Here is a 114,343-nt window from a genome sequence, read left to right on the forward strand (position 1 = left end):
TTCTAGCTAAGTACACAGGTGCACCACCTGCCGCGCCCAACCAGACACCACAATCGTCAGTCAAGCTGCCTTCCCTATTCGTACTTTCCTTATTTCAACAACGCCCGACCAAGCCTGCTACGCGACAGCGACTTACATCAGTTGCGTTCCTAATCTAGAAGCCAGCATCTTCTCATGCTTATGTGTCGGCGTCTGCTATTTCCACTCTCGGGAGTTGAGTTCCTGCTTGCGAGGGGTGGTGTCATCTGTCGCTTCCGCCTGATGCTTTACCCTGGGACAGCTTGACGCGCCGCGCTGCTGCAACGATGAGGGCGACGACGACGAATTCGCCTTTGCGCTGGTCTTGGTGCAGCTGAGGTGAGTGGCGCGCGAAATGTCGTTGGAGGAGCAGGGCTGTCCGGCATTTCAACTGGAGAGAATTGTGGGGATCGTGCGAAATTTCGCACAGGAATGCTGCGTCTGGCTAATCAGGTGAAGCCATTCAGTGGGGCATGAACGAGCATGCACACTGTAGTGTGGACTGTGTCCCGTGGGGTATCAGCGAGAGCGGTGCTGCGGTGCAGGTGGACTGCACAGACCACAGTGGCACTGTGTGCCCTGACCCGGGGAGAAGTCAGTGTCGGCACCGCACCGCCGGGAGCCAAAGTCAGGGCCGCCTGTAATCCATAGCACCGCCGTTCGGGAGGTTCACTTGGACGGATTTCTCAGTGGACCCAGCTTGTAACTGCCACAAGTAAAGGGGTTCAGAGAAACGCTGTGCTTCCGTGTGCTTGAGAATTTCGCTACAGGGGCTCCGTGCTAACTGGTAAGAAGGTATCGGAGACCAGCGACAACTTCAATACATCTCTCTTGAGACCTCCCTTGCCCAACCTGCTAGGCGTCCCAAGGGCATAATTGACGGCAATGTCTCATCCTCGTCGAGCCGAACCGCCTCCACAGGCACCAACATCCGCTAGAAACTTTGTCGGGCGTCGTTGGACGGCTGCTACTTTATTGTCTCTAATTGCCCTTATAATACTGGCGGTATCCTGAGGGTGTACGTACCGTCTCTCTGATTGGCCCATCCTTATGATACTGACGGTATCGTAAGGGTAGCCAATCATCTCAGTGGCATCAGTGGACCCCCGTCGTTGCGTCGCCGCCGCCGCCCACGCTAACCACCAGAAGCAGACTCATTGCGTCGCGCAGGGACGCGCAAGTCAATTGAAGACTTGGCGCACAAGCAATGACTACGCGCGCGATTGGTTGTCACAAGCGAAGTTGTGTGGGCACGTCGCGCAGCGAGGTGCAATAGCTGCGACCTCATACTTGCTAACTCGCTGCGGCGCGTCATCCAGGCTTAGGTCGTGATAATTGCTATCGACCCACTTAAAATCGAAGCCAACACCTGTGTTCTTGCCGACGAGTTCATTGCCCACCGTCTAGGTCTCATTCCCCCATATTCGAAGGATGTCCCGAGCGTACGGCGATAACTGCAATGTCAAACTTGCCCTGACGCACGCTGCAACTCTGATGATGAAAGTTAGATTCATCCCGCACCGGCGTCCCGTCCGGCAGGGTAGCTCCACTCAGGCTACGGTGTACTCAGACCGGACAGGACGCCGGTGAGCGGGCTCGACCGGCTGGCCTCGCGCACCGCCGATTGCCAGCGAAGTGTTCACTGCCTGCCGAAGTGGCAACACCCGGCCGAGGCACTGAGTCTGGGTTGCTCTCCGCGCTGTAAGAAACGCGCCGCCATCCATGCTCGTCGGGGAAAATGCACGTTAAGCAGGATATTTCTCCCGATCGGACTTTGCGTTCTGTTACAATCCATGCGATGACTTCCGTCGATACTATTGAAAGCGGATACCGTGCATCTCAGTTGCGCAGGTGACCGTGGCTGCCAGGTGTGTAGCTACTCAGTGCGTTGCTTCTCTCACTGAATGGATGGCCCAGCCACTAGAGCTCTCTAATTGGCCAAGCCTTATGATAGCAACGGTATCCTAACGATAACGCTGGTATCCTAAGGCTGGCCAACCGCGTTATGCGGCTGGCTGTGTGCTCTTTCCTTCTTCTTTCCTCTTTCCCTCGCCGTCTCCCATGGCAGGCGCAGGACGGAAGGGACATGTGCAGGCCCGTGGATGAACGTGGATGGCAGGAAGACACGACAATCGGAGGTAGACCTCCTCCACTCCTTCCCGTCACATTTCTTTATCACATTTGACGGAAAATGTCGCTCCGCTACTGCTGCTCGTGACCTCAACCTTCAACCCATCACCATCTCTTTCTGCCCTCGCGTGCAACGTGCCATTACATCACTCTTTATATTCCCAACGTTCCACGTTCATCGTCTATCCATGCAGTCACCCTCACCGCTATCACGACTTGACTTTCAGAATGGCTCCCGAGGGGACGGTGCTCCGAACTCTGCGACCTCGACCACCACCACCACCACTACGACAGACAACCCCTTCCATTGGCTCTGGATCCCCAGAATGCTCGAAAGACAACGCCAATGTCGCCCCAGATGATGACGCCAGGGCGAGCTTGGACGCCGCAAAGGGGCCCAATCCGAATCTACCGTACCACAGATTTTTCGCTGGGGTGACCGACACAGACCCCAGGCCCGGTCGTAAGACGTCCAAGTTTGTCAACGAACAGCTGGCAGCAATAACAACACCTGACCGTACTCTCGTTGCCGAGAAAACCATCGCGAACCTTCCTTTGATAAAAAGAGCTACTCGCGCTGTTGCCCGCAGCAGGCCCGAGAGTGCGGTCCCGACCCAGAACTTAGGAAAGGCCCGCCGCTACGAGGAGACTCTGGATGCCGCCTGGGGTGGCAGAGCCTGGCTTCCGCCGCCATTGTTCAGCCGCATTCGCCCTGGAAAGATTGGCCGGGCGGAGACCAAGCTGTTAATTAATTCACTGAGTTACATGGCCACTCTGGCCCGTCTCTGCCGCGAGGCCGACATCGATGTGCGCACTTGGTACGACGAGGGCGGACTCCTCCGCGAGGCCGCCGTGCTCTGCCATGGTCAGCCAATTCGGTGGACAAAAGCAGTACCAAAACGCGCTGTACAACTTCTCCGCGAGCGGGGTGGGGCGATCCCTTCCGCTTCTCAAGATCAAAACCGCCAGTCTACGGCTAACGACGAGGTCGCTCGGCATGCAGCAGCAGCAGCAGCAGACCACAGCAGCGACGACGAGAGTCTGGGAAGCACAAGCATGAATTTAGCGACAAATCCGTTGGGCCAGGTCTACTCTTCTCCTTTGTACGGGCCGAACCAGGTTTCCGTGATCCATCACGAGTATATCCGCGCATCCACCGTCAGCTCCATGCAAGATTGCGACTACGACGACGATTTTAGCAACTTTGACACCGACGACGATGAGCCCCCCTTCGCCAACATCGGAAACGACGGGGACAGCGTAGAATCCGTCATGGAAGTCGCTGATGCTGTCCAAGACGACGATGCCGAGTCAGCGGCAGAAGCCAACCACGTCGTCGGCGACTCCCCCGTCGGAAATTCATCGGAGGAAGCTAACATCCCGATACTGGAAAATCTGCCCATCGCATTCAAGACTCTCCCAAAAGCAGTCAATCAACTGAGTAATAGGGATCGGTTGACTGACGACAGCATACAAGTGCTCCAACTCGTCCTACTAAATTCGATGGTCCCGGAACCGAGGATCCTCGTCGTTGACCCTCTCTACTTGCAACCTGCAGGTAGACTTCCCGCACGTCTACCGTCGACTCTCCAGAGCAGACGCAAAGACCGAATCGTGACTGTGGTTCACCAAAGACGCTTGCAGCACTGGATTCTCCTCGACATTTGCTTCGCCGACCGTTACGTCCGCAGCTACGACTCCATCTCGTCGTCGGGCGCCTCGCCGGATGTCAAAGAGGCGGTTGTTCCCTGGCTGTCGCTACACGTCCCAGGACCTGACTTTTCTTTTTCGACACCATTGAGTCCTTGTCGTTTGTTATTGGGTTTCGCAGCTAACGATGCAACAGAGATGCCCTCAACAGGATGACGATACCAGCTGCGGCGCTTTTGCTCTGCTGGGGATGCAACACCTCCTTGCCGGCAACCTCACCCTGGCGGACCTCGATGTCAAAAGTGGAAAGCACGCTCGCGAGACCCTTCTCCGGACAGCTTTAGCAAAGCCGCCGATCCACTCCAAAGTCCCTCATTGTCTTGTACAAGTCAGCACCGGTCTCCCGCCTCCGCAGACACAATCGCCCGCCACAGTGCCTCGCCCTCCCCAACGTGACTCCGACACGTTTGCAAATCCAAATCAATGCCTGAAGTCGGTGTCGAATGGATATTTGGGCCGGGGATTAGATGCTGAATCTGGGGCGGCGATGACACCGACTCTGAAGATCAGTCTTCGACGCAGGCGATCCCAACACAGCGGCAGCGGAGACGAGGAAAGCAGTCCCCTCAGGAAACGCTGCAGACTCGAAGTAAACGAGTATCAGCCCGACTTAGCTAGTTTCGTTCGCACTGCACCGGCTCTTGAACGACGCGCGAAATTGGACGCTCTCATGACAGAGATAGCAGCTTTGGAAGAACCTTGACCGTCGGAGCAAGAGAGCGAGAAGGACATCCATAGGTTTAGAGTTGACTTGGAAGCAGCGAGGGCACGGTCGGTGGGAGCTGCAGAGGCTCTCGGGACCCTTACCAAGGCACTGAGCAATGAACGCACGTTGCAGGCGGAGGCTGAGTCAAGCTACAAAAAGATGGAAAAGTGGGCGGAAAGTGTCCTGCAGGCCTCCTCTCAGATAACCCAGCGAGGTGCCGAGCACAGCGACACCACTTCATGCCGAGACGCGTTCCAAAAGACCAAAGAAGCACACCAGCTCTTCGTCGAAAATTCCATATGCCGCGCAAAGATGGAGGTTGATGCAGCGGACAAAAAGGTCCAAGAGGCTGAGGATGCTGTCGCTGAGCAGCGTCAGGTGGTCGTCACGGCGGAGCAAGGTGTTATCGACGCGGAGACGCTACTTGGCAACGCCGAGTTGTCGCTCAGGAACTATCAAGACTACAAGAAGCTTCAGGGCGCGCTTGCAGCATGAAGTGAGGCGAGAGCTCTCGGTGTTGGAGGTTTTTTCTTGTCTTGGCGCAGCAATCATCTGCTAGAAGTTTGCAGTCTTCTCTTGGGCGGGCAGTTTGTCAAGCGAGCGCGTTTGATGGTGGAGTTTTCTTGTTGGCACACGAATCATTCGTTAGGATCTCCCAGCTTGCTTTCTCCTGGACGTGTAGTTTGTCGTTCGAATATCCCTATTGAAATCGCAGAATTCCAAGATTGCCGCTCGTATTCTCCCAACCTTGAGTTTTTCCAAGCGTTCGTGTCAGTCCGGGCTGGCCTCGGAATCTCAGACACCAACAGGATTGGTGCCACTACCAATTTTGCACCGCATCTAACCATTCACAATGCCATTGCCACAGAGGGAGTCGTGTCATCGGTCTTCAATCTAGCACTTGGCTGCGTGGTGTCTGAGGTGCTGGGTTGCCGACGTGGGTGGGTGGGGTGGACTTCCGGGGAACATGCCACCCGGGCAGAATTTCTGCATCAGTGGGACGCCGATGGCGGGGCACAAATTCCCAGGCGATGTGCACTGTATTTGTGGTACCTTGGTGGTCTGGTTCACTGATACCAGTGATGTGACTGGCCAGCCTTAGGATACCGCTGGTATCGTAAGGGCGGGCCAATCAGAGAGACGATTCACCCTTAGGATACCGTCGGTATCATAAAGGTAGGCCAATCAGAGGGACCGTAGTGCACTAGCGGAAAGTACCCACTGGCGGAAAAAAAGCCAGAACACCAGCACCTTGGTGGTCTGGCGAAAAAGAATGCCAGAACGCTCCAGTGACGTAGTGTTCTGGCGAAAGTCGCCATTACCTTGGTGGTCTGGCGGAGGCCAGCACTTGATGATAACTGTCAGGGGCACCAAGCAAGGGACACAGTGCACAGACTTCACGTCGCCTTTCGTCTCGGCGAACTTCAGCACCAACGCCCATCTTTTCGTGACTTTGCCGCAGCTGCACAGAGAAAGCCTGAGGATCATTCCAAGCCCGATCCTTCATGCGAAAGCAGCGTCCAAGTCCAGTCGGTCTTATTAAGGTCCACTTCGGATCGCCTCCTCGAAGCTTCACAGGCCGGAAAAGGTGGGCCGCTGTTGGACGCATGTGCACCCGAGAATGCTTCCCTTCCCATGTTCAACTTCTTCGAATTGGGACCTGCCCTGGGCCCTGCTTCTCCTTCCCAATGTCGCTTGTGATTCCCGCAAGCCACTGCTATCTTTCCCGATGTCGCCTACGATTTCTGCATGTGACTGCTCAACATGGTGTTCGTGACTGCTTGACACCATGTTCGCATCTGGCAGCGGAAGGCAGCGACACAGCGGACCTGGCCCCTCAACCAGGGTATCGGCCGGTGCTGCGAACCACGTCTACCTTTCCATCCCCCATCCATCTCCCATCCATCCAGCCTGATTTCCATCCATTCTTGTCTAACCAACTCCATCTCGCCGCCTATTGGCGCACCCTTTTGACTGCTGCATGACCCTGACGGGGAAACATGTGAGGGCCAGGATGGCTCGCAGAGAAACCTCTACGGCCAATCTTTGGGGTATTTGAAGGGGGCGCTGCCTTTTTCTCGCAGGGTCCAGCTGCAGTCTGCCTCACACATTATTAAACGCCTACTTTGGCACTCAGGCTTTGATTACCGCTGACCTGGTCCCCAAGTCCATCTTCGTCGTCAGCGAAGACCGCGTACACGACATTTTCCTCGCAGGATCCATGCAGCCGCAATCTCAGAGCTCCCAATCTCAACCTCGTCACCTCAAACGACTGCTTCGTCACTTTGATTACTGCTGACCTGGTCCCCCAGTCGAACTTCGTCTTCAGCGAAGACAGTACGCTTGCGGGGGCAGCTCCCTCTCCCACACCCCCATTGTTCGGCAGCAAATTTCAGCTTTAGCTTTCAATTTCCCATGCAACAGGTGCCATGGAATTCTTTTAATGGGTACGTGGTTGCAGCGTAGATTACACTGCCTCTTTTTCGTCTAACAACCAAATACAGGCCACACCGCTACCTTGTACCAAGGCGACAAACCACTCGCGTTTAGCGGCGAGAGCGAGCCTTGAGGAGCATATGACGTGTCTTTCAGACCTGGCTCTGTTTGATTCGACAGCAGCGACTTCGGATACAACCGCAGGTGACGGGCCCTGTTCCAGGACGACCATCGGATGTATCTTTCAGACCTGATAATGATAATGTTCGACTTGAAGACGGCACATTGGACCCAGCCGCAGGTGATGGGCTGCATTTGGCGGCGAGAACGAGCATTGGGCGTATCTTTCAGACCTGATCATTTTGGAATTGGGACCGCACACGCGCACAGCCGAAGGTGACGGGTCCCGGTCCGAAAGGACGAGCAAGGCTTACCGCTGTTCTCCATGAAGTATTCAACACTCGACACCATCTCTTGGGTCGTTGACCCTGAACTTCCCGCGTCGCATGGTCGGCGTGGTGAGAGATGTCATCACGCCCAGTCAACAAGGTGCGCCTCCAGGCGGCAAACTGCGAAGGAAAATTTAGAAGAGAAGAAGAATACCCCACCCGCCCTACTGCAAACACTACCCAAATTGCAAGCCGCTATCGTTGTGGAGAGGGAGGCGGCGCCTGAGGTCTCCAAGCTGGCTCGTCCTGCCTCATCGGCTCAGCCAGCTCAGCAGAAGCTGTCAATCTCCGCCGAGCGGTTGGAGGCCCTGGTAGAGAAGAAGGTTAGATTGCCCGTCTTCACGGATGTATCAGATCTTGCTGGCAAGGCCAGCCGGACGAACAGGTGGGCTGGGCATGGCTGGGTGGGTGAAATTACCAGATTACCAGATTACCAGATTACCATATGGTAATCGGTGACTAAGCACCGGTCGGCAACATTGACGGCGCCCAGATGGATAGCAGCGTCTGGGAATCCGCTCGGTATCCCCCAGGTTCACCCGTCTGGACGCACCGTGTAACAAGCACGCGCCATACGTCGGCGCATTTGGGAACGGATTCTATCAGGAAAAGGCAAGGGAGGGGAGAGAATAGAAGTAGAGACTAGCTCGCATGACGGGTTTTCGCGCATGCTTCTGGCCAAGCAGACGGAGTAATAAATAGCGTGGAACAATCATTGACTTTTCAAATGTGCTCGTCCCTGCGATTGCTGCTTCATTTCATTCGCTCTTTGCATTGTCATCGAGTTTTGCTACCAGGGTAGGGCCCCCCTATGACTTCATTAGTAGTGCCCTCAATACTTCGGTCCGATGATAGACGACGACGACAACAACAGTGACGACAACGATATTGATGACAGCGACAGGGACGAGAACGACGACAGGGACGACGACAACGACAGGGGCGACGACAACAAGCAGATAAGAAATTCAGTCGCATTAGTATAGGAAACCAAAGGGATCTTGGTAGGATTTACGGGTTACATGCGTGTAGCAGACACTGCCTGGATGGCAAATCTCTTTTCATCAGCCCTTAGTCCTCCACATTGCCCTCTTCAATCTTCTCTGGAGGACTCTTAGCCATGCCTGACCAGACAGCGAATTGACGCGTTCGCGTAGCCCGCTGGTCAAAACGGTCTGTCAGGGTATGGGGCCTTCACCGTCTGGCCGGTCGCCCTACGAGTCTTTTGGAGAGTAATGCCATCGTTTCAATCTCTTCACGGTTGTCGGTCCCCTCATAAACGCGTCGATATTGCACGCTCGGCTTGGAGGCAGGATCTCCTTCGTGTTCAAGTAATCTCAATGCTCAGCCCAGTCTCCATGAACCTTTCCATGGGGTTTGAAATCACTGGTGAGTGGAAATGATTTTAATATCTTGGTCAGTTTTCTGTATCCAGATGCAGATGCAATTAGAGGTGGAGGCGGAGGGATTGAAGCTGCGTGAAGTGGCTTGAAGTGGCTTGATTCCTGTGCGAGGGCCGGGCGCGCCTGGCTGCAAAGTGGGGACTCGGGCCGGCATTTGGGCCTCGGGCCCGGCGCCGGATTCAGTGATGCTCTTGTCGTCTCCTCTTCCTCCCCAGAGGCTTCACGGCAAGACCTAATGTGACGGACACCTTCATGGACATGTGCTGACTCAGATGTCCATGTTGACTGCACCCCACAGATTTGCAATACCCAAACCTCGTTGACTTAAAAGGCCACCAACTGACAAGTTCATGCGCTCAAAGTATGCGAACAAGCCGGCTGCTCAGCCTGAGCAAAACACGGCGTGATTTCGGCAAATGCGTTCAGGAATCGCCGCATGCCACCCAGGACGGCTGAGCAGTCCAGATCCTCAACATCGCAGTCGACCAACTCCAGCGCGGCGACACATTCATCTGGCTGCGCATGCGGTCCAAGACGTATCCTCCGCCAACATCGGCCTCGCCCTCTCTATCTACTTTCATCAGATGATGACCGGGGCGCACCGCAGGATACGTCGTCGCTAATTGCGAGTCCCGCTTTCAACTCTAGGTAATTTCAGTGACACAGGCCTAGCTATATTCACGCGCATGCCCGAGCATTCCTTTTCATCCGTCTCCGGCTTCGATCAACGTGGTTTGGGATTCGAGGTCTTGGATGAGATTGGTCAACGCAAAGCGACTGAATGCTCAAAATCAAGCAAATAGAAAGCATCTTATGTATTCCCCAAGTTGATGTGAAGTCAGCAGACCGGTCGGAACCAGGTCGTCTAGCAGCACCGGCAACGTGAAGCTCCTCGAGGGTGTAGCTGTCAGCTGGCCACAGCTCGGCCGGAGATCGTATTCCCAATAGCAACAAGTCCTGGTTGCCCCGCATGAAGACAGGAAACCACAACTCTCCAGCTTGCGTCTCCGCCACGCTGAGGGCAAATAGTAACAATCCGGCTGAGACAGACAGCTGGGCTGAAACTACGGCTCTGAAGTGTATACAACACTCGCTTGCCATGAGAATTGGCCCGGAGCCAAGGCCATGTCAGCTGGAAAGAGACAAGTCAAGAGCGTCTGCGTCAAGGACCAGGAAGAGGCCGCGCTGTCCATCTGGCTGACGGACGAGCTCTGGCTCGGGGAGAGCGACATCTTCGCCTGCCTCGCTGCCATGCTTCGCTCAGGGATTGCTGAATGAGGCGCCTTCGATCTTGACAGCGGTGGCTTGAAGCTGCGGTGCGGGTGCCGACAAAACGACTCCTAACGAGAGGATACTTTGCTCGACTAAGCAGGGCGGCCGCACAGAGGCAAGAGCAAGGCGGTATGGAGAATCACAGTGAGATCAATGTCTGTTTCAAACCAGGTTCGAATTCCATGACGCCAAGTAATGCCTACGGGGGTATCATCCACATGTCCATGAACCAACAACGCCACATTGCTCCCAGAAGACCTTGGCTGCTCCAAAGAAAAACCAAAACACAAACGGAAACACCGAACCACAGCCAGAGAGTCAGGTCCGCTCGACGGCCTGAACCAGCCTGGCAACAGGACGAACTCTTCGTGACCTACCCGGACCGCGAAGAAGACGGAGATCCACCGTCATCTCCACAATCGCTTGCTGTCTCCGACCCCTCATCCTTGGGGAAAAGCTCCTCCGAAGGCGCAGCTTGGTGGGAGGCGAAGCGGAAGCGAAGCCACGAAATCACTTGCAGCCAATCGCCGTGGCCAGCTTCGGATGTGATCTTGTCCAGAGAAAGAGTGTCCCTCGTCGTGATGTACAAATTGGGACCGTCGGGATCGTCATGATCGTTTGGATCGATTCGCATCTGGAGAACTCGGAGCGTGGTGGTTGTGAACATGAGGAGGGTGGCCTACGATGTGAGGAAAGAGCAAGTTAGCACACGCTCAAACAGAAACACTGAGGAATCGAGGGAGAAAGGATCAGGACAGAGGGTAGAGAGAGTCCTGCGGAGATGACCTTACCGCGATGGGTGTATTGACAGGCTTGCTGCTCATTGCGTGGCAGACGAGGGTGACCAGGCAGAGAAGCTCGCTTCGTCTGTATGGAAGATGTGCAGGCAGCGAATCGCAGGAGTCGTCGAAGGCAATGCAGCCGACGGATCTGCAGCCGTTGGGGCCTTCACCTTTCGCCCGAAGCAAGGCCGTCGCCTTCCAACGCCAAGTCTGGTAATCTGGATACGCCTCTCCCTTGGCGAGCAATCGCTCCATCGGGTTATCCCAATTGAAGGGGCTTGGACGGGCGGACGAGTCTGGGGGAGGTTTTGCAGCCGGCTGGGGGGTGTCGGCAGTTGGTCGCGCCAGGAGGGTTGCCATCTCGGAGAAATGCGTGGCCCATTCGAGGGCGGTGCGGTTTGCGTCCCAAGGCAGCTTCTGGGGGGGACGCAGGGCTGGATTGCGGTCGGCAGTGCTGCGGTCGAGATAGGGAGATGGAACGGAGGACGCATGTGGTAGCCACCGTGGATGGTCGTGGTTCTTTGTCGTGTAGACTCCGAGTTTCTCTAGCATGGGGTTGGTGAAGATGGAGTCGTCGTAGCGTTGGATGGCGACAAGTGCTGCGCAGACCTTGCTAGCACAGCGGTTGCTGGCAGAGACATCAGTTGGATTGCTGCTGCTGCCGCTGTCGCTGGCGGAAACAATGCTCATGGTGAGTGGCTGTGCCTGAATGCAGGCAGGAGTCGAGGAAGATGGATGTGAAAGGGAGGGCGCAAGATTGATGCTTGGTGATTGACTGATTGTGGTGGTAGCAAGTGGTTTGTAGGCTTTGCTTTGAGAGTGGCACAGACGCGCTTTGTTTACTTGGAACCAAAAGCACAGACCTGGCAGCATCACACCAGGTAACCAGTGTCACCTGGTCACGTGGCTAATGTTGGCACCACCTTAGTTAGTCATCTGGTGGAGCACTCCAGGCACAGCAGCTGAGTCAGAGGCTCCTAGCTTATGTAACCAGGTTTTTACCGTTCGTGGCCCGTGCGTCCACCCCGATTGAGTCCAAAGTGGGATCGTGATCCCTCAAACGGTGGTGGATCAATTCAGTCCTATTCAGTCCTCAACTTCTACGAAGCTGATCACGCTTCATGGCTCCGGTTCCTCGTGACTTGACAGCATGGAAAGCCCAGGTCATTCAGCAGGGCATCGGCAACAAGACACTCGGCGAAATTCAGCCTACATCAGGCTCCAAGATACCCCACAGCGCGTTTCTCCAACTGCGTGCTGTTTGGCTGCCCGACAAGCTCGCCTCGGAAGCGACCAAGAACCTCTATGAGACCGGCCTCATCGGAGACTTCACGGAATTGATCAATAAAGTTGTAACACACGGATTCAGTCAAGCGGACACGTTTCATAACTTTCTCGACGACATCTGTGGCTCGAGCAACATAACCCCAGCCCCGCAATCCGATGAATCCCTTGTGAATGCCCCTGCGATCGAGCCGAAGTTCAGTAGCTTCGTCGTACCCTTGGGTCAGTGGAAGCTGCTTAAGCCTGCTGCGCCGGAACGGGTGGTGCCAGGCACGCCGCCTCATAATGCCATCAAAAACAAAGGCGCCCTGCCGCTCGACTATGATAAACCTCCACTCTCGCCTTCATTCTCTAGAGAGCTGGACTTAGGTATTGTAGACATCACCAGCTTACTCATGTCACAGCAACTCGAAACGCCCTCAAAGGTCCGCGTCAAGGAGAGCCCCGCAACGCCGCTTGAAGAATCACAAGCAGACTGTGCGAGCGCCTCCCCGACCCGTTCGCCCCCTGAATCCCCGGCCTTTTCTTCTGGCGGGGAGAGTGAGGCTGAGCCCATTGCGCAGGTGGCCGGTCGTCCGGAATCATCGTCAACAATATCTCTTCGGAAACCCCGCACAAAGTACGAAGTACAAACGTCCAACTTCTTCTCCAGCTTCTTCTACGCCTTCTTTCCACACTATCTTACCTTTGTGTGGACTCGGTACCTGGAAGTCGTCACCGAGGAAGCCAGTTATCGCTTTGGCGGCAAACGCCCGGTTTCCTCTGGCACCGCTCCATCTCCTCCCCCAATTTTTATCGCCCGCACCGACGGGGCCTTCTACGAAGTCGGCGATGACGGTTCTCGGAACAAAAGGGGCTTCCTGCCCTTTGAGTTAAAGCCATATTGTCGGGCTGAAAAGTTGGCCGCCACATGCCGAGAGGAGACGGCTGAGATGGCTGCCATCATCTACGAGGAGTTTGTAATGGACAACCAGTAGTGAGTGCCCGGGGATGTTTTCCGTGGATGGCTGGCCGTGTGCGTTTTCACTAACGGCGAAAAAGTCCACCGTCTGACGAGCAAGAAGCCCTCGACAAAACACATCATCGGTTTATGCTTTCGCTGAACCGGGATGAATTCTACATCACGATCGCAACCTTTACTGGCCATTACATATCATACATCAGCAGCACTTCCACGCCGTCAAATCCATCGAATCTTGAAGTGAAGCATCTCATCTCCTTCCAGCCTCATGGGCCATTCAGTCTGCTGGTCAGGAATCATATGACAATTTTTAGGGAGATCATGCTTTCCATGGCTATGAAGAAGATCAATCATCGAGGCTCAAAGGGTCAAATAGTGCTTAATGCTTTACAAAGTCGCCGTTGATGGCGTTGTCTGGTGCCCTGAAGGCCTGTGTCATTGCCGAACATTCAATACGCGCCATCGAGAAATGGTTAACTCGGTTGGCAATGAACCTGTTATCTTCTAAGAGACGTGGTAGAGTAGAAGGAAACCTGGAAGTTGGCAGGAAAATGCACACCATACTTACTAATGCACTCTATCAACGAGAAGGGGATTGATTCTTTGTGTCAGGGACGCATTTCCCTCAGTGTAGATCTCAATTGCAGCTCAACTTGCAACTTTCGCGGAAGGCGCTACTGCTGACCTCGCCCAGCACTCTCACAAGCTAGTGAACAGGTCGCCGGGCAGATCGACTCTTTTTATGCCGTAAATATCCACGGAAATGAGCTGTTTGAGGTATTTACCCTCTCCACCCTCGTCTAACGATTTCCAGCGGCTGGCGTTTGTTGCCAGGGTTTCCCCCGACTCCGGACTTTCCTGCGTGCTACCTTTTCTCAGCGAAGCCTACACTACCACTCTATAAACCAACGAGAAGCCGTACACTGTTCTGGAATAGGGACTAAAGTTACCTGAAAGTTTAGAAGCCTTCACGTACAGTTGAACATTTTGGACCTTCTCCTATCGAGCTCATACGAACTTGGCGGGGTGACTTTCCAAGGTTCCATTCTACATACCATATTGACATCAATTTTTGCCTCGATGTCTGCTCTTGCTTGAAGCTTGCGCCTCTCGTTCGTGAACAGGCGATGCTAGACTTGCAAATGCTTTCATACCACGTACCATATAACCCATTGCACACTCTACATCAACCATGGAAGACAGGGAGAACAAGATAGATGCCTCCAGGTCCTGCAAACCGGGGAAGAGTGCAAGATGCGGGATAGTTCGATTCGTCATCATCTCTCATCCGGTGTCTCACTCAGCTGATTAGACGGAAGTCTTGCCTGACTAGCTGACTTTGCTTGACCTGGCAATCCTGCTTGACCTACAACATCTATCAATCAACCAAGCCAACCAGCCGACACAATTAGCTTTTCCCCGTTCTTTCTCCTCGCGTCTTTTCTCGCCAACCAGTCTCATCGGTGGTAACTGATCCTGTTTGATCACGCCAGCGGGAAGAATGTCCTGTTTTGGCTGGCTGTGAGGTCCAACGTTCTGAGAGATTGCGTCAGTGGACGATCGCTTCAGACTGTGTTCGGAGGCAATGCTGTTGCGAGAACTGCTACGGTCGGTGGTTGAAGATGGTGCAGGGCGTTTTGCTTTTGCTTAGGGGGCATGACAGGGTTGTTTAGCTGCCAGAGTCGCACTGATGGAGGAGGTGCCTGGACTCATTGGTTGCCTAGACACGGTGCGTAAAGGAGAACCACGATTCACGTGTTGAATAACAGTGGCTGCTCCAGAGCCTAAATCGTTTTCGTTGAACACCTGACCTGGTTTCTCGTGGGTTTCCAAGGCTGCATTGCTCGAGGTTGGCGTTTTGCTCCTCATTCCTGATAACGGGTAGGCGTATACTTCCCTGCTGGGGAATCCTGGCTCAACAAGTCTTTCAGGAAGCTGGCAATAATTGCTGCTTGTGACAACATCACGTGAATGTGAGTGAAAGTCCGCGCCCGCGAGAATGGCTGTCCCTGAAAGTCTTGGGCGTTAGAAAGACAGTCGAGAATCCCAGAAAGTCCACATACATACATTTCTCCTCCGTCAAGGTGGGTGCACGGCAGAAGAAATAACCATGTTGCACACCTTTGGAAAAGTAAGTACCGCTGCTCAAGTGCCTCGACGGCCAGCCGACAATTGCCATCGGTCATGACAGATATTTGAAGATTTCTGGCTGGCTGTGCGGCGGGGTAGGATAGGGAATACATACAGTGAGAACGTCAAAAAGAAGACAGTGTCGACGGCGAGTGGCAGTAGCGTTGCGGACAAGGGAGACGTCCATGACAATCACAACAGAAAGCAGATCGAAGATGCTCTGGATCGTCAGAAGAATTGATACATTGCTTCATGAGGTCGGCCTATCTAGAAGTATGCACCCAGAACCTGCAGTGGCAGTCAATGTCTACCTCCTGTCCGCCGCTTCCCGTGGGCTCCTCCTCTCTCACGTCGAGGACGACCGCGGGCTCTGCTTAGACAGTCTTGATGATGGTCTCGACCTCAACCTCTGCGTTCTTGTCCTCGCTGATGACCATGTTGACTCCAGCTCCGGTGTGGCAGAGAGCGGGCGTGGGCTCGCCGAGTTGGCCTTCGCCCTGCACTTCCGAGGCAATCTGGTAGGTCTAGGGACGACCGTCTTGGTTAGGCTGGCTGGGCTGGGCGAGCTGCGGGATTTCCCTCCGCCATGCCGGCGTCAATAGCAAGACGAGCCACATCGTGCTATTTCTGTGGTCCATGGTGATGATGGAAAAGACTGGGGAAATGATGTTGAATATTGGATGTTGATGAGAAACACCGTAATCGGTGCTTGACAATCAGGATGGGAACTATCCTTGGTGGCGGACAGCAGCAAACCATGCTGGTCCTTTCGGAACGAGGCACTCGAGAAGAGGTTGTGTCCAATGGGCCGTCTTCAAGTCGAACATCATTGGGTCCAAGAGGTGGGCTTGGTTCGTGTTTTCGCCGTCAGACGCAAGCAGTTTGTCGCCTTGGTACAAGGTAGCCGTGTGGCCTGTGGTTGTGTTATTCGACATGTTCGAAATAGAGGAGGCCCAATTGCAGCAACGTACCCATACGCACACCGGATAGAAATCGTATCTGGAGATGCCGTTAAGAATGCCGGATAGTTTGTATTTGGTGATAAGGATAGGGCGATTTGCGTTGGCGTTGTTGAAGTCTTGTACGGAAAAGAAGTTGGCGGCGTTGGTGCAGAATTGACGTTGGATGATGGCGACGACATGGGTGTGGATGGGAGACCGGGGGACAAGGAATAGCGGGAGACGGACAAGTCAGGTGGGGTTCATGCACCCGGATGAAGCTGACATGGAAGCAGCAACGGCAGGGAACCAAGGTCAGACGGGGCAGGCTCGCCGTCGCTGCCTGCCACTGATCTATGCAAACAAACCGTCAAGCACAAGAGGGACCCACGTACGTGTCTTCCATTACATAACCCACCCGGGCAGATGATCTGCCTGCGCGGGGTGGCTGCCTTCCAGCAGAGTACCACTGTACCTACCTCTGCAGTTGCTGGCTTGATCCCACGAGTCGGTGCAGTCTGCGGCGGTTTTCTTTGCTGGGAAAAGCCGTTAGGGCAATGCGGCAAGGCATGGTTGCGTGGAGGAGAACAAAAGACGACCTCGAAGGATCTTCAGGGACGGACGACACTAGGTACCTTGAGAGGCGGGTCTTGAGGCACGAGGGCAGCATTCCCATGGGAAATTTCACACAAGCCCCATAAATGGGATCGAGTGGTCTGCAATCATTGGCCGAGTCGTCGGGACGTGCCTTGCCTTCCACCGACCTGCTGAACCTTACCTGCTGAACGGATGTGAGTACCTTCCTTACCTTGGGTCAGGAAGGTAGAGGACGGGTCACCGGTTGGTCACCTTCCCCACCATCAAGGTTCTTTCTCAATTGGGAGAAAGACCAACAGGAAGGCACCCAAAAGCGCTCGCTCTTTCCACATTGTGCCTGTACCTTTGTCGCCTCCCAATTCTCGTTCCCTCTCGTTCACCATGCGACCTCCCCACCTCTTCTATTCTGGTGTTCAGACTTCCAACACCCTGATTGTTGCCAGACCTCCAATCTCGACCGAATCCTTGTCACGGCCATTTTGGCCACAACCAAAGCCAACCAACGCAACCATCCCATCCTTGCGATCTCACCACGCCAGCGTCTCTTTCCCATTTCTCCTTCCTCAGACAAGTCCCACTCCACCATGATATGATGGCAGCCCGGATTTGCCTGAAATGTGGGACTACGCTTTCGGCATCGACCCCAAGACAAGAAATCTGATGAAGGCAGCAGACAGCCCAACAAGATGATTGACTGCGACGAGGGCAGAAGACAGCCTAACACGATGATCGACTGCGACGAGGAGGGGAGTATATGCGAAACCTGCATCCACCGCCGTCGAGGAATGACCAGCATTGCGGTGATCTGCAACAAGGATGATGGCTTGCGAAGCCTGAAAAATCAATTGCCTCGTCGCGACGGCAGCCCATCTCTCGATGATGATCCATCCCTCGATCGCTAGCACTCGTTCACTCCATCAAGACCACAACGGATGTTCTTCTGCCCGCGAGATTGCTCGGAATTGTGCTTAGAGGCCTTCTTCTCCACCGAAACTCGTGGGGTCTACCCTCCACCTCGGCTTCGATCTCCGGGCCGACCTCCTCCTCTATCGTGACATCGATGTCCACACGATACATTCATCATGCTGCGGGCAACGCCTGGTGTTTCAAACAATTGGCTTATGCTTGCCGCTGGTTTGGAGCTGACCTCGGATGCGGCTGGCCAAAACACACATCGGTCAGCTTCTGGCCTCACGTGACGCATCAGCAAGACAATTCACAAGCTTGCGCCCCAGCGTTTCAATCGACCATGTCTGCAACCATGCATCCATCAGGACTGGCATTGCGGAGTCGGCAGCGGTGATGAGAGCGTCCGCCATGGCCTTTCCAGAGGCAAGTCTTCTCATGGAGGTCTACCGATTCTTCTTGACCTTTGCAAAGTACCACTTGCGTGCTTGGCGAGGCGGCATGTCAGGGCTCTAGATATAGAGCTGCACGCCTGTGAGATCTGAGGAGGCTTACACTGGGGTATTGTTGCTGACTTACAACACGGTGGACGAGGTTGCGAAGTGTGATGGCTGGGGAGAACAATGACGTTTGGATCAGACCAACATGTCAAAAGCAGACGCCTATAGCCATATTTCGTATCACTTATGACGCTATAAAAATCTCATTCTCCCACAACAAAAATCGAGCTTCGTAATGGGCACCCCAAGCGTCTCTGGGCGGACTGGCCTCTACTCGCCGTATCTGTCGTTTTTTTCTCCAAGGCTGAAGTTAACAGACGTGCCATAGCGACTATATCTGACACCATCGGTAAATTCGGGCAAATGCGTCTGTTGCCAGTGTCGCTTTCTCCTGATCCATCGCTTCCCATGCCCTCTTCGGCCCGAGTGGCTCTTGCAGTGTCAATTGAGGTGCCTCATGCTGGACAAATACGGCCGATTTTTCTAGAGGACGTAGACTTGCGCGTATTTGCCAATCCTGGAGGTTGTTTAGCAGAAGTTGGATCTCTTGGTCGGAATACAACACATCCGAACGGAGGGGGTGGTGTGTTTGCCGAATGGCCCGATATGCCAGGAAGACCCCGATGGTATAACTTCTTATGCTCTAGGACCCCTCATAAACAACGCCATGTGGCATTTCCGCTGCAGAGATGATGCCTTGCACAGCGTTGTCCAGGGACAGGACAGCATTGTTCCTCACATCTCATGCTGTCTCCAATCTTGGGCACAATCTCCTGAGCTATCGCCAAAACCTGCACGTCGTCGCCTTGGTGTCTTTCCTCACACACACCCCAATATTGAAGCCCCAAGACGCGTGGTCACAAATTCTCTAATTGGCCGCGCGGTGGACACATACACCCTGACAACTGCCACCTCGTGCAGATTGTAAATAATTCTCCTCACAACAGTCTTTTTTCACATCATAGACAGTCAGATTCCAGAGAGAACCTCGGCACATCAGAGGCGGGGGCGTGCCGGATCAAGCCACCAAGCTTGCGTTCACATGGAAGCGGGTGTGCGGAACCGAGACCAGATGAGTCGATATATAGAATCTCTGACGGGCTGGATGGGTTTACAAAGCAAAGGAATAAAGTAAGGAGATCTGTGATTCAATCGGTTTCAAGGTTCGTCTCTCTGCCTACAGCCCCTGCCTTTCAACCTCGATGTGTGGGAGCATTGAAAGACTGCTGGTGTCGCTCTGCCTTCTACCTGTCTACCCAGTTGGTCAAGCCTCTAGCCTGAGTCGCCATTCACTGGCTCCTTGCATCTGTTGCATCTATTGAGGGTCTCCGTGAAAGCTGCTTGTCGATCAGTCCATCCAAAGAGAGGCAAATGAGGGCTCACGTCGGAGCGATGTCACCTTTGAGCTTGCGCCTCCTTGTGTCCCGAACCCACCTGATCGTCGACGCGTTTTGTCCACAACATTGCTAATCTTGCTCACTGCACCCGTCTTGCAGCCTCTTTCCTGTTGGCTCCCCTCAGTGTTGTAACGCGTTCCATATGCTGATTATTTTGGTTCATATATTGCTTCCTCCGGCTCTCAACAATTTTGTCTCCGTGCACTGTTTTCTTTGCTCTGGGATGTCGTCGGCGACCGGAAGACGGTCATCGAGGGATGAATGGCTGGGCTTGGTTTAGAGCTCTCCGGTCTCACCAGAGGCTTGGAGAAGCGAGGGAGCACCCCGATACTAGGATGAATATTGGCACCATTCACTTCAGGCCCTCTCAGAGATCGCCAGAGGTTGTAACAGCGTGAGACATAGCCGGACGCGGAACATCCTCAATGGTTTATCTCCGAGAACCCTTTACTAGGATTGGCTAACCGCGGTGAAGAAATGCTTTTGATGAGAAAGAGAGCCAAGGAGACTAATTTTCCGGATCAATGTAATCCACATACCGTGTGGCAACTGAGGATTCCTGGAACTTTGGCTTTTGCATGATAAAAGGCCGGGGAGTTGCGGCCACTCGTAGCCTAGAGATTACAAACCTTCCTGAAGATTTGTCAGAATTTCTGCTTTGTCGTTCTTCGACACAAGTCCCTTTGATGTAGTCTGGATACATCGAAACAAACACACAAGTCCTCCTTGACATGTCAGATTTGATAATCCAATGCAAAAATCAGCCTTCCAACATTGAATTGGCAGGCCACAAGGCAACAGAAGGGAGCGTCGTAGGCGCTGGTCATGTAGACAGACCTATTTAGCTAGGATCACTGCGTCGGTGGTTAGTTTATAAGATGAGATGTATGCGGATTGAGAATGCAGAGAAAGGTTGGGTTTTTGAGGGGACGAGGAAGTGTGTTGCAATGCCGGGGTCGAACGCAGCAAAATCGGATCAAATCGATCAGGGAGACCGATCCTTGATCCCGAGAAAGTTGGCGGTGGCAAGGTTCTAGTGGGCTCACCTGGAAATGGCGAAAGACAACTTGGCCGACGTGACATGATAGAATGCTGTCTATACAACATTCTTGATTCATGTAAATATCAAAAGCAACAGTATATGCCAGTCTAAGCTGTAGCTCACGACGTCTCAACTGGCTTTCTTCCGACATTGAGTTTCTGTGTGTCTTCTGCGCCTAGCGACGGCGCTTCAGATACACAGCGTCGGTCAATTTTGAATAAAACTGACACAGTCCAATGTTGTAAGCGGTTACTGGTTCAAAAGACCTGCTTCGAGGGCGGGAGACAGCGGGAGCCTGCATGGGTAAATGGTCCCGAGCAGCAAATTGCGGCGACGGTGTGAGCTGAGCAGATGAGCCACTCCATTCTGTCAGCATCTTTCAGCTGTGGTATTTCAGGCTTGCTCGGCCAGTCTGTTACGCTTATGGGGGACAATTCACTTGTGATGAGCTGTGGGGAAGTGCGCCTTTGTAAAGACGGCTGCGCCTATTTCTAGCACTGGAAGACCACCATCCAGGAGGCATCTGAGGGAGGGGAGGCAAATTCGGAGTGACTGCTGAATAACCAATCCACTGTACTGCAAATGTAAATGGACAGACAGGACCGGCGTTAAGAACGAAATCTTCCAGCGTAACAATATTTGGCCGGCGATGCCCCTGATGACTGACCGTCTGCCTATCAGAAGGGCAGAGCAGTATGAGTGGAGAAAGATAGTACGATTTGTAGTACGTTAAGGATCAGTCATACAACAAGAGCCATCTGTTCCGCGGAATGAATCGTAAGGAACGGCAGATATTCCTGTGGAGGGGTGAGCGTCTATCCTTCAGAGCTGATGTATTTCCCGCTTCAGATTTTAATTGTAGCGGTTCATGAAGATTGAAGATAGTGCTCTCAATCCATCGTGATCCCATCTCTCTACTCCAATTCTTTCAATTCCGCTTCCTCTTAATCCCCAGCGTCAGCCTCTGGCAGAACCAGAGAGATATCTGACCCGTCCTGCAAGCTCATGGGAAGAAAGATCAACTTACGCCTCGATCCGAATGGCTTTGAATGTATATCTTTTGAACAATTCCCCCAAATTTGATGCTATTGCTCTTCCTATGTTGAATACCCACGCAGGTTTTGGTACTCTGCCTGGTAATATTTGACACGACGAGTTCGCCCTCACAAGCTGTCGCCACCTTTCTCTTATTGTGAGCAATGCTGTGTTGGTGATGCGGACTGACAAGGTGAGCCCGGTCTTCGTGGGCACAACACGGATGTGACTCAGTGCATTGCTCGGAATTAGAATATCGGAACTTCAATAATCAAGGATGTAAAAGACCCGGGGCATTGGTGTTTTATCGTAGCGGAGCTGGAAAGTTTGATTATAAGGAGGAGTCAGCTTGGGCTGAATCACTGGGGTGCACCATTGACAGATCAGCATGGGGTGCTGAAATACCTATTTTAGTAGAAGGAATCGAAGCAGGGAAGCAAAACGTCTTACGGGGGGATGCGATAATCGAGCCCACGCCGACATTGAGGAATATGTAGGCTGCCCGACTGCGTCGCGAAAAGAATGCAGAGACGAGGCAATTTGGATGCTTCAGCGAGAATAATCTAACTGTGAACAGAAGGCTAGGAATTGTCGCGGGATTGACGTGGTTCGGACACTTGAGAAGACACAAAAGCTTTCCAAAAGAAAAGGGTGTATGATACCGTCGATATGTTTACCTATTTAATGTACGACGACAATAAGAGTAGTGACGGTGAAGATAATGCAAAAGAGCCGTAAGCAGAAACACTGCAGAGGCGAGAGACCTGGAATTACGCATGGCAAGACATGGTGAGATGCAAACGTGCCGTGGTCCAAGTACAATATATTACCTTCTTGCGTAGAGCAAGTGGCGAATTGCGACAAATGTAAGGCTGGGTATTACTATTGGCGATAAGAACAACATTGTTGCCAACATGACCAACATTCTGACCTAAAACCAGCACCAGATTCGTCACACCGACAGCTTCTCAACAGACAACGGACTTCTTCCGGAAGAGCTCATGCTTGAGGGTGCCTGAGTGAAGTCACCACTTCGAGCATGAGTCCCATGGTGTATCTGTTGGGTTCAGGATGATGTCCGACGAATGTCGCCGGAGGCGGCCGCGGAGTCACGCATGTTGTCCCTTTCTGCTTCCCGTAAGCGTCAGACAATGCCTGGCCGGTCGCCGATAATGCCTTCCAAGCAGGCACGTTATGAATCTAGGCTCATCTTCACCTTCATTGCATCTAGCGATAGCGAAGATGTGAACATCAATTTTCCCGTCAGAGTCATACAGCATTGAGAAGGTGCGCCCACAGGCAGCAGATTATAAACAAAACGTTAGAAGGGAAGGAGAACATCAACCTGCATCATATTTAGGAGATACATCAGAGTCCGCATCAAGCATTCGAGACCAACCTACTCATACTTTTTGGACGCCCGACCTATTCGAGTCTTCAGGGGATTTCCAAGGTCGCACATTCTCGTTGGGGTCGGACCTGTTGGTCAAGGTAGACTTTGCTGGACGGAAATGCTATAAATGAAATTGCTCCAAGGCGCGCTCCCGGCTCATCGAGTTATGCGACGATCGAAGTCCTAGCGGAGTACGGATGCGGAGATGAATGTGCCCATTGCCGCGGGAAACATGCTGTTTTATGAGAATTTCCGCAGACGTACTTGCTCTTCTGCCGCCGTTTGATCACTTAAAATTCGTTGTCATGGAAATTGAAGATGGAGTAAGTCAAAATGAAATGAAAGTCGAACACAATTTATGATTTGATCCGTCTGGAACCGGATCCCAACTGCCAACAAACAAGACATGCCAACCTTCTCAGAAGCTACGATTCAAACAGCCACATATATCCTCCCAGACCACAAGCCAACAAGACCCAAGACAACCGGTGGAACACACTTGAAAGACCACAGAAAACCCATAACTGCTCAGTCAAACCAAAGTAGCTTTTCCCCCTGAAACTCTTCTTGAGCTCGCTTCTCTCGCAGATCTTTGATTCTCTCATGCTCGGTGACGTCAATCCACTTCGCGACCCTCTCCATGTTTTCCAGATGCCCCCGCATCAGACTGTTTCGAGCGCCATCATCGAGCTTTTCGAAGTCGACGCTGACGCATCGACTGATGACTGGGCCGGCGGGGCGCCACTCGTGTGCGATGAGGATGTTCGGAGCTGACGCACTCTGCTGGACAGGAGCCGAGGGAACTGTCGAAGAAGGGATGGCCGACGACGTGCGGAGGATGCCTGGCGGAGTGGACTTGTTGTTTCTTCGTCTTCGGTTTGATGCAGTCTTCCTGATTTTGATGGGGATGAAGGGATCAAAGGGTCTTCTGCTGATCGGTCGCATCGGTCGCATCAGTCGCATCGGTGAGCGTTTATGGGTCGTACGAGGGACCCAGGATGGATCTACTTCATCGGACGACACGGATATGGCGTAGATTCTGTCGTACTTCACGCTCATGTCGCTAGTGCTGTCATCATGGTCGTAGGGGTCGGAGGGTTCGGAAGGGTCGCAGTGGCCGGCTCGGGGCTCGTCTGTGATGGAAGACTTTCTGGACGGGTGGAATTCGGTGATGCCGGGCAGGGAGAGCGGATCGGGGGACTCGTCGCGGGATGTGAAGCTCTCGAGGAGGCTGACAGCGACGGTCTTGATTGGGCTTGACTTCTTCGTCGCTTGGGAGGAAGACTGAACGTTGTTAGCATGGGATGCTCTGCACAGGCGTGGCGATCGTGATTACTTACCATGTTGGAGATACTTGGATAGAACGACAGAACTTCAAACAAAAGGCGGAAGTTAGACTTGGTGGCGCGAAGAAGGCGCAAGGGAAGTTGCGGCTGAGATAATGTGAAGTAAGTGTGATGAGAATGGTGATGAAGGAAGAAATCCTACGTGAGTTTGTGCGGGTCTGTGGAAAAGATCGCGGAGGCAACTTGCGAAGACGCGCGAACGCGACGCATGGGTATTTGAGCGTCCGAGGAAGGAACGAGGAATGAAGTGTTCGGGGAAGGAACAACTAAGCGAACACACAATCGCGGTTCGTTGAATCCCGTTCTCTAGAGGTAGAAAGACAATATGTGACTTAAATCTCAGGCTACCTCTCTTATCAACCCACAGCATCCTGTTCTAACAGCCGGAGAGTTTTCATTCAGAAACCCAACGTGAAGCTCCTACGTTGAATCCCAACCTGCCTAGCACCAGATCGTTGGATGGCAGATGATGGTCTCATGACTCCGATGTTCTTTGATGCCGCTGACCCACTATTTTGGTCTGAAAAGCCGCCCCCCGACTTCAACTTCAGCTGGTAACATGTCCATACCTCAATTTTGCCGAGCCTAGCAATGCGCCCTTGGCCCCGAAAAGCCGGAAGATTCCCAAGACTTCGCGCTCTCGCTCTCTTTCATACCGCAGCAGCCTCCTGCGTCTTGTTTTCTTAGTCGGTCACAGTACTTGTGTCAGAGCTGGCCACATAGGAAGGCAGTTATCCCAAGTCGATCGTGGCTGAACCTTTATCAGGAAAAGCTTGGCTGCCTGGGAGCCGTATGGTCGAGCTCAATCACCTCATTAGCGCGGACACTACTTTGCTGATTTGCCTGGTTCTGGCAAACGCCTCAACATTCACAGTGTCCCGCCTGTCCTGAGATACTGTCAAAGACGATGAGATATGAACGTAGGATCACAAACTTGGGCAAAGAAGGCAAGGCTGCAGGGCCAAACCCCTCTGCATTCGGTTACATAATCTCATGGTAGCGAAAGGACAGGCTGATCTATCAAGGTGATTTCATGCCATCGGACTACTAGGTTGTCAGATTGTTGTCAGGTAATAGTAGCCGGGGCGTCTAGCAGTTTTCATGGAGCTACTTTCCGCTTTCTCGAGACATGGAGGGACCTCTCCATGTGTGCGACAAAGACTACATCAACTGTTAGACTACATCAGCTGTTACCAGACGATGGAGTGCACCGAGCGTTGACACTGTCAACCGCTCTCAGGAAAATTGGCACAGGAGGGGTGAGGTCTTGTGAGGTCTTAAATAATAGAGCTGACTTTGCAGCTCACGCCTTGTGCTGAGATGTTTCTGGTATTGTGGTCTCGTCGAGTGTGTTTCATTGTATCCCAGCACGCTCTTGGCTGGTTTTAGAAAAGACCACTTTGCTGCGCGGCATCAAACATGGCCATCGGATGGCTTCCGAGCCTGCAGAAGCTTATTTGAAAGCAGCACTGCCTTGTCTTATATGCATCGGAATCTTCCTCTGAGTCTGCTGCGACGGGAAGAGAGTGCTTCAAGGTGTGCGGTAGAGACGTTATCAATACGACAGTCCCGGAAATATTAGTGATTTGGAGAAGGCGATGAGAGAAGTAAGGCGGCCGAGTTTGGGACGTTCGGACCTGGAAAGGCTCCATCTGAAAGAATCATGGCGGGATAGATGGCTGGAATGATCAAGCACGTAGATCGGAGGAAAGTGTTGGACCAGTCTGTTCCATATATGAGCATTGAAAAGATTTGGAGCAGGCAGTATGAGAACTTCCTGGCGGCTATAAGACAGGAAAAGGTGCCGCGAACTCACAGTAGACAACAACGCAATTAAAAGGCATGGTCAGCCATTAGACCGTCAGATCTGTCGTATGATGAGGGGTTTCGCTAGATTACTGCGACAAAACGCAGAGTGCAGGGCCCGGTTGCACTCAACTCAATTCAAGGGGCTTGGGTTGTCTGCAGCCCAGTAGAGCCTGAGCCTTGGAAAGGAAACAAATACTTTGTAGTTTTGGCCCAAGTCCAGACTGATGCCGTTCCTAACGAAGGCCCCAAGAGGCATTCCATATTGACTCGGATGGCAAATGCTATGTCCAGAGGCTCATCAGGGGCAAATGTAGGTCATCAAGAAGCAGGCAACAGCTTCCGTGATGTGTTCAATGTACGCATACCACAATACCAGCGTCATTCACAGCGAGCCGTGACCTACGACCGGAGTTTGCTCCGGTACCAAAAGGCTTCAGCAAAGACGCCTTCCCGTGCCTGTGTCATGGGAGAACACTGATTTTCCATGATGAGATATTCGTGCTGAGTATTGGTGGAGGAGACAAGCAAAGTGTTCTCAAGGGTAGGCTTCATATTCCGTTCTCGAAGAAATTTGGATGTCAACGCCAATAGCCGGAAGCATGATCGTAGTCTGACTCGCATGAGACTCGTGGGAAACCAGCTGTCAGACGCGGAGCGCGGTGCTCTTTCAATGACGTCCCACCCTGCATCGCTGCGGATCAGATTGCGCGTATTCCTCGGCTACACTTATAAACCGAACTGACGCGGAGGCTTGACAGTTGGGATTGAAACTATCAACAGAGATGTTGTATCGATGGGCTGCAATCGGCTGCTGATGGAGAGTTAGCGAGGGGCAGCTATAATACGTGAACCGATACGTGTGTGCTGGAGAGTTCAAAGAAGGGGTGCTGGCCAATGTACTCATCCGGTCTTGCTTCATCTTTCCGGGTTGTGAATTGCTGGTGCAGGTAGTGCAATATCGACAAGAAGCAAGGAGTGGACATGAAGAGACGACCTGGTTTGAGGTCCTCACCTCTACGTAACATGATCTAAAGGTTTCTATCAAGATGCATCACGATACGGCGACTGGATTACTGTGCGAGGACAACACCTTGATGACGCTCTGAACCTCAGAAGAACCGCTGGAGGCTCAGACGATGAGCGCCGCAGCGTTGTTGCGAATGAGCATCTCATCCGGGGCGGAGACCTCTTCAAGGACAGTATGACGATAGATCAGTCTGTCAACCGGCTCAGCAGAGGCATCCTAGAATAGCTAATGGACTTCATTGCGGTGCTAATTTCTTCGAAGAGTTTCGAGCGAGATTCGGAAGATTCGAGCGACAGATGAGAGATTGAAAATCAAAAGCTCAGGTTTCAAAACGTTAAAGACGAAAAGCACGTGCTGCGAGAGGATGCGGAGCGGAAGCGTCGGCGCGTGTTGAGAACAAAGAGGGATTTGAGTCTGCTCTGTCCTGGCTGTGGCTGTATAGATTGCGCACCATGACTGAGATGGCGGAAACCCCACAACTACTGGAGAGATACACAAGGGGCCAAGTGTTGAAAAGGCACGGTGTTGTTCCTCGATTGCGACCACGGTCTCGACTAACATAAGTGGAACATGAGAACTTCTGACATTTTGCTGTGGCGTAAGCTGATTCTCTGACACACCGGACATCATTACCCTCGAAAAGCTCGGTGTGGCCAGTGGTTTGGGATAGAAGAGGTGTTGGCGGGGCGCGAAGGTTTGGAAAAGAACGACCCTTTCGGGAAAGGACGCGACGATGTGGCTGATAGCGGGAGTTCTCGGCAGGCTGAAAAGAGGATATGTGGATGATGTGATAAGGTCGTTGGATATCTGTTATAGCTGATGTGGCGAGGTGAAATTCTCGCCCCGACTTGGTCTTGTCTGCAGTGGGAGAAGTCAAACCCTTCGCCATTCGCCGCGGCCCAACATTGTCTCATGTGGTCGATGATTCCTACTGTCTGTGGCACCCATGTCAGCCTGTGAGGTTAGAAAGCCGAGCGTCGAGAATGAGAGTAAACAGTAATGATAGACTGAGTGATGGCATATGCTCTGCAGCAGATGGGGATTCGCTATACAGGAACAGGAATGGAAAACGGAGGCTTACAAACAGGCAGGGCAGTGAAGCTTTACAAGAGAGGCTGTCGAAATATATGGCCGAAGATATTGGACGCAGCCGCGGCGGAATAGCCGTATTCTTGTCCCCTGACATTTGGCAAAAGAAATAACCCCCTCGGTGATGGCGATGACGACACGGTCGAATGCGCCTGAATGGGGATATAACGCAGGGTCTATCCGCCGGCGAAGTCTCACGCATTGTTTGCAGGCAGGTGCGATCATTTGTCACAGCAATTGTCCGTGTAGCAGAGAAATTAAGGTCGAATCTGTACCAGCGCCAGCCAATTTGTAGACCAAGGCGCGCAATCTCTGTGAGTCGCAGTGCCCTCCTCCAATATCTCTCATATCACCGCTCAGCTCAGCCGGGTCTGTCTTGTCGGTTGAAAGCTCTTTCACGACATCATTCAGACGCCACATTCGCTCCGGTTCGCCACCTCCTCTCGAGGGTGATCTTCGGTAGCCATTCTGCAAGACTGTGGATTTTGGAACTCATCTTGCCCAACGTGTGGTTCCATTGCGCAACCTATGACCCACAGCCGAGACTGTCACTTTGTCAGAAAGTATTCCAACATGAGAACTCATTCAGATGATTCTAGTAAGATTTTCATAGGTGCTGTTGGGCTTATGCAATGGTAGATGTCATTTTAAATCGGTTTATTGGAGCCCTTTCGGATGAGAAGGCGAGTTGGTGGGGGAGAAAACGCATTGACATGTAGCCAAACTCCTTCAGCCCAGCGAAGAAAGGCAATAAATAACCGAGAGACCCTGCGGCTGTCGTTGTTGGCAAACTCGCGGCTGCAACCGGTCTCGTGGAGAATGAAAAGACCGCGACCGGGATGGTCTGGCGTAATGAGAATTTCATTCGCCCGGAACCAAAAACGCTGAGCATCGAATCGGTGACCGACAGTGGTCTCCAAGGCTCCGACAAAGGTGTACATGCCGATTCCAGACGAAGGTGGCTGGAGGCGATGTGCCGGCTCCCTCCAAACCCTTCGAACCCCGGTCGAGGAGCTCTGGCGCACTCAGGAGAGAATCGGGGACCATGCATTGAACTGTAGGGTACCGTATCCCGGGCACGGGTACGTCAGGGCGCAGTGGTCTGGGTGGACTATGTCTCGGACGCATCGTCGTGATCATGAAACCTGCTTTCCAATAGCAAAAGGTGTGACAGGCCGAGGTTGCAAGCACATGTCGCTTGATGAAAGGTTTCGAGGCTGTGAAGAGGCTGGCAACGGTCTTCCTATCTCAGGGGGTTAGCAAAAAGTCGTGTTCAGTGATCCGAAGGAAGCAGCGACAAAGGAGGAGTATGTTACGTCTGTGTATGAGGCAATCTTTATTAGATTCCTTGCGAAAGGAGCAGATGGATTTGTGGCTCACTTGATACACAGAGCGACACCTCTCCTAGCGTGAGTTCTTCTTCTTCGGATATAAACAGCCGGGCCATCTGTGGAGTCTCTTCTGTTTGGAGTGGAGGCCATGAAGGTTGAATGGAGGTTGCGGTAGTCATACAAAGGTCTTCGTTGAGATCCTTGCTGCTCACAGCAACAGCGGGTCATTGGCATACCTTCAGGGTGTCAAATCAAGGCAAGCCTCCACTCTCCCTTGTAAAATCTCAGTGGCCGACTCGTTGACTGATTCGCCAGTCGTTCCATGAAACCGGAAAGGGCGAAGACAATTGTTTCGAGATTCCGAGGAGCCCAACAGCCCGGAGGTTTTGGATGCTTGTGCAAGAGGGGACAGAACAGGCTAGTATATCCTTCATCGTTGTTCATTCACAAGCAGAATGGTTCTTTTGGTGCTTTCTTGATGCAGCGGCATAGTGCAGGAGATCTTGTGTGTAATCTTGGTGTCGCGGACCCAACCGGCGGGTGCCGTCTCCCGGAGGTAGCGCTCTTCGCTGCAAATACGCTCTGCGATCCACCCCTGGTGATGTCGCTACGTAGCTGAGGAGTTGCGGAGTGGAAAGAGATGTATGCGATATACCTTCGAGTTAAGAGACCGCATTCATATTGAATGCTTTTGGCTTCATGTTGCTGTTCGGCATATGTCTATCTACCAGTGACCGCAGCAGAGCGTCTACTTTAGTGGCTTGGTGCTGATTTTTCCAGTGGCCATGTTCATCGTCGGAGTCATGGACGTTGCGCGATACTTCGGGCATAGGTGGCGATGCCCCGTTAGATTGTCTTCCTTCTCCCAATCCTGCATGTGTTTTGTTTCGCCCCGGGTTTAAGTCTGTTCCGAACGACAGACATGAGGAGATCACACCGATGTCTCGGCTCAAGATGAGCGTGTGGATAGGTGGCTGTGACAAAGTTGAAGATTCAGAACTACTGACTTTGAGACTCCTCTTTGCGTGAATTATTGACGGTCGAGTGGTATTGCCTCAAGACGTGATGTTCGATATTGGCAATCACATGTTGATGTGTTTCTGTTGTTTGCAGCGGCAAAACGCCGCAAAGGAGAGGACGAAGTGTAGAGAGGAGCAGAGCCCGTGACTCGAGAGAGCTGGCTCGGGGCTGCGAAGTCCTGTGCGGCTTCTGCTGTTGCTGTCTTAGCTGGCGATGGCCTATTTCATCGGCGTATTTGTCGCCACGTTTGCAGAAGTCCTTGTGCCCGAACAAATGGATTGGGTGAATGTGATCAAAAGGTAGTGTCACAGGCCTCGCAAGCCGTAGCAAGCTCGGGCCGACGCCCATGGCCCTGCTCGGGGTGGGCAGATGATTGCAATCGCGGCGGGTCAAGCGCTCCACCGAGCATCTGCGCCGCCAAGTTGACAGGGACCCTCCCTGATCTTGACGTCTACTTGCGCTGCATGCTGCTCTAGCACATGGATCGGTGCGACAAACCGAGAGAGGGCGAGAGACCCGAGCTCATATCATAGAAGCAGCCACATGCAGCGTCTCGCAAGTGGCTGGAGACAAATCTCGCCCGCTGGCGACCACAGTGAAACGAAGACGAAAGGATCTGCTGAGTGTCTATGGGGCGATCGAACATGGAATGAACCGCGGGGTCGACGAGGGCACAACGGCGAAGGATCATGATGATGGACAAGAGGAACAGATGACTCGAGCTTGCAGCTTTCTAATACTTCATATGGACGTCGTGTTGATGCAGTGAAACTATCGGTCTCTTGCGAAGATGAGGGCTCTTCTCCCCGGTGCGATGGCCGTGGCCTCCAACTTGTAAGTCAAAGCACCCACTTTCCGGCCACCCCTGCATTCCGGCCACCCAAAAAATGCCGCCCAGCCACCCACTTTCTAGATAACCTCCTACTTCTAACTACTACAACATTTTCTGTTTTTATCCAAACTCCATCATTTTTTCAGGATACCTTTTTGATTACTTAATGGTTCAGTATACCGAAAATGAGATTAACCAAGCCCTTGCCGATATGGCAAATGGCATATCGGCCCGCAATGCCTCCAGGCGATGGGGAGTACCACGATCAACACTTCAAGACCGGACTAAAGGCGCCCAACAGAGAGCAGCTGCCTTTGAGGACCTCCAGCGACTATCCCATACCCAGGAGGCTAAGCTGGCCAGCTGGGTGCAAATCCAGGCTGACCTCGGGCTGCCACCAACCCATCAACAAGTGAAGGACTTCGCCCAGCGCATCCTCCATGCCATGGGGGATACCCAACCCCTAGGCAAGCGATGGATGGATGGATTCCTGCGAAGAAACCCATATATCAAGGTCCAGAGAAGTCGCTCTATTGATTCCAGGCGTGTTAATGGGGCATCTACTGAGGTTATTAGGCAATGGTTCAAATATCTCGCGATGCCTCGCATCACAGCCATCAAACCAGCTAATCGATATAACATGGATGAGACTGGCATCCTTGAGGGCAAGGGGGATAATGGGCTGGTGCTGGGAAGGGCTGCCACGAAGTCAGTTAGGAAAAAGCAGCCTGGATCACGAGCCTGGGTATCTATCATCGAGTGTATCTCTGCTGTTGGCAAGGCACTGCATCCACTGGTTATATATAAGGGCAAGAAGGTCCAACAGCAGTGGTTTCCTCTAGACCTTGACCCATACAATGGATGGGAATTCACAGCAACAGAAAATGGATGGACTACTGATGATACTGCTGTTGAGTGGCTGCAAAGAGTCTTCCTCCCTCAGACTAGGCCCTCTCAACCTGACCAGGTCAGACTGCTTATCCTAGATGGGCATGGGAGCCATACGACAACAGATTTTATGTGGGAATGCTATACCAACAACATCCATCTATTATTCCTACCACCACATACCTCCCATGTCCTCCAGCCACTTGATCAGTCAGTCTTCAGCCCTGTCAAGGCAGCCTATCGTAAGGAGCTTAGTTACCTCACCCAGTGGAACGATTCGACTATCATAGGCAAGAGGAACTTCATAACATGCTATCAGAAGGCTCGCCTTGCTGGTCTAACAGAAAGCAATATAAAGAGTGGCTGGAAATACACTGGGTTATGGCCTGTTGCTGCTGCAAAGCCACTTATGAGCTCCCTACTACTACCCAAGGCATCATCAGCATCACTAGCACTATCAACACCACTCAACAAGAAGGCTAAGGGTGCTTATGATGCCCAGAATTCCCAGGATAACGAGGAATGGGTATCTGGTTCCTCTGCTGTTAAGTGGTCTACGCCAAGGAAGATGAAGGACCTTGGCGACCAACTACATCTGTATAGTCAACTGGAACAAAGTATCGCCACACAACGCCAGCTCTTTAGAAAGGTGAAGAAAGGCTTCCAAGAGCAGTCCATGGAGTTGGCTACCGCCCAGCATCAAATACAGCTCCTCCAGGCCCAAGTCAACAATAGCATCACTAGGAAGAGGAAGGCTGTTCACATCGACCCAAACACGAAGTTCGCGACCATTGGCGACGTACGGCAGGCCCAGATTGAGGCTGGCGATGCCCTCGATGATACACATGAATCCAGCGCCTCTGATTACCCTAGTGAGGCCGAAAGCTGTATAATAGTGGCAGCGATACCCAGTCGATAGTTGATTAATAAAGTGGTGGTTGTTATGAATGCATCATTTTTGGGTGGCCGGAATGCAGGGGTGGCCGGAAAGTGGGTGCTTTGACTTAGCAGCCTCGTAGGAGATAGCGAGCACCTGGCCGAGCACATCGGATGCGGCGGTACATGCTTTGGGCATCCCCGCTTTCGGTCTTGTAAAGTATGGTCTCTGTGTGAATTCTTGAAACGGCTTACCCTCATCTGAGCTTTGGGCCGAGGGAGAACACGGAATTAAATCAGGGCCGACTGTCTTCCCCGTGGACAATAACAAGAGGGCGGGGATTACCATAATGGGTACAAGAGCGATTGAATAATGCTACCTAGAGAGGATAATATGAATAGGTTGACATGAGGCCGCAGCCTCAACTGGCATTGTCCAAGAGATAAAACCGAATCAAGGCTCGAAGCGTGAAGCAAGTTTCACGGACAGGACAATCAGTCCTGAGCAATGGTTCGCATCCGCTGAATGAACTCTCCAATAAATTCAAGCCCATGCGGACGAACAAACCAGCCAGAGATTCAAACATAATCCACGGCATGCCCCATCCTCTTTCTTTTAGGCTTTAAAGTAAATTCGCTGATGTACACCGAAATCCCCCAACTGCCTTGTCTCTGACCAGCTGTGCCTCATGCGTCCTTGGTCAAAGCTCATCTAGTGGACTGGGACCAGAGGCTGGCAACGTGAGTCCATGTTGCGGTTTGGAAGCCTGCGGAACGAATGATGGAAGCCAAGAGTAGCTTTGTGTAATTTACAGCAAATGTACAATGAATCAGACTCAAGTCAGACTTTATTAGTGCTCGTCGTATATAGAAGCCAGTGGAAGATGAGCCTGCTTAACGCTCAAAAAACACAGCTTTATTGAGGTCAGCTGCGGTAAAGTTCGCAATTCCCTTTGTTTGGTTATTGCATTTCGGTGTAGCTTGAGCTTGACTGATGAATGGTGCTCTCTCTCCTCTTTGACCCGATGATACCTTGGGGTAGGAAGGCAAGAGGCAAAGGAAGTGAAGGCCGATGGGGAGATCCAGTTGACATCAGGGTGGCGGGAGGTGCTTTCAACCTGGGGACAACAAGAGAGATTTGACCCCTTTGAAGTCATTTGTCGGACAATTTAAAGGTCCTACCACTGGAGAAGCTGTCATCAAAGCAAAACCTCCTACCTATGTCTGCATCCTCTTGGTTGTGGGGAATGAGGTCTTTCAGAGCTTCCGCCATCAAGCTTGCACTTAGCCGCCAGATAACAACGAGAACAGGAGATCTCGAAGAAGATTCCAGCATTACGAGGCCCTTGTAACGGACGTACAGCAGGGCATGAAGCATTTGGACGCGAGACTGCCCACACTGCCGAGCCAAGATTGATCTCCTAGACTCGATCCTCGCGTATGCGGTAGGCTGAATGCTGGGCGACAATGGTGAAACCCAAGAGATGAGTGACCGATTCGGTGTAGAGGTGGCTCGGATCGTCGAGGCTGCGGAGGGGACGATCTGCAATCCCTGGAGGCAGTCGCAGGCCTCAGTCTTACTAGTCACAACCGCGGACGTTGAGAACCTGGGTGACAAGTTCGGCTTCCTCAGCGTAGTGACCCTTGGCCTGGCAGGCGCCGCAGACAAAGAGAAGAAACTGGCGATGGGTCTGCTGCAAATGCAGCGAAGCTTTGGACGCAGCTAGGTCGACGATATCGGCACCACCAGTCGTGCCCCCTCATCATTCCGCCTATTGTCCTGGCATAATCTGCCAAGCAAAGAACTGCCTAACTATTTCCATCGTCGAAACACCTGCCGAGAGTTCCAGTCTTTATGTTGCTCTCGTGGGAACACATTCACAGTTCGTAGAGCAGCGGCGCATCCGCCTTGGCTCGGGCTACGCAAATGGGCGACGAGGACGTTCGGGCTCGGGCAGAAGTAATCGATCGACTTGGTGGGTTGGGGGACTAATGTGTCAGGTTGTCGGTCGCTGCTTATAGACCTCGCAGAAGGGTGTATGAATCAATGGATCAAGGCACGAAATGGAACCGAGGTGGTAAAAGGTCAGGAGGATTTCGTCGTCATCTTGTCGACGTGGTGCCTCCGATGACCGCGAAGCCTTAAGTGTATTCTACTCTGATCTGCGCTTGAAGACTCCACTGACGCTCAAGCGTGGTTCAACGTCGGAGTCCTCAGCCAATTCGTGCGGTTGCTCGCAGAGATTCGGCAAGAAGGCAGCGACGTACGCAATCTGTTGGACGGCTGCCCCGGACTCTACAAGATTGGGAAGCATGCCGTTGGTCCCGTACAAGATGCATCGTGACATGAGACCAGGGACACAAAAAAGGGTTGCAACATGAGGCAGGGATGTGACGTGTTGCTGGGTAGTGCAGCAGGGAAGTTGCGATGCCCGTTTGTCCGCTTGTGGGAGAGGCGGCAAGCTCGCGAGGAGGTAGAAGCCAGACGTCGACAGCCGTGCGAGAAATTAGCTTCATCGTTCAGGGACTGAAAGCTGGAGAAGTAAAAATTGAGCATGAGGTTCCGCTGTGAAAAGGCGGAGGCGAGGGCGCTAGATGGAAGTCCGAGGCATTGTTGCTGCGGCCGATTTTGGTTTGGATATTTGGAATTGCAAAACCTCATGATGTGAGTAGCAGTCAGCTGGACGAGCAGTTCGTTCAAGAGCCTGCTGGAGCTATCCATGCGCGATCGCGGGGGGGAGGCCACAGCTCATGTTCTTGGATGCCACGCACTTCCAGCTCACGCTTGTGCGCGTGCGTATGGCCTGGACACTTTCGAGGCGTCGGAACGAAATTTGGCAGCAAGTCTGACGATATTCTTTCCAGGGGCACCTTTGGGGAGGCAGACTGGTGTTGGTCGATTGAAGTCACAGATGTGTCACCGTCCCGTTATCAGCCATGCACTCAAGAGTTGGTCCTGCTGTCACCGTGGGCCGGTGCGATGGCAACACATGGCAGGGTTCCAAGCGATGTCGGAAATCGAATTCAACTTCAACCCGTTCGTCGGGCTTGCTTGTATCCCTTGCTGCTGTCGGACTCCATACACAAGGATCATGCAGCAATGCGCAGCCTGCCTGGTTGATGTTGGCATTCCACGGAGGGCATCTTTGGACCTGGTGCAGGTTGGTATTGTCGTCTTGGCTGTTGGAGCCCAACCTTTCGTCTTGTTTGTGTAGATGATCGTTTGGAACGCTAGACCGGGGTCTATCGGCATCTAAGTACGGGCGCAGAAGTCAGGAAGCTGCCGAATCATGGAAGGCGGTTTGTACAACTCTACCTGGTCATGCGGGCTGCGTTTGTGGGAAACAAGCCGCCCCGCACTCGATTCCTTGTGTGTGAAGTTGAAGGTAACAGAGGAGCAACCTGTGGGTCATTGGAGGACGATGCGGCAGTCGGAGCGTCTGCCGGTGTGAGCTATTGGAGCGGGAGGTTTTGGAAGGCATGGACGTGGAGTTGCTTGTGGAAGCGTTTGGGAAGGGGCTTTCTTTTGCCGCGCTTGAAAGATCCCGCTTCAGTGGCAGCTTTGGAGTAAGAGCTCTTGGGTAGGCGTGGGAGCTTCACATTTGGGAAAGAGTGGGAGCTTTCTGGGAAGGAGCTTTAGGGGTGGAGTGGGCTGCTGCCAACGCGCCGGTGCAGTCTTATAGGGAAATGCAAACACATACACTGTACCCACTAGAAAGGGGACGAATCTCTGGGATGACGATTTTCTGGGAGGACGACTTTCTAGATTTTTTGGGCGGACGATATCCCGAAGGTCGATTTCCCGAAGGACGATTTTTTGGGAGGTCGATTTCCTGGAGGAGGGCAGCCTCTTCAGTGTTCTGGGTTAGATGTGGGGTAAGGGAGGTACGTATCTCTCACAAGTTCAGAGGGGCGCCACTGCCACAGCAGGTCGGTGCACTGATTGCCTCAACAGTCCAGTGGGCACTTTTTGATTACGTCAGATGTCCCCAGCACCATCGGCGCTACGCCTCGGAAGGGCCGCCACGGTTAATCAGTCTCCGGTGCAGACATCTGGCCCCTGCCATGGGCTTTCCTCCCGATCGCCTTCTGTCGACAATCTGACACCAGCCCCCATAAAGCCAGCTGTACGATCGTGCGCACTTCTGGGCAAATCACAATGAGCGGGGCCACTTTACGAGGAAAGTCGAAAGTCGAAGGAGATGCACTCAAAGGTGGGAGGGGACTTTTGGGGGGAATGTAGTGTCTGAGTCCGAAAGCTCCCACGGCAGGCCGGCCAGATGCACCAGTAGTGAGTTTGGAGTGGTGAACACGCCAGCATCCTGGAAAAAGGCCAATAATGGTATCGGTCGCCTTGCGGACTTGTGCATTCTGCTGGCTGGCACCATGGCACCAACCGCGTAGGATGACGAACCTCAGGCCCGGTACTGGTTTTCCTGCGGTGCATCAGCACTCGTGTTTCTGTGGGCGAATACGCCACCCACTTAACCGCTGGGGAAAATCTCAGTACACGAGATACTTGATAGGAGGTGACGATGCACCGCAATCAAGAAGTACTCTGGCAACACTGTGAAGTTTGGTCAGTAAACTGGGCTGTTGTACGAAAGTACGTACCTTCCCAGACAGTAAAGCGGGCCAGCGTACCGACCACACACTCAGACACGCGGAAGGCACCTACCCAAATTGGACACGGCGCTCCCACTGACTGGCTGACTGGTTAGCCCTCCACCCTGCAGCACGCACGACTGCCGATCAACTCAATTGCGACGCCTCGCTTCTCATCAGATCTCAACCACCAAGGCCTGAATTGCGACGAGCCACCTCCTTCACAACCAGTTTCACCCTCCTTCCGAGCCAAAGAAGCACCGTCTTCCGTACGATTTCACTACCGAATTTCGCAACCCAACCAATTATCCGCAATGTCGAAAGCTGCACCCAAAGACGACCCCCACTGCCATTCAGACTTGAGGTGTCCCATCACCGACATCAGCGACCACCGCTGCACCTCGCCCAAGTCCGCCATCGAACTCCTCGTGCACTAGGGCTGCCACGCCGGAGGAACGACTTGGGCCAGGGAGAAGAAACTGTGGGACAGCCGCGACCACAAGAAGGCTGTCTTGGCATACTGGTCGCCGGACGGAGTCAACACGCGATCCGAGAAGCTTGGCCTGGACCCTGTCAAAGGTCCTTTTGTTCTCGAATGCATCATCAGCAAGATGGCCTGGAGTCAAGACTACGATACCGATGAGGAGGAGGAGCAAGAGCCCGATCGTCGCACGACCGAGGACAGCGATGTCAACGACGGCGGCGTTGCAGACGGCGAGGACCTCGACCTAGACAGCGATGATAATCCACACGGGGACGAGGAGGATACCGAGGGCAGTGATAAAGAGGACGAGTACTTGGTGGAGTACGTCGGGTACAGTCCCATTTGGCTGCCTGCTCACCAGGTGTGCCCCGATGCAATCAAGAATTGGAAGGGAGCCAGGGTTCCCGCTGGCGGTCTTCGGCCGCTGCCAGGCACAGGAAACATGGCATGACTCCCATGACAAGACGGTTTGGCAAACCAGTCGGATTATTTGAACAAATGGGATGTGATTTCAGCCAGGGTGGGGATTTGACGGCGCAGAGGATCAGACGGAGGTGACACAGACCGACGGGCCTAAAATGGGATTGATGTCACGAGAAAGACGTTGCGAGTAGTGTTCCATGGCTTCAAAATACGTACACGCTGGCAGCAGCAATGTCTGGCAGTCAAATTTAATCGATTTAAAGACTGTACGATGTCTTCCATGGCCACCGAGATGTGACGCGGGATGAAATGGCAGAGAACATGCATGGATACCTATTTCATTGCTATGTGATTGCAACGGGAATGAGTGCGTCGCCTGACTGGCCACAGGACAACAGAATCCCCCTCTTCTACATCAGTGGGAACTCTTCCAATGTGACACTACCTTAGAGGAAGACAGATTTGACTTGGGCGCATCAGCTTTGGAAGGACCAGAGCAGACACTTCGCGGGTACGCATCGCATCGTCTGAATAGCTACGTCCGAAAATCTATGAGCTGCCGACCATGCACACACCGTTGGTGCACTTCGGTCGCTGCAATCCCAAAGTACTGAGATAGCCGGCACAAGCTTCTGGTGCTGAAATTTCCGACCCAAACCCCCACGGATCGACGAGTGGCTAATTTTACTAACTAACGCAGGCTGCGTCTGAGCTGGTGCGCTTCGGCCGGAGCTTGCATCGCGCGAAATGCGGCGCACATTGTCATCCAGCACACCAGAACCAAACCATCTAAAGAGCTGGTGATCTTTATTTCACGCTCATCTTCATTACTCTCCGCAATGTGCGGAGGACAGCGGCCTCGTTGAGCCAGGCAGCTGCAGTCCCGGTGTGTGTGGTCTGCAGGCTGAGCCCCACCGAAACAAATGTGCCGATGAACGGCAGGAGAATCAGAAATTTCGTCTGTGCCTTCCTTGGATCGGTGGGGCATGTTCTAGACCTTTCAGCTGGGGTAGGTAGTTGGGTACCTTGCCTGCCCAGCCTAAGGTAGGTAGAAGCAGAAGGTCCCGTAGGGGCTGAGGGGCTGTGCGGGAAGGGCCTGCCGTTGCAACGTTGGTGCAGTGTGCCGTCCAAGTAGGCACGAAATGTGAATGGAAGTCACCGATGTGACTGCCAGCGCCAGAAGGACCTTCCATGCCCTCTTGGCTTGGACATCACAATTTTTGGTGGGCGGAATGTGAGGCTTGTCCAACCTGCCAATTTCACTAATCGCCAATTTTACCACCTGCCGACTTTTCCACTTGTTGATGTCACTACCTGTCAATTCTCAGACTTTGCAGAACTCTGCCGCGCCTGCATACTTCTGCAACGCCTGTCGACTTCTGAGACCTGCAGACTCCTGCCGGGCACAGCCTCCACTATCCGCGACTACCCCCGCCAGTTCCTGACCCCAACTGCATCGTGACCTGCCTCATGGCGCACCAGCTCTCGTGCCTGCAGAATCTGTTCTTGCGCATCCATCAGGGAGGCACCGAGCTCGACAACTCAACCCGACCGCTGGCATCTGTCTCCCCAAAACAACCCCCCATCTTCCCAACGACATTCGATCCGTGGTCATCACATCGTAACTGTTCCCGTCTTCCGGTATTATGCACACTCCCTCCATCACTCCACATCGGACGCAACTAACATCCGCTAGTTTTCAGAACTTTTTCTCTTTATCGACTACCTCCCGCCCGGCCGAACCGATGCACGCTCCCCACCGGGGTTGAGCCAAGGAAGGCTGAGGGAGCAGCGACCCATACGTTAACAAGGTCAAGAGGCGGAACAAAATCGAGCTCCCCAGCAGGTTTCTAGCAGATACTCGAGCTCCCCCGCCGGGGTTGAGGAGAAAGGCTGAGAGAGCAGCGATCCATACGGTGAAATTTTCAAGAGGTGGTAGTACACCGAGCTCCCCCAACGGGGTTGAGAAGAAAGGCTGAGGGAGCAGCGACCTATATGTTGATAAGGTTTCTGGAGTAACAAGCTCTTTCCCTGAGATTGAGCACGATACCGCGACTGAGATTACTCAAGGCCGAGCGAAAGATTCAGCTCCCGACCTCGATCGCCGCCGATCTACCAACATTTGCACTTGTGGTAGCGACCGAGCCAATGGCATTCCTTCTCAACCGTCAAGGCGAGGCTGCCGGACTGGCTGCCGACGCTTGACGCTGTACTGCATGGTCTCAAAATTGCAGTCAAAGACACCTCATTTGGAGTGGATGACATGGAGTTCGGCAAGCTGCCATATGACCAACTCTCTCGCAGCGAGGCTCTATTTCAGGTCGTCCTTGATTTCTTGCAGTCATTGCAGTTGCCACCGCTGCGTCGTCATTTCTGCTCTACTGGGCACCGCCATCGTCTCAATGGAAACCATATCACGACCGTGCCTCTGATTCCTTGTTTCAGGCCAGAAGTTGCGATGTGCAACGCAGCGTCTGGTATATTTCCCCTCCTACCTCCTGCTCTGCCCTTGGACTTGTTCAATTTTCCTCGAAAGACCACCGAATAATCCGGATCGTGCCCCAAAATCACATTCGTCTCCCTTCTTCCCCATACTCTGTCGGTCCTCCCTCGTTCATCCTCCGCCACTTTCCCATGTCCCTATTTTGTCTAGACCGCCTATTCCATACCATCTATCATCATGGGAGGCGAAGGGCATCTCAAGTGCACAGAGTGACCCTGACAAGGATGATGGACGGACCAGTGTCCTGAACTCACCACTCGGAAGTCCAAGATGAACGAGTTGCTTCCATTCCACACGTCCAGCAATTCACATATCGTCCTTTTCGCCCTGTATGGTCGCTTTTTGCTGGCTTCATTATCGTTTTCTCTTTCTCGCCTCACCTGCATTCGACGGCAAGCGCTCCTTGACAAACAGAATTCGTTGGGCGATCTGCGCCTGCTGCAATATCACTGGTTCGCACCGCCCTCCATACACAGCCAGAGAGTTGACAGATGGATATCCACGTGGTGCGTTCTACAAGTATAGATCGCCAGATCATCGTTGCAAGGGTGCGCAGCCCCTACCCGTCTGTCTCTGGAGCGTGGAGCTCTGCTCCTGAAGCTCCGAAGGTCAATGGTCCTTCAACCCTCGCAATTCCCTGCTGCCGTGCGCATACATGACAATTGCCGGGAAGATTATCGTAAAGTTGTGGAGACGTCGATCAGCTCCGAACGCTCACTTCCGGACGTCTTGCAACTCATCTCCAACCGCGGCTCGTCGGCGCAGCGCATGCGCATACGCAACTAGTCAAATGCCTCAACTCTGGCGTTTTTGCTCCACGAGCCGTAGCGAGGCCCCATCCCCCGTCCCTCGTCATGCATCACACGTTCCAGATAATCTTGGTCTACAATCGAATGGCGTCGGCTCACCCTCATGTTGCCATGGTCTCAGACTACCCATCGTCCCTCCTACCATTCTTGCGCTTGCAACTAAGCTATTTCAGGGAATTGACGCGCTCCGCATGTTATTTGGGAAGACTAGCAAGCATGATTCGAAATTGATGTATGAACCCATACTCTGTGTATCCGTCGCCATGCCATCGTTGTGATGACACCTTGCTCTCCTTGCTTCGTCTCACAGCAGGCGCATGGTCCTCATCAAAGGGGTCTTGTATCTCTCTTCGCCTTGTCTATGCCACCCACGTACTTTTATCAGGTCTCAGTCGCCTCTACTCCATGTTCAGTTTTGTTGTTTGGCCACAACAATGTCGACAGAGATGGACGAGAGACACAAGCCTTCGTTGTGGCATGGTTCCTTTTCTAGCTATTGCGCGACCCTCTGTTGCTCCCTGTCTTCCGCGGTGCTGTCTCTTGGCGCCGTCCTTTCCTTCTTTCCAGCACACGCTCACTCTGGTTTATAGACACGTCAATGTGTTCAATGGCGGCAAGAGGTGTCTCCAGTGTTGGATCCCTGGCCATATGGGTAGCCCCCTTGGCTGATACTGAATACGAAAGTCGGGAAAGCCGCCAGCAAAAGAGACGTATTTGAAACAGCCATTTGGAGTTTTAAATACATCTATTAACTAGTGCCAGTGCCATTGTCAATGTCGGTGCCAGTCCTGTTGGTGCTGAATCTAAAATATTGTCCCTTGGCTCTGCATTCTTGGCATCCGTGTGTCAGTTCTCCATACCCATCGCTCGTGATTCTGCCTTTCCAACGGCATCCCGAGATTCTTCACGGTTTGATGTAAGCTTTGGTCCATCTTTTGGCGGCCAAGTTTGGGCTGTCGTCAAACGTAATCTCCCTCGTCAGTGGAAGTCAAGACCCCTGAGTTTGAGCCGCGCGTCGTGAGGCATACATCCCAAGATGAAAATACAACTAAGAGTCACTAATCAGTTGATTCTTGATAATGAATAGCGCCTTCTTCAACGCTTCGAAAGGAGCACTGAAAGTCTTACGGCGGCATCAAAGATCCACACCCTCTAAGCCACTGCCCTGTTCCTAGAAACAATAATTTTAGTGATGTCTGAGGGTGAGCTCAAAGTTTCCTCAACATCAAGCTTTGTTGACACAAGATGGTTCTTATCCAGGCTTCCACGGCCATACACTGATTCCTTCGTGTCTGTCTACCTCGGGAGACGACATTTGAAGTTGCAATCACCTTGGCTATGGTGGGTCTTATCCACATGTTCGACGACTCCTAAACTTGGCCTAGACTACTTCTGTCTGGCAATCCAAATGAGTAGCAGGCACAAGCAACAAGGGGGAACTAACGCCCTGCGTGTACATGCGTTGTCTGGTCCGTGGCTCGGTTGGCGGGTGTTGACTCAAAGGCACTGAGTCAACTACCATCTCGGAAAAAGCCTCCGCGCCAGACTGCAGAACCTCATCATAATTTGATCAAAGTATACCAAGACCATTTGGGGGAAAGCCTATACACAGGCCTTCCCAACTCCGTAGCAGAAGGCGGGAAAGCTTGGAAACCATCATTCAACGGCAGGTGTAGTGCGTCTCCAAATGGACGACAGGCAAAGAAGCAGCAAGCCTTCTGCAAGTGCAGAATAGACGGCGGTGGCTCTGGAGGAGAAAGGCAGCGGACACGCGAAGTACGATACGGAGAGCGCAGAGAGAATGTTAGCTGCAGCAAGCGTATACAAATACCTGCTTCAGGGTATAGCAAGACAAAGGCCTGCAAGGTTGTTGGCATTGGCGTCGGTGTCGGCGTTGGGAATCAGGATCCACCGGGCCATTTCAGGGGCGGACATCTAAGCTGGCGGCTCCTGCGTGCGTGAGATAGAGTCTCATCGAAAACGCTTTGAGACTCTGGTCGAGTGCCCTGGGGAGTCAACTAATAGAGCTTCTATCTCGATGCTCTGTCTCTACTTCGTTTGACGCCCAGTCTGTCGGGAAACGGTCCGATACCGGCTGTTGAACGCTCTCAGTCTGCCCATCTCCTCCGAATTCTACTCATGGTGACTATTTCTCTGTGTTTCTTGAGCATGCGACGTTGAATGCGGAGGATTCACCTCTTGGATACTTCTTGACGTGGAAGCTGACTGATTCCCTGCTGCTCTTGGTCATCTATGATGTCTATGGTAACAACTAAGGGCTAAGATCCATCTGGACACCTGCCTCCAGATCCTCACCACCGTCGGCACCCTATTATCGACTAGTCCCTTGATCGTTCTATGCAGATAGATTTTTTGCCTCGCTCTAAGCATCGGGCATTTCTCTGCTTGGTGCCCGGCCCAGGCAGCTCTCCATTTCTTCTTTACACATTCATCCACATTCCCATGCTCCCCATTCTATTCAGGCGGTCATCCCCGGCATTCCTCCACGCCTCCTTCACCTCCGCCGTGTCACCACCCCATCCAAGAGACTTGAAATTCTTATGCTACGGATTGACTTTGTTGATGAGCACGGGTCTTTGGTGCCCGGCTTGCCTCTTCGGCATCTCAGGCATTATGTGCGCCTGTGAAACGTCGAAGCTAATGTTTCTGTCTTTGTTTGAGGTGTGACAGACTTGGCAAAGGAGTTCTCTGTGGAACTGCTTGCTTGGTGTTCTACCACCAATATCATCCCTGCTCTTCGCATTAGGGAGGCGGCTGCTGTAGAACATGCGCCATTCAAACCGCCAGTCGCTGTCTTGGGGCTTTGGATTGTCTTTCATTGTTAAGGACATTTTCGGAGTTATCCTGGTCACATGAAAGGCGAGTCGAGACGACAACTTCCAGATTCTAGAAGACTACAACACGCCATCTTCCGTGCCGTACTCTGACTACAAGTAGACAAGACACCTCTACCAAGTCGCATATTCTCAATTGTGTGGCCGACGTCGAAAGTAACTTGTATGATCCTGGCTCACGGCCTTCCCGCTGAAGTAACCCGGCCAGACGGAGCCCCTCATCCACAAAGCGGCTCGCACGACCTTTCTACGAATCTCTCTGCGATTTGCCGCGCTGAGGTGCGCTGAGAACTGAAGGGGACTGAAGTACGGCGCGTGCGGGTCAAGCTTGACGAACGAGAAAGGGTCTTGGAAGGATACCGCATGGCCCGTGTAGAGATTATAGAGAGAAGGGAAGGCGAAGCAGATGTAATCTTTCTCTTGTTCGAAGACTCCTGCGTATTTTGCGATCGTGGAAGCCGAGTATGGGATTATATGAGTAGTAGTTAGAAATTAAAAGTATCGCCAGAGTGGTTTCTGCGATCGTGTAGGTCTTCATGTTGATGCGTTCGACGTTGTCGCGTTGATCTGGATGGCGACGACGCTTGATACACATGTTCAAATGTCGAGGTTATTTCTCGGGAACTGACAATAATATACCTAGAGATTCTGAAGTTAATCATTCAATCATAAGAGAGTGAAATAACTGGAAGCGGTCGCGGAGGGCCATCGTTTCGGGCCCAGTTTCAACACTCCCTTTGCCTACCGCGTCTTTGTGCCCTTGCGGAATGTAGTGCTCTGGCGAATTGCTGCATCATTACTCTACTCTCCTTTCTGACAGCACATTGGTATGAATGATTCTTCCCGGGGCTTGAATCTCACGATCCCTCAACGTAAATCTGGAGAATACAAGCATTAAGAGTTTGTATTTCGCACGACTACTTGCCATCTCAAGCGAACTTACTTCTAATGCTATCAGACGTACAAGATGCTGATTCTTGGTATAACAAGGATCCGGTGGCCTGGAGCCGTGTATGGGATGAGATCCACTGAATTTCAAGATCATCAAGGCCCACAGCGCCTTCGTCAATGACATATGCCTGAGAGCCACGGACAAGGAGACTGCCAATACGACTGGGTTTCGGGGTTGAGCTCTCGCCCGTTTCGGTGCCGGGATACTCGACAAGGCCCAGAAGTCTGCATGCGGCTCGATTTGCTTGACAAGATGATTGGGAATGCCTGGGATTGGGCGCCAAAGGAGGTGAGAGAGAATGTGCGCGACATTGGAACATCCTTTTTGCAACCGGTAAGTCAGTGGAACAAGGGGGCTGAAAGTCAACTTGCTTATGTCGCTCAAAAGCACAAGTACGTCAAAGGCATTAGATAAGAACGTCAGCTAGAGAGATGGGGGCCCTGAATGGCGGTTCTCGGACAAACGACGTGTCGCCTTCATGTCTGGATCCCCCGTATGCGAGAGGGTCTTGGAACCCCGCCTCAGGGGAGTGATCATTACGTTTCTGTTGCTTATCAGTATCATTGGTGTCTTTGTAACTGTTCAGTCCACGGAAAAGTGTTGAGTAAGCAAGCAAAGAAACAGACCGCTGTTGGCGACGTTGGTGGTGCCAGTGGTGTTCATGATACTCTATGATTCATTCTGTTGTTTCAGCTGAGTACTCAGCGTATTCCGATTCAAGAGCACACATGAAATGTTTTTATCCCCTTCAGCTAAACAAATTCCGGCTCTGTGAAGCCGCAAGTGGACACAAAATCCCACGAATCAGAAGCGCACCCGGTCACTCTAACATGGCTGACATGAACTCATCCCTCATTACCAGGCGCCAAGCATGAGACCACCTGTGGGCCGGCTTCAAAATGGTTTGTAACTTTGCCAAAGTTCCATTCACAACAGGATTGAACCCCGGCTCTTCCGAGGACGCCGCAGACGGCGACCGCCTGCAGTTGCTCGAGCCAAGTTTTCGCGACGACTTCACGATCGACGACTCCAGATTCGTCTTTGCTCACTTTTAATAGATAGCCATTGAATACTTCAGGATTGCTAGTGTATCTGACCCCCACAGGTTGCGTGCCATCATGTACTCGACGCCACCGCGTTGGATCCAGTGGCGCTGTTGGATAGGAACAAAGAGCCCGCGGTTTTGACCCTTCCATAAGGTTTTGACTCATCATGCGCTTCGACAATTATCTTTGCAGTGATGTCGGGTTCTCTCGGGTTGGCAACGATTGCATTGTGGTTTCTTTTCCGTTACTACCCGTCACGAGAACCATCACCGCCCTTTGCTTTCCACTACAATGTCTCAAGGACCTATATTTCCCTCGGAACGTACCGCAAAACCCTTCACTTTGAGCTGCCCCTCCGCATCGTGTCAGTCCGAGAAATTCTCTCTCAGACCAAGGATGAGCAAGATTTTGAATTCCACGAGACCTTGGCCCTCACCGGGTCTTTCCGCCAGTACAATGACTGTATCAGGCGCTTCTCGAAATGCCAACGCGATGAGGATTTCGACTTTGTGCGGTCATCTCTCATCTAGTACTCCATGATCATGAAGTTCCACTGGCATTCCGTTGGCGGCGAGATGCTCCAAGACTGGCACAGCAAGAATACCCGCGCTCTGTAGTGTACTTCCCGCGTCATCGATCCCATCTCGGGTACTCGGGGGATAGCTTGGGTATACAAGACTCGAAAAGGATTCGGTCCACGTCCGGTCGTGCAAGCTCTGCGAGTGGGATCAGCACGGGATTCTCAGATGGCACTTTGGTCTTAAAGGGGCCTTTCGAGCACTGCTGCTGCCAACGTACTTTACCTACCTGACGGAGGACGATATCGACAGGGCAATGGAATAATCTTCCCAAATGATATCATCGGCAATCCCGGCGACCTGCCGAAACGATTCGTGATTATAAATGGAACAACAGAGACAGGTACCAACACTTCGACCGGCATCCGATCGAGTCAAGCTCGAAATCATCAAACACGCCCTCGGGATCAAGAACACTTTTGCCTCCGTTGCCTGACATACTCCAAATGATGGTGGGCTTCACGCAACTTGCCACCTTGCTTCAGACAGATGGACTTGCTCCAGGACTCCAGCACTTCTATTCAGAATCCTTATTCCCTTCGAAGGTTTTTCGCAGTTTCCTGCTTGGAGTCGTACCTTTTTGACTGCCGTATGACTCTGACGGGGAACCATGTGAGGGGCCAATTGCATCCGGAAAGCAGGGCCTCGGCGCAGTTCGATGTGATGCTAACCATCACAATGGCTTCAGGCCCACGGCCGGCAGCCATGAGCTATGTACCGTGCATTTTGCACAGCGTGGGCATTTCCCTGGAATGATACCAGATGTCCCATCATTCAACTCCAGCCTGGACAAGCTCGTAGCCGCCATCGATACGTGTGCCGTCAAGTCGCTCTAGCACGTACTTACGCGAGCCTTGCTGGGTCCCGTGATTGCTTCCATGCTCGCCATCAATTTGTGGAAGTGTCTCAGTGCCTTGAGCAAAGGGGCGAAGCCAGGGTTGTGGGTAGTAGCAGCCGTGGAGGAGGACGTCTGTCTCAAGGAGGCGGCGGGGATGATAGGACCCCAGGCGGTCGCGCTTCAGGTTAAGTGCATGGCTTACCCGTTGAACGTGTTTGAAGAGGTTACGAAGCTGACCGAAGGGATCGCTGAGCTCTCTTCCATGTCCCTTATCAACGTGGGCGCCAGCAGTCTCTGAGAATGACGAGGACTTTGATGGTGAGTACATGATGCGTTACCACCCGTGGATGGGACATCCAATGAAATTTGAGTGTAGCATGTCCATTTAGCAACAAGATCAAACCGAGAACATCGACGGTGGTGGTTAAGTACGAAGATTCAAGCGATACAAGCTGACTCTGGTTTCATCCCGCCCGCAAATACGATTCCTTACTCCGATTGTTCCCCGTGAAAACTTTGTATCTACCCCATCGCAAGTATCTCCTCAATACGGACGAATTAACCTGACAAATCAACCGAGACCACCGACATTGTTGCAGACAGATCCTCGTAGTGCCCGGGTTAATCTCAACATACCGTTCCTGTATTCCCTGCAATAGCAAGCAAGACTAGTGGGACGTCTCGCCTTTGGCTTGAGAATCCGACAGTCTCAATCCCTCTGATGGAACCTTCTGGGAATTACCCACGACTGCAAAAGAACATCATCTAAGCCTTTTTGATTTTTGCGCCAAAAGTCCTCTTTGTCTTCCCTGTTTCCAAGTTGGTGGTGTCGCCCTTAGAATCATTCAATTCTTTTCTGTCAAGTCACACCCACTCAGTTGGTCATCAGAAGGTCTTGTTTCTCCAACCTAGTGGGCTGTTCAAAAGATGCAGGGACAAGGGGCGAAATAGTGGGTTGGGCACGCAATGAGCTGCTGAAAACAAGGAGGCATCTTTCACAGCAAAGGCTAGAGGACGTTCAACTCACACCTAGCCCAGCTGATCCACTGTTTGTCCATGTTCATCGCACGGGTGATAGCGACGAAAGCTGTTGATAGCAGAAACCAAGCGGGGTCCCCAGATTGAAGCACCAACGTTGCCACAGCTCATACCATCTCATGTGTCTCAAGTCAATCATCCATGACAAAAGTGGCAAATCTTTTGCAAATCAATACCTTTTATCACCTCTGATCAGCATCTTGCCAATTGTTGAAGAGGCATAAAGCCCTCTAGCTACCGTCCTAGGAAATTACCAGCCTGCTGACATATACTCTTTCTCGAGACTCAATAACATCGCGCCCAAGAAATGAGGGCTCATGTGAGACAAGTCCATGTCAACCTTCATGCGAAGGGATCTCAACCTCCAGTTAACTCTCACGCTCTACATCTACCGCTCACCAGGTCGACGAACAACAACTGCTCAATTAGATGCACAAGCGAAAGAGTTTCATATCAAACTCAAAGCAGACGCAACCAAAGAGTGCAAATTCCACGTTATTTCCTGCTGAAGGTCGTGCTGAGAGTCTTTGTTCTTCATGCTTTCATATCGGGAAGCTTTGACCTTGGCAAAAGGGTCTTTGGTGCCATTCTAAGATTCTCCATCTTCGGCGTTGATTGTCCCGAACGGTTTTCAGACCGGGTCTCAAGTTTCACTGTCGTCTCCGCACATAATAAGCTTCGGACCGAAACGCAATCTTGACGTGGGCTGATCATCAAAGTTGATAGGCACTCATGTGTCTCCTGGCGCTCCAACAACCTGCCCTCTCCGGTAGGTGGCGTGTTGGGGTTTGATGGAACATACCCTTCGACAATAGTGACTACACCCATTTATCTTTGCTCGCCTGTCATGTTTCATTGGTCATCTTATCTCAAGACATATGAGATCATCTTCGTCATAGACCCTGAAACAAAACAAAAAGCTTGATTGTTTTGACCTTCTCGCTTGATTTTAGGCAGCAAAAGCGAGCTTCAAGCAACTTCAGTCACGAAAGTTGAGGTATTTAGTCTAAAGGGAGCACTGCAGCATGTTCTAAGAGCGGACCAATCAATAAATGTGAACGATTCAATACTGTTATCCTTAGACCCGACATCCCTGATCACGTCGAAAAGACGAGTACGGTCCAAGGGGTGCCAACTTTATTTGATATTAATTTCAGTGAGATGCCACAGCATGCCACTGCCATCAGCGACTTGGAACCTCGTCGTCAGGAGAGCAGCGAAAACGAGCTTGAAGGGTACTGATCAGCCTACAATGTCGTTTTTCAACACATCTCTGTGACATCCTCCCTCGTTTCATCAGAATTTTGAATTATGTCGGCATTGTCACAATTAATGATGCTCCAGCGCTCGAGCTGGGAATGTAATTGCAAGAGGTTTCCCAAGCTGTAATTTCCAGGCCGTGTCGCAGTGGATTGTCGCCAGGCGTAGCTTTCTATTTCAACATCATGTGAATCGGACATTCAACGACTCAGCTCGTGATCAATGAAAACGTGGTTTCGATGTTTTTGTCGTGCCATCGGTGAAGCTGAAGGTCATTCTGCCCCGTGTGATTGTTTTCCTTGCCAGAAAGTATGATCCCGGCCAAATGACGTCTTGTCTGGGGCTCGAACCAGACACCATTCATCCAGCACGGAGATGGGAATGCTCGGCCTAACAGGTGAGTGACTTGGTCGCTGTTGGCGTCGGACCTCAATCCATGTAGTTCATGAATCAGCCCAGTGGTGAGGCCCTTTAAGGCCGAAAGATCCATTAGAATAATGCTTCAGTGTGTTAAGGCCGAATGGGCATCGATTGAGTCTTCGGCGGAAGCCGAGGGGAGATCGTCGTCGTCGATTTTCGGGATGTGCAGCCATGGGTGAGGTTTTGAGCTCATCGAAACGTTGAGAGTGAACATGATTTTTTCTGCGTTTCCATTATTGTCCCCCTTCCGCCTACTTCGTAGGCCTATGACTAGCTTTATATGAAAGAAGAAACTCTTATCTAAGATTAACAGGCGCACTCCGTGCGGAGCCGATGAAACGTCGCGTAGCAAATGTGTTATGGGTCTTCCTCGTCGAGCTGCACAGGCTTCGCGAGGTCGGCTGCCCAATAATGAAGCGTGATTCCAAACGCTGCCACTGTCGATTCGGGTAGACCAAGGCTCATTCAATTTACTTGACCGCAGCAGCTCTATTCGATGGGAGAATGCAGCGCCTTACTGGGCATGGGTTGATCGACGGCTCATCGTATGGGAAGAAGCATGAGGATGAACCTAATGGGGCTGACAGAATAAGGCTTTTCATGGTCCCCGAACGAAGGCCGTGAAAATCCTAAGCTCTACGGTTGGTGAACACGAATTAGTTCATGTGAACGTCGTAATTCTGGGGGTCGAGGGGCTCTTCAGAAGATACGAGATTCTCAACGATGGTACAGTCTTGCGCTTGAGTTGACGCTTGATCGTAATAGTCTGTCAACAGGCTTCAAGTCGCCAGATCAGACTTCAAGATTTGCTGATTACAGTAACCTAGACAGTCTTCTCTCTTGTAGGGTGGATAACCTGAATGGCCAACTTGGCTACATAGGGTCCCTGCATTCGAAGCCCTGGACGATAACCGCTGGTCTCTCAAGCCGAGGAGGTGGGATCTTGGGGTCCTTGATAAATACGCCTGATTGGCGTGAGGCCCGAAGACGACATACATCAGGCATCCAAAGAGGGCCCGGAAGATGCTGGATTTTGACGCCATCTTGGAGTCATAGAAGTGTTTCCCTTGAGAACCAAAATGTGCCAGCTTACCGAGCCCCCTGTGAAGCGGAGAGCCGAAGTGGTGCACCTTGGAGCTGAATAAGAAAGCCTACATAGCTGCCCTGCCCAGCCCCTGCTGGAGAGCCGGCTGCTGTGATGAAGGGTGTCGAGTGTTGTTTCATGACGTTTGAAAGCGATCCTCCATGTAACTGATGTTCAGGAGCACTAGTAGAGAGCACTGGCGGCTGCATTTGAGGCGTTGCGAGGGGTTTGCACAGATATATGCATTCATGTGGATTTTTGAGCGACGGCAAAGCTTCTGGCCGCTGGAGGGCTCCGGGGAGAACGAGCTTGATAGTGGCGAAGAACACAAATCATACGGTGTTGTCTCGCAACAAACTAGTCATCCAGGATGCAGAGGATGCAAAGGTGTCTCCGAAACCGCTCACGATCCCCATATCTTGAAGTTGGGTTTATAACGTGATGTCCCCCGACCGTACTCGAGGGTTCGGTCGGATGATAGGATTCATGTCATGTCTTAAGCAGCCTTTGCTGTTGAGGTGTAATGAGATGAGGAAATCTGGGTGGAAGATGATTTCGAGGGCCTGTCGACAGTCTCTGAGTTTGGAAGAGTTAGGCGAACAAAGACCAGAGGTCAAGGGGGAAGGATCAATTGAGATACTGGGGGTATTTTATGCAGTGTGGCACTGCATTGACGATGACACGCTCTTTGCGTGTTCTCTGCATAGAAGCATGGAGGCGGGACCACGCCGGAACGGCAGTATTAACAACTCAATTGAACATCTGAGAAGGGGAGATGCGGGCCTACCGGGTACGCTGTCAGACGATTCGTTATTGATTCCCACAATGACCATCTCGTCGGTTGTCCTCAAGACACCTCAGTTGGTCAACCCCGCTATGGCTACTTATCGAATTGCGGATGACGAACAACCATGCTGATCAGGCGGCAGATGTTTTCACCGTTTCTGCTGGGCTCAGCTTCCACCTTCACGCCCCCTTAGATTTACCCCTTTCTCTGTGGCTAGACTCTCCAGACCTGTGTAGACTACTTTGCGTGCGCTGGATATGTTTTGCCGCAGGCTGCGATGAGTGGGGCGCAAGATGGATGAAGATAGATGGACCTTTGCGCCTGTCTTGGGTGCAACGGTGCAGTGGCTGAGTTGTTGACGTGTCGGACTAAAAGGGGAGTTGTACGTCGCGGCGAATTTCAAGAGACTTACGACGAGCTATGAACGTGAATATCGAGTCACTTCAGGTGCAGCAGATGTTTTTTCTTCGCCTATGAGCATTTTGCACCCTGAGACACAGATAGATTAACCTGACTGGAGGAAGAGATATGCGTCTTTTCTCGGGCTTGAAAAGTCGATGCAGATCCTATTCGCATGGATTATTTGTGCGCCGGTCCAGCCGCAACACCATCTGAAGGGCCCAGATGACCACATGTCGCAGATCCAGCCATGATTGGCAGTGCTCCCCCAGTCGCCGCGTTTCTGAGTCCTTTGGGAACACGCGAGAGACTTCGCCGTACAACTTCAGCGATCCTACGAACAACAGCAGCCGTGCACTGGATGCACGTCAAGTTTCCTTTGTCTAGTGAAGTTGCAGTCTTCTGGTCCAAATATTCGGGGTGGGGCTTACTCCCTTGCTTCCGACAACCGGGTTGGGGATTCGCGCATGGTTGTGGTGGGAGGATTCCCTTGTCTGAACGTAGCGTGAGTAAGTAAGTAGTTAAAGATGAGGGCAAACTCTGGAAGATTATTTCCCTTCTGCTACAATTGCGTTGATCCTGGGCGTAGGGTTGAGGTAATTGATGCTTCATGAGATCTCGGGATCATATTGGAGGGCGAATTTGGTCATGGGGTACCCCTCACGATGATTGAGGAAGCTTGCGCTAGGGAGGCTGCTGCCGTATCCTGAATTTCTGTTTATTATGCATAAGGTATTGGTATTTTTCAGCCCGGTCGACGCTCATTCACAAAAGCTCCCACTGTAGTGGGAGGTTTTGCACACTTACTGAGAAACACTCTCACTGTAAAGCTCACTGAAAAGATCCCACCATATTGGGACACTCACTGAAAAGACGTCCTCACTCACTGAGAGCTCCCACATTCATAGACTTCTTCCTACAGAAGCTCCTACATCTTCTGTCTTTCTCATCGTTCTCAAGGCCAGCCTGTCTGGTCGCAGCCAAAGCCGGCCAATGAGACACCCTTCCCGCCGCAAACTCGAGCAATTGAAGGAAATCAGTTGATATGGGTGACGTGTGCGTTCACAAGACAGTAATCAACGGTCTACCTGTATCGTTTTCGTCTCAGAGAGTACTATTACGATGATACAATAACTAAAATGCAACGGCCATGTATGACAAGCCTGCAGTACATCTACATTATGCATGTCGTACATCATGCATGCATGCATCTCTTGCGCATTGATCAAGACTCAGACGGTTTGGTCAGCCGAAATCGCAGTGTTTAGCTAATTAGGAATGGTTTCTTAGAGTTTGACCGCGCGGTTTTATGTAGGCTCCTCAAATGCGAAGGTCAAGGCAATCAAAGGGGTCTAGTTTGGAGGCCTAGAATACAAGCAACAACTTGAGTATCTTTGTGACTGGAGCAAAATTTGAAAATACGAGAAATAGATTACTTTTCTCACGAACTAGCGCTGCATTTCGGATGGGAGTGCTCTCTTCATAGCGCTTAGCAGAGATATGTTGAGTCACCTCAACCCGCATTCATCTGCGGTCCGTCGTTGAGCAGACCCGCGCCGCTGAGATCACAAAGCTGGTTATTCTTCTTCCTGGGGTTCATCAGCCGACATGAGCGCACTCCTCGCCCGGCAATGGCCCGGCAGATAGACGCCTATCGTCATGGGTGCGGGCGACCTGGTCTGTCAACGTCGTGGTCAGAAGCGGCCACTGCATCAAGAACTCTCTGCAGGGTATGGAGAATAACTTGTCCCACCTTTCCACCTTCTTTTGAAGGGCATCTCACTCTCAGCGGGATCAACAGCACATTCTTGAGACGGCTTGGCTCGTGGTTGCTTCGTCGACCACGGGCTGGCCGTGATGCTCGCTTGAAGATCGACTTGGTCACTTGCCGTCATGTTTCCTTCATGCTAGTATGGCTGCAGTTTATGGCGCGGGGAATTTCAACAGCCGTTCGAGAAGCTCGCAAATTGGCCACCGCAGCATACGCCGCGAAGACGCTAAGAAGAAGATAGAGGTCAATTTTGGAAGTAAGCAGCTTCAGATTTGATTCATGCAGTCGAATCTTAAGACCCATCGAAACAGAGAGAAGAACAAAAGGAGGGGGTCGTCTATTTTCATTACAGCTAATGAGAAGAGCACGTAAGTATGCAGGGACAAATCATGAATCCCTGCTGGATTTCACGCTGCTTAACCAAGCATATGACCTGAACCATTTAGAAGTGCTCGAGCATGATCTGAAGTTCGTCCGTCTAACGACAAGTTCACAGCGAAGCGTGGGCGGTTTGCGCCTCTGAACAAGAAGGACACACGCCGAGATGCAACTTTCTTCCTCATGTGTCTGCTTTCGTCTGCTGCCACACTTTTGTACTAGACCTTACTGTTCCAGTGCCTAGTAATTGAAAACCCTCTTCAGCTTCGCTTCACCTCTTCGAGACCACCGGCGGAGGCAGCAGGGCGTCAGCGCTCACGGCTTACGTAAGCCATATGTGTAACAAGTTCATGGCTTACCCCATGACTCAGCTTTCTGCTTCATTCCTGAGCATAGGCAATAGGTATTGTCCGGCTCGGAGGCTTTGACTGCGTATGCGCTGGTGACGACGTTATTTGGGGCCAGCATGTGTCGTGTCCGCTTTTCCGTATCTTCTGCTCCCCTGTTTACGTCGCCGCTGATTACTTCACTAAAGGGACGTTTGTCACCTTCAAGTTACGATTAGGCTCTCACTACTACCATTGACAAGATTCAACGCCCGCATGGTCAGCCAAGCCACTGCACATCAAGAAGGGCAGCTTTTGTTACCGGTGAAGGTTCACACCGTCATCCATCGAGTATAAAGGCCACTGCAATCAACTCTTGTCATGGTCTGTACGCTTGTCGAGGCGCAGTCAACGATGCGGTGGCCAGAAAGATACGTCAGCTGGGGCAAATCAAAGCAATCCCCAATTTTCCATCACGGGCTGTGCCGTCTGGCTGCGTTCAAAAACTTGGACTTTTGCAATCAAATTATTTAGTACTTTGATACGAGTTCAATGAAATCATATGTGCTTTTGCCAAGTTCAAATTGGCTGAGATTACGTGGTGTTGATGGTGTGCCTATTCATGTTGGTAGTCGCTTCAGGTGAATGCTTGCAAAGATAGGCGGGGAAGACCGAACGTCGGAGGCCGGAGGTTGAGGCCCATTTGTCAAGAATGTAAGTTTCCAGGGTGTTTCTAACGCCGTCAGAAAGACCAACAACCGTGATATCCCCGGTAGCTCGGGCTCGTGGCTGGACTGTCCGCCTGTTTCCAAAAGGCTTGAGACGTCTTCAAAGGCTTGCATTTAAGAAGATGTCTTGAATTTGAGAACCGCGGTCGAGTGCGGGGTACTCAAATAATTGCTGTGCATGTCGTTATAGTGGATAAACTACGAGATGAACTCCGGCTCAACTCGATTCCCCCCGTTGCCTGAGCATTCCCCTAGATCTTTGAGATGACATCACCCCTGGCGTTGTATTGTCTAATCTTCCTTCTATGTGCCCTGTCCCCCTGCCATAAACCCCTGACAAACACAGCAGTTCTTAGAAATTGTCCATCATCTGCCGCCGCAACTGAGTTGGTAACTCAGCCAGTCGCCGTGTGACGCAAATCCGGAACCATCCCATCAACTACCTGCCAAATCCGAGCAGCAGTATTGACATGAATTAACGCGCGAATGCCGTTCAATTGTCGTACCAGACCGCAAACATGGCAAAGAATACTGCTGAGACGGCCCAGGTGCTAGAACGCACCCGCAACGCAGACGGTGCAGTGCAACTATTCCCAACGCCAAGCATTCCGTGGATCGATCAACGGCTCAGTCGTCCATAGGGGCTGTAATTATTTATGTCGGTGTGTGTACAGAATGAGAGACAGTCGGACCATATGGTGGCTTCTGGTCAACTAGCAAAGTCACAGGCCAAGCCAAGTCCATCTACAGACCCAACAACACATACTATAACTGATTCTATGCTGTGAGTTTGGTTCATATAGTTGTTGACTTCGATGCAGATTGCACGACAGGGGAGGCGACGCTTTGAGTTCGATCAAGTCAATTTGGCACCGATACAAAGCTTGTCATTTGACGCGCCGGGGTCCGAACTAACAAACCGGTACGTCAAATGAGATTCGAATCTAGCCATGGAAAATGACGACCACTATCGATGAGATAATATCGCCTTCATAGAAGAAAGACACTGAAGGATGCAGCGGACGGGAATGTCTCTGGTCAACATCGCCCGCCGGATAGCCAGTCCAAGGCAAAGATGGGACCCGACTTTAAAAGTCAGCTTGATCCTTTTGGGAAGTTTACGCGGCCCAAGCATTCCCGTCGTGTGCTGCCGGATCTCTGCCCAAAGCGACATGACATCTAGGGCTGAGGGATTGCTTGATTGTAGCATCCAGTGAGAACCGTGGAAGTCTCACAAGATGTACAGGAAATCACCCTCTGCTCACCCCCAGCAGGATGCGCTGCACGGAAAGGAAGCAAGCGGCGAGCGAAACTCACAATAGAAACTGATAAACTTCTTCTAGTCGGTCAGCCAAGAATGGCTTGATTGGGTTTCATGAATACTCGGGTTCGAGACCAGCGCATCAAACGTCAAGTCTCGTTCAACCAGACGACTCAGCGGAAGAGCTCCGAAACTGGTCTGTCACAACAAGCAAACAAACAAGCACAGATATCCGCGCATCCTTCGCCGGTAATAGATGCTTTGTTTCGCACTTCATCGTCAATCTTCAGGCCAACCGACAACGGTAGTGGCTGAGCCAGAACCAAGCATTTGTCGCTCACTGTGAAATTCATCTTTCTCGGCTTCGAACGGGAGCATGATTTGCAAGTCTTCTTGATGGAAACCCATTCAGCTTGTGGATATCGTACTCATAGAATGACAGAATGTGGTTCGATAATATTGGGCCATCATGCCACCTGGTCGTCGTTTGCGGCTGCAAATACGCAGAGCTTCGGCGCCCCCTTCACCAAGACATCGTCTGCAACGTCATTGCCCTTGCTAGCTAGTTGACGTTCATCATGATGAAACTGGCCTTGGAGATTGCCTGCCTGACGTTTGGGGGCAGCGGTGGGTGTGCAAAGGCATTCAGGGTCACGGTCGGGGCCAAGAGAGATTAGCTACTATGACGGCGGACGGCGTAGGGTTTGGGGTCGATGACAAGACATGTTGGCGGAAGGTTTGGAACTTGGACGACTCATGAGGCTGCTAGAATCAGCATACCTCCGAAGGAAATTCTTGATTGGGGAGTTTGCCGCAGTGCCACACGATGCAGCAAAGCCATGTATTCAGCTTTGTTAGTAGCCGTTTTGGCAAGGCGAATTTTGGGCTGGAGAACGTGCTAGAGGAAGTCGACTCCAGCACTTCGAGAGCGGCCTGCGGCCCAGGCTGTTGGCTTCTATTTGACTAGTTATCTTCGGGAACCCGGTGCCGGAGTGCAGACTACGGAGACAGACAGACACCATGACTCCCCGACGTATGCTGAGTCTAGGAACTCAAGGCATCCGTCTTCCTGCATTGCTTTCGTCCCCTCGTTCACATGCCCACAGCCCAGTCAAAACGCTTCTGAGTCTAGTCTCGCCGATGCTCTTGACAAGAACGAACTGCCTGTGTGTGGCAGGATCAATGCAGTGGAGGCGTCGCCATCGACATCTGCGCCCCGGTTGCGCCCTCCATCCAAGCCACCGCCGCGATGAAGCCCAGCGAAACCGTCACTGGTATCGACGCCTGACGGCTCAACTGCACCAGACGTGCTCAGAGAGACACTCTCGAGATGCAGGGAGGGCAATGAAGACACGGAGGGTCGTGACGACAAAGAGGTGGTGAGAAGTTGAGTCCTTTATCGATTTTTGAGTCGCAGGGCCGTCGAGGCATAGCATCGGTTCGGGCTATGTCATCTTACCGCATCGGCTTTCGAATTCGAAGAGCAACATTGGTCATCGAGGCATCGGTCTTCGAGACATCGATTGTCAAGGCATCGATTCTCAAGCCATCGGTTGTCGAGCCATTGCATCGGCGTGGAGGGAGGCGGATTTTCAGGGCTCTTGGATGGATGTCAGAAAGATAATCGACGTAACAGCACGAGAAAACATACCACAATGATGGCCTCAAAGTGTGGATGTAGAGGAAGATTTGAAACCACTGAGGTGGAAGAACAGGATAGAGGGAGGGACGACAGGCAAGCTGTTGCAAAAGACGTGGAACCAGCAAATACATGGAAAGATCGACTTCCGTGTCTTCGATCTGAAGGGAAGGTAGCAGGAGTCAAAGTAGAACCAGAAGATCAGGTCTGACGTACGGTGCGGCAAGAATGCCGTTATTCGCCCAATCTTGCGGATGGAATGTACCTTGCTTGAACAAATGCTCCTGCCAACTGCGAATTTTTCTGCGGGGTTCATCCATCAGGGTACTCACCAGGTAGCCGCAAGGGTCGGGATGGAAAGTTAGAGGGGAACGGCAGGCCCTTCTCCCAGTTGAGAAGCCGCCCGGGTGGTCAGGACCGTGCTGGCCAGGGCAGAGATGAAATTTGCTGGCCTTTCCACTGCAAATCGGGACATTCAATCGCGCTAGGGAGCCGTCCCACTGAATCACTCCCGCCTCCGCTCAACGTCGTCATCTCGGTGCCCCGCGCCGGCATGTCGAGTGGAGGCCACGGCGCCAGCCCATCGCATCCCACGCAGGCAGATATTCTGCCCCGGCGGGATACAGCACACAACCCACTAAGCACTCCACTACAAACGTTGATGCTTCAATGACTTTTTGGACGTAGTGTCGCATGATTCCTTTCTTTGATCTAGTACTGGGGCTGTAGTGGTGGTATGCTCCCCTGCCATCAGCGGCTGCACTATTCAGGCGATATATGCAGTCCTCCCATTTTGTGTTTGCCTCGACAAGTTTGACTAGGGTGATGAAGAAGGGCTTGCCTTGCTTGCAGTGATCGAAAGCGATGTGGAACAGAATCTTGGACTTGTCGACTGCCTACAAGGTGGCAGCTTTGCGCAACTTTGGCACGATGTCGTCCCTGGCGGAAAATGCGTCGCTTGGGGCTATTCTGAGAAAAACATCGAGAGACTGCAATAGTGAGTGCAGGAATTGAGGAGCGCACAGCCGAGTTGGACTAATTGCTGCTGGTCTCCCCAAGTCGGCTAAGTCGCGGTGCAACTGGGTCCAGGTTCGTGTTGCGGTTGCAATGTCGGACATGAAGTCGCGCAGGCGGCTCTCGAAATCGTAAACCCTCGATCGCGGCTTGTCCGTGCGATGGAGATCGCTGGTCAAACGAGGCATCACAGGTGTTCAGGAGAGGCAATGCGATCGGTCAAGCGGCGGAAGCCTCGGGATGGCAGACGGCCAATTCTCAGGCCACGCCAGACTCTTCGATAAAGGCGGATGGACGACTTGGGATAAGGGCACCGCGCAGAAACAGGTGGAGCCAAGGCAAAGGGCAAGCGAGGAGCTGAAGGGAGTTGAGACGGATGCAATCGGGGGTCGCCGCCATCGAAGCCATCTCAAGGCAAAAAGGCTGCAGGTAGACTGTCTCTCAGGAAGGCGCCCACGACCTGCCTGCCTTGGTTGTTTGCTCTGGGTACACTGTGTAGGGGACAATTAGCAGCGGGGCAAGGGAGGGGGCAGCACCGTGCGCCAAGTTTGACATGATGGTGGGCGCCTCAACTGCGATTCTTTTAGCGTTTGCGAGAACAAGACCAGGCGTCACAGCCAGGATGGACGAAAGACACGTGGAAAGAGAATGGAGTAGTGGCGCTCAGATGGACAGTCTGCAATTTTCTATAGCAGAAGATAACGGTCAGGAACAAGGAAGACGGCAAAAGTTCGGAGCCTAGTGAGTCAGCAGGACGTAATCGAGAGTGTGATGTAGTGAAGATGGCGATCCCATCTGTTGTCCGTGGCGGGAGACAAGCGAGCAAAAGACGTGCCTGGGCGAGAGGTGTGGTGGGGTGGGGCACAAATAAATGTGACGAAAAATCGGCACTTTAGTCAGCTTCACAGTGTTGGGGCCCTGGCTCGAAGCTCACATTTTGCCTACCAAAAATTGTGAGCTCTGAGCCATGCACAATTGTGATTGGGTGACTCGAATTAGGTACCCACACGACGGCAGCACCACACCCTACCGCGTTGTCGACCTCGAAATACTCTGACTTCATCCTCAGGGCACCCGGGCGCAGTCACAGCCCCGAGGCTACGGCCCTACATGCATATCGGCTGCCGTTCTCAACACTCATGCCGCCGTGGCTGCACAGCAACGCGCGGGGTGTGTAGGTGGTCAGGAGAGCGTGTCTGCTGAGATGCCCCAAAACCATGATCATGGTGGACGCTCATCGTGGCCATCCTGCAGAGGACTGTTGTTCCTCATGGCGCGTGCCTCGTTTTTTTTCGTTTTTCTTGTCTCCACCTCCATGCCAACTGGGCACGGCGCATCCATGGAAGCACCCATCAGATCAGTCTCCGAACCAACACAATGCAAAAGTAGAAAAGGGAGAAAGGGGGCGGGAAATAGTTGAATCAACATGATTATTGGCAGTCATCCACAGATCCTCTCTCCTCTTTCCCTCCCTCCTCTCTGTGCACACCCTCCGACTGCGCGACGACGACCATGACACGGCGACAGCCCGGGCACGGTCAACAACCATGTCAAAACTCAATAACCGGGAGGTAGAGCAACATACAAATAAAAGCCGCGGTGCTTGCAACGGCTCGACGGTAAGTGGAAAGTATTCCTTCACGGCGACCGTTGGCTTTGGTCATGCCTGCACCGCATCCGGGGACGTCCAGGCGGCTGCTGCGCGCATTTTGTTTGGGGCTAGTGGCGGCGGTTGTGGCTGGTGCGCTGAACGTTGACCGCGCCCTTGTGCAGGTTCAGACTTCAGAGGTACCTAGCGGCAGGTGGAGTGCTCGCAACGGCCCGGGCCCGTCCACCCCAGTGATGTGACGTGCTGTACCCACGCCTTACCTACCTAGAGTGTCCAAGCACCTTGGTGGAGCTTGCGTTGGTTTGGACCGCGGAATGTGAGGTCTGTCCACGCCTCCGCACTTCACCTCAGTGTCTTTTCCAAGTTGCATTTTAGGAGCTGGCCGAAGCCAACGCTGAAGAAGCAACGGCTTTGGAATCGGGGGCCGAAAATGAGTAAACATTGGGACAACAGGATCGTCACGGGGAGGAAGGGGGAAAACTTGATCTCTGCGAAAGTCTTGGGTGACTAGTGTGTTGGCGTAGCTTTGGGTGGGCAAACGTTTCCAGTGTTTTTCCCGTCCCAACGTCCGGTTTTCAGATCATCAAGTCTCTACTTGTCTTGCCACACCGCAAGTCCCATGGACATGCCCAGCAGCTTGAATCGCACAAGCCAGCCTTTGTATCAAAGTCCCGCGCAAAGAGCTCGTGCTCCTCGGTCGTGAACGGTACTATCGCAGATCATGCCACTTCACCGCGCCAATAGAGACAACTTTGCGAATCCATGCTACCTCCCACTTCCATCCTGATACCCGAAATTCGACCGCGTTTTGCCTCGCATCCCTTCCAACACCGTTTCCCCGTAGCCTCTGTAATCTCAAGCCTTTGATTGCTTGTCCTCTGGTTGGATTGGGGAGAAAGTATCGCCTATCGCAAGGTTGCCCAGAGCTGTCGCAATACCGTCTTCGGTCGCACGACCAGCCCGTCTGCGTCGGTTGAGCTCTGCGTCTAAAGTGTCAGTCTCTGCCGCCGTGTGCTGTAAGTTGACTTACCTTGGACGGCCATGTTGAGGTCCCGCAGTTCCAGCTCTGGTGCTTCGGCGCCGTCGTGCCTGGCAATCATGGCTTGCTGCAACACAGAGAGGACTTCGCTTCCTTGGAAGCTGATCTTACGTGGGTGGTCTAACAGCCTGCACAGCATCTTCAGAGATCTTGAAGAAGTAGCGATCTGGCGGCCAAGGTGGAGGAACACGCCAGGGGCGGTGAGTTTGAGAGACCGCTGGACACGGTAGAAACGCACGAGGGCTTTCCAGTCGCGTCGAACGATGGCTTGGTACTGTGGTCTGTAGACAACTCCAAGCACTCGGTCGGCGCGGTCGCCGAAAGAGCGAGTGACGAACATTGGCCACGTACACTTGACTGCGCTGCCGTTGGGCGCGGGCGCATGAACAGTTCTCCAGTATGCGGCGCGAAGCTCGTCCCATACATCGAGGATGACGAAATGGTCTTGTTGATCTTGCGGAAGACTTGTCAATGCATGAAGACGGTCAACGAGGTTGGATATCTCGGGCATTGAGCAGAGTGACGGGGTCGTCGGGGTTGAATGCGCGAGAGAGGCTTGCCGAGGTGGTCCACGGTATGGGAGGTCGAGCGTCCAGGGCGCATCTTGGGACTGGCTTGCTGACATCGTGGAGGGATTGTGAAGTTGGCAAGGGAAGGGGGAAAAAGAAGAAGAAAAAGCAGAAAGGCGAAAGTGCGAAAACTTCGAAGAGCAGAGTGGAGGGCTGTGGGTGTAGATGCCCTCGTAGGTGCCTTCCTTGCCCGAAGGTAAGGGAGTTTGGTGTTTCCGGGGGCAGGGGCGACCAGAGGGGAAAGGAAGGAAAGAGCTGCTCAGCCCGAGGTGATTGGCCCCTCCTGTCGTTCTTCTTTTGACAGATGGAAGGCTTGACTTGGAGTGGCACTGGGTCTTGCCATTCCCACGATTCATTCCACTGCCATTGTCTCTAGGTCCCTTCCCCGCGGGGTCAGTTTTGCCGCCATCTGGTTCTCAAGGCCACTTCCGATGTGCCGAATCAGATCCGGCCTCATGCAGAACCGTCACCACCGTTATATATGGGTCCCTCGTGTGGTGGCGGCTCAATCAATTTTCAAGGGCCCGAAATCAGGACTCACTTGCAGCACGCATCGCCGTAGTATGACTTGGCTTCAAGAATGAACCAACATCCACCATCCACTATGCATCCATACAGCATTACGTCACATCATCAGCCCGCGGACGCTTGCAAAGACAGGGGATAAAGTCGAACGTGTTCTGGACAGAGAACATAACAGGAGAAGGCTGCACATTGGTCACGATGGTTGACGTGGCTCATGATGGTGGACATTGCTCACAATCACATGTTAAGCATGTCAAATGATTATGGACATGGCTCACGGTGATGGACGAGCACTATCCACCCACTTCCATAGGAGCTTTCTAAACACTACTCAAGCCAAGGTACGTACTTACCTTATCAATTCTCTGCGTCGAAATCCAAGGTGAGGTACGTACTCAAGTGCCAGTCCTCTCTCTGGGCAAGTGCCTGATTCGGTTCAGATAGGTAAGGTACGAGGTAGATAGCTGAGATAAATGCCTTCCAGAAACGAACCACAGCCGATCCACAGTGATGCCCTATCGTCACTTCACACTCGTTTCGAACATCAAAGCTGACTCCAACTAGCCTACCGAACGCCACGACATGGTGGGCTACCGTCAATCTCGGATTCCTCCCGTCAGCTCACGGCCTCCAGTCCCAATACCTCACTGTCTCCGATTTTTCCCAGCCCTTCGCATGCGTCAATTGAGCCGTGCAGTTTTACCCGCGTCGTGGTAATAATTCGCGTTGCCGAGACCGCAGCAGCGCAGCCGCCTCATCGGACGCCGGGTGTAAGGGGCTGGCCCCTAGGCTTGTTCAACGTAGAGGTGCCGTCGATTGACTATTCTAAGCTGAAGAAGGAAGAAAGGACTTTACAAGGGTAGGCACCTAACAGCGGTGAAGCAGGCCGGGTTAGGCGGCGTACTGCGGCAGAATAGTGGGTCCAACGGAGCCGGATCTCGGTAACTGCTCCGGCGAAGCCGGAGATATCAATCCGGGCTCTAGCCCGTGACACCGGGACGATGTTGGCAACGGCCTTTTTGACAGAGGATCCGCTGTTCCGTGGTGGTGACCTGGAGATGGCGTACCCGTACCAGGCGCGAGTGTGCTGCATCTCGCTCCGACCTTGGCGGGACCGAGCAGGGATGTCGCCGTCGGCCACGATATTTAGCAGAAGGCTCCCCTTGGTGATGACGGCTGGCAGAGTTTTGGACAGCTCGGCCATCTGCCCGGCGGCCTCGTATAAATATTTTGCAATGGGAGACTGCTTTTGAACTCTGGCAGAGAAGAGGTCTGAGTGAACTTGGCGGACGAATGTGTACGAAGTCTGATTATAAACACACGTCGTCATCGGAGGAGTGTTTCCGAGCGAGTGGTGGTGCAGATGGCCGTGACGTCTCCATGGCCTCACGGAAGCAAAAGGTAGCGAGTTCGAAGCTCAAACACCACAGGATGGCCAGTGTCGTCGAGGCCTCGCCCCAGAGAGAGGAAAGATCGGTAACGGCGTCGCAGAGTCCGCAACAAAGCAGGTCGGCATCCTCGGGGAGCTCTGTGTGAGACAGGTCCAAGTATTTCTGGGTGGTTTCAAAAAGCTGGATGCTTGCGGTGTAGACGTGGCTTAGGAACATGCGTGTCATGCTTTTGGCACTCGAGTGCGGGGCTCAGTCGACGTCTGGGAGGTAGTAGCGGTCGATGAGGTCTTGGATACCGACAAAGAAGAGCAAGCGGGTCTCGATGTAGTGTTAGAGAAAGTCGGTGATGTTGTCAAACAGAGGGAGGGGGGTGTGTTGGATACGAAGGCACTGTTTCGGTCGCGAAAACGGTTCGTGTGAAGTTTTGACCCGGCGACACCACAACGGGTCAGTAATGTAGAAGGCCAGCCCCGGGATGACGGTAATGAGTAAGGAGAGGAGAAACAGGACGACGAGATAACGACGTCCTGACGGTGACAGAATGCTGCCGACAACGCGACGCCAAGGCGACTGTCTGGATCTGGCCGGGTCTGGGGTGGCAAAGAGGTCGATGGCCGATTCCACAACGAAGACGTCGTGATTCGGACTGTCTGGATTGAACGGAACAAACTCGCGAGGATTTAATGTGATTTTCAGCTTTTAAGGTGATGTTCAACGGTTTGGCGTCTGCGGCCTGAAGGTGTCTCTGAAAGTGATGTTGATGGCTTGGGTATGTGGGTCGACGCATCGGGTCCGACGGAATCGAACCTTGTGGGAGAGGGAGTCGTGTTGGCCCAGTCGGCCGAGTCTTCGCCGAATACGGGTGCAGCATCTTGGTCAGCAGACTCAGGGGTGTTGTTGCAGCTTGACAGTTTCCATTTCGCGGCCAGAAGGAGGCGGCGACAGCGACAACGGCACCAATATCATCGAGCAGTAGATGAACGGGTTCGGGAGGGCAGCGGCAAGCGGGAGACGACAAAGAATGGGCAAAGGGACGAACACCTTCTCCTCTTTCCATAGTCAAGGCAGGGCAAATTATTTTGATTTTGTCCATGTTGGGACATGTGGCTGTAGATTTGTTGACTGCTTCCACTTCTGTTGCTGTTTGCTTCCCTCTATGGGGCATCGATCACCATCCGACCTCTGTCTTTACACAGGAGCAGGCGCCGAGCAAAATGAGTGTGGTAACCCAGGATCAGAACCTCCCAAAACGAACAAAGACATTGAAGGACAATGCCTCTCTATCCTGTGGTCCCTTTATGAGGAAGCCTTCTTAGGTTTGTCCTTCTCAAATGCGACAGCCGCCGCCTCCTCATCCCTTTCAGCAATCACAAAGTCGCTCTCAGCCTTCTGGCACGCCTCATGTGCACAGTTGTGCAGGACCCTCACAGCAGCTAACTCCGCACACGTCTTGTTGATTTTTTGCTGCGTCTTATGAGGTCTCCTTGCGAAGGCCGCGTCACATGCAGTCCTGGCCGCGTACACCCTCTCCACAGCCAGAGTTTGCCATGAGAGTCTTCTCAACGACTCAGTACTTTTGCGAGACCGTTTTGGTTGCATGCAGCCACTGAATGTATAGCTGTGGGGTCCGTTTGTACCGGTCTTGGTAGAAGGCCCACTCAGCCCTTAAATCAGCAAGTTGGGCTTGGCTTAGTCCAGGGGGGTTTGTCTGGCTGTAATAAGGTGAGATCACGATGGGCGGAAGCGGGTTGAGTGGGAGTGGTGGTGTCAAATTGGCCATGATAACCTTGAGAGGTGTCAGTCACTATGAAAGGTGTCCGCCACTATGCGACCTTGAGAGGAGCTGAGAAGAGTTTTCTATGGTTATGCCAAACTCTATGGATAAGGGTAAAAGCCCTCACTCTGGACATAAATAGTAGAAGATCTTTTATTATTGAACACACACAAGAACAAGACAATACCTCACTATTATTTTTTACTACCTCTAATCTGACAATTAACAGTCTGAATCCGCGAATCTAGTCAGAAGCCTATTTATCTTCTTATATACTCTTTTCTATCAATATGACGACAGCAACTATAAAGACGATCGAGCTACGCTCAACGCGCGACTGGATCCTCTGGTTCGATCAGCTGCAGTCAAAAGCAAAGTCCTACGATCTCTGGAAGCACATCAATCCAGCAGAACACATTCAGGCTATGCCCGGCGCGTTCCAGAGCCGTCTCGACGCACTCACGACAGCTCCAGACGCTCCAGAGATCTCTGACCATCCGTCCGGGGGTGGAGCAAACTCTGCAGCGGTCATCCTAGATCCAGACAACGACGCTGCAGTCGCGCGTGCTGAAAACCTCGCAGAGCTCTCGCGAGCCAACCGCGAGCTATATCGTGATCGACAAGCTGATTACACGTTTCGAATCAAGCGTTACGAAGCTCGTATGAAGAGCATCCGCGTCCTACAAGACTGGATCAGGGATACAGCTGACCCAGAACTCCTACGACACTGCTGTACAGCTGATAAGAACCTTGACGAGTGGATCTATGAGCTTCAGAAGCGCGTAGGATCCAGCGATAGCGAACGAAAAGCTACTGCAAAAGCCGAATATAGTGCAGTCCTCCAACTCCCAGCCCGCAAGAAGCTAGCTACAAAGCGCGATGTAGAAGACTGGCTCACAAAATGGGAGCGAGCGATCTGTGAGGCACAGGCGAGTAGCCTTCCACAAGCCAGAGAAGCTGACCAGTGGTTCCCGGATTATGTCGATGCGCTTAGCAATAGCTATATCGATAACTGGATCTTCTCATACCATACGAACGCATCTGATAAGGCGAAAGAGGGCACCCTCACTGTAGGTGATGTCATTGAGAAGACAAGAGAGTTCCTCCGAACTATCAAGAACGCCAACCCACGCGCTAAGAGCGGCCGTGGAGCCTTTGGACCAACGATATTAGGCGACGCAGATGGCGCTACTACCCAAGACTCAGAGCAGGAGGCCATTACTCCTATAAAGCGTAACCTCGGACGACGAGCGCAACGAGGCACACAAGGAGCTCCTCGAAACGCAGGTCTATCTCGCGCAACGCCTATGAGAGATGGGTCTCGAAAGAGAGCACTCGCAAAGACGGAGACTGAGGACGAAAAGCTCTGTCCTGCATGCCTCGGCCTCCATCCACTTTCAAAGTGCTGGATAGTCTTTGAAGATCTACGCCCTGAGCGACTTGCACGTCACGAACCAACGCATAGGCTCGTCGAAGACCGGATTAATAACGATGAAGAGCTTGCGGAACGCATTCGAAAGCTCAAGCTAAGCAGCAATATGGAAGCCTGACTATATGGAAGGTGTAGAGGCAAAGCCCACAGCGCATTTCACACGCAACCCTCTACGTACGAGCTACGTAACTCAGCTATACTTGACTCAGGAGCGACAATTCACGTTTTCAACAACCCATCGAGGTTTATAACACTCTATGGAGCCGCTCCAGGCGACTTCATATGGGCAGGCGCACATCAGGTGCCTATTGAGGGCTACGGCACAGCTGAGATCAAGCTGAGGGGGCGCGGCGGTAGTACGACAAAGTTGCGGCTATACAATGCAGCACTTTGTTCAGGCTTTGCAAGCAGCCTTGTCTCTCTCCGACAGCTACGCCAGCGTGGCATATGGTGGGATATGAGCCCACATAACAACTGCCTACGCAGATCCGACTCATCATATCTCTGCGCTCTCCAAGAGCACCATCATCAGCAAGTTCTCGAGTATCGACCCCTTGAAAACGAAGCAGCATTAGCTGTAATAGCTCCAATCCCACAAGCAGTGGATGAGACGCCAAAACCGCAACAACGGCACAAATACACCACAGCAACGCGTCGAAAGCCGATCCGTGGGAGTACAACAATGTGGCACCGCCGCCTAGGCCACCCAGGCCCAGAGGCAATACGCCACCTTGTCGGCTCCTCGCGCGGCGTACGACTGCTCACAGGAGGCTCTGCTATTTCAACGATCGACTGTGACGCGTGTGGAACAAGCAAGCTACACCGCCAGGTGCGAAGAGCAGTGAAGGAAGCCCTACTACGAGAGAAGCCTGCCGATCGTATTGCTATAGACTTCCACGACTACGATGAGGGCTATGGAGGCTACCGATATACGCTTCTAGTGACGGATCGATCATCATCCTATACCTGGGACTTCTACCTCACGAGACGGACTACAGATGTCCTACTTACTGTTATTATCGACTTCCTCACACTCCTATCGACCCAGTATGGAGCACGAGTGAAAGTCATAGAAACGGACAACGAGATCCTGAAGCATCCGCGAGTAGTCTCAGAGATCGAATCACGCGGAATAAGACTCGAGCCTTGCGCGCCAAACACACAAGCCCAAAATGGCGGAGCTGAACGAATTGCAGCTACTATTAAGCAACGCGCGCGAGCTATGGCGTCCGGAGCTAAGTTGCCAGATATCCTATGGCCGGAAGCGACAAAAGCATCAACATATCTCTACAACAGAACCCCTACAGCCTCGAGAGGCTGGCGAACACCATACGAGGTGTTCCACAAGCACTTCTGGGCCGCAGAAGCAGCGCCCTACGCACGCCCAGATCTTTCACACCTTCGAGCATACGGCTGCAAGGCGTTTGCTATGACTCGACAAGCGCAACTCAAGCAGAACCGCCGCCAGAGACTAGCTCCACGAGCATTTATTGGTTATCTCGTGGGCTATAGCTCGAGCAACTCTTTCCGAATATGGAATCCCTTACGAGACGAGGTATTCACTACGCGAGACGTAGTCTTCAACGAAAAGCAGTTCTTTAATGGCAACCTAAAGGAGCTTGCAGAAGAATTCCGCTATATGGACTTACAAGAGATCCAAGAGCGTATAACGCAGCTAATTGACCAGACAAATAGGACCACTATACCGCAAGACGCTGATGAAGAAGCAGATGAGGTGGTCGAAGACTATGAGCACGCCGAGCTGAGTGATATAGCAGCCCTGGAGCGTGGGACGCCTCCTCCAGAGGATGCTCTATATACAAAAGCGAGGTTTCAACTTATGACCCCTCCGGAGACACCTCCACCGCCTTCGGCGTTCTTCACAGCTCTACGGAGCACTCTGCTCGACGTGAGGGGGCGGGAACATAGCGACCACCCTTCAAAAACGTCTGAAGATTCGAAAACTATTCCTCCGCTGCTACGCTGGGCGCCACGCACGTCGTTCAAAGCTGCCTTCTTGGCTGGCAGCGCCCAGCCGCGCGCACAAAAGACATATAAGGATAAGACCAAGCGATCGATGGATGGCCCTGCGGACTGTTGCACCTGGGCTGATCACCCTTTGAGTGCGCGCGTGGGGTGGGAAGCCTCCGAAACTACAACAGGAGTAGGTTGTACCCGAAAGGCGGCTATAGACGAGATAGACCTTCAACAGGGAGCGTCTGCCGTGGCCGAACAAAAGCCGGAGAGCGAGAGGCACCCAAGGAGTACGAATACGTACGGAGCTCAGCGGAGTCCGCTTGGAGACCCTTGGAGAACATTGCCCGCTCTACCCACATCTCACGATCAGCTGGCACCGCGAAATAACGCTACAAAAGCGCACCCCTTTGCAAGGGAGTTTCTTGAGGCCGAACAGAGCCGTCTGAGAGGGCATGAGACGTCGCGATCCTGGCGCGAAGTAGCCAAGAGCGAGGCCCGCGGTCATCAAGTTCTCGGCTGCCACTGGGTCTATACGTATAAACTCGATAAACACGGGCGGTTAGCGAAGTTCAAAGCGATACTTGTGATCCGGGGTGACCAACAGGCGAAAGACGCGCGGGATACGTACGCCGCTACGCTCGCAGGTATGTCGTTCCGCATTCTAATGGCACTTGCAGCACGCTTTGATATGGAGCTGCTACAATATGATGCTGTTAACGCGTTTGTACACGCTACTCTTGATGAAACAGTCTTTATGCAGCTTCCGCCAGGCTACCGCCGCCCAGGAGTCATTCTACGCTTACAGAAAGCACTCTACGGACTTCGCCGATCTCCTATTCTATGGCAACGCCATCTAGAAGCAGGACTTAGAGCGCTAGGCTTCTCACGCGTAGCGGGCGAGAACTGCTGTTGGCAACGAGGCCAAGTAACATTCTTCTTCTACGTTGACGACTGTGTGCTAGCGTTTCCTCGCGAACACTCCGCAGACGCACAGGAGGCTATCAACGCACTTCAGAAACGCTACCACCTTGAGGGAGGCAAAGACCTCCAATGGTTCCTCGGCATTGAGGTTATACGAGACCGCTCTACGCGAAAGCTATGGCTATCACAAGCTGTATTTGCAGAGAAGGTACGGAAGCTTATTACGCCACGCGCTGATAACGCAGAAGCGCCTGAAGAGCGCGCCTATACGCCTATGACGAAGACTGAGCTCTTCCCATATGATGGGGAAGCTGCGCCGTGGGAAATCAATCACTATCAGAAGCGCGTTGGAACAATTCTCTACGCAGCAGTAATGACGCGGCCAGATATCGCCTTCGCAGCAAGCCGCCTCGCAAGATTCAATCACAACCCAGGCCCTACGCACCATAAAGCGGTCGAACGCGTACTACGATACTTATATAATACGCGCTACCTCTGCCTCGAGTATGGCGCTACGCCAGGGAGCGACGACGATACGCTTGAAGTAGCTTCTGACGCTAGTTTTGCGGATAACACGCTTGATCGCAAGAGCTCACAAGCGTTCGCTATGAAGCTCTTTGGAGGGATCGTCGCCTGGAAGGCTAATAAGCAGACAACTGTCACAACGTCGACAACTGAAGCGGAACTCCTCTCTCTATCACAAGCAGCGCGAGAAGCACTCTTCGCAAGCCGCCTAATAGGTGCCCTACAAGTTCAACTACCTACAGAAAGCATGCCAGAAGCGCAGTTTGCAACTCCCACGCGCACCCAGCCGACTATACAAATACAATGCGATAACCAGCAGACTGTTCGCCTTGTCAACGCGGAGCTTGTGCAACTTCAGACGCGCCTCCGACATGTCGACATACACAACCACTGGCTGAGGCAGGAGATCGCTGAGCATCGCGTCTCTGTCGCGTATACGCCGTCAGCACAACTCATGGCGGACGGACTTACGAAGGCGCTTGCTTTGCCGCAGTTTAAGATTTTTTGCCAACAACTACGCCTAAGCGACCAGCGAGCGCTTCTAGAACGCAACAGGGAATGCGAGCTTGTAGAGGAAGGCGAGAGACAAGTCGCTGAGGCTATGAAAAACGACGTATGGGATATGGAAGCTCGTGATCTTCCAGATACAGACAATATGGCCAAAACTTAGGTCAGGGAACCCCGGCATGCGCGTTGTCCCTGAGGGGGCGTGTCAAATTGGCCATGATAACCTTGAGAGGTGTCAGTCATGTTACGAGCGGGTCAGGGCAACCAACTGTGGCACAAAGCAAAAGCTTCGATAATGACAAATCCGTTGTCATTGTCCCCTGTTCTGCACTATATAGTTACGAGCCTACAGTGACCAACTGTAGCGGTCGTAACACGTGACAACTATAATATGGTGGCAGCGCAGTAGTTAATCTATGAGAGATTACGACCCTATATAACGCTAATAGAACTCAATTTGCAAGAGGAATCGAGCCCCCTGTTACGGTCAGCTATCCGACAGTAGGGTCTGCTAACAGAAGCTGGGGATTGACACGTTATAACAGTTCACTGAGGTCGTGGTCTGAGTCGTAGGTCGTAGGCTGATAGTAGATCGGTCGTCAGAGGCTAAGGTAATCAGTCTTAGGCTCAACAAGTAATTCGCAGTGAAGGTAAGCTGAGAGTACCCGTGAGGATGAATACTAAGTTGATTGCTGAAGAGCTATGGAGGTCTGACCATGAGCCAGGCTCAGGGTCATACTATATACAGGTTCTGAACAGTTCCTTACGATGCTGGATAGCTGGGATAGCTCATATCCAACATATCCATGGATAGCTAGGATAGCTCATATCCAACATATCCATCCTTGTCTTGTGTCCGTACTGTTCCCGAAGTCACGTGACCTGTACCATAGTTCTTCCTTTTCCGATGGTTTCTGGTTACACCTGTGTCACTGCTTACATATGTTCCGCGTTAGCCGCCGAGATCCCAGGCGGGGTTGTTCCAACGTGTTGTGCCTAACGGGTCGTAACACACGGGAACGACAGGGACTCACTCAGGAACGGAAGAACTATAGTACAGGTCACGTGATGATAAGGAATGAGCATAGATAAGGGACCCACAGTGAGCGCTCAGTGGAGACTAGAATGAGCGCTCATCCCACTCTAGAATGAGCGCTCATAGTGACAAGGGACACAGCGCTCATGAACAGCAAGACTGTTCATGTAGGAAGACTTGTATATAGTAAGACCCTGAGCCTGGCTCATGGTCAGACTTCCATAGCTCTTCAGCAATCAACTTAGTATTCATCCTCACGGATACTCTCAGCTTACCTTCACTGCGAATTACTTGTTGAGTCTAAGACTGATCACCTTAGCCTCTGAAGATCTGATCTACTGTTAGCCTACGACCTACGACTCAGACCACGACCAAGTGTACTGTTATTACGTCTCAATCCCCAGCTTCTGTTAGCAGACTCTACTGTCGGATAGCTGACCGTAACAAGAAGGCTGATCTCATTTCCCTTGTGATCGGCCTAAATGTCGAGTACAAAAGAGGAGAGGAATGACCGTTATTTGATGCCCCCTCCGTCGGGCACCGATCATGCTACTCACCTAACCGCATCATGGTTCTCCGACATTTGGTCATTATCGAATTCGCACGCCCCATAACTATGCATTGGGATATTGACGGCCGCGGTATTACCTAAGCCTGGTATCAAGGCCTGGAGAATGGAAATGCACTTGCTGATGTTCTCTTTGGGACGCAGGAGGCATGACTTCTCCAGCAAGCTCCCTGTGACCTTCCCAGATGCTTCGAGGACCACGGCTTTCATCCAGATCTCTCAGCTAATGTTGAACGCGATCGCCCTGATTATAGTAAGACCGTGCTAGAAGGCCACTGTCTTTTTGATAAGAATTGTTTCAAGCCCCTCTCGCCGTTCGGCTTCGATCTATCATACACATAATTGCGATGGTCTAATGTGAAGGCCGCCGATATTAATTCTCGGTTTTAATGTTCTGCTGCCGCCGTGCCAGCCATGGTCGTCACTGCTGGACAGTGAGATGAGCAAGAGGTTGATGAAGTGTATGTGGCGGCATTCCCAAGTCAGGGTGCTTGCAAGTCAAATTTATACATGAAGGCACTTGCAAGGCTTTGTAAGACAGCTGAATCCGTTGGAGGGACGGCCCAAAACAGTGCCAATCTCATCGTAAGTTTTACCATGGTATGAAGCTGAATCTGTAGCTTCAGCAGATAAGAGTCCTTCTGACTTGGCACCGATTCTTCGTAATATCAAGAAAATCGAAGCCCTTCGGGACCCTTGGCGGGTGACTGCCTTTCAATTCGAGAGAGCTGACGCCCAAGCTTATGCACCCTAATCGCAGAGTTCCTCCTCATATCGAGAAAGAAGAGTCAAAGGAATTCTTCTTCAAGCAGAAAGGGGCGATTTGGGCAATCTTCAGTGAATGCACTACTCTGACCGAGCAACTTGATGTTATCTGTTCAGGTTTCTGCCACAGGGCTCGGGTCATAGCCCTGTTGATGCTCAGCATGAAGCTTCCGGCCGGCGCCTTGCACTATCGCACATGCTCCAGAAGCGAGGGTCGAGGCAAGGGCAGGCATCACCCAAAGCCAGTGGGGTTGAGAACGTCTTTCTTCAATCCTTCTCTTAAATTGACCTGCACCTAACTCCATCTGCCGATGACCCAATGAATCGTCAGTGACGCTTCACATAAGATGATGCAATAAATAATCGGACCTTTTGCCTACTCAATGAGCCAGAGCCATGCTGCAACGTCCGGCATGCCACTTCATCAAGATTCACTACGATATCCTCATGAAAAAAACAGACTCGGGCACGCAATTATAACGTGTTGAATTTTGTTTCGAGAGGTTTATATTGACCCACTATGGACTGCAACATGTCGTCGGTCAAGCGCGCAGCTCATCGCGCGCATGGCTCTTGAAATGCTACCATCCAGCTACGAGTCTGTGTGGTTCTCAAGTTGCAATCGTATGTTCACTCCCAGGAAGTCATTTCAATATCGCGAACACTGCTTGATTACATGATCTAAGCTGCTGAAACATTTAAAAACCACATGACATGAGACGTTCTTGACACCGCACACGACCAAGACTGCAGCATCGTCCAGCAAGCATTACCAATCCACAATAACATGATCCAACTCGGGCTAGTTCCTCTGCTGCGATGATGGCGAGATAAGCTGAAGATGCCAAATCCTTCACGGTCTCATGTCAATGATTCCTTCATCTATTCTCTTGACTGCGGCCATGGCCTTGATGGTGGCCTCAGCCCGCGGCTTGATGTTGGAAAGGAAGAGCTGAATAAAATCGTTCTTCGTCTGCGCCTTGGCGTATAAAACCTCGTGAGCTGCTGATATATTACGCAGCCTGGCGATAGTGAGGGAGGCCGGATTGAAGTTTGCTTGCAGGTACGAGACGTCGTCGCTCTTGGTGGGAATGTTTCGGAGCGGGTCATAGACCGTCATCATGCCCGAGTTGCTTGCCGGTTTCGTGTCGCCTTTTTCAGTCGATGTTTTTGGCTGTCCTGAAGAGGTCGTGGCCCGTCGAACGCCTTCGTCTTTGGGCGCGCTCATGATGCCATGAGATGTCGCTATCTGCAGGAGCTCTGCTCTGCGTGCGCGGGCTGGTATGCGAATGGAGGAATCTCGCAAGAACTGACGGATCTGGACAAGGGTCATTGCGTCAAAGTTTGGAGCCATGATGATTGTTGCCTCTGAAACGATTCGTTCTGATGGTCTGTATGCGTGAGATGATTGCGGGAGCAAGGAGTTTGACGACGTGGTGTGTGCAGTGGGGATAGATGTTGGAGGGCTCCTTCACGACTGCATGAAGGCGGCGCTTCTTTTCATGGGCGCTGGCTGATTTTAGGTCCCGCAGTATGGTCGTCTTCCTTATTCGCAGCGAGGTCTACGCCTTTGCAAGCACATTCGACTGCAGGCCCTTCCATCTATCATGTCTCATTGCTCGGACCTCTCTTGCGCTCTGATTATGCACTTGTCCGGCGGTGAGCACATCAGTCAACTTGGTGACAAAGATCGGGGCCGATGACATTGACTGGTCACATTCATAACCAAACTTCCCACACCTTCAAGGAGAAGACCAAAGATGGCGCCGCGTAGGTGGCCCACAGAACACGTTACTTCTCACAACAAGAGCACGGTCATTGGTCGGCTTATCTCCGCTTTAGACTTCTAATAACAGCGCCGTTTGCCAGTCGCCGAGGCTCCATGTTAGTACGACGTGGGAAACCTCTGAAACCAACCCAGAAGAGCATTTGAGAGGGCAAAATTCCAGTAACTGTCAAGACCTTTCTAAGTCGTCTTCATGATATATCAAACGGGGACAGTAGACCCAATCTATCGAGATCCGTTGCGTGGTGACCCGGAGTAAATGGGGAACGTCGATGCCAATCTGAGTCTGATTGCTTCACAGACAAAACATAAACCCTTTCATTCGGCCACGTGTGCTTGACATTTATTTACCGGGACCTAGGAAAATTTATATCGCGTTGGTCTTCTGAACATGCGCCCTACAAAACAGATGGTCTGGGCCATTTCCAATGCAGTAAACCCTTCGGCAAGGGCTGATCATGTCCAGTAGCGAGTTCCACAGCGCACCAAACAGAAACAAGGACGGTTGCCCCCTTGTGCACTCGCCTGTGCGGTTCGGCTTGCTCAATTATAGGTACGCATTGCGCAATGGTACATCTCGCACAACATCTAGACCAAAGATGTGTGTACTCTTACTCACAGCTACGTCAACAGCTTTGACCCAGCTCGAGCCGCTGGCATGGATAGGGAATGTGGAACTTCCAGCAAAGCCACCTTAATTAAAACAGCCACTCTACACCAAATTCCTCGCCGATGATATAAATGCGCGGTCTGTCTGCAGCTACTCAACCGCCATTGTATTACGTGCTGGAAACGACGATTTCGATTGTTTCATCTCTCGAAGATGGGCTACCAAGCATACTGAGATTTCAGCCAACGAAGGCCTACTCGTAGACCCGAATCTCAGCTAAGCAGCGCTACAAACCAGCGTACCTGCTCCTGCTTCGGCATCCATTGCCATCTTCCGGCCGTTGCCAGCGGCCTCACGAAAGTCGAGACCGTCACCAACCTATACGTCAGGTTTGTGGTGTCTACAAAATATCCCAAGACACCTGAACTCGTTCGGAGAGCGAGAACTTGGCCATTTAGGAGGGCGTCGCCGATCTTCTCAAGTCCGCCAAGGACTCAGCCTGCGATGACAAGGTACAAGCAGCTTATGCGGACTCAGACGCTGTCGAAGCCCATAATTATTTGTTGTGTCGACGGTGATGTGACGATCTGTCACCTCTGGCTTTGGAACAGAATCAGGGACACCGGTTTGGTCTTGCTTCCGAGAACGGGGGCAAGTGCGCCAGCGCAGAGCATCTGAATCAATGAGACTGGTGGATAAGAGTAGACTCAAACCTTGACGGCCGCCCGTCATTCAAACTCCTAAAGCACAGCTTTCTGCCTTCGTACTCGGCCCCAATAGCCTGTTTGGCGTCATGTGGCGCACAGTGGGACGCTGGCTGTCGTGATATGGAGCTTTCCATCGCGTTCGAGAGTTCATTAACAGAAGTCGGTGAGATTGACGTATTTCTGCTAAATTTTAGCAGCAATTAGTCGTATCCGACACTCGTAAAGGGGCAGTAAAATCCTCAGAGCTTCTTTTCCGTACAAACTGGAAGTGACCTTACTGTGAAATTGCTCGACCTGTTGGCAAAGTTCACATCGAATGTTAACTGCGGACCAATGGCTACATGGGCCTGATCGAGAGCCAAAATGCAAGGTTGCCGTTGGTGGCTTGTCTCACGTTCTTTTTCGGCTAGGACTACAGCGCGAAGACAGACGGAAGAGTTAGTAAGCTGAACGCTTCAGATCGAAAGAGATTGTTATCACCATAGGTCTGGAGCCGAGTGAACACTCAATGTGGTCAAACACAAACCATTAGACTACAATTTCAGCATGTATGATCAACTTCAACAAAGGTCTAGACTTTTTACAACAGCAGAGTCACTCTGCAGACGCTTTCTGCTTGTTTCGTTCAGAGGCTCCACACGTTTCCGGCTTTTCTACTGCATGAAAACCTTGTACATTGTGCTAGACGATGGATTCGCGTTGTAGAAAGTAACAAGGGCAATCTACCGATGACTGTGCCTGACGACAACTCAACGTTCCATGCTTCTGTGCGAGAGGGTTGGAGGTCCCTTACGAAACGAGGAAACACGACGGTGAGATGGGGCCATTTCAACTCCATACGGCCAACCCGCTCGGTTCGCCGACTCAGAGTGAGGAGTCGGTAGATGGGGACTCGGCCATTGGAACGTGTCAGACCCGCACTGCGTAACCAGTGTATGCACTGACCAGAAAACTCGGATTATTGATTTTCACGTGTAATGTGGCTTATTTGAATTGGCACCATGATGGCCTCTTTTGCTTTACTTGAATTGACGGCAACGTGGCCACTTAGTTAGAAACATCAGTAGATGAATAGGGATCGAAGATCGCACCATGATCACTGGCCATACTGTTGCCCAACAGAACGCTACCCCCCGGGGCCCGAACTCGCATGAAGCCTAGACCGCGCTCAAGCTGGGATAAGTGAGCCGGCTATATCCAACGGGGCGCCGCGCAAATGACGAGGCTCACCGTGGCCAAGCCTCGCGATATCACCGACCTCGGCGCCCATCGTCTAATTGTTTGTTTGTTTTATATTTAACGCCGTGGCGGCAAGGACGCAAAACGCCCTTGCGGCAGACCTCCCGAAGGGTATATGGCGTGGAGGGCCGCAGGTTCTTTTTTTTTTTTTTTCTTTTTTTTTTTTTTGGTTGCTTAGAGAGTAGGCTGCAGCCTATCTCTTAGTACCGCGGGCAGATCTTCTGAAAGAAATCTGTCACGCTGAGGAAGGCCTGAAAGCCTTCTGAGTCGATGATTAGCCCCTTAAAATAGCCCTCTAGAGAGCCCACAGGTCCTAGAGGCTCCCGCCGACTATAAGGGTGGAGGGTAGGCCACCGTTGCCTCCTCACTAATGTCTTTCGGCAGTAGACCAGGTGGTCCACCTCCTTAGCCTCCCCGCAGGAGCAGGTAAGTAGTGCTTCTGTGTGGTTGAAGCGTTGATGATATTGTTCAAAGTCCCCATGGCCCGATCGAGCTGCTAGGAGATGATGAAGGATAGCTCTTGGTAGAGCTAATTCAGGAGGGCAGCCAAGGGTGGCCTTCAGCCCTAGCTGGGTATAACGGGGGGATGCCTCTTGCTTCCACCATTTCCTATGCCGGTGCTGTTTGCGTTCTTTAGCAAGCCGCTTAATCCCTGATAGGGTTGGCAGTAAGCCTCTAGGGACCGGCAGCGTTGTGCCCTCCTTGGCTAGGCTGTCAGCCTCTTCGTTTCCTTTTATCCCTTGGTGCCCTGGGGACCAGTGGATTTGTATAGTATATATCCTGGCTGCTGCCTGAATCTCTAAGAAGGCAGCTTGAGAGGAGTCTGGGGCGCTACTTTGAATCCCCTGGATAACGCTCGTGTTATCGATACAGATGTGTATAGGCTGGTCTTGGGATGTACGGAGGGCCCTTTGGAGCCCTGCCCTCGCCCCCTCCGCCTCGCCATCAAATACTTCTGCAATGCTAAGACGGCCACATCCTTGGGCTATCCGTCTATTACTGCGATAGATAACAAAGCCGAACCCTGTAGCCCCTTCAGGGGCTTTTGAGCCGTCTGAGTAGATAACTGTATGGTTATCTGGCACAGTCTTAAGCCAGGCCTGAAACGACTTAGCTACAGTCTCCTTACTTTGTCCAGCTGTAGGGTCATGCGGTCCTAGGAGGTACTGTGGCTGTAGGAGCAGCGGCCTTGGGCACTTAGGTAGGAGAGCTGCTGTTCTTTGAAGCCTTGTTTGCTGCCGTCCTGGCTGTGAGAGCCTAGGGACTAAAGGGTGCTGTTGGTCAACCTTCTGTAGGCGTGCGGCGAAGCGTAGGCGTACTCCCTCAAGGGCTACTTTTGCTGTAGGCAGGCCAGCATCTCGGAGGAGGCTGCTAGTTGGCGTGGTCTTCCAGACAGGTAGGATGGCCCTCGCTGCTGCTGTTATAACCTTCCCTGTCCTCTTGACCAGGCCCTTCTGCCCTGTACTAACTGTAGCCACCCGGTTGGCAGCACTGCTGCTAGCAGTAGTAGTAGTGCTTCTGTTCCTGGCTGGTCTATTTAAGCCTGCATACCAGGTCTCAGCCCCATATAGGGCTGTTGGGAGGACGCAGGCAATAACTGCTTTCCGTGTAGCAGCTGCTGGGAGCCCCCCTTTTGTGTTTGATAGGTGCTGTAGAAACTGGACTGCCTTTTTTGCTGCTGCTGCCTTTGTTTCAACGTGGTGTCGGAAGGTGAGTTTCCTGTCAAACCAGACCCCTAGCCATCGTATAGGCTTAGTTGAGGCCTTAATAGTAAGGTCCTTTGCCTGTATATTTGGTAGGTCTCTTGACTGGTTATGTTTTCTGCTAAAGTGGATTGCTTCACACTTAGCTGGGTCGAACGCAACCTTATTATCGGTGCCCCAGTTGAGGATCTGAGTTATCTCCTGGCTGAGGGCTGCAGCATTACCCTCAAGGGATGGGCTAGAAGCCAGCAGGCCTATATCGTCTGCATACCCAAACCGTAGCTTCTGATCGTCAGCTAGGATATCAGCTATATATAGCAGGAAAAGAATAGGGGATAGTGGCGAGCCCTGTGGCAGCCCGCAGGTAAGAGGAAAGTCCTCTGTAGTTGTGTCCTCTAGCCTAACCCGGGCAGTTCGACTAGAGGTGAAGGTGTATATCAGCTTGATCAGACTGCTAGGCCAGCCCTGCTGTCGTAGCCTAATAATAAGTCGATTTCGTAGGACAGAATCAAACGCCCCTTTGACATCCATTGTGGCTAGTGTTGCCGTAAGCCCTAGATCCAGAGCCTTCTCGATCTCATGGGTAAGACAGGTTGTTAGGTCGACTGCTGCCCTCCCTGGTAGGGCTCCAATCTGCTGTGGGCTGGCAACCCCTTCTAGGATAGTAAGGTAGGCCATCCTTTTTGCTATCAGCCGCTCTAAGCCTTTGCCTAAGCAGGATAGCAGGGATATCGGGCGCCAGGACCCAGTCTTAGAGAAGTCTGTTTTCCCTGGCTTCTGGATCATAACAACCTCTGCTTTGCGGAAGGTTCTTGGGAAGTAACCTGTCTGAACGCAGGCCTGAAACAGCTGCTGTATAGGTGTAGCTATAAGGCCCCAAGTGGATTGTAGTAACTTTGTAGTAATCCCATCAATCCCAGGGGTTGTAGCCTCTGTGAGAGTAGCCTGGCGTACTTCTTCTATGCTGACTGTTTGCTGCCAGGGTATTAGACGCCTTATTACTATAGGAACAGTGAAAGGGTTTCCGGGTAGGTCATCTGTAGCGTCAAATCTCTCTAATAGGGCCTTCCGTAAAGCCTGGGCTTTATCGTAGGGGTTGTTGATTGCCTGTCCATCTACTATAAGAGGTGGGGCCTTTATAGCTAGGCTAGACTTACGCCAGCTTAGGATTTTGTATAGTTCCTGGTTAGACCCAGCCTCATTAATCTTTGTAGTCCAATAGGCTTGCTTAGCCTTCCTAACTATAGTTAGAAAGGCCTTCTGCTCCTCGAGGATAGGCGGTGGTAGTACCAGCCCAGGATCCTGGGCTTGTCGTTGCCTAGCCTTAATAGCTGCTCGGTGGGCCTTTGAACACTTCTCTGTCCACCAGGGAGCTCCCCTACCCCGGTTAGTCCGTCTCTTCCCTATAGCCTGAGTAGCTGTAGAGAGGAGGCTGACTAGTGGGATAGCTAGGGTGTCTATTTCTGCTGGGGCAGGTATATCCCCTAAGGTGGGTAGGGCTGGGGGCCCTATCTTTACCAAGTCAGCAAGTCGAAGTAGGGCTGAGTCTGGTACTGAGAGGTGACTAGTCTGTCGCCTCTGCTCCTGGGTGTTGCCTAGTGGGATGATAGTTGAAATAGCCTGGTGGTCAGCCCCTGGATGTAGGTGCGGGCTGATATAGGCCTCTGCAAAGGGGATATTTGAGAAGGTAAGGTCGAGTGTATGCCCGTGAGTATGGGTAGAGGCCCCAACTTCCCCGATGAAGTCAAGATTACAGCCTTCAGCCCATTCTGCAATATCATCTCCTCGATTCCGGCTTTGGGAGCTAGGTTCCCAAGAAGAGTGGCGGGCATTAAGATCCCCAGCAATAAGGGCTCTCTCTGGCGGTTGATAGTTTAGGAGGATGTTTGTTGTATGGTTTATAGGTTCCCCTGGTGGCCTGTAGACGTTTATAATAGTAATATTGCCAGCCTTGATCCATAGGATATCCCTTGCTTGGGTAGGTCTTTGTTGCTGTACTTGTAGCCTTAGACCTTTTCGTATATAGGACATAACCCTAGGCCTTGTTTCCCTGCTGTTCCAGAAGTCAACTGGCACATAAGAGTTATAGCCTGGGTGAGTGTTGATTTGCATCCTATCTCTATAGCCTATCCAGGGCTCCTGGATCAGTACTATATCGATCTGATCTGCCCAGCAGAGCTCTAGGAGAGCTGTATGAGCTGGGCTTATCTTCCCCACGTTACACTGGGCGACCCGTAGTACCCGTGGGGGAGCCGTCCTGAGCCTACTGCTCCGAGTCGAGGTCGAGGTGGGTGTAGGCATTAATAACGTTATAATCAGGCTTCTGAGCTACCCGCTGGACCCTGCTGCTTGAGGTAGCTGGGGTATGCTGGGTAGGTAGTGGTGGTAGGATAGGGTTGCTGTCAGAGACGTCTGCTTCAGCCTCATTCTCATCCTCCTCCTTACTGCTAGAGCTTGCTGTATCGCTAACGTCCGCTACGATGATTGAGTCCTGGGTACGGGTAGGGGCTCGTGGTCGCTTAGAGCCAGGCTGAGGGCTCGTCAGGCTGTTGCTAGGTTGCTGGGTGCTGCGGGCGTGGGTGCCGGCCTGGCTGCTCTGATAGAGGGCCTCATAGGCCTTCTGCCCGGCTTTACGGATCCGGGAGAGTTCCTTCCGACCTGGGAGGGTGGGGGAGCCGTTAACCACTAAGGGCCTTGCTGGGCAGTCCTTATGGTTGGCTTGGAAGGGGCCGGCGCAGTTAGCGCACTTCGGTCTGGCTATGCAGGGCCAGGTCTCATGGGAGCCTGCGGGCCTGCTGCAGTTGCTACAGAGTGGCTGTCGGTTACAGTACCGGTTTGAATGATATCCCTGGCAACCAGGGTCATGTCTGATGAGGGTCTTTTTCTTCTAGATAAGCTGAGATCTGCTGCTTTGGTTGAAGAGCCTGAAGGGTAGTACTTCTGCAGAGAAGGAGATAATCCAAGAGACCTCGTTTGTGATGGGGTTTATACGAAGTTGGGATTGTCGGGCCCGGATAGGCTTACATCCCGTCTGTGCAAAGACCTCCTCTTCAACCAGAGTGGCTGGGTCGAGGGCCTCACCATCAAGGGACCACAGTTTAGCAGGGCAGCGTGGGACAACGTAAGTAAACCACTTAGTAGGCGTTTCAACCTTATAAGCTCCCAGGCTGTCTGCTAGTTTCTGTCTGTTTGCAAGCAGGGTTTGCTGGACCTGTCTGTTCAGGGGTCTTAGCGAGTAGCCAGTTGCAATGTGGTAGATATGTGGGATATCTGCTAGTTGGAGGCTAAGGGCCTGGCAGACTGTACGGCGTAGGGTAAAAGGGGCATGCTTCCTAGCAGCCCCTAGGCCCTCTTCAGGGATACGGGCAAAGACCCGGAGGTCCTCCTTCAGCTGGGTTAGAGCCTGGGGCTGGGTCTGGGTCTGGGCTTGAGGCTGGGTTGGGTTTCGGGTAACGTTACGGGCCGGGGCCGGGGCTGCAGCCGGTGCTGAGGCCGCTACATCAGCCCAGTCCCGACGCGGGGCCGGGGCCGCTGCCTCGTTACCCATGATTCTTTTCAAGGCTTGGATCACATAGGCCGTAGCCTCCTTTGCAATCTGCTTCCTAGGCCCCTCAAAGCAGGAGACCACATTATCCACAGACTGGGCGATAGCTATAAAGACGTCCTTCCGGGCTTCATAGTGCTTCGCTTCCTCATCCAGGGCTGTAAGGACAGCTCCAGTAGCTGTTCCAGTTATCGTCGTAGGCCCCTTAGCCGTTAAGGGGGCTGTCGTAGAGGCGTCGGGCTTGCTTCCCACGAGGCTGGGCTGGGATGGCTGGGCCTCGGTACCGCGGCGGCGTTTAGCCCTTGAGGTTGGGGACGGTTCCGGAGAGGTTCCGGAGCCTCGATCAGGGCCGGCCGAAGGGGCCGGCGGCGATCCGGGGCCCGCCGGAGGCTGTGAAGCCATCGCAGGAGGGCGCTGGAGGCGAGAGGTGAAGGATTTTCAGCTGTTAAGGATTTTGGTGGTATCCCACGTATTACACTAACAGTGGATGCTAAGAAAAATTGGAAAATCATCCTCGAGAAGGCTGTAACACCTGGAAACGCAAAGATGGCTTCGCCAGCGGCCGCAAGTCGTGCTTTCGCGGCCGAACCGTGCTATCACGATCATTGGGCGCCACAATGCGTATGTGCTGCATGGCGGTGGGGCATAAGCGTTGCAACAGATGAGAGAGGTTCCAAATACTTGTGGAAGCAATCACTCGTTGAAGCGGAAGACTGTGGGGTTGGTGGGATATTGTCAGAAAGTCCGGTTACGTAATACGGAACCCAGCCACGGATTTCCGCTGTGGCGGTGACATTGGTCCCCTGGGATTATTACCCCTCTCAATCCAGGCCTTTTAAGGACGCCGGCAATCGAAGGTCGGCTAGCTAGAACGGAGCAACGAACAATACCAGATCACCTTTTGGCCCTATGACTAGAGTCGCTTGCTTTTGATTCTTTCATTATTACCTCGTCGTGCCTTATGTTCCTCTTCAGCCGAGCGCAAAAACAGCTCATCAGCAAAAATGATTCAGAAACATACAACACCGGGCATTCGCCGGTCGTCACCGACCCGACTACTACTCCAGCCCTCACTGGCTTATCTATGGGAGAGCGGACGGGATCCCGAGTTCTCCAGTGGGTATGGTCGTATGTGTTGGTGTTTGTTGCGGAGAGTGACCATATTGCAGGCGGGACAGCTCGCCTCCTGATATCAATACTTCCCCGTCTACTGGTTTCGGCGAGTGCACGGCCGAAAAGAGCAGTTGGCTGTTCTTGTCACTGCTGATGCCAAGGCACCGACAGTATGAGGAATGGTTCTCTGGATCTAAAGAAGGGCCTGTTCGATAGATAAAGATAAGTGTCCCGTATGATTCCCAATGCCTGGGGCTATAGCTGGGCGTGGATGATGGGAGGGTGGCGAGAGGAGCTTGGTCAATATGCATTGAAATCATTGGTGATTCAAGATGAGTCTCAAATTAAATTAACTTGATGCGTTTCCGAACCGACTTGACTTCGACTGAATGAATATTGTCTGCGACGTTGATCAAGACCACCCGGTGACAACCGCGCTATATCTACCACAGCGGACCTTGGGGACTGTTTCATCGCCCTGTCGATATTTTTACGGATGACTACCACCACTACCATCGAGACGACCTGCCAGAATGAGACTCCAACATCACGTCCAAGGGATCAAGGCCATGCTGACGGCCGTTGACTCTCATACCCTCATTACGGCGCTCCTTTGCCATGGGAATTGAATTTCTGTTGATGCACGGAGCTATAATGATGATGAGATCTAACATTAGTAAACTCAGACTCTGCCAATAGTAAAGGCCCTGACAGGGTACAACGCTTTGGCACTGGAATATTCAGGAGCGATAATAAATTGAAGACTGTAGAATCCAACAATACTTTCCATCACGGTCTTCACCCATTCTCCCCGCAGGGCGGCGAAATTCGGACTCTGCAACCTCCTCGTGGTGCCGCCTGGGAACCTATCTTTTCTAAAGGTAGAGCCAGTGCAGAGACGTTACGGCGCGCAAGTGCAAGTGGTGGCGGGCGCTGCGCACGAAGTTTTTCTGGTGCGGCGGAAGGGCGGGATCGGACCAGAAGTGAGGGATTTTGGCGTCGCACAAAAATTTTCACACGCGCCACCAACCACCAAAACACCAGCAAAATCGACAGATATCGAGAGACCGAAAACCGAAATGCGAACGCGAAGCTGCCCAATTTCGAGGGAACTAGGTAAAAACCACCCGACACTGCTTCTCGGGGCAGAGACAGGGCACCCTCACGCCTCCCAGATCTGGGAAATACCTCCAGACAGACAGACACTGAGGCGGGTTAGTCATGGGATAGATGGAGGCTACGCCGGCTGGGTAGCCCTCAGGACAGCCTAGGGCAAGACATGGTCGGCCTGCCGAAAACCAGCTGTGAGGCTGGAAGCACGGTCGGAGACGGCGGCGGGTAACGGGAAGCTGGCCCGGGGGGTTGTGCCCTCGGACAACCAGTGGGCCGTAGCAAACACATTCGAGCAGCAGGCTACAGAAAGGAAACAACCCCGACTCGCACTCGGGCTGCTGGAGGAAGGAGGGTGTTGAAGAATTGCCCCTAGGGGGACCGGTCGGATATGGTATCGCCTTAGGGCCCGGCCTCCGGGCCCGGCCCTCACTCGGATCGTACCCAGGGTATCACGGCATAACGGGAGGAACGCTTGGGTCACCGCTCGCGCCGGGATGGCGCCGCGCGCTTTGGAAGCTGGTAGGGTGTCGCTATTGTGGACTGGACGTAGGGGAGGACCTGAGAAGGGGTGTGTTTGGCTCGAGAGGACGGACGCGCATGTCGGTAGGCTTAGAGAGGGATATGCCCTTGCGGCCTGCTTAAGGTGCAAACTTCTATTTGGGTGGCTAAGGACTGGGCGGTGGCGAGCCGGTGGTCTGGACGCCCGCTAAAGGGGCTGGCTACCCCTTTGACTATTAGGACCCCTAGGTACTGAGAGGGCTCCAGTAGACTCTCTCTCCCTGTTTTGGGGAAAAGTTAGGGATTGCGGACTGTAGGAAATAGAAGGATAGCGCTACAGGATTTGGCTTTGTTATCTACCGCAAGAATAAACGCATAGCCCAGGGCTGCGGACGCCTCGGCATAGCAGAAGTATTTGATGGCGAGGCCGAAGGGGCGAGGGCAGGGCTGCGACGGGCCCTCCTTACCTCCCAGGGCCAGCCTATACATATCTGTATCGACAATACCAGCGTTATCCAGGGGATCCGAGGCATGGCCCCAGACTCCTCACAAGCTGCCTTCCTTGAGATCCAAGAGGCAGCTAGGATATACAACATACAAACCCACTGGTCCCCAGGGCACCAGGGTATCAAAGGAAACGAGGAAGCAGACATCCTAGCTAAGGAGGGCACAACCCTGCCAGTCCCTAGGGGCCAACTAGCTACCCTATCAGGGATCAAACGGCTTGCTAGAGAGCGAATATACCGCCAGCATAGAAGATGGTGGAAGCAAGAGGCAACGCCCTTTTACACCCAACTAGGGCTTAAGGCTTTCCTCGCCTGCCCTCCTGAACTGACCCTGCCACGGGCGATCCTTCACCATCTCCTAGCAGCCCGTTCAGGGCATGGAGACTTCGAGCAATATCACCAACGCTTCAACCATACAGAAGCACTACCTACCTGCTCCTGCGGGGAGGCAAAGGCAGTAGACCACCTAGTCTACTGCCGAAAGACCTTAGTGAGGCGGCTTCAGTGGCCCACCCTCCAACCTTCTAGTTCACAGGAGCCTATAGGGCCTATAGGATCTCTTGAGCAGTACTATAAGGGGCTAATTACTGATCATGAAGGCTTCCAGGCCTTTCTCTCCGTGACAGACTTCTTCCAGAAGACCTGCCCGCGGTACTAGGGACTAGGTCTTGACCTAGACCTTAGTAACAACCCCCTCCTCGTAGAGGACCGGAAGACCACAACGGAACTAGGGAATCAGCGGGAACTAGGGACGAATAGAACACATAGTAGCCCACGGGCAAGATTTGGAGGACGTTAGGAAGAGGCGTGTACTGTAGAGTATATAGCTTGAGCCGGCGGCCCTCCACGCCATATACCCCTCGGGAGGTCGGCCGTAAGGGCGGCCGCGCCCTTGCCGCCACGGCGTTAAATATAACAACAACAACAACAACAACAACATTCTCCCCGCACTCATCACCATCAAGCCGGACCGGAGAGCTTCATCTCCAACATGAACCAAATCAAAAGACTGCATCCTTTGCCATAATTGCATTCATTCATCCGTCTTGGATGCAATGCCCACCACGGCTCGCCACATTCCGGCACCCACAACGCACTGACGCAACTAACCGCATGTTGCGCACTCGCCGGACCTTGGACACAGTCACCCATTTCTCACCGTTAAGCAATTCCAATAACGCGGCGCAAACCTTCCAAAGGGCCACTGGATAACTTGTCCATTTGTCCTTCGGGCCGTTTACCAGATACTGTTACTGCAACGAATTTTGGTTAGGTGGCATCTGTTTGAATTGTTGTGGGAAAATGCAGAAGATGGTGAAGACGGCCGCGACGGGAAAAGAACACCAGCGGAAGGGGCATACATAGATCCTCGAGAAATGGAGAAATTCATCACATCGGAGGTAAGCTTGTCGGTACCTAAGCTCGATATAAATATTACGCTCGCCTCATGCTTCCGGTCCGAGGGCTCCTTTTGAATGCTGTGAGCCCCTCTCTCTCCGCAGCAGACGTTGCTTTTAATTACACCAAGAGCCATTTGGGGCGCATAATGTGCTTCGAAGCGACTTGAACCAGCCATTTCGAATGTCCCCGGTCTTGAATACCGTTCATTTGAATGAGCACAGTTTGCCGCTTGAGGATAATACCAAACGTGTTCAAGCTTCATCGTAACCGAGGCTAATACTCGTTCTCTGAGTCCATTCTTTTCGCCTTCTCCGGTTCCTGCGCCGTCTACACCCCACTCTTAGCATCCAGCTTGCCCCATCATCTAAGCCAGCCCTTGGAGAGATTTTCAAATTACCCAGCTCATATCTACCCGTCTGATAGCTCTGAAAGACATAGAGTGCCGTGCGCACCCTACAGCGCCGGCAGTACTTGCACATCCAGAGACTGCTGAGCATCTTCCAATCACAACATCACTACCGTGCCTGCGCCCATGTTCCCGAATGACCTTCCTTTCTCTACACGGATGGCTGCCGCAAAGGTCAAGGACGCCAGCGAGGCATTCAACGACCAGAATGCCATAGAATTCCCAGAGACGGTCGAGCTGAAGCCTGACGCGATACGTAAGCCCGAACAAGCGATTGTTGCCTGATGACCCTTTCTCAAAACACCAATAAATCACACGTCTGTCCTTTCTGCTCCATCCGCTAAGGTCTACGGAATAAATTGGTTACTTGTAGCAACAACAGCAATTTAGACGACGACGGGGTCCTTCTCTCGATCTGAGCTCCCAGAAGCTATTGAGAGTACGTCGAGATGCCCTATCATCGACAAATATCATTCTGCGCCAGCTTTTTCGTGACTATGACAAAGTCTAGACATCAAGGACACGGCTCCTGCCAAATTCGGGGGGCTGAGAAGCGTATCCGCGACGAAAGGTCCTGCAGCGGATGGCATGTTGAGAGGGCTCGGACTGTGGAATTCTACGAGAAGGTTTCCTGTAGAAACGCTGATGAGAGGCCGAGCCCAAATCTCTCGTATCATTTCAAGCCGGGCAACCGTTGTCGACGATCATCTCACTTTGACTGATGAGCCCTCTGATACCGGCTTCTGCTCCATCCATATCATGGCTTGCCCTTGCTCGTAAGCCTTCCGGGATTTTGCGGGTGCGATGCGCGACTTAACAAGAATGACGTCTCATGACACAACAAATGTCAAGCTCAAGGCCTTTCTCCAATCCCAGAATGACCAGACTACACCGCTCTCGTAAGGTTGAAGTAAAGACACATGTGCGGCTCATGTCCTTAAGGAAGGTCTTACATTAAGGACATTTGGTGCTGTTGCGGCATATCTTAATTAAAACAGACACTGCGGAGCATTATGCCTCGTCTTCTAGGTTGCGACGGCCAGGTATGCTCATGCGAGAGGCATTCCGTTGCGAACGCCGCCGCTTCAGTGGCAAGGCAGGATCTCCGGACTCAGAAGTCTGGCCACGTCCTATCACCGTGTCATATTCTCGCTGAATACCTGGGACCTATTCATGACCACGGGCTGGCCAACTGCAGTCTTGATCTTTCAAGTGCCAAGAAACTTTTCGCTAGGGTTTTAATAAGATGCAGAGGAATCTAGCAACATTGACAGCGGTCTTCTGATAGTTCCTCATGTGCCACTGGCCGGGCGGTGTCTGAAAGGCATCCGTGATGTGGCTTCTTGACTTGTCACCGGTCCTTCAGATGCGCGCAAATTTGTAGATTCATACTTCCATTGCAAAGGCCTAGGAACAACGCCTTTTTGACAAGAAATAAAACCTGCTCCATCTAAACACATTGCCAGTCTATCTCAGTTTCATCTATCAATACCCTTTCTGTTGAATCACCCCCCTTCCATCAGCACATCTATTGCTCACTAATCTGGTCCTCCCTGTCCGTCACTTCCACTTTATCAAAGCTGTCCTCAACATAACCCCCCTCTCTCCTCGAATCTCTTCCTCTTCATGCAGCGCTTGCAGGTGTCTCTCTACACTACTTGTTGCTCTCGGCATGTCTGAAGCTTTGTCGTTCAATAGCCCGGCTTCTGATGCCAGGATCTTCCTGCGATGGTCCGTGTCTGCAGGGATACCCAGGGCCTTGCATTTTCTGCAACGCAGCTCAATCAGCCACATTTCCTGCGATGTTGCCCTTGGCCATCTCAACCTTCTAAGCTGCTGACGGCATTTCCACCCGTTCTCCCGGTGCATGCAAGAGTTTCTCAATGCGCGCGTTAAGATCGACCCGGGCTTGCATGATAGCCTGGGCGTCTTCTGTCACTCGGTTCTGCTCGATCTCCTGCACATCTTCCAGGCGTTGTTCATGATAAATCGCCCAGCCGACTGGATCAAGTGTTTTTTTTTTGCCACGCATTTCGAGTATCCTGCAGTTGTTGCATGGTGTTGGAAGGCTGTCTGTTTGGGCGGTTGGAGCATCCCGTCCCTCAGTTGAGGATGAGACCATCAAAGGGGCGACCCGTCTTTCTTGAATGAACAACTGCCGGTTCTTTCATCATCGACTCACTTCCTTCGTTCCCTTCCCTTGGTGGATTACCCGAGGAGCGACGAGCCCAATCGACGATGTCGGAAAAGATGTCACCTACTGATCTCCGTATGTGGGGTGGTGCTGCTAGGCTGTCTGAATCCCCGGGAAATTGTGGCGGTCTTTGTGAATCATCGTCTGACAGTGTACCGCTTGTTGGCCTTTGAGACGAGTACGACAAACTGGCCAGAACAATTGCTCATCCTGATGTAACGGGGGTGGAGAAAAGGCTTCTCTCGAAAGACGTTCGAATAGAGTGTGCCTTGGTGCTTGTGGAGAATCGCGCAAGGGGCTTGCATCACTTCTTTCGTCGGCTTCCGGGACTACTCTCTTCTCCTCCCATCCTTGATCTGGTTCTTCAGCTTCATTCATTTGTGCTGGACCTTGGTCGTCTTCAGTAACGATAGCGAGCTTCTCCTGTTCAAAGGAGAAAGCAGGTTCGTCGTCGGCTTCAGACTAGGCGGGAAAAAAGTTCTGGGTTTGTACAGGAGCAGCAGGGTCTTGGATAGAGGCAGCACGCTCTTCATCAGCCCCGTACTCGTCAGCGGGAACAGCCAGGGGTTGTAAATTTCCTCCAACAGGAGTAAACTCCACGTCGTCTTCTCATAACCCTTTCCTGTTTTGTTCTTCACTGTCTTGCTCTTCGTTATCAGCGTCGGCTTGCCAGAACGAAATAACTTGAAGCCCGTCAGTGACTCAACATCCGTGACGGACTATGCTAGGAAGCAAGCAAAGACGAAGATATGAATAACTCTCCTTCTTCGCAAGATTGATTTCCCTGGGGGGAAAAAGAACTTCCAGGTGGTGTGGTGGCACTGATTGGGGTTTGCGACGGAGGGCTGCTGCCTGTCTTTGGGCGGGCATTTCGCCAAAAAGGTCTAGAGCTGTAACCCCATATGGCAGACTTCTCCAGCAGTCTCGGGATCGAACGGCTGTCTCCCCAAAACTTGTTGCGAATGTAAATGCAGCCAACCTCCCTCCCCTGCTGATGTCCGGCGAATGCTTTCACCACCAAGATCTTTGGCTGTATGATGTCAGCGTGACACAGGTGTAAGGGGCTGGCCCCTAGGCTTGTTCAACGTAGAGGTGCCGTCGATTGACTATTCTAAGCTGAAGAAGGAGGAAAGGACTTTACAGGGATAGGCGCCTAGCAGCAGTGATGCAGACCGGGGCTAGGCGGTGTGCTACAGCAGAATAGTGGATCCGGCGGAGCCGGATCTCGGTAGCTGCTCCGGCAAAGCCGGAGATCTCGGCCGGGCTCTAGCCCGTTACATTACCTCCCCGCTCCCCTCCGGCGGCGCGTCCGTGGCGCTAGAGCTGGGTCTCCGTCGTGCTTCATCGCAGGGCCGTAACGTTGTTCGTAAGCCTCCATCGCTTCCGTCCCCTGGAGCGTCTCGATAGGCTCCCAGGTTCTCTCTGCGTATCCTTCCCACTTAACCAGCACTTCACGGCGTCTCCCACGCCCTCGACGCTTCCAGGCGGCGGCGTCGATACTCTCTACATTCCAGGTCTCCTCGCCTTCGTCATCTATAATTGGGGGCGGCTGCTCGTCGTCTAGCGTTTGCCCAGGTAAAGGGTCGTTACCTGCACGCTTCAGGGTATCCACGTGGAAGCGTGGGTATATAGCCGTTGGCACGTTAAGCTCTACCACGTATGGTGAGATAACCTTCGTAACGGTATACTTATGGTGCAACCAATCCAGTTTCTTGCATGGCCTAGGAGACCTGTAGTGGCCCATGTGAAGCCAGACTTTGTCGCCTGCTTCTAGTCTCTCCGTAGGCTGGCGCTTCCTGTTAGCCAGCTCCTCATAGCGTTGCTGCGTTGAGGCAAGGGTCGACCGTGCCATATCCATCACGTCCTGGAGCCTTGTTACCAACTTGCGTGCCAGGTCCTCGCGACGGCCCCCATGGTCTTCAGTCTCATTACCACTACTATCCTGTTTGATAGGGATCTTATGGTCGACCCCAGGACGATGTGGTGGAAGGTTGGCGGCTTCGTCAGGTTGGAACAGCTTGTGGAACTCAGCTAGTATAGCTGGCGGAAGGAGGGCCTTTAGATCTGCCTTCTCAGTCTTCTTCGTAAGGGCCTTCTGTATATCTGCTAGGCTGATGGCTCGGACTTCGTATCCTGCAGTTCGTTTGGTGTCTCGTTGTGCTCTCCTATAGAGTGCAGTGAAAGGAGCTCCTGGAAGGAGACGCGCGGCTCTGATCTCCCTTACTCGATCTGGTTCTTCTTCGCCTTTTAAGCGTAGGTCTACGCCACCCCTCCTATGCCGTATCCGTTGTGCAGCGGCATCGTATAGAATACGGTTCCTCTCCATCCAAGGCTTCCCTAGGAACAGGTCGTCACCAAGGCTACGTACGGTATATGCAAAGATCTTCTCATCATAACCACACAGCTCTAGGTTGAAGACAACTACACCTGTTGCTTTTGTAGCGCCTGTAGCGTCGCTAAAGCTGCCTAGCAGCCGCTCAGAGCGGTCTACTACCGGTAGGCGGAGCTTACGGGCGAGGTCGTGGTCGATAAGGGAGTATAGATCGCACCCAGTGTCTACTAGGGCGTCTGCTTGAGTGCCCTTGTGTATGCGGGTAGTGATCACTGCTGATTTGCTGCTCATGTGATGCTTGAACTGCTTCCATTCTGTAATGTCACTAGGCTTGGCCTCTAACGCCCGACTTCGCGTTAGAGTTACTCTTTTCCCGAGCTCTCTTCAGCTTCAGAGCTTCCTAGCTCCTCTATAGCATTACTATCGCTGCTCTCCTCTCGCCTCTTAGCTTTCTCAACCTTCTTGACCTTCTTAGGCCCTGAACGTCTTGGCTTAGGGCACCGTGTAGCAATATGGCCGATCTTATTGCAGTTATAGCATTTACGGTTATCTTTCTGGGGCCTTATGTTGTCTTCTGATGAGGAAGAGTCGCTGCGGTAGCGCTGTGACTTTGCGGCTCTTCTGGGCTCCTTAGTCCGGCTGACTCCAGCCATGAGGGTGTCCCCATCGGCATCTCGGTATCGTCGTCGTTCGTGACGTTCCTGGTAGGTCCTACTATCTAGCCCTGACCCTATTATCATAAGGACCCGGGCGTATTCTGGGTAGGTTTTCGGGGGATCGATTACACTAATTAGACGGTCCCGCAGAGTGGAGTTCAGGGCTCCTTTCAGATAGTTGATTCTGACTGCGTCTGCCCAGTGTCCTCCTCCACCTTCTGCTAACTCCTTCTCAAACTTTGGGAGGAATGTAGCAAAGCTTTCGTTTTCCTTCTGTCGGATAGTACGTAGCCTATCCAGTGCCCTGGCTTCTGCATTGGGATCTCCATAGCGAGTCTCAAGGTATTGCATAAACTGATCGGAGGATTCCGCTCCATCTGCTCCGCCTTGAGCGTAGTAGGGTGACGCCATGGTTTGAGCTGTGCCTTCCAGCCTTGCGTAGATGTATGCGAATATATCGGCATCACAGTCGAAAGCTTCCCTATCTCTTCGTATCTTTCCCTTCATCTCTAGGAACCAACGTTGGAAATCTTTACGTATGCCGCTAAACTTTGGTGGGTTTGGTATTTGATGTTTCCTCCGCCCTCTAGCTGCCATCGTTATACCGTCGCTCGTTGCCTGTATAGTTGTATCGGCTGTGGACGGGGTCGTTACGCTGCTCGCAAGCGGCGTAGGGGTTGCTCTATCCGTTGACATAAGCCCATTCAGAGCTGTCAAGAGCTGCGTCATCTGGGCCGTCTGCTGGGCCATCTGGTCCTGAAGAGGACGGACGCTTGCGTTGACCGCTTCGTTGATCCGGCGATCAATCTCAGCATTCATCGCGTCGTTTACGCTACCCTCTGGCGGATCCATCGTGCCGCTCTCGTGAGGTTCCATATAGCGTCTTCTCGTTGCGCTACCCTCTAGCGAATCGTCGTGTCGCTCTCGTGAGGTTCCGTATAGCGTCTTCTCGTTTGCACTACCCTCTAGCGAATCGTCATATCGCTCTCGTGAGGTTTCGTATAGCGTCTTTTGTTGTCGAGCTTAGAATATGTAAGGGGCTGGCCCCTAGGCTTGTTCAACGTAGAGGTGCCGTCGATTGACTATTCTAAGCTGAAGAAGGAGGAAAGGACTTTACAGGGATAGGCGCCTAGCAGCAGTGATGCAGACCGGGGCTAGGCGGTGTGCTACAGCAGAATAGTGGATCCGGCGGAGCCGGATCTCGGTAGCTGCTCCGGCAAAGCCGGAGATCTCGGCCGGGCTCTAGCCCGTTACAACAGGTGATGGGATTGAAATTATTATGCCTGTTGTTACCGGAGCCGTTGCAGACAATGCTTAGATCAACCGCCGGGATGGGGCCAGAGGGCCACGGTAGATACACCACTTGGACGTCCTTCTTGGTTGATTGCACGTTTGCTGCGCGAGCTGGACTATTGGAGAAAATCTCCCTTGGAAAGTTGATTCTCAATCCAGTCTTTCCAACACCATTCGTCGGCCAGTTCACGGCTGTCGAAGGACACTTTGCAAGCCCTTGCTTATGCGGCACCCTCTCCCATCTATTTATCCCACCTCGTGGAGTCAAAGTGTCGTGCAATTCCGTCTTCGTAGCCAGCCGGTTGATGCTGGTGTCGCCGTTCTTAGGGTCGACGTACAGACCGGCGTCGACGGCGGCATGGGTAACCCGATTGTTCTGGTATCTCCAGTCTGGCTGGTCTCTCTCCGGGCACCTCTGAACGGGGCCGGCTAACCCGCCCGTCCGGGGAGTCCCGTTCCAAGCGCTGGGACAGGTCTGCTTGCGTCGCCCTATTTTCCTGGTCCCCCGGCCATCGTAATGGAGAGTGGCCGTGGAGACGTCCTGACCGAGGTACTGTCGGACGTTCTTGCAGAGAGCCGGCACGATATGGCCGTTGTACAGCAGGGTTGGCGGTTAATCCCAAAGTCTTTGACTGCGGAGCTCAATCGTCAGAACTATCTACGCAGAGCATACATCGCGTACAATGTCGCGTAACAGGCCTACCACGGTAATTCGAGTCTTGTTCAGAGCTGCTGTATACCTTCGCGACGTAAACCTCATTGCCATCTGCGTCGAGAGATGTAATACGCGGGCCAGGAAATCCCTGCGCGGTCACCGCGATGACGAAAAGCAAGAAAAGGGAGACGTAGGCAATGGATCTTCTCAGTTACGTAAAAGCTCACACTTCGATTCAATACGAAACACTGAAGGATGAGAGGGAGGAAGGACGGCGGTGAATCTGAAGGACGAAGGGGGATGAGCTGGTGGAGTTGACATACCAAATCAGCTCGGCACTCCTTGTCTTTGTATCTGCTGAGTTGTTAGAACCTCTTGGAAAACTAGAGATCACGATCGTTAAGAGTCTTTTGCCCTTTCAGATACCTTAATAACCAAGTCTCGCTCAAGTCTACGCCAAGCATCGCAAGTGTCTTTCAATTTCTGGCCTTACGTGTTACAAGAAGTCTGCATGTCTAGTAATACGAACCGTCAATTTATAGCGCGGTATCATAAAGTGTATAAGCCGAGTCAAATTTCCGAAAGAGGGCTTGTCATGTACACAGAGAACATGGACACATGCAGTATGGCAGCAGAAGGTTGTTCTTTCCGGTCATCCCATGGCTTATTCATACCATTTGATCGGGCCTTGAACGCTAGGCTCAAATATGTAGACAATACAAATCGGACGAGCTTTCTTGAGCTGGATACTTTAGGGAGTTTCGTGTTTCATACGTACCTTCCTCATCACCATGCGAGCAGGCCTTCTTCCAAGCGATAACGGCTGCAAGGCGCTTCCTATAGCAGCCCCGTCCGCAGTCTCTACCAATCCTCCAGTATCAGCCACAATATAAACCTAAATCCTAAAGCCTCTGATAGATATCCAGACTGTAACGGTTGTTTTCGTTCGTGTCAGCTGAGAAGGCGTTGACGTAGTCGAGGAACTCTGCATACGGGGCGTCTCCGCGTACCTCCCACGCGTCGTCGACAAACCGCAAGCCGGCGTACTTTCTCAACATGAACTCTCACAGCTGCAGCGGAGGCGGTGGTGAAGGATGGCCAGCTCTCCTCCCGTGTCCCGGCGATGTGGCGAAGAAGGGCTCGAAGACGAGGTCGAGCAGTAGGGACGGGTCCTGCTCGCCACGCCGGTCGATCATCCTCGCGCACAAGACAGAGTCCTTGGCGTCAGCGATGCAATCAGGCATGGTGATGTCTTCAGGGGAGAAACTGCCACACATGACGATCGTGGCGGTCCTGGTCGCAGTGGGCTTCTTTGCGAATCGGAGGTACATCTGGCTCTGTTGGTCGTGGCAGTAATGCCCAGGCGCCGAGACAATATTGGAGGTGACATGCAATGAGCTGCGAGATGTTCCATATTCTTGCAATAGTGGTGTTGTCGAAGGGACCTTTCCGGACTTGTGTTATATCTCGCTTTCGGCACGGATGTCGGTTTCATGCATCACCCTCTCGGCGAAGGCACCAAAGACGGCCGTCTGTCCATGGAGATTTCCGATTTCGAAGTCCTCGAGGTCGTACACCACGAACTACTTCAGGTATTCCTGCTGGAGGGAGTCCTGCATGTTCCCCAATGGCGGGCATTCCGAGCAGTCGACATCATGCTCCTCATTGCAGGGCTTAACCAAATCAAACTCGGCAACATAGGCACCTACGTAGCCATCCTTAGCAGAAGAATCCTCCCGAAAGAAGGGCTCGTGATAAGCCCTAGACAGCATGGACCCGGGTACGAAAATGCGGTAGGCCGATCTGTGGAACCGCTCGGTCCACGCAGCCCGCGTCTTGGCCCAGTCTCCCTGGGCGCCGACATAGCGCAGTTCCCGCGCAGGGGTGTCGAGGTTCCACTGGATGAACATCTCCTCTGTGCACCGTACGAGATGCCGCAAGCCGAGTGCCACGGCGATCTCATACATCATCGGATTTCCGGCAGGCCTGCCGAGGCTGGAGACGAGGGGTGAGGTCAGGGGGAGGGACACCAAAGACAAAAGCCGTCTTTACCAGTTCCATGGCACAGACCTTGGGGAGCATATGTTAGGGAACGTTGCTCAACATCTTCTGATGGACTTAAGGCAACAATTACATCCTCAAGTGCCGCCATGGAGCGGGCTCCAACGTCCCAGATGACATGAGATGCGGTGCTGGCATGGATCCGGCGAACCCTCCTGTATATCGAGGCTAGGATTAAGAACTCTGGGAGTCCAGCGTCTTCGTCGTATTGCAGGGTAGATACGATGATCTTGGTGATAAGTTCCTCCTGGAGGTTGTACAAGCTAGCGCATTCCATTTTCGTCTTGTTGTTATCGTTATTAGTCATAAGAGACTCAGTAAGTTGCTTGACTGGATAGTTTTGCTGCATAAATAACATCCAGCTAAATGGAATAAGACGAGATTATGAGGATAGATGGAGGGGTAATATGGAGGAGTAAGGCAGTGCTGGTTTCAGTGTTGTGATAAAGAATGAGAAATAAAAGTGTTTCTACGGCGAGGTGAGAACCAGGCAATGTTTGGTTTTTCTAATTTCGTAGCACAGTGCGTAGATTATTGATCACACCATGTAGCACAACTGATTGACCATCCATCGTACGGCAATGGGCTGATAAGCAGCCCGGGCACTTGCAGCAACTCAAGTTCGGTCTTGCTAGTATGCATGTTTTGACGCCCTTCGCCAAACCAGAGTCTCCGTGACTATGTCAACTCCAAATTCTGACTACATTTTCCTGGTATCCCACTCTGTGAAAGACTCAGGCTCTGACGACCTCTCAAAATAACCGTACCTGATCCTGTCTGTCTTTTACTCCTATAGAAAGATATTGTAGACGGCATTGGCAGTCGTGGCTGCAGCTGAATTGACAGTAGCATTTGCAATTATATGGTCCCTGGTTGTCATGGTGTGCTGGCACAGGGCAAAGTATGAGCATAAGGACTTACATTTTGTGAGAAGACATGGTTGAAGTCACGAGCTGACATCACGATGTTCGTGGAAGCCCAAAAAATGGAAAGATTCTGGATGATCAAAAGCGTATCTGTGCGTAACCACGGATGAAAATTGGATTTTTCGTGACGTTGAAGGCCACGATGATGGCCTTTTCATATTGAGAGTACAATTTTCTAGGTTATCAGAAGTGGCGCTGTAGCACATGTTTACTTGTATGTATCTGAATGTCATGCTGCGTAGGACTTTCGACTCGAACGCTGCCAAAATTGGGAGAACAAAAGTGGTACTCTGAGACTATGTTGAGCCGGTCATTGCCAAAGGAGGTGTGCAACTTCGGAGCCTGAGCAACTTGATTGGTTGATCTCGTCGGCCCCTGATCCCAGGCTCACTAGAAGGACTTGTGGACATTTACAGAAGCAGAACGAGTGTCTGTGATGGCAATCGATGGGATAAGTTGGTGATGCGACGCGATGCGATCGAACAGGGTGCGACGAGATGCTGGCCTACGCGATGGACCTGATGCTGTGTAGTTCACGAGGCTGCACAACGTGGGTTACGGGAGGGAATCAATTACAGACAGACAATGGACATCACTGGAAGCTACTATCTTGCTACATAGGCGATAAGAAGGCTCTTGAGTATTGAAATAAGACAGCCTGGAGGAAGTGCGATTTAGTTATGGATAGGGTGATGCTGGAGCAAAGTGGGAAGGAGCATTGAACCCATTTGGAGGCCAACCATTTGCAGAGCGATATGCTATTCCTTATGGGTTGTCGTCGAAAGGAAGCACGATGCACCAGGCAGGCTTCCTCACAATCCACCAACATGGCAACAGTCCATTGTGATTCTGCAGAGCCCGGCTCCAGCTTGTCTGATGGAAGAGTACCTATGCAATGGTCAGTGACGGAAGTCTTGAAACGAGGAATGCGACAGCCGTTGGAGAAAGCTGCGCCTTGGTCCTGGGTTCATATCTGTTCGTTTTGGGTTCCGCGCCTTTGTCTTGCAGGCATGAGATGTATGAGCGGCACCAGCACCGTTGCCCGTGTTGTGGTTGCCAACAGGCGCTGGTGGGTACGTACTACTTCAAGCTTCGCGCTCAAATTTGCGAAAGCAGCGATTATATAGCAGTGCAGAGTGTGAAGTGCAGTGCAAACTTCTGACCGGCCAAAGTTACTGGGCTATTTGCAACGCAAAGTTGCTAGGTTTATTGAATGTGTTCCAGGAAGCAGGTCATACTTTTTGGAGCGAAAGTTAGTGCAGACTACTTAGGGAAACCACAGTGTTCTCCTGATGCCCTGGCCCCACTCCTCCACGACGCACCTGTGGTTGTCTGCTCTGGCACTGTGGGTACTTTGGGAAGTAGATCCACTCTTGGATATCCTAGTGATGAAAGTAACACCTTATGCGGCTGGGTGGGGACCTGCCTTTTGGCTAAGGACTTGTCGATTGATGTTGCTATTGTGCATGAGTGGGAGGTGCTTGGGTTGGAATGGTGGAGATGTGGATATGGTGGTGTGCTGCATTCATACTGATCCAGCCTGCAGCGTACTTTTGGATGTTTTGCATACGGGTGACGGGGGTTAACGTAGTTGACGAACTGACGCGCTGCTAACGCCCCCATCGCGGCGTAGTGGTGGTGACGTGGGTAAAAAGTAGTAATCAGGCGTTGGAGGCGTTGGAGGTATGAAGTTGGCAAGTTTAAAAAACAGCCTCTGAAAAGACAGCTGCTGGATGAAATTTGCTGACTAAGTGCCTAATTAGGTAAGGCGCGCTAGAAAAAGTAGTTATTATAGCTTATACTTATTTTTATATAGTTTTTACTAGTTAAGCAAAAGTATAGCTTTTTTTTAAAAAAGCTACTTTTAAGTAAATACTATTAGTTATAAGTGCTTTTAAGAATAAGTTTAGTAGCTATATATTAATATAGTTTAAAGGCTTAATACTAATTTAGCAGCTGAAATTAGTATTAAGCTATTATAGCTGAAGTATATATCTTAGTAGAGTAGGCTAGGTAACTACTAATTTAAGCATTAGAATTAGTAGTAACTATTAACTAGTATAAGTATAAAAGTACTTAGGAGTGTAGTATATATACCTATATAATATAGAGTTATAGATAGAGATATATTATAATAAAATATAATAATCTATAGTATTTATAGGTTTTTAAATGTATAGATAATTAATAGAGAAGGAATATATTATAATAATTTTAGTTAATATAGTTAGTAAGTTATATCTTAAAATAAGAAAAATAAAGAGAAAGATAACTTTACGTTTTAGGTAATATATTTTAGTTATATAATTAGAATTATATGAAAAAAGAGATTATATAAGTATTATTAAAATGTTACGACCCGACAGGCATGACAGGTTGGAACAGCCCCGCCTGGCATCTCGGCGGCTAACGCAGAACATATGTAAGCAGTAACACAGGTGTAACCAGGAACCATCGGGAAAGGAAGAACTATGGTACAGGTCACGTGACTTCGGGAACAGCACGGATACAGGGCAAAGATGGATATGTTGGATATGTCCGCTATCCCAGCTATCCATGGATATGTTGGATAGCACGGATATCCTACATAGCCACCACAGGAGATACTGTGCAGAACTTGTATATAGTATGACCTGAGCCTGGCTCATGGTCAGACTTCCATAGCTCTTCAGCAATCAACTTAGTATTCATCCTCACGCATACTCTCAGCTTACCTTCACTGCGAATTACTTGTTGAGCCTAAGACTGATCACCTTAGCCTCTGACGACCGATCTACTATCAGCCTACGACCTACGACTCAGACCACGACCTCAGTGAACTGTTATAACGTGTCAATCCCCAGCTTCTGTTAGCAGACCCTACTGTCGGATAGCTGACCGTAACAAAAAGTTATAAGTTATAATTAACTAAATATTTTTATATAAAGTTATATATATAAAAGTCTACTTATTTATTTTATATAAAATATTTAAGTAAGTAAAATATCATTGTATTATTATTATTATTATGTTAAGATATTATATATTAATAATATATATTATAAGTTATAGTATTATCAGATACTATATAGTATATAATATATTATATAATACTTATTATAGCTTTACTAATTAAGCTGTAATAAAAGTATAGTAGTAGTGCCTAAAGAGGTAAGATATACCAATAGAGAGGAAAAGGCTTATAAGCTGTTAGTAATATATTAAAATAAGCTCTACCTAAGCTATATATATTAGTAGCATAATATATTATATAAGTAGTATAGATATATATATCTCCTATCTACTATATATATAATATATAAGATAGTGTAACTACTTAGGGGTGTTAGTCAGCCATATTAAGCGCTAAACTCCCCCTACTTATAGGGGGGGTGAAAATACTAGGTTTCTATATAAAAAATGTTTTCCACTCCTAATATTACTAATAACTCTATAACCGTAACCCTAAAAAACTATGTTTATAGCTTAAAACTAATCTTAAAAAATTATAAAAATTCCTATATATATATAGTACTTATATATAATAGTTCTTTAGGTATTTATAATATTAGTTTATATAACTAGACCTTAATTATAACTAAAGGATTTATAACTTTAACTCTAATTCTAAATAAGTTAATATTTAAAATAATTTTTAATTAGACTTACTATATACTATAATAGCTTACAAAGCTAAATACTAGTTTAATATAGTATTAATATATTAGATTTCTTAGCTTTTCTAGAAATTTTGTTTTTCTTAAAACTTTCTTAGAAAAAATAAATTCTTAGAGAAAACCTACTATTAATACTAAATATATTTAGTTTATAATACTATAAAGTAGTATATAAGTAGTTTTATGTAGTATAAATATCTCTTTAAAAGTTTATAATAAATATAATTAGGGTAAGGGTTATAGTTCTATATTAAAGGAAAAATATATTTTCCCTAATAATAGAATCTTCTTTTCTTTCTTCCCTTCTAACTAATCTTCTTTGCAGTTTACTGCCTAGAGGCGCACCTTATTAACTACTGAATAACGGAAAACGCTTATATATATAGTAATATACTTAATATAATAGGACTATTATAATACGAGTTTTTGTGATTTTTAGAGCTTAATTATAAGCTGTAATTCTTTAATTTTAGGGCTAGGGTTATAGAGGTATTAACGATAACCCTAGTGGAAACCAGTTTCTATAGTGGAAACCCAGTATTTTCGCCCCCTACGTGAGTAGTGGGTTCTGCGCAAGCGCAAAAACCCCCGGGTTGGCAGCACCTTGGTCTCACCCCAGCTGTCAGGCCGTCCGCCCTTCTGCCGATTGAGACGCCCATCACGGCCGGGATGAGGCCGTACCTGTAGGCACTCGAAGTCCAGACTGGCACTTTGCATAGCTGGATCAGCCTGATGTCTGCAGGAAGCGGCACAGCCGCACAGCCGCACAAAAGACGGCAATACCACCCACCCTACGCTACTGCACGGCTGCGGCAGACACCCACTGGCTGCCTGCCCGTTTGACGTGATTTCAGAAGTTCTTTATGGGCGGAGGGCCTGTCAGCTTTTCTATTCTGCAAACGCAGCGTTCCCGTCCAATATTCCCCTCCGCCACCAGACCTCCACCCGCCCAACGACGACGTCGGACTTCTCGTAAACCGCGACGCAATGAGCTATGCGGCCACGAAACGACTGGCCTGCGAGCGATGCAGAGATCAGAAGCTGCGATGCGATCGGGGCGAGCTGCCCAACGGCGAGCTGAGCAAGTCCTGCGCCCGCTGTCTTCGAGCCGGAGCCTCGTGCGTGAGCAGCAATCCACGGCCACTCGGAAGACCGCCAGCTTCAGCCTCCCATAATGCCTCCGCGGAGAGGTCATTCACTCCGCTGTCTCGGAGGTCGACGGCTTCCGCCACACACAGCGTCGGCGGACGCCGCGTCCGCCGGTCAACCAACTTTGGACAGGGCGCCGGCCATGGCGGCGAGTCGGCACCCAGCCCTGGGAGCATCTTCACCTGGGACCTGCGTGATCCTACACTCGATGGCTTCCCCGAGCTGGGAGGCACGCTGGGAGGTGATGCTGGCGTCTCCGGTGGCAGCGTCCGTCGCTCGTCGGCCCACAGACGTATTCTGAGCGGCTCCGACCACGACCAGGCTTGGCCGCCCTCCACCTCCGATGCCCTCAGCTTCCTCGGGCTGCCGCTCGGCGATGACGACGCCCTGCTCGAATCGCTCAGCGGGGCCCAAGCCGTCCCCGAACTCTCTCAGCAACTACACCTCCCCAGCGAAGGCTCGCCAAGCGTGGGCGTGGGCGTGGGCGTGGGCGTGGGCGAATCTGCCCGCCGCATGAACGAGCCCGCCGACGGTGCTGGCAGCGGCCCAGGCACGATGAACTCGCACGACAGCAGGAGTGATCAGCTGTCCCAGACGAAGCCCCCGGTAAACCCTCTACTCGGGCTCTCGCGGCTCAGTGAGAGCATCGCACGCCAGATTGCGGACATCGACTCGTATCCTTGGGGGCCCGCGGACACCTCCATCTGCGCCGAGAATGTGCACGGTTCCATGGAGAACAACCCCGTCGCAAAGGCCCTCCAGAGCACCTCCGACTTCATCGCCGTCGTCCAGCAGATGAACAGCTCGCCCCCCTCCACATCCAGCTCCTCGCCCACCGGCTTCTTTGCACCGTCCGACTCGGGTGTTTCCGTTGGCGCCGACGGACAGAACTCCTTCGGCAGGTCGGACCCTCCGTCCCCAGCCAGCCCGGCCGCCCTCGACGCGCCCGCCGCGCTCCTTGTCCTGTCAAACTACCTCCTCCTCCTGCAGCTCTACGACCGCATCATCCATCGCGCGCTCGAGTCGCTGAAAAAGCTGCTGAACCTGTCCGACTTCTTCCAGACGGGGCCGGACGTCTGCATCCGTGGCCTGCCGCCCATGAAGGGGCATCTGTACATCAGAATCCTGGTGCAGATCATCGATGATCACGTGGACAGGCTCGAGCAGCTGCTCGGCCTGCCCGCGCACTTCCGGCTTTCCAGACGACCGGGGGTGTCTGTTGGTATCCTGAGCGGCGTGGAGTCCTCTGGCCTGTTGCCGCTGGTCATGACCCAGCTCCCGATGGGACCAGAGGGCGGTGGAACGGAGCTGGTCGTGTCACTGAGGAACAAGCTGAGACAGCTCCAAGAGATCCTACAAGGGTACTAGAATAGCACGCCGGGTGTTCGATGACAAAGTGTTGGTTTTATCCGTCACAGGAAAGGTTATTCCAACAGTTGCTTATGTCCAGCGTTAGCCCGTGGGTGCAGGGAACAGTATCAATATACATAGGCTCATTATATTTCTGATTAGCCCACGGGCGCCTAGGCGCTAGTGTGCGTTTGGCCCAGTGCCGATGCGATATTCGCATTCCAACACAAAGATTATGGGTTCTACAAACGCCGTCTTTCTTACTGCAGCTCTAGCGTCATAGGTCGCCTTGGATCAGGTAGACCAACTTCTGACCAGACACTTCCCGTCGCCTCAGCTTCTCAACGCCCGCAATGATACCATCCAGCCCGTCGCCGTGAATCACGGCGGGATGGGCACGTATCTCGCCTCGCCGGGCCCAGCCTTCCACGCGCCGGGCCAGGTCGCAGCCGAACTCGCGCAGATCTGCGTCTGCCGGGAAGCCATAGCCCCTTTCCAGGGCGATCTCGCGGCCCGACATGCGAATGCCGAGCACCCAGCTCGCTTGGATGGTCTTCCTCAGCGCCGCCAGCTCCTGCGGCACCAGCTCGAAGCCGACGTAACGGCCTCCGGCGCGGCCCATCGCGGCGTAGCAGGTCCTCAGCGACTTTGCGTCAGCGATTATGTCCATGACGTACTTCAGGTTGTTCTTGGTGTGGGTGCGTATGTCCTCGGCGCAGGTCGCTGAATGGTAGTCCAGGACCTTGTCGGCCCCGAAGGACTCGACCATGTCGAAGTTGTGCGGGGAGCACGTTGCAATGACTCGGAAGCCAGACCTGCACCCCCGTCAGTTCAACAACCTCCGCTTACCCGGCTGGAAGGACGCGCGGATGGGGGGGGAGAGGGGAGGAGAGAGCATAATTACCGCTTCAACGTCTGGACAGCCATGGTGCCGTTCGCGGCACTGGCTCCGTAGACGAGAACCCAGTCCTGTTTGGTTGAAGGCGTCTCAGGGGTACCGGGGAGATCGAGATTGCGCCAGGCGGCCATGCCAACGGTGCCGATGCCGCATAGGCCGATGGTTGCGGCTTCAGCCCACGACATGGCGTCTGGGATGCGCCACAGCTGATCGGCATCCACGACGCTGTACTCGGCGTAAGCCCCCGACTCTGGGCTGATGGGATTATTGGCGTGCACGGCACCGGCCACGCGATCGTCCTCGTCGAGGCCCGTGACAGCGCTGCCCAGGCCCACGACGCGGCCGGCGTAGTCTGATCCGCAGCCCGCGCCGGGCGTGGGAAAGGCCGAAGACATCTTCCAGTCGCAGGGGTTGAGAGCCACGGCGGCGGTCCTGATGAGGACCTGATGGGGGCCGGGCGCCGGGACAGGGCGCGTCGACGTCTGGGCGAGGGCCCCGGCCTGGTCTGACTGGACAATGGCCCGCTGCATCTTGGGCGTCTGCATCTGTTCTGCAGGATTCGTGGGCGCCGTCCGGCCAGCGAACTCGACGACGCGGCAGGAGGAACGGAACGGCGGCAGGTCAGGCCCGGCCCTTGGTGTGTGTGCCGCCCAGGTGCAGATCTGAGTTGCCTTGGTGTGGGTGCCTGGGGAGCCGTGACGGCTAAGTGAGCTGGATGGATCTGGACGTAACTCTCCTGGTGGCGAGGCTGTGGGACGATCTGGGCGTTGACCGTCTCCGCGCCTCTCTCTCATATAGATGCCGGGGCGTGGGCCGTTCGCTGCACTGGGCAAAGGATTGAGGCCCAGGGTTGCATTCTAGGATTACCCCCCTCATTCTTCTGTATGTAGCCTGCATGTCTGTGGCGTCAATCTGCCAAAAGGGAAGGGTCGGTCACTTTTACCGTCTCCGAGCAGGCATCCTCGCCCGAACTCTCACCGGTCGTGTGCTTACACACTTCGAGTTCGGTCTGTTCCTTACGGCAGGCTCGAGATGCAGAGGGATATTCGGCAACTTAACCCACCCGCGCTGACTGAGCTGAGCGGAAGCATAGATTCAGTAGAACAGGGCGGGCGGCCACCACATCTTGCAGCGTCGTGTCACCCACCAACTTGGCCGGCCATCTCCATCGACGTGAGGTGACTTCGTATTCTTCCAACACTGACCTCAGGTCCTGAGTCTTGCCTTGGAGGCCACGCCATTTAGAATTCCCCTCCGCTATCCCTCTTCCCGAAGCATCAGCGTTGAGAATCACTCGCACACGATGAGGTCAACAGCTCGAGCAGCCATCTTGGCCACCATTGCATCCATTGCAGCAGCTGGCCAGTCCGAGCAGATCCCTCTGAACAGCCTGTTCCCCCAGGAATGGCAGGCCCACCTCAGTTTCGAGCCAGAAGCATCGCTGTCGACTTGCAAAATCAGCCAAACCACCGCATTCCAGCAGCACGATGGCCCTGTTGACTTTTCTGAATCGCCGACGGAGCATCTCGAGACGCCCAAGCTCTCCTCCATCAATGCCACCGCCTGGGAGCAGTGGGAGTTTGACGGCACGGCCGAGTCCGGCATGTCGGGCATCATCATGGGATTCTCACGCGATCCCTCCTACCCCTTTTTCGGCCAGGGAAACCTGCGGGTCGAGTTCTACATGGCTCTCGAGGACGGCACCGTCATCCAAGAGCTCGACCACCTGAAGCAGTCCACCATCATCACCTGCGACGGCTCCGTGACGGGCGTCTGGAACAGCACGGGCCGTACTTACGGCTTCCAGGTGCCTACGGACATGAGCCGCGCCAAGGTCTGGTGGGCCACGCCGCGATCCAAGGGCAGCCTCACCATGTTCTCCGACACGCTGCCGCACCTGGCCGACGGCAAGCTGTGGCCCGCCGAGGCTGGGACCGTCGAGATGTCCCCCTCCCTCTACCTCAACCAGCCCATCGCGGGCGGGCGCGTCGTCGTCGACCATACCCTCGGCAAGCAGCGCCTCCAGTTCACTGGCAGGGGAGGGCACGGCCGCGTGTGGGCCAAGGACAGCTGGTTCAAGGTGTGCGACGGCTGGAACATCATCCGCGGCTTCGCCGGCCCTTACTCCCTCGCCCTGTGGAGGCCCGTGTCTCGCATCAACAAGGGCATGCCGTACTACTCCGCCCAGCTTTTCAAGGACGGCGAGCTGCTCGTGGGCACTGCCAAGGGAGACCCCTCCGCCACGGAGGACTACGTGCTCTTGACCAACGACTTCAGCGGCAACGTCTCGGGATCCCTCGCCGACCGCTCGACGGGCCAGGTGGTTCACTTTGTGTCCCCGAGCCAGGGCAAGACCTGGCGCTTCGAGCTGCAGCACAAGCGCAGGAAGTTCAACATGGGCCTCGGCGGCGGCCTCGGCCTGAGCGGCTTCACCGGCTCGGTGACGGGCGGGGAGGTGGGAGAGGAGGATTTCAGGGGCATGGGCTTCGCGGAACAGGCAGCCTTGCCGATGGAGGTCAAGCAGTGGCAGATTTGGATCGTCTACGGGATCGGACTTCTGGGCGAGTGGAGGAACTTCTTCTTCAACCTGGCCACAAGCATCTTGGGGTGAGCGCAGCTCAGAGGGCTTCCTCCATGTGAGAGTCGGTAATCCTTCGGGTGGCTGAAAACACGTGACGATTCGTCCCATGAGGACACGAGTGTGCACCCTTTGACATCCAGTTCCTAGATAGGAAACACGTATACATGAGATTTGAACGAGACACACCCCAGATTTCTCTCGGCACTTTACTGTAGGTGTAAATACAGTCAGCATTGAACATGTAAGACAGATGTTGTCAGATTGCCAGGGTCGGAATGGCGCTTCTTGGCAGCCAGGGGCGGCCCGGAGAATCAGATAATCCGCCCGCGAGATCGGCGGGCCCTTGCGCAACCGCGCGTAGAGTTTTTGCCCGCTGTCAGGGATACGTAGTTAATACACAACTAAGTCAATTTGTCAGATGTTAGCTAGGCCTAGGCCTAAGGCCTAAATACTAGTTTAAACCCTATTTTTATATAAAGTATTAACTACACCTTTTAGAAATATATTTATAGTATTTATAGTTAGATTAATTAAGCTACTTTACCTAAGTTATAAGCTTTTTATATACTTAAATCTATTTACTAAAGTATAAAATTATTTTTAAATAATTATTAAAACTCTAACTTTACTATTTAATAATTATTAAAAAGTAATTAATAAATTACTAGCCTATTAAAAATAAAACTTCTACATAGGAATAGAAATAAATATAATATATATTTATAAAACCTTTTTAGCTTTAAAGTTAAATAAGTTAATAATTATTTAATAACTACTATAATTATAAAATAATAACTATTATTAAACTTTTAAATTTAAAAACCTTTTAAATTATTAATTAATTAAATAAACTATTATATTTTTATTTAGTAATTTAATTCTATTTTTTATAGCTTTACTAAAAGAAAATTATTATTATAGAAATATTTTAGTTTTTCTTTTTTCTTATTAACTTTATAGTTAAAATAACTATATAAAAAGGTAATTAGTAGAACTTTAAAATAAAACACTTTAGCTTATAATATTATTTTTAAACCAACTAAAAATATAAACTTTTAGTTTTAGAAAATAAACTTTAAAAAAACGTTTTAAATTACAAAACTACTTTTCTATAATATATATTATAAAATACTAAATAAATATAATAAAGATATAGTTCTTAGTAATAATATTAAGGAAGTTTTAAGCTTACTTAATAAGGGGTTTTATAGTAAGGTAAAAAGCAGTAAAAGCACTTTAATTAGTACCTTATTATAGATAAAAGCGTAATACTTAACCTACTGGGCTAAAAGGTATACGCCTAGTAGATATTAACTACTAAGGGTATAGTTAAGCTTTAAAGAACGCTTACATGCCTACACGCTTACTAAAGTAGTATATACTAAGGTATAAACCCTAAAGTATATACTTTAAATATATAATATACTTAGTCTAATAGCTTTGTAGTAATATACCTAGGGGTAGTTTTTAATAATAATAAAATAGCTATAATTAAAGATTTAAACCTTTCCAATAGTTTTATATTTATAAAATTTATATTTATTGAATAACCTTTAATAAAAAGATTTAATGTAACCTCTCAAGAAGAATAATTTATAATAAACTTAAAATTATAATTTAAGACTTTTAGATTTATAATAAAGCTAAAAAAAATAGTTAGAAGGTTAATAAACTAGTTATTAATAAGGTTTATAATAATTAAAATAAATATTCCAAATTAAATATAGTAATATTAAAGAGTTTATAAATAAGCTTATATTTAACTTATAATAAGTTAAATAGTTTAAATATAAATATATTTAAAATAGGTTTTATTTATAAACTTATTTATAAATTTAAAAGATTTACTAAACTAAAGCTACTATCATAGATAATAGTTTTATTATAATAATTTGAAATCATAATAATTTAAAATAATAATCTTTTGTAAACGCTTTAAAATTTAAATAAAAACTATAGTATAAATAAGCTTTTGTAAATATTAAAGTATCTTTAAATAGAAAAGAATTTATTATAAAGAAGTAAATTTATCTAACTAAGTTAATAAATAATAGAAAAGACTTAATAATAAGACTTTTATACTTTTTATAATATTAAATATTTAAAAAGCCTCTAGAGATATAAAATCTATTTTTATTATTATAAAAAGGGTTTTATATATTATATTCTTCATAATAGATACTTTTGGACTATTATAAATAGTATACTACTAAAGTTAATAAGTTTAAGTTTTAAAATATATTATAAATAATTATATAGAATATAATCAGCTCTAATATAATCAGCTTTATACTACTTAGCTACCGCTATTACTATTTAGTTAATCTATTTAGCTAGAGCGCGTATATATCTTTATGAAAGGCTTTATTTACTAGTAGGAATATATAAGGTTTCTATATTATTTTCCTTGATTAGTATAGAGTATATATTAAAATACTTATATAGTGTTTCTAGAATTATATTTGCAAATAAGGTGAGTTTTGCTGTATGTCTTCTTATAGAGGGGCTATGTTATAATTATAAACTTAACTTTAACTATAACTATAAAATATAACATAGATATCTTTATTAGCTTTTATCTTAAAAAAAAGAATTTAAAGTTATATATTTAGAAACTTAAGTTGAAAAATAAATATTAACTATTAAGTTAAAAAGAATATTAACTATTAACTTAAAATATATAACTATTGAAATTTTAATACTTTAAGTTAATAAATAAAACTTTCTACTATTCTTAATAAATAATTTTGAAATATTTAATTTATATTTTAACCTTTAAACTTTAGCTAGAGATCTATATAATAATAACTATATATATAGAATTAGAAAATAACTAATAATAGGATTTAAACTATTTATTAATATTTTAATTAATTAAGCTATAAAAATAGAAATTCATAGTTGTTTTATATATAATACTTTTATAAAAGGTAATAAAGAAGGAGAAATTAGCTAAGAAGTATAATTAAGCTAATATATCATTTTTATAGCTTTTATTAAGAGAATAAAGTCTTTTATATTAAATATTAATACTAATAAGTATATTTTTAATAATATCTCTATTTTTAAAGACTTATAAAATCTCTTTTAAAGATTAACTATAAACTATATTAGTAAATAAATCTAAATTAATAAAGCTATTAGTATAACTAAAGTATTATTAAGCTTAATAATTAGAAAACTACTTTCTAACTATATATTATACTTTATAAACTATATAATATAATATAGATTATAAATATTAATCTTTTCAAGGAAATAAGTATTTATTTTAATAATTTAAATAATAGTTTAGTTTATAAAGATATATTTAATAATATTACTACTTTTAAATAAGATATATAAGTTTTCTATTCTCAGATATAGTTTTAAATTAAAAATAAAGAATTTAGCTTTTTAAAGCTAAATTATTAAAACCTTTTATATTTATTTAAACTATTTTTTAAATAAATAACTATTATTACTATAAAAATATTAATATAACGTTTTTTAAAATACCTCTGAAAAATATAAATATTATATTTACTTACAAATAAAGTTAACTTAATACTTAAGTAATACATAATAAAAATAACTAACTTAAGCTTTTTAAAACCTTTAAATTAATCTTTAAAACTAATATTATAAGGCTTAAGAAGTATTATTTGTAACTGCTATATTATAGAACCTTTCTTGATATATAAGAAGTTTTAAATACTTAAATTAAACATAAATATAGCTATATAGGTTTATATTTAGGGTTTGAGCAAGATTATAAATATGAATAGTTTTATTTAGTTTACTAAGAGTATTTTAAATAATAATATAGTTATTCTTAAAATAGTAAAGCTATTTATTTTATAATTAAACTTTAATTTTAAAATAGTAATATCTAATTATTATTAATAAAATGAAAAGATAAAAAGATTTAAAAACGCTATTTAGTAATAAGTATATATAATATATATTAAAGCTAGCTTTTTTCAATTTGTTTAGTTTTAAATTCTAAAGACTTTAATTAAAGTTTATAATTTACTATAGTTATAATAAGAAAAGTAATATTAATCTTTATAAGAAACTAATAGAAGCTATTAATATATTTCTATTTGAAAGAAAACTATATATATTATATTCTTACTATTAAAGCTATGAAACCTATATCTATATTTACTTAAATAGTTATTTATATATAAAAGAATAAACAGAAAAGTTTAATATTAAGCTTAGTAGATTAATAAAATATAATAACTTCTATATTAATATTTTCTATATCTTTACTAAGAAGATTAATAGTTCTTACTTGTAACAGGCTAGGCCTGTCACATGGGATGCTCTCGGCTATGTTCGGCACTGGAGTAAGACATCAAGGGATAGGATATCAAGGGATAGGATATCAAGGGATAGGATATCAGGGTCGAAGATAAAAGGACATGTAGATGCAGCTGAGATGAACAAGAAACCTTCCTTCCTCATCTGAGGATTCTCATTTGAGAAAGGAAGTACGAGTTGCAACATTGCTCCTACCAACCCTTTGCATTACTGAGTAAAAATATAATATTTAAAAAAGATAAAAAAAACTTCTTTTAGTTAAATTTACTAACTTATAGCTATACAAAAACGTTAAGCTAGAAATATATAAGTTTAAAAGCTAAATGCTAATTATAACTTATAAAGTTAAAACGTAGCTTTATATATATTATAAAATATATATTAGCTTTACTAAATATTAATAATAAGAAGAAGAAATAAGTAATATATATTTAGAAACCGCTTAAGAAATAGAGATTAATTACAGATAAAAAGGTTTTAATAAATAAATAACTTAATAAACTTGAAATAAGATA

General features: G+C 51.0%; 20 protein-coding genes across 20 annotated transcripts; 10 read left to right on the top strand and 10 right to left on the bottom strand.

Moving 5' to 3' along the window:
- Positions 1 to 2,376: 2,376 nt before the first annotated feature.
- Positions 2,377 to 4,014, top strand: CGGC5_v017348 (uncharacterized protein; the record flags this gene model as incomplete). The annotated part of the gene is made up of 1 exon (XM_066153898.1): positions 2,377 to 4,014. One exon carries the CDS (start codon positions 2,377 to 2,379, stop codon positions 4,012 to 4,014), a length of 1,638 nt encoding a protein of 545 aa, XP_066006729.1.
- A 709-nt stretch (positions 4,015 to 4,723) lies between these two features.
- CGGC5_v017349 (uncharacterized protein) lies at positions 4,724 to 5,059 on the top strand (the record flags this gene model as incomplete). Its single annotated transcript, XM_066153899.1, has 1 exon — positions 4,724 to 5,059. The coding sequence occupies one exon, from the start codon at positions 4,724 to 4,726 to the stop codon at positions 5,057 to 5,059; it is 336 nt and encodes a 111-aa protein (XP_066006737.1).
- Positions 5,060 to 10,497: 5,438 nt separating this feature from the next.
- On the bottom strand, positions 10,498 to 11,596 carry CGGC5_v017350 (uncharacterized protein; the record flags this gene model as incomplete). The annotated part of the gene is made up of 2 exons (XM_032026810.1): positions 10,498 to 10,803; positions 10,916 to 11,596. The coding sequence occupies 2 exons, from the start codon at positions 11,594 to 11,596 to the stop codon at positions 10,498 to 10,500; spliced, it is 987 nt and encodes a 328-aa protein (XP_031876755.1).
- Positions 11,597 to 12,027: 431 nt separating this feature from the next.
- CGGC5_v017351 (uncharacterized protein) lies at positions 12,028 to 13,556 on the top strand (the record flags this gene model as incomplete). The annotated part of the gene is made up of 2 exons (XM_032026811.1): positions 12,028 to 13,166; positions 13,232 to 13,556. 2 exons carry the CDS (start codon positions 12,028 to 12,030, stop codon positions 13,554 to 13,556), a joined length of 1,464 nt encoding a protein of 487 aa, XP_031876749.1.
- Positions 13,557 to 15,655: 2,099 nt separating this feature from the next.
- CGGC5_v017352 (uncharacterized protein) lies at positions 15,656 to 16,256 on the bottom strand (the record flags this gene model as incomplete). Its single annotated transcript, XM_032026812.1, has 3 exons — positions 15,656 to 15,805; positions 16,028 to 16,194; positions 16,253 to 16,256. 3 exons carry the CDS (start codon positions 16,254 to 16,256, stop codon positions 15,656 to 15,658), a joined length of 321 nt encoding a protein of 106 aa, XP_031876771.1.
- Positions 16,257 to 23,617: 7,361 nt separating this feature from the next.
- Positions 23,618 to 24,432, bottom strand: CGGC5_v017353 (uncharacterized protein; the record flags this gene model as incomplete). The annotated part of the gene is made up of 2 exons (XM_032026815.1): positions 23,618 to 24,373; positions 24,430 to 24,432. The coding sequence occupies 2 exons, from the start codon at positions 24,430 to 24,432 to the stop codon at positions 23,618 to 23,620; spliced, it is 759 nt and encodes a 252-aa protein (XP_031876739.1).
- Positions 24,433 to 31,754: 7,322 nt separating this feature from the next.
- CGGC5_v017354 (uncharacterized protein) lies at positions 31,755 to 32,173 on the top strand (the record flags this gene model as incomplete). Its single annotated transcript, XM_066153900.1, has 2 exons — positions 31,755 to 32,057; positions 32,120 to 32,173. 2 exons carry the CDS (start codon positions 31,755 to 31,757, stop codon positions 32,171 to 32,173), a joined length of 357 nt encoding a protein of 118 aa, XP_066006728.1.
- A 10-nt stretch (positions 32,174 to 32,183) lies between these two features.
- POGK-3 (Pogo transposable element with KRAB domain) lies at positions 32,184 to 33,295 on the top strand (the record flags this gene model as incomplete). The annotated part of the gene is made up of 2 exons (XM_066153901.1): positions 32,184 to 33,230; positions 33,287 to 33,295. 2 exons carry the CDS (start codon positions 32,184 to 32,186, stop codon positions 33,293 to 33,295), a joined length of 1,056 nt encoding a protein of 351 aa, XP_066006726.1.
- A 4,931-nt stretch (positions 33,296 to 38,226) lies between these two features.
- CGGC5_v017356 (uncharacterized protein) lies at positions 38,227 to 38,847 on the top strand (the record flags this gene model as incomplete). Its single annotated transcript, XM_032026818.1, has 2 exons — positions 38,227 to 38,321; positions 38,382 to 38,847. The coding sequence occupies 2 exons, from the start codon at positions 38,227 to 38,229 to the stop codon at positions 38,845 to 38,847; spliced, it is 561 nt and encodes a 186-aa protein (XP_031876747.1).
- A 20,455-nt stretch (positions 38,848 to 59,302) lies between these two features.
- CGGC5_v017357 (uncharacterized protein) lies at positions 59,303 to 59,811 on the bottom strand (the record flags this gene model as incomplete). The annotated part of the gene is made up of 4 exons (XM_066153902.1): positions 59,303 to 59,452; positions 59,504 to 59,550; positions 59,624 to 59,652; positions 59,708 to 59,811. 4 exons carry the CDS (start codon positions 59,809 to 59,811, stop codon positions 59,303 to 59,305), a joined length of 330 nt encoding a protein of 109 aa, XP_066006741.1.
- Positions 59,812 to 62,969: 3,158 nt separating this feature from the next.
- CGGC5_v017358 (uncharacterized protein) lies at positions 62,970 to 63,778 on the bottom strand (the record flags this gene model as incomplete). The annotated part of the gene is made up of 2 exons (XM_032026823.1): positions 62,970 to 63,094; positions 63,145 to 63,778. The coding sequence occupies 2 exons, from the start codon at positions 63,776 to 63,778 to the stop codon at positions 62,970 to 62,972; spliced, it is 759 nt and encodes a 252-aa protein (XP_031876768.1).
- A 3,924-nt stretch (positions 63,779 to 67,702) lies between these two features.
- CGGC5_v017359 (uncharacterized protein) lies at positions 67,703 to 68,962 on the top strand (the record flags this gene model as incomplete). Its single annotated transcript, XM_032026826.1, has 1 exon — positions 67,703 to 68,962. One exon carries the CDS (start codon positions 67,703 to 67,705, stop codon positions 68,960 to 68,962), a length of 1,260 nt encoding a protein of 419 aa, XP_031876750.1.
- A 564-nt stretch (positions 68,963 to 69,526) lies between these two features.
- GIP-2 (Copia protein) lies at positions 69,527 to 72,937 on the top strand (the record flags this gene model as incomplete). The annotated part of the gene is made up of 1 exon (XM_066153903.1): positions 69,527 to 72,937. One exon carries the CDS (start codon positions 69,527 to 69,529, stop codon positions 72,935 to 72,937), a length of 3,411 nt encoding a protein of 1,136 aa, XP_066006723.1.
- A 3,059-nt stretch (positions 72,938 to 75,996) lies between these two features.
- On the bottom strand, positions 75,997 to 76,497 carry CGGC5_v017361 (uncharacterized protein; the record flags this gene model as incomplete). Its single annotated transcript, XM_032028430.1, has 1 exon — positions 75,997 to 76,497. The coding sequence occupies one exon, from the start codon at positions 76,495 to 76,497 to the stop codon at positions 75,997 to 75,999; it is 501 nt and encodes a 166-aa protein (XP_031875292.1).
- A 6,954-nt stretch (positions 76,498 to 83,451) lies between these two features.
- CGGC5_v017362 (uncharacterized protein) lies at positions 83,452 to 85,134 on the bottom strand (the record flags this gene model as incomplete). Its single annotated transcript, XM_066153904.1, has 2 exons — positions 83,452 to 83,846; positions 84,213 to 85,134. 2 exons carry the CDS (start codon positions 85,132 to 85,134, stop codon positions 83,452 to 83,454), a joined length of 1,317 nt encoding a protein of 438 aa, XP_066006721.1.
- Positions 85,135 to 93,242: 8,108 nt separating this feature from the next.
- On the bottom strand, positions 93,243 to 95,803 carry CGGC5_v017363 (uncharacterized protein; the record flags this gene model as incomplete). The annotated part of the gene is made up of 2 exons (XM_066153905.1): positions 93,243 to 94,620; positions 94,662 to 95,803. 2 exons carry the CDS (start codon positions 95,801 to 95,803, stop codon positions 93,243 to 93,245), a joined length of 2,520 nt encoding a protein of 839 aa, XP_066006722.1.
- Positions 95,804 to 97,963: 2,160 nt separating this feature from the next.
- Positions 97,964 to 99,237, bottom strand: CGGC5_v017364 (uncharacterized protein; the record flags this gene model as incomplete). The annotated part of the gene is made up of 3 exons (XM_066153906.1): positions 97,964 to 98,297; positions 98,484 to 98,814; positions 98,970 to 99,237. 3 exons carry the CDS (start codon positions 99,235 to 99,237, stop codon positions 97,964 to 97,966), a joined length of 933 nt encoding a protein of 310 aa, XP_066006724.1.
- Positions 99,238 to 104,529: 5,292 nt separating this feature from the next.
- Positions 104,530 to 106,059, top strand: CGGC5_v017365 (Fusaric acid cluster transcription factor FUB10; the record flags this gene model as incomplete). The annotated part of the gene is made up of 1 exon (XM_032027670.1): positions 104,530 to 106,059. One exon carries the CDS (start codon positions 104,530 to 104,532, stop codon positions 106,057 to 106,059), a length of 1,530 nt encoding a protein of 509 aa, XP_031875993.1.
- A 259-nt stretch (positions 106,060 to 106,318) lies between these two features.
- On the bottom strand, positions 106,319 to 107,469 carry ccsC-3 (Trans-enoyl reductase ccsC; the record flags this gene model as incomplete). The annotated part of the gene is made up of 2 exons (XM_032027669.1): positions 106,319 to 106,856; positions 106,946 to 107,469. 2 exons carry the CDS (start codon positions 107,467 to 107,469, stop codon positions 106,319 to 106,321), a joined length of 1,062 nt encoding a protein of 353 aa, XP_031875992.1.
- A 773-nt stretch (positions 107,470 to 108,242) lies between these two features.
- Positions 108,243 to 109,550, top strand: ccsF-1 (Diels-Alderase ccsF; the record flags this gene model as incomplete). Its single annotated transcript, XM_032027667.1, has 1 exon — positions 108,243 to 109,550. One exon carries the CDS (start codon positions 108,243 to 108,245, stop codon positions 109,548 to 109,550), a length of 1,308 nt encoding a protein of 435 aa, XP_031875984.1.
- Positions 109,551 to 114,343: the final 4,793 nt, after the last annotated feature.

Source organism: Colletotrichum fructicola, assembly GCF_000319635.2.
Source record: "Colletotrichum fructicola Nara gc5 chromosome Unknown KSG_Nara_v1_contig12, whole genome shotgun sequence".
In the NCBI taxonomy this organism is placed as follows: domain Eukaryota; kingdom Fungi; phylum Ascomycota; class Sordariomycetes; order Glomerellales; family Glomerellaceae; genus Colletotrichum; species Colletotrichum fructicola.